This window comes from Thunnus albacares, chromosome 17 (genome assembly GCF_914725855.1).
Source record: "Thunnus albacares chromosome 17, fThuAlb1.1, whole genome shotgun sequence".
Classification (NCBI taxonomy): Eukaryota; Metazoa; Chordata; class Actinopteri; order Scombriformes; family Scombridae; genus Thunnus; species Thunnus albacares.
In genome coordinates, this window is record NC_058122.1 from 2,713,485 (window position 1) to 2,857,663 (window position 144,179).

The window sequence follows — 144,179 nt, forward strand, 5'->3', positions numbered from 1 at the left end:
CACTTAGGATTGTAACACTGTGCTACAGACCATTTCAAGTGACTCTGGCACCAGGCTGGTTGTGGACTGACGCAAGGTCCAGTCACTCTTCTATCAGGTATGCAACAAAAGTCTACAGGTACAGACAGCATCTCTGCTTTTCTGCTGAGAACTTTTGCAGAGGAGCTGATTCCAGCACGGTACCCTATTTTCCAACAGTCACTGTACTAACACACTGTCATTACACCAGTTCCTAAAAAACCCTGTGCAATTAACAATGATTATAGGCCGATAGTTTTAACTTCAGATATGATGAAATGCTTGGAAAAATACGGTTTCCTAATTCAAAGCAGATATAAATCCATTGTTAGATCATTTCCAATATGCTTAGAGACAAAGGAGGAGTGCTGATGATGCTGTTAACAGCATCACCCATCTGATTCTTAAGCATATGGAAGACAACAAAGCTTACACACACCTGCTTTTTGTTGATTTTAGCTCAGCTTTTAACACACTTTTAACATTCAGCCATATCTCATGATTCAGAAAATTAAACAGATGAGTGTCAACCCTTTTATTATTAAATGGTGCTTCTCTTTTCTGACAGATCGTATCCAGCATGTAAAGGTCAACAACATCCTCTGACACCAAATCAATCAGTACAGGTACCCCCTGGGGGTTGTGTGAGCTCTCCAGTTCTTTTCACATTGCACACAAATGAGTGAGTGAGCAAACTACGTAGATAACTACATACTTAAATTCTCTGATGAAACTATCCTTAGACTATTGTAGAGAGACAATGACACATCATCCTGCTACTCTGAGATAGAGAATTTTGTACTTTGGTGTTATGATGACCACCTCATTTTAAATGTGAAGAAAACTGAGGAGAAGGTGTTTGACCCCAGGGTGACCGCATCCCAGTGATTATTCATAATACTCCCATTAATCAGGTATGCTCGTATACAGTAAGTATCTTGGTGTCCAGATTGATAACATGTTTACCTGGCAAGCCCATGTTGACAGCCTATATGCTCCAGGCTACAGCAGAGGTTGTACTTTTTGAGAAGGCTCAAAATGTACGGGGTTGATCAGAAACTGATGTATCTGGTCTACCAGGCAGTCTTGGAGAGCCTAATCAGGTATGGGATACAGGCATGGTATGTATAACCTCTCAGTACAGTTAAAATCTAGACTTGTCCATCTTGTCCAGACCTCCATGAAGGTCATAGGGAAGAAAGAACACCAGTTCCTTCAATCTATATACAAGCAGTCGGTGCTCAGAGGAGCACACAGAGAATACTGGCTGATTATCCCATGTCCTCCACTCTGTACAAGCTTTTAACCTCTGGCAGACGATATAGAGTACTCAAGTGGTGACTCAGTTGTTTTAAAAACTCATTTGTGCTTTCCTCTATTAATATCTTAACAGTAAGGACATAGTATGAGCCATAGAGGCCATAGTCCCCAAAGGGACTTTGTTAGGATGGATATGCAATATGTTGTTTTAAAGTTTTTACTAACAGCACTTGAATGTACAGTATGTACATACGAATACTAGTATGTGGTTGACTGTGTCACATGTCTACATACTCTGTGTGTAAAATGTAGAATGACATTTGCTAAATGCAGCAACACTGAGCCCAAGAAAAATTTCCCTAAGGGGACAGTAAAGTATATTGTATCGTATCATATTTAAGTTAAGACCTGTCTGTATTTTCTTCTTATTATTCCTATTTTAGTTTTCCTTATAAGTTAACTATTTTCAAGTAAACAGGTAGTCTTTTTAAATTCCTTCAGTTAATTTGACCCATTAAATTAAAAAAAATATATATACAATTCAATATCACACAATATCACAATATGTATACAAAGTATATATTAACAATTTAAGGCTAACACCACAACAATATTGCAGTCCAATGGATATCTGTTGTTTCCAGTTCAGTGTCTCAGTTCATTCAAAGATGAAAAGAAAAAAAACAATCTATAGTTCAAGCACAACAGCAGTGTAACAGTCCTTCAAAGTGTCAAACCATGCAGCGGGTCCAGATGCTGGAATGTCTTTTGATGGTTAGGGAGTTCTGTGGGTATGACACGCCATCTGGTGTCCTGCATGTGTTTGCTCCCATCTCCAACGCCCACACACAATGACAAAGATACAATTTCTGTCCAATCTTCAGGGAAACTCTAGTTCACTTAAAACTTATCAAATCATACAACTTATCATATCAACAGTTTATGATTTCAACATAATGTATTTCAAGACAGATTTTTCATTGTCATTGATTATTTATTTTCATGTATCTATCCATCATTTTTATCTGTTCCTATTTATTGCTGTATTTGTAACCTGGGTCACACACAATACTATAAAATAAGTAAAATACATTACAATGCAACACAACAGTAAAGTCATAATTAAGTTACCAGCTGATAGTAGGCCTTTAGGTCCTTTTTCAGCACCCTGTGAGTGTAGAGCATTTCTTTCCTGATCAGGAAGTCTGCTTTTCACGTTTGTCTTATCGTCACTATCAGTCTCACAGGAGGACGTCATTTAATTTCTATCTCTACACAAGTACTGACAGAAATATGTCCAATAAGAGGGCAGTATTGAGATTCATGCACGAGACAATTATTGTAAATAAACATGGTCTTGAGAATGTGTTTTTTTCTGTAATTGAAAAAATACCACTCACCTATGGCTTTGAACCTGCCTGTCCTATGCCTTGCATACAGTAAAGGCATTGTGTGAGTTTTGAATGCTAATACACATCAAATTTTCTCAGATTTTGCTCTGCTGACTAATAGCAAACTGCCTGACAAATGAGTTGTGACATTTCATCTCAACACATGAAGGACAACTGGCAAACACCTGTACAATATATTTTCCATGAATCAAACATGTCAGTCTGCCAAAAAGAACAACACTATGGTAGACAGCAATGCACAGAACTATCTCACCCACGAGATGATTGACTTGATGAACAGACACAATCTCAGCTATTACTTATTATAACCCACAGAAATGATGGCCAGAGCAACAAAAATAAAGTTTTGATAAACCCTAGTATACTGTAACTACTACAACAGAAGAGGGAGACTGGCAGCAACCTGTATGGCTTTTTTTCTTATAAAAGTTCAGAAAGTTCAGAAACAAATTCTGGAAAACTAGATACCTATTGTAATGTCATAAGACATGTCTGATTGCTTCCTATGTAAAATCACATCATGTTTAATTTAATCAACTAATTAATTTAACTATGACACTATTCCACATAAAACATTCAGACAAATATATATTGTCTGATGAGATTCTGTATGTCACAATGGTGAAAGCATTTTTTTTTCATTTTTTTGAAAGCATTTAGGCACTAGAGAAAAGGTAAAGTGCACTTTACCTTTCGTCCACTAATCGGAAGATCGACGGTTCGATTCCCGGCTCCTCCGGTCCACATGCCGATGTGTCCTTGGGCAAGATACTTAACCCCAAATTGCCCCTGATGGCTGTGCCATCAGTGTATGAATGTGTGTGAATGGTTAGCTTCCTCTGATGGGCAGGTTGGGACCTTGCATGGTAGCCCCTGTACCCATTCAGCGTATGAATGGCACTATACAAGTACAGTCCATTTACCATTTAATAATAATACATTTAATTTGTACCACACTTTTCATTCATAGTGAAACTCAAAGTGCTATGATATGTAAATGTTCAAATGGCACAGAGTTGTAGTGTTGAGCACTTAAATAAAAATATTAATAATAAAAAAGAAAAAACAAGATGATGCCTGATGACTTTTAAAGGCAAAATGTGCAAAAGTCAACACAAAAAAGGCAAAGTGTTTGGTATTAAATGCTGTGCAAGTTCAAACAACAACATACACAAGCATAAGAAAATCTACACGTGTCTAGATCTGCTTCTAAGCAGGAAAAATAGGAAAATTACCCAAAAACTTAACTATACTTTTAATGTGAAAATATTGATGAAATCTGCTGTGAGAGGTTACTGCAGTCAAGATGGATGGTTTGCAACATAGATTGCCAAAATGGAATGCAGTTTCACCACTTGGCTGCATCTGATCTGTTGCTCCTTATCAGTTATCGTCTTTATCTGATATTTGTAGTATGCTGTCTGTGTAAGTTTACTGTCTGTGCACGTAGTGTGTGTGTCTGTTGTATACATCTTTTGTACATGATGATTTATGCAATTCCAATTTTCATTTGGCAGATATAGTAACAGTCACATCTAGCATGATCTGCTCAGTTTATCTGAGCTCTGTAGTGTCCTCTCCTGTAGTTAAACAGAGGCACCGCTCCGTCCACCCAGGTATGTCCTCATGGCTGGAACAGACTACACAATGTTTTAGCTTTTTAAGATGGTCACTGTATCAGATTAGATGATCATAGAGTTGTACATTCTTGCGGTGACTTGGCTGAAAGACATGTTGGACCAATCATCACTCTGGATCCCTCATGACTTGTGTGACATACAGAGGTGGTGAGTAAGCACGTGCCAGGGACCTGACAGCCCAATAACAAATGTTTACATATGTAATCAAGGTTCTATGAATGAAAATGAACCTGGAACCATGATTACTGGGTGGTAAGGGTGGTCTTTTGGATGAGGGGATGCACTTGATATAATGTTTCTGACTGAGGGCAATACTCAAAGGGTTACAGTTTTAATCCTCTTTCACTTTGCCATGTTTACAGTTATGCATGGAAGAGTGCTTTGTGCTCAAATGGGTCAACGTCACAGAACAGGTTGTAGAAGTTGTCAAACAAAGCAAAACAAAATCTGACATGCTAATTTTTTTGTTTGTCTGTTAGTGATCTTCATGACACACTACATGGAATGAAACATGTTTATTTTCATTTCTACCATCACATCTGTCTGGTTGGGCCATTATCAGGCTGATGTTATGTAACTTCATTACAAATTACCCCCAGTTTCATTACTGACTGTGCAGGCAGCAGGAGTCACCAGCACTGCAATAAGGACCAGGGGCCAGATGCATAACAACAAAATCAAATGTTGACTCCTGTGTAAATTAAAAGAATGATAAAATGAATCACACAAAATGCGCCTTTGACTGGCATTTTACAGATGGCTGTGGAGATGCATAAAAATCACACAATCAGTGCTGGCTGTCAACCTAAACAATGTTTTACCAAACAATTCTCACCTTATATTTCATCCCCACCTCATCTCATCATATCACCCTCAGATAGCATATAAAAACATGTATGCCTATTCTGTATACACATTGTTCATGCATCTGGCCCCAGAACTGTTGACTTCCAGCATGTGGATGACAGAAAGTCTGTTATAAGGACATCAAGTTTCAGGGACTAGCATTGCATTAGCTTTGATGACATGATTGTAAAACCCTTTCCAATAAATGAGCTAGGTACAAGTTTTGGTCATTGTTAGTTTGATTGTGTCCTCTGAGGGGGCGTTGCTACAAGCTGTCTGGTCCTTGCATTACCGCAGGACAAGATAGCGTGCTATGTATTCTTGGTGAGAAATCAAGTACATTTTCAGGTTTGGTCATCTCAGCTGACAGTGCTCTCTACCGGCTGAAGAAATTTTGATGCAAGCAAAGGAGGAAATCTGTATGACAAAGTTGATATTGGGTGGGAGGATGGATGGGTCAACAAAACATCTGACCTTAACGTAGAGATCACTGTACATTTCCGGTTTTCAGTTGTGACTCAGCACTGGTGTTTTTTAAAAACCATGACCACGACTGTCCCCTAACTTTAACCGTGCAGTTATTATTGTAACCATGACGACGAAGGTCAAAGTACTTCATTCTAACCCAAAACAGGATATTTCCCAAGTTGTTTTTGTGCTTAAACATAACCAGCCCCTATCCATCACAAAACAGATTTATTTTTCACAAACATGAAAGTCTGTTAAAAAGTACATGGGATATAAAACAAAATTTCACAAAGGAATAACAATTTACTCTCTGGAGGCAAACCCCTGGTGCAAGAAATGTGGGCTAGAAAAAAGGTATTCTGGTTTTAGGTGACCTTAATGGAGAGGATTCATTGCTCTCCTTTGCAGAATGTGTTTCAAAATACAGTACTGATAGTTGATCCATATTCCTATATATTAAACTTAGATCTGCATTAAAAGCTGTTAAGGTCAAATGGGGCCATGATTTCATGAACAACCAATTAGTTTCTTGGTCTCTGTCAGTACCTAAGAGTATGTCTTTTATGTACAGCAAATGTATATCATACTCTAAGGTTTCAATTTCAAGTATGAAAGACTGGGAGAAAGCTGTCTCATATTAATGGAAAGATCAACTGGGACACAGTTTAGGCCAAGGATCAAGGATCAAGGATAAGGTATCCTTGATTTAATTTATTTTTATATTATCCCCGAGGGGCAATTTGTTGTATAACCAGCAGTAACCACATCAGACAAACAATAATAATAGATAATAAATACAATATAAAAATCACATTGAGTTATTTAAAAGGCCAATGGCAGCAGGGACAATTGAAGCTTTTAAGTGAAGTTTCAGGAGCAGGACCACACCTCAACTACGCTACTTCTGGCAATCCTATAAATACCACCTAACCCTCTCCTCTTCTTCCGCTCTCGTATTCTGTGCCCCTCCCCTCTCACCCTATTTCTCTCTTCCTGCTTCTTCCTGCTTCTTCCTCTCCTTCGTAGGGCCCTGAGGGGGTCCACTGTTGCCTGGGTGCTGCGGCAGATTCCACATAAGCTTCCCCACAACACAGCCAGCAACCAGAAAAACTATGCACATCAATTGTTTTCCTTAATAAATCATCCACACGCATTTTGTTGATGGTTTGGTCCTTGCTAGTGAAATGAGTTCTTAAGTCTATTGGTCTTGCATTTTGGCAGATTGTATCTGTGGCCAGACGGAAGCAATTTGAACTCCTTGAAGAGGGGGTGGCTAGGATCAGCTAGGATTAACTGGGTCTTCTTCAAAGTCCTAACCTTGTACAAATGAGGAAGGTCATTCAAGGTCATGCCTGCGATTTTGCTGCACACTTTGACAATACCCTCAAGTCTGTTGAGAGTAAGTGACCCATACCAGCTGACAAAGGAGAATGTGAGGACTGATTCAATAAAACAGGAATAAAACATTTTCGTGAAGGTATTGTCAACATTAACTTTAACGCTTATGATAAAAGTACATGTGTTGATGGACATTTCTACACACAGCATCCACATGAAGCTCAAAGCTCAGCTTGTCATCAATTACAGTGCCAAGATATTTGGTATGGGATTGCCCAAAGGTACATGTCTTCTGGCAGCAAACTGTACAGACCATCTCTACCTTGATAAACAGAAATATCTTGATGGATATTCAGCTCCTTAATGGCTCCTCAGAAGCAGAGCTTATCAAGGAATCCTGACTGAAACTTAGATTGAGGATATCCACCTGCGTCAACAGAGAACAAAGGAAGTCAAAGGCATGATGGGTATGTGTATGGCACAGGCATGGCATCCTTGTTGTGAGGTCTGCTTCAGGTCTATCTGTATATCTCTAAATCACATTCACTTATTCTCAAAGGCCTCCACAGTAAGTCAACAAACAATAAGTAAAGAAATCAATAGATCCTGGAACGCCTTGCTATGTGCATTTTGACTTTCTTTCACCGCAACCTCATATTTAGCTGACCACAGGAGCTTTAGCTGTCTTTGCACTGACATATAGAACAGCTGCAGCTCGTTGTGTTAAGACAGAAGGTACCTAGAAACCTAAATGAACTGATAAACATCAGTTAAACTGGTTTGACAGCTCACAGTGTTAGTGTTAAGGATTGATTAGGTGCTGCCCTGCAACTTTTCTGTATATTACTCCTTGTCATTTCCTTATAATCTGATGGGGAAATGTCCTGCCCACCTGTTGCTGTAGTTCTGCAGCACTGCCGCATATAAGCTGTGGACTTTCTGCCTCGAAACACCGGAAAGCTACCACCTCCATCCAACATGCAGCTGCTGCTTTCTCTCTGTCTGACCTGGGCTCTGCTCCCTACAGGTAACCCAATGCTTCTGGGCATCAAATTTGTCTGATACTTACACACACTCTTTTCCATCAGACAGAAACATACTACAGCATGTTTTTTTCCCCCTTTTTATTCAATATATTGAAGGTTTTTGAAATATCAGATTTCTATTATAAAGCGGGAGACTTGCAGAGTTTTTTCTATCCTTCAGCTTATTTATCTGCATCCTGTATTGGCAAGTGAAGTTCACTGTTCTCTACATTTGAAATGTATACTAACCACAAAAGTTGTGTTAAACTCAGTAGAAAGTAATGTTTCTAAATGTGCGGAGTGATCAAGTCCCCACAGGGCTAAAACAATGAATTGATTAATTGACTGAAAATGGTTCAAGGATTTTGATTATTAATTAATTGTAAATTGACAAACAAGCAAACAGAAGCTGTTACCAACATGAGGTGGGCATTCACAGTTTTTAAAATGTTAATCACTAGCAGCCCTACTGATTATTTGATCACATAAATGTAAGAGATCTGAAGAATTATAAATAAATTATAAATTACAGATGGAAAATTGATGATTTTGCTGGTATTTTACACATGTGGGCCGCTGCGGGCATGCTACCGAGCAGGTGAAAATAGCATGGTATTGCAACAGGAGGGGCAATTAAAGTCCCTAGGGTTATGTAGATACTATAAATTCAATAGTATAATGATATATTACATAGAGTAGATGTTATGGTGCAACAAAACAGTAAAGCAGTCTGCAGTGGACAATGTACAGTAGATACAGACAGTAGGGAAGAAAGACAACACAGTCTATATATGTACATGTTATATACATACTACCTTGGTGAAAACCTAAACAAATTTAAATAGTGCATACTGTGTATAAATATGTATTTGATGAGAGTGACTTAACATAGTCACTCTTTGTGACAAAGAGAAAAAGAATAAGGTTTTGTAAATCTGGTCTAACAAACAAACTTGTTGAAGAAAATTGTTCCAAATGTCATCTTGCTGCTCTAACCTCTGACCTCCCTATTGTGCACTGTGTTTTCTAGCTTTGCCATCCCTGATTCTGTCTGTATAGATAGATTGATAGATAGATATTACTTTATTGATCCCCGAGCGGAAATTCAAATATAAGATATATGAGAAATAATATAATATAAGATATAAGAGAATAACATAAATAAAAGTAATGAACTGGATGCCATAAAATTAATTTGTTCACTTTTCAGCTGAGCTGCTGCGCTGTCATGAGTGTGCCAATGAAGGATGTGCCAACATAACCTCAACTGAGTGTCCTGCCACGAGTCCAATCTGCAGAACTATCACTTCATGTTGGTGCCAGCTATTCATAGCAGTTCTAATGTTTTTACATCATACTGTTGTATTCAGTCACATTGTCTGTAATTGTGAAATATTACATCAATTAAATTATGGATCTTCTTTCCTGCCAGTGACAACCAGTGGTTCAAACCTCGTACTGACAGTGAATAAAAACTGTTCAACACTGCTGAACTGCATCACTCCTCTCACCATTGAGACCGAATGGTCTGTGAACCGAGGTTTCTCACGGAGCTCTCACACTCAGATCTGCTGTGCTACTGACAACTGCAACTTACAGACACTGGCTGGTAAGTACTGCTGCTTTGATCAAGGGGCACTTGCATCTCCCAGCCCAGAGCTACTGTAGCTACAGTGTGTCTCATATTAACCCAGGACTTGGGTTACCACGAAGCGAGATTAGCGGGTTAGCCAGCTATCTTTGAGCTTAACTCAAGTTTTCTGGTATCACAAAGGTGACTCACTTTTAACCCGGGTCAATCACAATGCACAGCATCATAGGTTACCTGCTCTGGAGCAGGTAAACTTCAGAGGATCAGATCAAAACCAGTAGTAAAAGAAGTAAAAAAGTAAAAAAGAAGAATATACATTACATTACAGAATCATTTTATTATTCCAGGCTTCCATTTCCACTCTGGTTTTAAAACAGAGCTTCTAATAAACAGAGGGATAGTTTATGACACTAAATACAAAATGATGATTTTAAGCTGCTGCTGATATTTAGTTCTGCAAAGTTTCTTTCATTCCCAGAGTGATTGCTGTCAGTGTAGAAAAACTGGAAATAAAAACTAAACCCTCTGCTGTCTTTTATTGGAAAATTAATCCACACACTCTTAATTAGCTCCCATGATTATAAATGCAACATTTCAGTTGGATAAACCTCAGCGGGCATGAAATACTTTTCTCCTGTCTTCTTTGGCAGCCAAAACAGTCTACATTACTTTTTATATGAATCACATATTCAGAATTTGTTCAGCATCCAAAAAAACAAAAACAAAACAACTCATTTTATACTTCAGACAAAGTAATTCACACGCTCAGGCTATTTTAAGCCTAAAAGCTAAGTTTCAATGCTAAAGTGACAATAAGTACAGTAGATAATAGTCAGTTAAACCTGAAGATTGGTGTGAAAGATTCATTTGTGCATGTACTCAACACCCCTTGTTCATGCAAGCCTGTCTCCATCTCCATTTTCTTTTCTTACATGTGCCCAGTTCCCAATATTTTGACCAATGGGAAGGTGTGTCCTTCCTGTGCAAGCTCAGCAGACAGCATGGCAGGAACCTGCAACAGCACTCTGTCCTGTATGGGAGCTGAGGACAGCTGCTTCAACGGCACCAGTGAGTCCCTGCAGTGACAGTGATGTGAATGGTCTGGAAGCAGAGAGGTTATAGATGTTCATGTTAGCAGAGCGATGCTTGTTGATAAATTACATTTCATATACAGTAAAAGCAAATTAGTCTGCTTCGCACTTGAGCTGAGTGTGCATCATTTATGATCACTGCACTGACAGAATGAATGAATCTTTACAACTCTGTTATTGTTTTACACAGTGGTTATCAACCATACAAAGTCTAAATGAATTTTAAAAATGTTACCAATTCACTTCTTTCATGAAAGTCACAATGACATGACAAGTAAAACTGATGAACTGAAAACATCAAGCTCATCAGATACACGCTATCAGTAGTTCTTAAACTTTTTTCTGTCATGGCCCCCTTGAACCCAAAACAAATCTCACTCCCTGACATGTAACTTGATTACATTTTTATCAACTGGTAACAATACTGGGGAGGGTAGTAATAAAGGAATCAAGTTCAGAATGGTAATGAAATATTATTCAATATTTGACTGCATGTTTCTTCTTGTGTTTTTCATTAATTTCTGTGAAAATGAAGTGCAAGTTAAACCGCACTCTTGTTTCTTTATTGTACCCAAATGAATCAGATCAGGATTTTTTCACAGCCCAGATTTTGACTTGACATGGCAGGGAAAGGACAAGTGGAACAAACAACATGAGTGATTGCTTTTTTCACCAAAAGCCTACTCACACCAGCATTAAAACAGTGCCAGAGACTCCAAACTGGAGGAAGCTATCATAGCTTATCAGCTGTGTGTCAGCAGGCACTTTTATTTAACCACTTCTGTCTGGAGTATAAACTGCTCCACAAAGAAGGAATGGTTTACAGACATTTACGGTATGAGACAGGAGTTGAGACAGGTACAGATTCGTCTTTTGAACAGTGAACTTAGATAAGATAATGAGCTAACTAATTCTGAGAACTTTTTTCTTTATTGAATGAAATGATGTACAATCCTGAGAACCAAATGACTATTATATAGTTTATAATATTTTATGACTGATTAGTGCTAGCATGTAACTGGCAGGCTAGCAGTTACCTTGCCAGATACAGTAGTATCTGTAGTCACCAAGCTATCAGAAACAAATAATTTGCAAAGGTGTGCTAATTAATTCCTCTGCACCACTTTCTGGTGTACCTCAATGCAATGTTGTTAGTTACACCTGTTTTTGACAGGTCAAAACATCTGCTGTGATAAAGCTCTATTCAACTTTGGTTGTACTTCACATTCTCTCAATGGTCATGTGCACCATTTCTGCAATGAAAATATAATGCAATATAGTATCTGCAGTTTTTTGTAATCTGATGAGCATTCAAACTCAGGGATCTATTACTCGAACTTCTCTCCTCAACGGTATTTGTAGAAGCTTGCCTATACCGACATAGCCCCCCACAAACTGAGTATATCCATGCACCATCATGATGCATGGATATACTCAGGTTGACTAACTGTACTTGTTTGCTGAAATCATTCTGTTTCTTATATGTTATATATGAGTTTTATTCCTTCCTTCCTTTCTTGTGTCCTTCCTCTGCAGGTACATCAAACTCCAGCCAGGTGATAGAGCGCGGCTGTCTAAGCAGAAATCTCTGCACCAACGTGCTCATACGACAGGCTCTGTTTGGTGCGAACTCTCAGGTTGTCTGTCGAGCACCGTGGAGCGTCAGGCTCAGCGCCGTGTTGCTGACCTTTGCGCTCACAGCATGTAAAGTTCTTGTTTAGATAAGACACTAGATGAACACGAAGTGTTTGTGTGAGACTGATAAATTTCATAGCAGTGTAACAATTATTTGTGAAATGGTGACAGGGATCATTGAAAGTACCACCCACATACACAGAGATAAAATCCTGCACATGTACAGCAGCCACACCCAGAACCACAGACAGATGTAATCGTACAGAGATAAAGTCACAGGTATGCAGGCACACAGTAATGCTTACAGAATGGAACAGTGATAACACGTGTTGTAGGCAACAAACACACACACAATGATATGAGTACTCACACTGACAGGAACATTTGTACAACACAACGCCTCTGCTGTCAGTCAAATCAACATGACATTAAAACACACACACACAGAGTTCATTTTCAATGTGCAGCTGAGCAGGGTAGTTTTTATTGTTTTAGACAATAGTTGTGTGACAACTGATGTGTAAATGACCCTAGAGAGCACTAATATGACCACTTCAATACCCATACTCAATACACGGTGTATTATTGTTTTAATAAAATTAGACTGTCACCCGTTTTGTTTCCAAAGTTTTTCTTCTTGTTAGCCAATTAGAGAAGACTGATATGACTGTACTGGTAACACACTACATTTGCCCAGTAATTTATCCAATACTTACATGGCCAGAAACTGAAAAAAACATATGTGGCATAAATTAGGAGTAGGATTGACTGACCCCATGATGACAGATTGAAAGCGGTCTGTCAGATAGGATGTAAACCACATCAGTGCAGCTCCTGGTATGCTCAGACATTTTTCCATGCAGTTGAGTAGGATGGAATGACTGACAGTGTCGAAGGCTGCACTTAGGTCACTCAACAACAGAGACTGTGTGGTTGAGTCTCACAGCTCTCATTAACTTCCCATACAAAACTATAGACAGCCAGCAAACAATCTCACACCAAGCTACTTTACAGCAGTAGAGGGAAGAAAGGTAAACTCACTGTATCTCACACAACTATAATATATACCGGACCAGTTCTAGGTTCGAAGGAGCAGTTGGGATTAATAAAATTACTAAAAAATATTAAACACATATACATAACACAACTCATACAATTATTTGCAGTAAATTATGATAAGTTTCGCTTAACCCCTTTTGTTCCTTACCTTGTTTAGAATGAGTTAAAATATCTGTTTCAATGTTGTCAAATTAGTTTTGTCAACTGTATTTTCATTTAAGTTAAGACCAGTCTGTATTTTCTTTGTTTAACAACATTCATTTATTAGGTTTAAGCCTATGTATTTAAGCTGTTTTCTTTCAAGTTAGCTCGTTCTGAGCTTCATGTGAACAGGTAAGTCCTTGTGTCATGTAATATATCCCATTAAATTTGCCCTTTTTCAGGAAAAAAATGAACATAAGACACACTTTTCAAATTAAAACACTATTCAATTTAAAATACATAAAAAGTAGAACATTGACAATTTAACACCATTGGGTTACAATGTTGCAGTTTCCAGTTCAGTTCAGTTCAGTAAGCCTATCTCAGTTTGATCGAAGATGAGGGAAAAATCTGGTCCTACCTTAATTGCAGCAAAGCAGTTTTTCAGAAAGTCAAACCGTGGCAGCAGGTCCGGACACTAGGATGTCTTTTAATACTTTGGAATTTCAGTGGTTACGGCTCACTATCTGGTGTCCTGTGTGTGCTCCTGTCTCAAACAGCCAAAGAAATGACACTACCACCATGATAAAGATCTAACTTATGTCCAATCTTCAGAGAAACTCTCCTGGGGGGAAAAAGGGTCAAGTTCAAAAGAAAAGGTGATTTTTCCATGAATGATTTATTTACATATATCTATATATTGTTGTTTTTTTTTTGTTTTTTTTTTTATATTTATGCATATTACTGTTGGTAGCCTGGCTTACACCGCTAATGGTCAAAAATCACTTCACAGATTCTTTTAAAAATCAAACCCTGTTTTTGATACTATTTATGGTCGACATCTTTTCTCTAAAAAGTAGTTGACATTGTTAGTGGCAGACTCTGCCATTCCCATATGACATTCAAATAGCCTACCTGCGCTTAGGAGGTTAACAGGAAACACTGGAACATGTAATTCAGAATTATTGTTCTCAATTTGATCTCACTGATGCCAACCTCTGTTTGCTGTTCACTTTATAGTGCTGTGATGAGTTAGTGCTAATGCAAACCCATCATATCCTACTGCTGCTACTTCATATTAAAAGCGTTCCACTGGTGAAACATGGGGTGGCTTTTATCATGAAGAAGTCACAAAGGGCTGACCACAATTGATGATGCATTAGTTTTTGGGGGAGCCAAACGTTGTTTTAGTCTGGATGGAGGGCCAAAACAGAGAAAAAGATGCATTTACAAAATTAGCTCACTGAGTGTGGACTTGGTCTCAGTGTCCCAACACTTTCTTACCAAATAAATAGATTTAGCATTAACAAAGAACCTGTCAACAGTTAACTCCCACACAACTACATAGGATACATAGTGTGTACTTACAATAGTAGTGTGTACATTTTATTTGCATATAGTATGGCATATGAGCACAATTTAAAACCTATTGTGGATCTGAAAATAATAGAGCTATACATGTTCAAGAATACAGAATTACTGTCACTCTGCACTGCCATCACCAGCCACCATGATCATCCCCCCTCTCTGTTTCTGTGTGGTGGATTCAGTCTATTTCGGTTAGAAGTGCTGTTCAGGATCAGAGCTAAATGTAGGCCAGTGGAACCAATGTGACTAATGTTTGAGAAGATGACACAGTTAGCTTCAAAAAGCTGACAAGCAGACAGACATTCAGCTCCCTCATCCAAAACCACAGTGACAGCAGGCCAAAGGGACTGTGGTTAGAGTCACTGTTGGTTCACTGCCATCCAGCTGAGATTCACCTTTAAGACCAATACAAGGTAAATGGCATTCCTCCAAGTTAAACCAATGAATTACAGTGGGATAAAAGACTATATTTAACAGTCACCACACTTATGCTTTTAAATTACCAATTTTATAGCTCATTTATGTTTTTTCCTTTTCATCTTTTAATCAAATGACTCCAAGTAATGAATAAGGGTTGCTAGTACTGCTGATTGCACTGAGACACAAATCTGCAGCTTTCAGCTCTTTGTTTTAGTTCACCAGTCCATACCATAATAATCCCAACAGCTATCACCAACTAAGAGATATTAAACCATGACAGCCTCCTCTAGCTCACAATATATATTTATATGCTACCTGTCCACTGTGAAATGGTAAAAAGGTGAAGAAAATAATAGTGGCCAGTGAAGAAAGAAATATTTAGAAAGCCAAAGAAAGCCACCTAAAATCTGACTGTGACTCCCAGATAAATAAAACTCCCTTTTGATTTTCATTTAGTGAACAAGTTCAGGTGCAGAAGTCTTGCAAGTAAGTGAGACTCAACGTTATTTGATGCTGCCGGTTGTGGTGTCTTATAGGTTCAATGTGTATTGGCCACCTGATCCAAACAAATAGGGGGCAGCATATCAGCATGTCAAATCTGTTATTTCTTCACATTCTGTTGATAATTTTAGTTAATTTTGGAACATTTCAAACTAAAATTCTGGCCAATTCGTACACATTAAACCTTTAACAGCTAACTGAAATAAAACTATGTTTTTGTTTTCCTGCTACATTATACACTGTAAATCACCTTTCTTGTGAAAAATCAGCAACCAAAGGTAAGTCATTTATATTTATGTTTTTTGGTTTTGTGATGACACCCGCCACGGAATCCTTGTTTCCATACAGTCGATCAAATCTTTGCATAAAGCTTTAACATGGCATTCTATAGGCAGAGCAGATGGTCACACTGAGCCTCATAGCGTCCTGCTACACAACACAAGAGCCACAGACTCTGAACAACCCACATCAGCTTTTCTGCTAGTCTCCTTCTTATCTAACTTAAAAAGATGAGCACATCTTGTCCTGCACCTTAGCTTGTTGAATGAGCCACCAAACAAACAAAAAGTGCACCGCTAACACTAATATCTCAACAACTATTATTAGATTGCCATAAAATGTGGTATAAATATCCATGGTGCCCATTAAATGAGTCCTAATTCTGACTTTATTTTTTTTATCTAGCATCATCACTGAGGGGAATATTTCTCTAACAATCATTCACCTTTAAAGAGACACATCTGCATTAATGGAAACACTACAGACTGCATCTCTGCTTTAGTGTATGTGTGTTGAGCTCCATTTCCAAGTCAAATGCCTTTCCACATTCATTATTATCTATTTATAACGTTGATGTCATGACGTATCAGCGTGTTTGAGTGTGTGTACGTGCATGTGTGTGTGTGTGTGTCTGCTTATACAGGAGGCAGTGATGAGGCAGATGTGACATACTGTTTATATGTCGACACAAATACAACTCAGCATATTATCTATAAAAGACTGGACAGCGTTAGCTTACTCAGCAAATTTCTTTTTTTTTATTCAACTAAAGCAACAATTGTTATGCAGAGGATAGAGGAACTGAATGAAAAGCTTTAGCTACAATTTAAAAATTTTACAATAAAATTTTTACAAAAAATGAAAGTCAGGCATCAACGAATTCATCCTGTGGGATGATAATGATACACAAATAAGCAGGAAGGGCTGAGTGACTTAATAGTGATAATTGGAGGAAATCTAGGTGTTAAGATGTTACAGTGCTGTTACAGTGTAACCCACTTCCCTGTGTGAATCTGAAAATACATATTTGCTTTGCGATATATGTATATTCTGAGGAAAAAATACATGTACCAATACAATACAATGCAGTATTTATTTTGACACATATCTGAGTGTATGAGAATATACAATATGTGCTCCTCATTAAAACAAAGGTTTTATAAAATAGAAAATAAAACTAATGTGAGCTGCTTTTCCTCCATCTACTCTGTCACCCTCCCCTTCTCGTTATATGGTAAAAAGGGGGAGGGGGGAGGTACACACACACATACACACACACACACACACACACACACACACACACACACGGCAGCATCCTCTGCTGATGTCAGACTCCAGTCATGTCGACCCTCCTCAGCAACATTAACACCATCATCTTCATGGCTTTTCTACAGACACGTAAGTAAACAGACTCGACCGTCGTATGTGTCATTTCTCCAACTTCTCATATCATATCTGCCGCTGAAATCTGTCTGCATCTATCGTGATCTCTGCTGAAAGCCTCGTTTACCGGTGAAAATAACATTTCAGTGTTTCTTAACGGGTCAGGCTGGGATGTTTTGGTTGCGCAGCGGTGGATGCTGTCGGGGGAAGAAAGCCCAGCAGTGACGCTGACATATAAATGAGAACAATGCGAGACAAACATCACCTACAGGAGCATTTAAGTGAGAATGTGAAATAGGAAAAATGTCACCAAGCTCCGCAAAGGTTGATAGAAACTCTCTTCAGTCCCACAGATGCGCTATGCGGCGCTACATGCATATTAAAGGTGCAATTTGTACCTTTGCTTTCAGTGTCATTCTGATTATCTGCGGTCTGTACTATAACAGCCTACAGACGGGAACATCTTCATTGAGAGGCGAGGTTTTAATGAAGCTGATACAGAGCATGGATGCACGTGCTGCATTCAGGTGTTGTCAGTTTTCTGGAACACATCTAGGCAATGTGGAGATGGTGGGATTTTTGCAAGCGATCATCTGCCTGAAGTTTACCGTTATGCTACGAGATGAGAGGAACCTTCATTTGACGCACATGCCTTCTGTTAGAGGAAGCATGCGTTTCAGTAATTAGGCTACTGATGTATATAGGCTGTCCCCAATTTGTGCCTCTCATATATCATCATTACATCTGAGTCACAGAGCGAAGCATCTAAAAAATAAATACATTTAAATAAATATGTTTTAAAAGACCCAGAAGGTGTTTAACAAAATTTACCGCTGTTCTGAATGTTTATTCAGAATCTTCACCACCTGGATGAAAAAAAATATTTAGTTTGCTGCATGATATAAAAAGATAGTTAGCCTGTTTCCCAAGTTGCGCCTCTTTTCCCTGATGCGAACAAAGGATATGTATTCTTGCTCAATTTATGCATAACATGAACCAAGATCAAAAACTGTATGATCAATTAAATTGTTATACACTAACATTTTCATACAAAATGCATTTTCATATTTTTCTTTAATATGAATACTCTGTGTTTTACCAAAGGAGACATAATTTCAAACAAAGAAACATAGTCACAACTTGAGAAACAGGTTAAAAATCTTAATTATTGGTGCAACATCCTGACTCATCCTGATGGTTAGAAGAGTGAGGATTCTGGAAATACCCTCTGAACAGCAGTAAGGGTTGTTAAATGCTCTTCTGGGTTTTTACTTATTTCTTGGAACATCAGATGTTTGTAACTCTGCTCTGTGTGTTATAATGATTTATAATGTAAATTATACAGAAAAAGGGGATAAATAAAGCAGAAAAATATTAAAAGTACAATTCTTTTTGAAGAGTAGTCTGTCTTTGACTATTTATCGATGGCTAGAGGACATCTTTCTTGCTCTTTCTTTGTATCATTACAGTACTATCATATAATGCTCTGTGTGGTGTATAATATCATTTACTGCTTTACTATTTTCTTAAATAGAATTGATTTTTGTTCATATTGGTAGTTGTTTACCTTATATTGGTTGCTAGCAATCAAAGTTTACCACTTTTTTATTTACCATCACATCACTGCCTGTCACCCAAGGCTGGATTATTAATCAGGCAAAGAGGACAACAGCCTTAAAGCTCCAGCTCAATGTGTGTCAGTAGACATGGCAGTTTGTGGCCTTCTGACTGTGTGTGAATCTGTTTGGGAATATGCTCCTCTAAATCAGAATATCAACTTAAATGAAAAAAATGGTGATTATTATCTTACCTTGTGAAGCTCCATGTCAAAATATTGTTGTAAGAGGTTAAAACTTGTAGTATGAAGAACAACTTTATTTTGAGACCAGCACATTTTAGCTTGTGGCCTTCATCATGGTCATCCAGGCCACAAGCCAAAGATTCAGTCATTTAAACATGTTAATGCCAAAAGCAGCATGGAAACACCTCTAAAACTGGATTTAATATTAAACTCTATAGTTAATGACATAGACAAGCAGTGGAGTACTCATAAAATAAATATGTTTTAAAAAAGTATTGCCAGCCTGAATCACATACGATTTTAATTAAAAAGTGCATTAGCCTGTACACATGGACCCTAAATATGCTTTCTTCATCCCCATCTGCTTTGTGCCTCCTGTCTCTCCAGCAGTGACCTGGTCTGCCTCCTCTCGGCCCACATCAGTGTTTAGTGTGATTAGTTGGGAGTCAGATGAATGACTTTGTGCAGTGACCTACTAGCCATGCTGCTCATGCATTTGTGAACAGGACGCATTAGCACACACACAACCCATATGCACACAAACACACACAGGTCGATTAATGGGCTGTCTGTTAGTCATTGGCATTTCAGACTGTCTCTCATCGCTGGGAAACAAACGATCAATTCAGCTGACCAAGCCAGTTCTAAAAGTGTGTGTGTGTGTGTGTGTACACTGTGTGTTGGATGAGGTCAAACTTTTATTTAAAACCATTCTTAAATGATCCACAATTGAGCTGGTGTAAACTCACCGTTGTCCCAAATTTCTAGCTGTGCTGGAGGTCTATATCTGAGTGAGCAGCTATTTAGTTTCTGTTGTTTGGCAATGCTGAACATAGGGGCAATATACTGAGCATTTCATCCCTGATCCATGTGACTGATTCACTTTGTGCTGAGATCAGCATTGGGCAAGTTACTTGAAAAATGTAATCATGTACACATTGCATATTATGCTTTTAAAAAGTAATTGCATTACTTTACTAATTACTCAACAGAAAAAATATTAATTACATGGCTCGTTATTTTATTTTTGTTACGTCAAAGGTGCCCTTTAAACGACCGTCTCCATGCCCACATTACATCTTATAATAATAATAATAAAAATAATAATAATAATAATAATAATTAGGCTATACATTTTATTTATAGAGCGCTTTTCAATATACTCAAAGACATGTAACACATCTTCTGTGTTAAACAAGTCTACCATCTGGAGCTATACTGACCATCAACAACTAGCTTAGCATTAGCCCCAGTGACATGAAGTTCTGTTCTGTCAGTGAAGCAGCATTGTTCTCACAGTCTCCAACTCTGAACTAAACCAGCTGAGCCCTTAATGTAGCCTTACCAGCGGCTAATGCTAGCAAGCCAGCTAAGAAGACACAACATGCAAGTAAGACAACTTTGGTAGCGGCTAACTACGTCCCCACACTTCCAGCCCTTGCATCAAGCTAGCACATACTGGACTGTTCTGTCCAACCAAAGCACATCATTGTACAGCTTCAATATATAGGCTTAAACACTTCTAAAACCACAGCATCCCATTTTTATATTTAAATTTGTGTAAATAAACAGTAAATTCAACATCTTTGGAGTTGTTGGAATGGATAGTTGTGTTACTTTTCACTTTTTTTGCTTCCATTCTGTGTGCTAAGCTAGGCTAAACACACTCTAGAAATATGTCAGAGGTGAGAGGTGAAATTTATATAAATTCTTTCATCGCACTGGATAAGATAAACAAATGATTTATAGTGTAAAAGCACAGAGGCCCATGCCTTGTTTTTTAGTGGTGTATGTTTGTAAAATACACTGTCCTACCAATTGAAAATCCTGTCATCATATCAGTAAACTAGGCTATTGTTGTTCTCTTAACTAATGCAAAATGGAGAAAATTAGTGAGTCGTGAAATCAAATGGAAGCATTTTGGATTTGATACCATAGAAATGAAAAATTGTGGATAACAGTAAGGCTCTTTGCTGACATAAAATGCAGCCTTACAGTTACATTAGCCTGTCACTTAGCAACACAGCAGAGGCACCACAAAGTCACAAAACAATGTCAATCTACAATGTAGTTTAGGATATGGCTACATGGATGGCATTCAAATGAATTCAAACAAATTTCATCTGAGTTCAAACTTAATTTCTTGAAAAAGTGACAACTCTAGTGTCAGAATATCAGATTCAGCCTATTCTGTTGCATGAAACATCAAGCAAAGATTGGGTTCAGGTTTGGCAATGAGAAATTTTGCTCTTTCCTTTCGCTGACTATGTCAATTGTCAATTTGGTTGAAATAAAGCAAAACATATTAAGTAGCTTTGAATTTTGGTTTGGACTAGGTTTCTCAAATTCAGCATTACCAGTCAGGTCAAGACAGGTCTTAAAGACGAGCATTCGAGTCTTAGTTTGAGGCCCTTGAAATCAGAATTAAATGTCTCAGCTCTCAGCTTTACTGTTCAATTCTCTGTCAGATGACTATAAGAATCATAATAGATGTCTAAAAGAACTGAACATCTTTTGGCTTTCTCTTTTCCCTCAAAATCAGTCTCCATTACTCATGGTTTTATAGAGGCTGACTGAAACTCATTTGGCCTCACCTGTTATTTCTCCTCGCTACACTTTCCTCTCCATCAGAAAAACTAAAACTAGCTGAAGGTGGGTGGTCTGCTCAGTCATTCCCTGGTACAGCAGCTGGATAAAGTCCAATAAGGCCAAGAGTTGCAGGGAGCTTTGCTTTACATGTGCTTGGCTGTAACAGCAGTGCTGTTTGTTTCAGATGGTAGAAGAGGATAAAGGGGTTTGAGAGTATGTTTTAAGTTGGTATTTGTGTGTATGCGTGTGGGAGGAAAGGGCAGAAGATGACCCACAACACTACAAAGTGTGTACCCAAGACCTGACTACAAAGGCGTAAAGTGAATAAGGAAAAATCTGTCCTATTTGGCAAAAATTCTTAGAGTGATGTAGTTTTGGTCCCTCTAGGAAGAGCAGTGAAAGCATTCTGTTAGATACCTGTATCTTAACATATAGAAACTTAGACAGCCCAACCTACTGTATACTGGATTTATTTTTGGGACTGTTTTTACATAAATAACGGTCCCTTAATTTAAAAAAAAAGATATGTATTGAGCAGGATAAGGTTGTCAGTGCTCTCTGGTGGACAAACGTCATTTAATGGTGACACAAACTGTTTCTAAATTGCCCTCAACATATCTTTGGGATTTCAGTACTGCATTTTTTATTACTATAATAAGCTTACATTGGCCAGTAATATCATCCATGCAAATGTATTGCAAGTGGTGAGGACTACATGAATACATGAAAACTTCATAACTTTTGATGTTGTGGACAAATGCCTTGCTCTACACGTGACTCATGAAAATAAAAATGGACCAAAACTTTCATTTGAAAACAATAACAGTTTGTTTAGAAGTTATATTTTATTTAAGGGGTTTGTTAGTATTTTTCATATTCACATTCCCTGTCACAGTGACAGTGACCTATTTTATTGCACTTTTTTGATGTGTGCATAAAACAAATGTTGAGTGGGAAAAAAGAAAAAAAAAGCTGCCACATGATACTCTTCTGATCAGAAGAGACACATTCATTAGTTAAACGAAGACTATGCAACTTTTTCTTGAACAGTTCCACTGTGGCCACAAGTGACAATTTCATGATGATGCCAAATGCTAAGTTGTAGTTTAACACTAGCACAAGCAGAAAAGAATCCTAACATCAGAGAATGTCTCAGAAATGTCAGTTACACAACAATATCTATTTAAAGTTTGCTAACATTAACTTAGTTTTTCCTTGTTTCAAAGGTCACACGCTTACAAATGCAACAAGTCCTCCAAACGAGCAAATAAATTGTTTTACCATTTGACTCCAGAACAATACATAATTGCATTTTCTAATCTGGCACTTCTGTTGGCAGTAATCAGCAGGACAATATCATTTGTCTGTGCTTTCCACATCACTGTTAAAAAATAAGGATGTTTCATTACATGGCAATGCTGTGGTTAAGGTCTGGTTAGGTTTAGGCACAAAAACCACTCGGTTAGGTTCAGGGAAAGATCATGGTCTGGGTTAAAATGATCACTTAGTTGATTAAAGTTAATACTTTCTTAAAGTTAGGAAACAAATATCCTGTGGCCAAGTTCTCTGTTGGTTAATGCCTCTACCACCCCTCCTCCTCTGAATGAGGTATATTGTCAACTTTTATATACATCATCTGAACTGCACCACTGCTCCAGGTCATAATTACTACGGCCGCTGCATGGCATCTGTCACTCAGACGTAACTATACATTGTTTTTGGCAACTGACATTATAAGCTATTGTTCTTTTTCTTGGGCGGACAGTTTCTACAAAAGCCACCTTAGGTGGGAAGCAGTAAAGAAATAATGTCCCAGACTTTCCAATCTAGTCTTATGATTCTAAAACTGACTTACTGACTGTTAACTCACCAGGACAATGCAACACATTAACTACACTCTACACTTCACTAGAGTTGGACCCAATCCTGAAGCTTTCGCAGTGGCACCAACCCACCCTGAAACCTGATAGTTTGTTGGGATCCATCTGGTGTTGTAGAACTCACCTAAAATGTACACAACATTTGGATGGAAAATTACCATTTTAGACACTTCTTGGTCATTCAGGCATTTGCAATGCTTGAATCAGATAGTTCAGATACACTTCAAATGTTTCTAAAGGATTTGTAGGGAAATGAATACAGTCAGTGTCCTCACAATAAAAACGTGTGTGTGTTATATGTAGAGAAGGTCACATGACTCTAGTTACAAAACGGAACATTATCTTCATTTTTATTACTTCTCTCACCCATTCTCTCTTTCTCTCTTCCTCACTCTTTCTCTCTCCATGTCATATTCTGTCAGCCTCAGTTGTTCTGATTTCCTCTCTCATCCATCCGTGTCTCTGTCACCCTCATTTTAAGCCTCCGTCTCCCTCTGTCTCTCTCTGCTCTGTAGCTGACTGCTCATTGTGTGTGTGTGTGTGTGTGTGTGTGTGTGTGTGTGTGTGTGTGTGTGTGTGTGTGAGTGAGTGTGTGCATACACCCCCACCCCTACACACACACACACACACACACACACTGAAGTAGCCTTCAGCTGTGCTCACAGATATGGTGCCATGTCCTCAAGGACTCTTTCTCTCTCCTGCTCTCTCCTTTTTTCATCCTTGCTTTGCTTTTATCATGATTGAGCAGCTTTCTTTCTTTCTTTGTTTCTTTGTTTCTTTTTTTCTTTCTTTCTTTCTTCCATCATCTGTTTAATTCAATTAATTTAAGCGTGCCTTCTGTCGTCTGAAATAAAGCCCTTGATGCTGAGAAATATGTTTCTTTTTCCCATGAAGGTCAAAACCTTGTCTTCTTTACTATTACTGGTTTGTAGTGGTGTTGGATTAGAAGATTAAATGCTGTGTCAATGGTCAGTTGAAGCTTGTAGTCTTAATGGCAAAGAGGTCAAAGACCACTTCACATAACAAATGCTATATATTTAATGGATATGGCTGCAACCTACTAACAAAATAGATCACAAGATGAAATGTGCTAGTGCCTGGTGGCATACCATGAGAATAACTGGTGCACACAAATAAGCAATTTGTGCTCTTAAATTAATTTCCTGACTTAGTGTGGACTTGGTATGTGGTCTCAAATAACTTAACTTGTGCACACAAACAAGTAATTTTATACATTATATTTGATATCCCTCAACAATAACATTATGTTCTGTTAATTTTTCCATACAAACTATTAATTCAGGAGAATAAATTTAAAAGAGCACAAATTCATTTGTTTACCCATGACACCATATAGGTTTGGCTTTCACTGAAAGACTTGTCTTTAAATGTACAATATGTAATTTCTGCTGCTTGGGGTCTCAATCAAAACAATAACAAAAGACAGAAAGTAGCATGGGATCATGGGAGTTGTTGTCTTTATTGTTAAACAACCAGCTTCTCTGGGATAGGATTACTTCAGTGTTCATCGTTCAGGATGTTTTTACCGGGAGCTGCATTATCTGAGGTCTCCTCCTCCCCAGAACAAAGAGACCACCGATTAAAACAGGTAAAAACACTTAATAAAGCAGTTTCACATAAAAAATCAGTGTTTCTCCAACGCTGTTCGGTGAGCACAGGATGTCCAGTAGAGGCTGCTAGCAGAGCTGCTGATAACGTTTGCTCAGCTTGTTTCTCTGATAACTTAAGATCCAGGCATTCAGCAGGTTTTTACTGGGAGCTGAATTATCTATAGAGGTCTCCTCCTCTCCAAAACAAACGTGGCTACATGGGATTTAAAACCGGTAAACTGTGGTCATTTGGTATTTGACTCTTAAAATACAGCAGTGTTTGGCTCCTCTTCATGTTTTATAATATGTTTCCTTTAATGACGTATTTTCTATGTTGAATTTCTTAATATTGAAATGAAAATCTAATGACATAAAACCCTGGTGGTTGACTATGACTATGATGACTATGACTATGTGGTCAGCATGGATCCTGCACACTCTATGATGAGAGCCCGTCCCACTGAGTTTTGTGTTTGACCGCAGGGGGTTGTGGGTAACGCAGACCGTTAGTCCATTAATAAATGAAACAACCATGTGATGAAGACATATGGCCATGCTCTGATCTGCCCTTGGCTGGCACTGTGTGTGTGCTCTTGCAAAAAAAAAAAAAAAAAAAAGTCAATAAAGCTGAGTGAATTGAGTTGGAAATTGAGAGGGAGATATGGAGGAAGAGTCGGATAGATAGACGATAGACACACGCAGTGTGTGGGTTGAATGTGTGTGTGTGAGAGACAGAGTCTGTGGGCTGTGTGAGTGGGAGTTATCTGCAGAGAATGCTTTGACCTCTCTCCCTCTCTGCTACTGCAGCTGTTTTCATGCTCTGCATTCACACTCACACACACACGCACACACACATATACACACACACACACACACACACACACACACACACAAACTGAACAAAGGAATACTAGCATATTGGTGAAGGAGAGAGAGGGAACTGTTTCACTTCAAATGATCAAAATTGTATCAATTTTATGATTCTATTCTACAATACTGTGCTCTTCTGTTTAAACAACTCACTGGCCTCAGAACTGAAACTGGCCTTCGGGTGCAGCACTGTGGCAGCCTGCTGCTCCTTAACAGTCAGGATGTGTCAAATGTACAGAGCAGCCACTAAGACTAATGTATTATAACTTCACCATGTCCTCCAACCTAAATGACAAAACACGTTGTGTCATAACAATCCTATTTTCAGGGCTTTGTTGGGGGGGGATGCATGTTTTCATTTATTTGCATCAAGTCCTCCTAATTAAATAACAGTTGTTTGTCTGTGCATTCCAGAGTGACACATAGAAGCATTTTTACAGTATCAGCAGGGTGACATCATTTTTCTGTGCCTTCCACAATTGTTACAACACAGTGTTGAAAAATAAATATGTTGTATGATTTGACAACAAAGTGGTTAAAGGTTTGGTTAGGCACAAAGAACAACTGACTAGGTTAGGATAGAGAAAGACCATTGTGTTACGATAAGATTGTAGCGTCATTGTCAACCCAAGAGGAACTTCGTTGTAATGGGTTAGGTGATGATTGTGGTCATGGTTTTAAAAAAAAACAATGTTGACTCATGGTTTGAAGCAGGATCCACCCTGATCTCCCCCCTGTGTGGACTTTGTTGCTCATCAATAATGTCCTGATTTCCTCTTTTGCTCCTGTCATAATTACTGTGGCCTCTAGAGAGTGCTGACACTTCACTTCTTCTGTTTAAATGTGACATGAGATCAATACTGCCTGCCATATGTTAAATTGCATACTGTAGTATGGGGATTTCTGCATGACTATCTGCTGTTGTAAATGAATAGAGGCATGGCTGTAGTGAATTTTGTGTAAGATGTTCATGTATGAAATGTTAATGTGCCGCAGAGCTGCACGCTCCATCCTGCTCTCCCAACACTGCTGCTCAGATCTCCTCCGGCTCAGGATCTGAAGGCTGGTTTTTTTTCTGCAGATAAATGCAGCTTTAATCTTACATAGTCAGACCTTTGTCCCATTAACATAGACCTAGACTTTTGTTTCCTGCTTGCTGCCATCTTGTCACTTGTTTAGAGCTAGAAAATCGGAATTTGGGCAAAGGAGTAGAGTTCAGGCTGCACCAATAGCAGATCCACAGTTGAGAGCTGTCAATCATGCCACAACAGTAACTTTCAAAGTTGTTACCCAAAAGTGAAATGTTAAGGCCCTACTGCTTGTGGAAACAAATCTATTATTGTTGCAATTTTACAGAAAAGTTATAAATTATACTGCATTTCATGAAACATCTCTACCGCCATTATCCTCTGTCACGGTACTTGCACTCACTGCCAAACAGCATCTCTCTCATCTCTTTGATTTGTATTATTTTGCTGCGCAGATATGAAACAAGAATATAAACAATATTTACTGAATGAGGGGTCTTGCTCTCTCAAACCAGCTGGACACAGGATATCCCTGCGATTTTGTGTGTCAAAGTTCAATCAGATTGAATTCTGCATCAAGTGAAAGAAGTGGATCAATTTGCAACTGGAAGCGAATGTGTCTCATCCTGTTCCACATAGACTTGAATGAGAAGCCAAAACCAATCTGACTGCTCCATAAGGCCAGTTTCTGCAGGCTCTCCTCTCTCCACTTCCAACCAGCCAGCATGATGTGGTCTGCACTTTTGTAATATATTGTAAATAACATCATGCAAGTACCGATATAATACCAATGCACCCGTACTGCTGTGTTATAGTGATTGTGGCAGCCACATTTGTGTTCAGGCATTAAAATGCATTGAGATGAATATTTCACATTTGTTAATTTCTTGGATTTCCTAAAGATAAGGCTGTTGTTATATTTTTCTTGTTAACAAATCCAACCTGTCATGAGCCCCATGTCATCAAACCTGCTGACCATACTGGAAGTCTGGAGCTCTTGGAAAAGCTCATTCATTTCTGGACACACATTGACTGGTCATTTAAGGAGACTTATGAATATGAATATGATACAGTGATGCCTCGCTAACATAGAAGCATTAGTCCAAGCTTACTGATCCTGTCTACTGCAGGTTTAGTTTTAGAAATTAGATGCCGATGTTTACCGCATAACCATGGCAACCGCCAGTGAGAGGCAGGGGGCAGGAGAGAGGAAGTAGTTTGTGACAGCAGATGGGAAACCAAACCTTTGGCTGGCGGGCTCAGTGGGCTCCTGGCTGCAGTTTGAAAACACGCACACACACACACACACACACACACACACACACACACACACACACACACACACACACACACACACACACATGCACTCTCTGGCTGTCACCTCTGCCAGAACATGGAGCTTGGCAGATTTATTGTCATTATTGCCCCTGCTGTGTGAGGTGGAGAGTGCAAAGTGACACGCTGAGCTGACACGGCTCATCTTTCTGTCTTTCTTTCTGTCTGTCTGCCATAAGTCCATTCTGTGTTTTCTTCACTACATTTCCCAGAGATCAACTTCAACTCTTTTCGTATTCCTTCCCCTCTCCTACAGGTAACTGATGATGGATCTGTTTGGCAGAGGAGAGCTTGGGCTGCTGGGAGGTGGAGAGGGGCTGAGAGATGATGTGGGCGTATCTGGGATCAGCTGGTCGGCCAATCGGCTGCCAGATGACATGTACCCAGCGTCAGGATTGGCCCTGGCTGCCGCCTATCATGACATCAAGACCCGGCTGGCCAGTCTGGAGAGGGAGAACAGCAGCATCAAAAGGAAACTCAAACACTATGAGTTTAAGGTGGAGAGCAGCACAGCACACACACACACACACACACACACACACACACACACACACACACACACACACACACACACACAGAAGGCTTGAATGCATTATTTCCTAGAAAGTTAATCTCTCCTCTCCTCTCCTCTCCTCTCCTCTCCTCCAGTTTCCTATGATCAGTAAATTTGGAGAGGAGAGGACACTGTGTTGTTCCTGTGAGCCCATCATCAAGGATACCAGTGTTATCCAATCAGAGACCACCAACCTACAACAAAGGATCAACTCTCTCACTCAGGAGGTACCAGTAGTAGTAGTAGGAGTTGTGCAATTTATATTAATACTATAAGTTTAGTGAGAGAATCTCAACAGAGATAAAATAGAATCTGCAAGTTCTGTTCACTCCATTCCTTCCTCCCTATAGACAATAAGTATGTTTCCATCGATCAGTTTTATTTTTTGCACATTTTCAATTTACGCATAAAAAAAACTTTGGCTAAAGTGGAAAAGTTGGTGCATTGATAAATGCGAAATGTGATACAGCGCAGTGGAAACAGACTTAGTGAATAAATGATGACATACATGAAGCATTGAAGCTTGAGTGACTTAAATGCTACTTCACTTCAAGTACATCATCATTTATCATCATCATCAGACATCATCATCTGATGTTTTTGTTTCCTCCGTGACTTAAATGTCACTCAAGCTTCCATCTGTTTGGGGCAATGAGGAGGCTGTAATGTTCCTCAAATTCATACATGAAACAAACAGAAATGTCGTATTTCCATCATGTTTTCCACATGGTTTTTCTCTGTTTGAGCTTTGACTGCTAGTCTTTTAATGATATCATCTTGTTGTGTCCTCTTCTGCAATGGTTGACTGGCACCGACCGGAGAATAAACGCCACCAACTGTTTATCTGGTGCACCAACTCCTAATATTCACATAACAGTTATGGATATTGTGGAAATAAGTTTAAAATTTGCTCTAAATTTGGATGGAAACTTGATTAATGACTTTTATGTGTACTTGTATGTAATACAGTTTAGTACTTAATCTGTACACCACCTAAGTGCTGTTGAGAATTTTATCGGCTACTATTTTTGATTTAATAAGTAACCACAATAAAATAAGGGGTAAACAAAGTTTTATTTCCTAATCATTTTTAGTTTAATACTCGTCTACTCTCTTTCCTGTGCACTCTCTGTAGCTCTCTCTTTCTCTCACTCATTTTTTAGACATTCCTGTCTGTGGCAGGATGGAAAAATAAGCACCTGAAGCACCTTTAGTGTACAGCTTTCTTCTAGTCATTCTTTTGTCTACATCAGCTGGTCAACAACCACCAAACAAACTGATGAATGACAGCGTGCAAAAGAAATCAACAACAATGAACGTTGCACTACCTACCTATCATGCCTAATCTACCACACTGAAATCTGTTGGACCTCATTTAGCCTAGGTTAGCCTACATAGCCAACCTGTTAGCAAGCTTTAGCCCTTGTTTCAGTCAAGCACAAATGTGCAGGTAATTATGATTAGCAGATCATTAAGAATCATTTCACACATATTGGGTCATATTTTTGTAGTTTTGTTCATCATTTCTACTGGTTATCACCAGTCACTTCTGACATCTGGAAACATGGCTACAACAAAGTCTGAATGGGCAAGAAAGCAGTCGTAAACAAAACAAGTTTGCCTAAGGTCAAAGTTGAAACAGGAAGTTAGTTTGTAATCTGTGATGGATGTTTAGTTTCAGTTAACGGACAGTTTAGGGAATAATTTTACAATTCGCCTTTGATTTGGCTAACTTGGGGGTTTGTTCCCAACATGTCTGATTTTTGGTGATTCTTGACCTGTCTGACTTCTTTTTAGGAATGTTGGTGCATTCCCAGTTTAATTATCTTAAGTACAATGTTATCATTACTGACAGAAATGATGGCCAAAACCACAGCTATAAACCCCAAGTTGGATTAATCAGAATTATCCTTCAAAGGCAAGTCTAAGATTACTCCTGTCTCTCTGTCTCAGCTCCAGAAGAGTAAGGAGAGAGAGGAGAGGTTGGAGGAAGTCATCCAGGCCTATGAGAAGATTCACTTGGAGAAAAGCAATGTCCAGAGAGATCTAGACAAGATGGTAAACATGTTCACACACACACACACACACACACACACACACACACACACACACACACACATACACACACACACACACACACACACACACACACACACACACACACACACACACACACATAAATATTTCCTTATAATAAAATATTATGTCAATAATATTTTGTGTGTTTTTGTGTGTGTGTGTGTGTGTGTGTGTCAGACCACTCTAGCGGAGCAGCATGTGGAGCAGATTTGCAGTCTGGAGACTGCTCTCAGACACAGAGAAACTTCCCTTCAGAAACTCAGCGCTCAACTCCGCAGCAAAGACACACATCAGCCTCAACTCCACACTAGCCTGGATGTACCCAGAGGTGAGTTCTGTTTGATCAGTGGGGGACACAGTCAGATCATGGTAGTATTAGCAAGAGCAGCTTGCCTGGATCTCTGGAGTCTCTGGAGTTTCTGGTTGTCCAGAAACTGATCATGTCCAAGAATCACCATAAAACGGTGATATGACATTTTTGCACTTTGAGTTTTTGTACAGATTTAACAAACAAAATACATTGTATTAGTGAGCTTTAGAGGTGCTGGTGGATAGATTTTCTCACCTTTGGACAGAGCCAGGTTAACTTTTCCAGCTTGTTTCCAGTCTTTGTCTAAGCTAAGTTAGCCAGCTGCTGGCATTAGCTTTATATTTAGCATACAGACATAAGAGTGTATCAATCTTCTCCTCTAACTTTCAGCAAGAAAGCAAATAAGTGTATTATATTTCATTACAGTTTTGGACTGATATACCAAAACAAAAAAATGCCAAATACCAAATAAACACCCAAACCCAACATGACTGAAAACCACAACATCTAAAAAAGACAGTGCTGATGATTTAGGAATTGAAGTTTTAGATCATTGTGGAGCAGTGCTGTGTAATTCAGACTGAAGCTGTTGTCTGTGTGGTGTTGTCAGAGGGGCGCGGGCCGACCTTGCAGAGCTCCCGCAGTCTAGACGCCCTGTCAGATCTGAAGCTGCAGCGACTGGAGGCCGAGCTGGAGGGGGCGCGACACCAGGCCGAGGGAGCATGTCAGAGAGAGAAGGAGCTGAGAGCCGAGCTTCAGAGGCTGCAGCAGGAAGTAGCCCAGCTACAAGAAGCACAGAGACAGGTAGGCTGGATGATTGCGTGTGGTAGGCCTCCAGACTCTGGCCATTTTGGCACATTTGACAGACATTCACACATTCAGTGTGACTAGAATTATAAGTAGCCACATCAGTGGTCCTTGTAAATGCAGTTTTTTACTGGTAATGGGAACAATGGAATGGGGCATAAGATGATACCAGGAATTAGTCATGATGGGAATGCAGTGAATTAAATAAACAAACACAATGAAATTGACTGGAATTTAGGAATTAACTACACATTTAGGTGACAGCAATAGCATATATTTCAAATTTAGGCCAATGAATAAATTGAAAAATGAATAGAGGAAAATAACTTCACCAACCTATTCATTAACACATAATGTCTCTCTCAGGTTTTTGCAAATGTGTTTGTGACAGTTGCCATTGTTGTTTGTCACAGTTAGGGTTCCATCATTATAATGCAGTTGTGATCATGGACTGACAACTGTTGAAGGTGATGTAGTTAAAAGGATACATGTGGTGAAATTTTATATTTTTCTAATTTTCAAAAAAAAAAAAAAAAAAAAAAAAAGGGAAATGACCAAAACTGACAATACTCACTAGAACACCAAATGTGTATTAATCAGCTTTTGAAAATAGTCCCCAACAAATGCACTATTTCCTCCTGTTTGAGTAATATTTGCTAAAAACTACAGTGACCAGCTGTTTTGGGAAATTTTAGGAAATTGAGATTATGTATTGTATTTGTGACCCATTTTTAAAGATTTACACCTTCAAAAACCAAGGGGTGCCACAGACATCATGTTTCTTCAATTGTTTAGTCTTTGTATGATGAACGATCAGTAACTCTGAAAATCCCAAAATGTATGATGATTTTGACTTGTAGTAGTTTCACCTTTTTTCATATTAGTGAATCACATGACTCCTGAGATCTGCCACCACTCCCGTATTATTAACTTTTTGTGACTGTGTGCTACGTCTTTCATTTGGTTTAACTATCAAACCCTTTCATTTGATATGGTTATTGTCAAGTTATGTCAATAATCTGTAAGCTCTCTGTTTACACGTTACTATGGATGCTATGTCCTGTAGCCTCTTCACTATGTTTTCCTCTTAAAAAAAAAAAGACAGGTGGTTAGAGACCATCACAATCAACTGGGTGAATTTTCCTTAGACACAGATTCATATAAATTGGATTAAATTTAATGTTCACTGTGGTAATCTACAAAAGTTTCACCACTCTGCAAACTGAGAATTCTGAAATTAATGGATATCAATGTCTAACAATCTGAAAATATTTGTTGAGCATAAAATTTCATTATTGAACTTGGTAGTAGTACTTTGACTTATTAATTTGAATGTTTCAGCTCCTGTTTATAGACAAATCTACAACCTGCTGATACTGAGGAAAGTCTGTTAGGGCCCAGACTATAAATTTAATGTGTTTCCCATTGACCAACAATCATACATATCTTAGAAAATTTTCCAAACCATGTTTTTAGCTTAACAGAAAATAAACTTCACCAAAGATTCACTTACTAGCTTTTGCCAGAGCTTTCAATCACATCTCATGGTCTCCACCAGTGAATGGTTGCTCAGTTGTCATGGAGATGGATCATCAGTTGATTAATGGTCAATGGACTAAAACATGTAGAGGTTTTATAACTGTTCTGTGTTATGCATGCATAAAATCCCTTCAAATACAGTAGTTTCTGTACCAGAAAGATAATCTAAGCTTGACCATATGAAGAAATGCAAATCAATAAAAATGTCTGTGATAAGTAACCACAGCTCTCTGTCAGTCACAGGAGTTGGCCCCACACTGTGAGCACTGTGATGTAGAATGGATAAAGAAAGCCGGGGACGAACAGTAAGTCTTATTCCAAAGAGGAGAACATTTGGATACCAGTCTATTGTTTGTCAGCTTGTCATTTATGTATATATATCTATTTATTCAGTCACTCTCTCTGTGTGTTGCAGGGTGAACCTAGCATTAGCCTACACTGAACTAACTGAGGAGTTGGGTCGTGTTCGCAGCCTGGCTGTGAAGCAGGTTGACCTTCTGCGGCATGTCTCACAGGAGCCAGGTAGGTCACTTGACTGGGACGTTAGAGAGACTTTCCTTCAAACATGGTGAAAATCTAGCAGTTCAAAAATCCAGAAAAATGGCCTGGGCTTCACTAACAAAGTGTTTGTGTCTATTATTACATACATCCATTTATTATACTTACAGTTTTACCATAGAATTCCAAGGTGTAGCTTATTAACTTACAGAGAGAACACAACAAAACTGTCTTCCATCAGCCTGTTACAATTATTTGAAGGTGCTGCAAGCAGTAATAATCAGTAATGTTTACCAGGAACAAAGACAGTGAGATGTGGGCTGAGCCCTAGATTTTTGCTAGCTTTTGAAACTCCTTTTGGGACTTTAGAGGAAGTAGAAAAGAATGCCAGTGAAAAGTGATGTTAAGAGCTACTTTCCCTTGAAAGCAGTCCCCAATCATTGGTCAATTGGAAAGACACAGACAGACTGAAACATGACTGAGCAGTGCATTCAAGTGGCCAGTGTTCCCAAGTAATAAGTAATTGATATGTTTTGCTGAGGAATGTCTTAATTCCCAATTGATGATGTTTACACGTTACAAGAGGTGTCCCATATCCCATAAGATATGTATGATTGTATTGGGACAACTCTTTTCCAGTCCATGAATTGCTGATTCTTCTTTTTCTGCCCTCTCCAGTCTCTCGTCCTCCCCTGGCTCCTCAGCGTCTCTCCCCCACCTCCCCCCAGCGCCCTTCCCTCTCCCCCGACAGGCTCCTCCCCACCCCCTCTCCTCCACTGTCCCCAAGCGATGGCCCCGCCTCTTACTCCCATCAGCTAACCAGCAGCCGCCTACGAGCAAAGTTCCAAGGTCGCCGTAGTTACTCAGAGGTGAGATCATTTTTTTTGGGTCATTTTGCAGTGAAACTTTGGGATTACTACATAGAGAAGTTTGGAGATACAGTCCTTGAAGTATTTTGACCTCCTCCTCCTTTCCTCAGGTGTCTGACCCGTCAGCCATCCACAGGCCCCCGGTTCGCCTGATGAGGGACCCAGTATCCACCCTCCCCAAGCCCAGGCCCCTCCTGGGGGAGACGCAGGGTTATGGCCAAACCAAATCCCAGCTCCGTACCTCCTTGGTGGGCCTGGTCAGACCAGCGTCAGCTCACGGAGCTGGAGGAGAGAGAGGAGGAAATGGAGGAGAGCGAGGAGGAGGCAGCAGTCTGAGCAGCAGTCCTCATCATTGTGCTCTGGACCTGGGCTTCCCCCTGGCTGCTGAGGTGCTGAGAGCTTTCACTTGCTTTTATTAAGTTAGCAACATTCCCTTTATTAACAAGCTTATACACCCACATAGTTACTTGCTGCTTCTATTGTAGGTAACCATAGAAAATGATTTGAAATATGTTCTCATAGTCAATTAGATGATACATACCGACGGGTGACAAATTAAAGGAAAAACCAACATAGAATGTCTTAGTAAGGTGTTGGGCCACCATATGCCACCACAACAGCTTCAGTGTGCCTTGGTATTGATTCTACAAGTCTCTGAATTCCACTGGAGGGATGAACACCATTCTTCAAAAAGATATTCCCTCTCCCTGGTAGTAGAGAGCGATGTCTAATGTGTCAGTCCAAAATCTCCTGTAGGTGTTTAGTTGGGTTAAGATCTGGTAACTGTGAAGGCCATAGCATATGATTCACATCATTTTCATACTCATCAAATCATTCAGTGACCCTTTGTGCCCTGTGAATTGGGGCATTGTCATCCTGGAAGGGACCACTCCCATCAGGATAGAAATGATTCATCATAGGATAAAGGTGATGACTCAGAACAACTTTGCATTGATTTGCAGTGACCCTTCTCTTTAAGGGGACAAGTGGACCCAAACCATGCCAGCAAAATGCCCCCCACAGCATAACAGAGCCACCAGATCCCCTCACTGTAGGGGTCAAGCATTCTGATTTTAATACTTTCTCACAGGCAGGACAATATCATGGACAAAAATAATGAAATAACAAAGCCAAATCATAGGAAAACTTATGTCACTAGTAAGTGGAGCTCCACTGCTAAAAGCTACTGATTCAGTTAGTGACAATGGTTATTCAGTTCAGTCCATTCAGTTGAAGATTCAGTGTTAATTATTGGTTTGTACATGTAAGATAATGTGGGTCAGACTGTCAAGCGACCACTTGCTGAAGTATTTCACGGTGAAATATTTCAACATCTACTGGATGAATTGGCCTACAATTTTGTGCATGGTCCCCAGTGGATGTATCATAATGACTTAGATTATCCCCTAACTTATACTCAAGCACCACTAGTTGACATTTTGGTCTAGAGTAAAACGTCTGTACTGAAATGAAATTCAGTAAAGACGTTGATGTTCCCTAAGAGTTGAGTTGTAAAAACGCTTATGATCCTTCAACTTTTTTTGCATTTTTCTTTCATTTCATAGACAGTAGAGTACAGACAGGAAATGCGGGACAGACACGCAACAAAATCCCCCAACTCACTTGTCCAAAACTTTGATGTATGACCAAACGTTACCTGCTGAACAGCAGCATGTTAGCATTGTCATTGTGAGCATGCTATGCTGTTAGCATTTAGCTTAGCTGTGCCTAAGTTTGTTAGCGTGGTTGTAGACTCTAATCTCCTATACTTTCAACAAATGAAATGTTTGGTTGGCATTTAAAACAGGATAGACATTTCTAGTTTTGGCATAAATTAGCACGTAGTTCAACCATAAATTTCTCTAAGTAGGGTAAAAATAGTGAGGGAGCTATACTGAAGTTTGAATGACACCAAAGTTCACTTTCAGCAGCTGTCCTATAATTACCTAATAAGTTTTAAAATTGCTATACTTTCTCATAATTAAATACTCCACTATCACTTCTGCTAACTGCTAAGTCATGTTATATTTCCTGAAAGATAGAGATATACATTTTGGAGGGGATTAGACAATCAAAGACTATTCTTTCATCACATAAACATCAATTATTTTCGGAGTAATCATCATGTCCCTCCTCTTATCCAGGTGCATCACTTCTGTCGCCTTGATGACCCCCCTGAGCCTACCCCACTAGTGACCCCGCCACAGTCCTCTGATGATGAAGAGGTGATGACAATGAAAGTGATGTGTGTGACTCTTGTTGTGTCTTTAAAGCAGTGTTATTCACTTTGAAGATGTCTTTTACAGGATGTATGTACATATCTATCACCGGCTGCCAGCCCACCTCAGACACTTGGTGCAACTGGGATTGGCTCATCGTCGCCTAGGGAACAGCCCCTCCACCCCTCTTTCCCATCTCCGAGGAAACAGCCCCACCATCCCTCTTTCTCGGCCCCAGAGGGCCCTGCCACCCTCTCCTGCCATCTGCCTCCCTACATGAACACTGAGCACGCTCAGTCATGGCCCTCCATTAATGTGAGTAGTTAAAAGTGTTGAGGATTACATAAAGTGGTTAATAGATTCCTTGCATTCCCTGTGGGGAAACTAGGTCATTGCAGCAGCAAAAAGAGGATTCATAAAAAAAGGGAAGGGAGATGAAATACAAAACATTGTTTTATATAATACAGGACCAAAAAGGTACTCATTTCAGGATAAGGAGGGTGTACAGCATACTAGCATTAGAACTTAATGAGGCAGAGAAAAACAAATCATTTGTAAATAAAAATAGGAATATAAAAATGTAAAATATGAAATTACATACTTTATGAAGAACGACATTTGGGGAGTTTGAAGGTAATTAGTTTGATTTAGCAAGTTACTTGCTAAATCAAGTTGCATTAATACATTTTTTGGTCACCTGGGGGCAGCAGGACAAGCTATAGACACAACACTGACATATCATGTTATCAAGTTGTTATGCACAACATGTTAGCAAACAATTGCCCAGGTTAAGGCAGACACAGAGAAACATTAGCATTTATTTGGAGATGTGTTTCTGGTGACTCACTAATGAATATAAAGATGGATTTATATTTGACGCTACAGATTACAGCAGTAACAGCAGTTACAGCAGTCCCAGTATAGCATCTACAGTGCCAAATTTCATTTGTTGGTAGCAACGCTGCAACACTAGATGGATGTATCATACATAATCATGTTGTATCATGCTTTAAAGTAAATTTTTGAGCATTGGTTCCATAGCCATGCTGTAACCCTTTACAACCCTATAAATCCAGCTGAAGTCCAATATTAACTCTCCTTTTAGCTCTGGTTTGGTCTCCACCAGCTGATGAGGGCAATATCTTTATCTTTAGCTATTAAATGCTTCATTATGCTCACCAGCTAGATGCTTACTTTGTCAGCTGTTTGGTGCTGGGCATAGTGTACAGTGGGCTTTTTCACTGAAAAAACAGGTTTATAAGAGCAAAGTTTGCACTTTGTAAAATAAGAACAATGAGCTAAAAGAGGCTAAGAGGCTCCGTAGAGCTGATGAGAACTGCAGAGTTGGTGAATTCTCTGCAGATTTGTTACCGCAAGCGACACCTTTTATATTAGACAAAATCATATGCCATAAAAATCTTGATTAATACAGCTTTAAGAAAAAATCAGTGTTGTTATACTTTATATTTATCAGTTTTATTTGAACAGACAACCTCTGAGAGACACAAACACACCCACAGCCTCTGTGGTAGTCTGGGCACAAACTTAGTTTAGATTCTTGCTGTACTTTGGGGTTCAGTAGTTGAAAGCTGTCTTCATCTGTCTGTAGTTATGGATGGAGTCAGAAGAGAGTGCTGTTCGTAGCTGTCCTCTGTGTCAGCTGACCTTCCCAACCGGTTACCCTGACGACGCCCTCATCAAACACATTGACTCCCACTTGGAGAACAGCAAGATCTGACCTTTCTATCAAGCATTTTACACCCATTCCAACCAGAGGTGGGGATTCTACTCATCTTGATTGTTTTCTTGTTTTTTGTGGTTTGATGAGCCTGCATGCTCCTTTCAGTGCTGCCTATGGAACATGTCCAGTACAACCGCAGTCCTCTGGTACAGGGGTTACATGCCTTGGTCAAGAGGCACTTCCTTATGCCCTTCTATACAGACTGTGGAAACCAGCAACCTTCCAGTTACAGTACACCTCTGTTTTTCTACTCTTCAGGCTCAAGCGTTCATCATTTAATTTCTAGGTTGTAAATCTTTCCAAATCACTTTTGTTCATCAAGGACATGCATACATCGCATAATATCTCTCACAAAGCACCATATCAACAATTCAATAAGAGTGGCTTTTATCAAATGCTGTTTTTCTCTTTTCACGACCCAACTCGACTAACGACCATTTGTATATAGACCTGAGTGCTGCAGAACTAGCAGATGTAGAAAAGACAATAGCGCTGTATCACTCAGGTACACTGAAGCTCCACTGGTAACGTAATATACTGTATATACTGGTGTGAGACGAGCACTGGAGACAGAGGACGTACCGGAAACATCCGGCACATGCAGTGTCAGAGGCACCTGTTGTTTTCATGTCCCCTGTGTGCCTCAAACCACCTGGATGTCACTGCTATCATGTTTTTGTGGAGGATCAACATTTCTGAACCTGCAATGAATGCTGGTCAAATAATTTAGAGGTCAAAAATCGTCTGCACAAATAATTTTAGTGAATAAGTACAAAAAAAAATATGTAGTCTAGAAGTCTTTCCAAGAATGAGAGACAGGTGGAGGGAACAAACCATGGAATTGCTTTAAGGACACAGCAAACAAGTCAGGACATTGATGACAGTAAATGGGGCCAATCTACTGGCAACTGAAGTTCCAAAGCAAACTGTATGTAAACTCTGAAGTGTGAAATGCTCCAAAGGTACCAATGTGATTTAAAAAAGCACCTACTGCCATCTCCTGGTGTGGTAATGAAAGTGCCTTGGTTAAACCAAAACCTTTTACTCATCATCTCAGAATTAAGACTTAACATCTCATAATTATGGCAAAGTTCCTCAGAATTATGAGTGTCCCATCATTTTTGATTATTAGTCTGATTTTTTTCTTGTTTTTTCCTATTATTGTGTGATAGTATCTCTAATTGTGAGAAATGTTAAGACTGAAGATCTCATAGTTTATGATGTATCTCATAATTATGACTTAGTACCTCTAAATATATGATAATATCTCATAATTATGATATAGTATATTATAATAAACCAATATTATTAAACAATTTTTCCTAATTAATATTAGTCCAGATTGTTTTATTATTTGTTCCTTAATAATTATAACTTCCCTTTTATATAAATATATGTATATTACAACTACAGATTTTATCACATAATAATGAGAAACTTTATGCTTTTTTAATCTATGACATGCCATTTATGAAATATTATCTCATAAGTTATGAAAAACAATAATAGAATAATAATAAATAATTCTGGACAAACAATGAATAATCAATATGTAGTATCTCATAATAATAACTTAGACCTATAATTTATAATGTATCTCATAATAAGAATATTTCTCATAATTCTAACATACTCTATGACTATGATCATCTAACTTGTATGGATCCATATGAAATGTGTAATGAATGACACTATTAGGCATAAGCAAGACATGTTTTATTAACTTGTTTCACATTTCATTTTTACACTTGCAATAATCCACACTTATGGGTTTAAATACTTTGCTTTGGGTTAAACGCAGCTCCACAGAGTTCCCCATCGTACTGAAAAAACAATAAAAGGTGAAGATGAGCCACCTGCAGTGACGCCAGAGAAACCTGTCAACATGGCTTCACTTATCACTTCCATTGCATCTGGACTACTGCACTGAATAGACTCATCTACAGAAACTATGGACTGAAATTTAAAGAGACTGAAAATGATTTTCTGACTCATAGCTGTTTTAGTGTTTCAAGGATGAAAGCCAAACTAATGAAGCAAAAAATGAGAGAATCTGATGTTACAGAAACAAAAATCATCTGAATAAGAACTACACAGTGAGTCATTCCTGGGACAGCAGAGATCTTACACATTTGGCTGCAAGTCACTCATGTTCAGGTGGATTTACGGTGTGATGAGCAGCAGGTCGAGGGTTCACTGCCTTGCTCAGTGACATTTCACCAGAACACTCGGCTCTGGGTGGACACACACTGCCTGTTAAATTCTCACGGATTCACCGAGTTCTTCTTCTTGGGATCATAAAACCAACAGAAAGTCCAAATCAATCTAGCATTTTAAGATGTAAGATGTGTGTCCGTAATGTTGTGAGTGCACATACATATTAGTAATCTGTGCAGGTAAGGTACCAGTTAGCTTAGCATCAGCTATTTGGCACTATGACACACGCGGGTCAAACTAACAGCAAACTGCTATCCATACACAAAAAGTGAAATCATTTCACAGTCGGGATCTGAACCTGCAGGAAACCTTACAGGGGACTTAAAGGGTCAGTTCACCCAAATTATGTATAAACATATTCTGACACTAACCATGCAGATAATTTTGGTTTAGTTCCAGTTGTTAGCTCCAGGAAAAAGCTAGTAAGCGGATGTTCAGTTGGGATTGACAAACAACTATTTCTGAGGTCAAGAAGGAACTTTCATGTTCAATTTGCTTTAATTTGTTTTGAGTTCTGTCATATCCGAATTTTGCATCCTCTCCAATACAATTGAGATGAATGGAAATTAATTTCATCATAACACATTTTTTAAAAAAAAAAAATCAACATCTGCAATACGATACAACATCTGCACAGAAAAACACAGTTGGATGTGAAGCAGTTCTCATGGCCTGCATGAAAAGTGTGCCCAGCAAACACTGGATTTTCTCTAAGTGTGTTTAGCATAGATCAGCATATTCATGAGAACACATACAGGCATACTTTTCATTGAAAGTGTTCAGTAACACAGTTTGTGGGATCACACATGCATGTCCCAAACTGAAAATATGGACTTGACACATTGATTTAAGTGCAGATGCATTAGTGTACATAGTAACATGTATGTACACATTACTCTAACTAAACTGCTATATTGTACATACAGTACACATACTAGGTTAGGGCTATGAAATGAGAAATAATTTCAGGATACTTTTTACTTTTTGTTTAAATCTTTGTCACTTGAACCTCTCTGGAAAACCTCCTAGAAAATAAAATTTTCTGATAAACACAACCATTTATGTTTAAGAGTTGGCAGTTAGCTCTGTTGCTCTGGCTGCTTGAACTAAAGCTCCATTCACACTGTGGCTGACATAGATTCAGATTCAGTTGAAAAGGAAAGCTACAGTTTATCACAACTTGGCTTTTGTTTCAGTGGTCAGTTGTATTGATTATAATAACACCAACGTAATTGCTGAGATCTTAATGAGTTGCAAGAGTTGTTGACATGAAAACCTAAAGTGAGCACACCCATAATTTGCTCAATAATTCCTCATTGCACAGGAAAATAGCACACGGTAAGCACAGTTGGTCAAAGTTGAGGCGGAAAGTGGGTCTGTAAACTGTGACTGTTTGAGTAATCATTTTATTGTCGCTTTTAGCATTGTTGCCATGTTCATAGATCATGTATAGAGATTATGGGAAATGGTCTTTGTTTGGCTACTGAAGACATGAATATTAAATAAACAATATTAGATCATTTACTTAATCTACCATCCTTATCCAGACATATGGAGTGAACCACGTGACATAATGTTGAGTAAGACTATGTTCCAAGGCTGGATTTTAGTTATTTGTGTTATTATGAGTATCAATATGATTTTTAATTGGGATACATCTGGAACACTATTTAGAGACAGTCGAGAAAGTCTGCAGTGTGGATGGAGCCTAAAATCTGGAACATGCTTTTGCATCTGCAAGTCTGCTACATTACACACTTTGACCCAGGTAGATGCTTGCCAACCCAGTTACATGTGACATTCATGTATTGTGCTACCAGAGGCAAGTCTCACATTGACAAAATCAAAATGTGTGAGAAGTAAAGAAGCACATCAGGAACAGAAACCTGTAAAATCCAAGGAGGTTTACATTTTTGAAAATATTTTTTTACCTGTTCATACTGGTTTATAGATGCTACCTAGTGCACACATTACATGTGTCCAGACTTGTAGACTCAGAAGTATATCAGAGCAGGAGTACAAATCCAACATGGCTGCAGATGAGAGCCCTTGGGGTAGTTTTCAGGTGTTGGGAGGGGAAGCTGTTCTATGTCGGTGGTGCTGGTTGCACTCAAGGCTCCAGAAGAGATTTCAGTGAATTAAATACAACAGGAATTCCATCACTGTATCACAACTATTTTACTTTTTAAGTGTATTGTGAAACAAAAATTGAGTTTTTACAATATTTTTTGCAGTTAACTTTATTGTAGATTGTCGTTGTTTATAAGCTTCGATGAGAATTATTTACGCTGTCAAAATGATAATGCACTTGATTCTTTTAGCTTTGTTAAATGAGGATTTGAATGCAGCCAGCAGGGGGCGCTCTTTGTCCGTTCCCCTCACTGTTGTCATGAATACCTCACTGTTACTTCACTGTTTACAGCACCAACATCAGCAGGAGAGCAGAGTGAATGCTTTTCATATAATAAATGTTAGAGCTGTGGACGGGGTTTCTGCTTGTAAATGATCCAGAAAAAGAATGAATAAATAAAATAGTCATATAAAATCCAAACTAACTTGTGTTCCATGCTGAATGTCACAGACTGATGCGGCCTAACAGTGCAAGCAGTGTGTGAAACACCCCAAGAGATTCAGATTTTTTCTGGCTGCTCAGGTTAAAACTTCAGACAAAAGGCAGCCTTTATAAAGGGTTTATAAGCTGTAACTAATTATTTTATTAATAGTTAATCATTTATTAATGATGAAAACACCTTTTGGTTGCCACTTGAAAATTCACTTTGGCTGGTGTTTATCCTCCTCCAGCATGTCACTTGCTTTGTCTTTTCAGCTCTGTAGTTCATCAGAAAGACTTAACATTTACAAGTGTAAACATCATGGATCCCTTTATTAGTGACAGATATATCATTTCACTCCTATAACATTGTCAGACTCATGATGGACAGTTTAAAAAAAAAAAAAAAATCAATGCAACAGAACCAGAGAAATCATCTGTCAAAACCTGGCGCCTCCATTACCCACAATACAAAAGTTCGGTTGGAGATTGGGGTGTGGAGTGTGTAATGTCGCTGGAACTGCTAGTCTCCAGCAGAGATGACCAGCGGGCTACAGAGATCTGGCACTTCTTTCTAACTCCACACCATCAGATTTTTTTACTTTTCTAACTTGTAGTTTTCAGCCCCAACTGACACTGACTTAAGTGACACTTGAGGCAGTTTATCAGATTTTACACAGCTCTGGTCAAGACAAAACACTTTATACTACTTTTTTCACATATGTACTAGAACTCCCCCAAACCTCAAAACTCACTTTCATGAGGAAAATTGGTTTATAAAGAAAACTGCAGTCCCAGGCCAAAAACTGTGCTTTGTGCTATTTGCATTTATCTGTCTTTTTGGATTTTTGTTTGTATGGCACATTTCCTTTTTTGGGATAACCAGGGTTATTTTGAAATGAAGAAATATTTGCTGTAAACAATTCCATACAATATACAGAATATGATGATTAATATATACGCCCCCTCAGCAAGAACTTGGTGACAGTAGCAATGAAAAACTCCCCTTTAACAGGAAGAAACCTCAAGCAGAACTAGGCTCTAGGTGGGTGGCCATCATGTGAGACAAGAAAGCACAAAACTATGCGGAAGAAGCCAAGTTAGTAATATGCATTAATGGGACATGAATGTGCACAGATGGAGAGGAGGAGGAGGAGAGAGTTGCTCAGTGCATCATTCAAAGTCCCCCGGCAGTCTAGGCCTATAGCAGCATAACTAAGGGCTGGTCCAAGGCAAGCCTGGCCAGCCCTAACTATAAGCTTTATCAAAAAGCAAAGTTTTAAGCCTACTCTTAAATGTAGAGAGGGTGTCTGCCCCCCAGAAGATGGTTTTATAGGAGAGGAGCCTGATAGCTGAAGGCTCTGCCTCCCATTCTACTTTTGGAGACTCTAGGAACCACAAGTAAGCCTGCATTCTGGGAGCATAGTGTTCTAGTGGGGTAATAGGGTACTATGAGCTCTTTAAGATGTGATGTTGCCTGACCATTGCTGTTCTTTACAATAGTTTATAACTGATTTATAAAGCTTTAAGTTATAACTTATAAACACTTTATAGTGCCAATTAGAAAGTGGTACAGACAAATATATCATTACAAGGATTATTTTCTGAATTCCAACTCTAAACTGAATGAACAAATGTGAATGACAAACCAGTGAACCTCCTTCACTGATGAAGGCCTTGAGATACAGTAGAAAATTCCCAAAGAAGTTAGCAAGTGGAGCTTGAGATAAGATTACCAAATTGAGTGAACAAAAGTTTAAGATGCAAAACACAGAGTCGATTACTAAACCTTTTATTTGAAACAAAACCATTAAGAAAAAAACATGACAGGCTTTTAACAGTAGTCTCTTTTCCTTATTAAAATCTATTGTTGAAACATCAATAAAAAATACTTCATTGCATCAACTGAGAGCATAAAGATCCAAGAGACGCAATCCTCATCTTTCAACTCATTTTGGACATCAACAACTCATACAGGTGAGAGGAAGAAGGCTAGGCTAACAGGAGTAGTGCAAGATTCATCCAATGTGTCACCAATGTGCCACTATTAAACATCAGAAAATAAATTCGCACCAACTTTACAAATAAAGTTTATACAGTAGGACCCACTGAGAAAGAGAGCAGGACAGCACCAGTTCACCTGTAAAAACACCCCACAAGCCCCCAGCGCGCTTCAGAATTACTCCAAGTGTTCTGGATTTCTCTGCAGGAGGCATTTGACATTTAGTTATGAATTTATCACTGTCATAAAAATGAGATTGACTAAAAATATTTATAAAGACATCTTAAAAGTCACAAAAGTATAACATATAATCTGACATTCATCCCACAAATATGATATAAGACACTTTACATAGAGAGAGGCCTAAATCCTAACAAAAACCTGCTGATTTTCACTCACAATTTTCTAAGGGGCAGTGATAAAGGGTTAAAAAACTGAATTTTCAAGTTAAGATTCGTTTGAATCATGAATGGTTATATTTAAGTTTTATGGTAAGGGGTAGGCAAAAGGCTGGAAAGACATCCGGCTTTGTCTAAATCAGTCTTCATTGGTTCCATAGTGGCAATTCACCTCTACATGGTACAAAAATAACACAGTGAGAGGTTCATGTATGCTTTCAAATGCCTCTCTCCTCTACATCTGCAGTAATGGTAGCAGCAGACCTCTGGATCTTTGTTGATGAGTCACTTGAGTATATTCATGTGTGCTTTATTGCACTAACACGTGTTTGCAGCATTCATCAAGGGTACAATTAATGATCTTTACTAACAGAGGGCTGCATTGTTCCTCTCATCACCGTGTGTTTAACTCCTGTCTAGTTTCATTCAGGCACAGCATTAAGCTAGGTGCAGTGTTCTACCACAGGTCCAGGTTTTCAGTTTTGGCAAAGCCTGGTTCTTTGCGGAGCTGCCAGTAGGTTCCGTTGTACAGCCACACTTCTCGGCCGGCCTCATCCAGAGCTTTCCTGAGAACGAAAAAAAAACAAACAAAAAACTGTTGCTGTCTAGCAATCACCTTGGATTTTTTTTTCTTTTAACAACATTAAATATTTAAAGGAATAGTTCTACATTTTGGGAAATATGCTTTTTAGATTTCTTGCCGAGAGATATCGAGACCGATACCATTCATATCTATGCGGTGTCACTTGGTGAAAGTGGATTTTGTCACTTTTGGACAGAGCCTGGCTAGCGGTTTCCAATTGTTTCTGGTCTTTATGCTATGCTAAGCTAAGCCTACCAACTGCTGGCTCCAACTACAAACTTTGAATTATTTATTTTCTTTCCGAGAGTTAAATGAGAAGATTGATACCACTCCTGTCTGTATGGTATTTCCCAAAATGTTCAACTACTCTTAACATTTTAACAATTAAAAATTTGCTGACAATTTGTAATGTTAGGTTTTTAATTCAATTTAGGATTCATTATTTCAGTTAAGTTTATGTTTTCAAATTTGCCATAATCAGACTCACTGATTAATTTACAATGTTTGTTGACCTAAACTGCAAAATAAATAAATAAATAAAAATCCCCTCAAACACTTTAAGAATGGAGACTGAAAAAAGAAAAAGACATGTTTGGTCAACTTATCAGATAAAAGTTCAACTTTACCAGCAGTAAAGATCATAAATTACATTCAGTTTACTTGTCATAACTTAGTCAAGGCTGAAAAAAGATAACCATGATGATGTCATCAGTTTGGAGATTACAAATGTATGACAGAAAGCCTGTGTTACCCATGTCTGTCAAACTCCATGCCCCAGTTTGTATTTATCAGGCAGTGAGGGTCTTATGAAGAGATGCTTTTGGTTGCATGATGGGAGATGTAGGATCAGCCTTTTTGAACTTAAAATCATAAAAAATACTAAAAAGTTAGGATATATCTGCCTCTGCTGTACAGCATTTTGACCAATTTTAAAAACCTGTCCATTGTATGTCCATAAGGTTAGGAGACTCACAACACCTAAATTACTGGAGTACCCCTTTAAAATATTGTTGATAAAAAAGTGAGACAACGTTTTGTTTGTTTCTTATGTATAAATATAAATTATATAAATTATATATTATATTGCTTCCAAATGTTCAAAAGAAGAGCTCCTTACCTGAAGAACCTGGGGATGTGCTCCTCTTCTCTCTTGGCCATCTCCTTCCTCCTCTCCCTCTGCTTCTCCTCCACCTCTTCCTTCTTTTTCTCTGCCTCTGCTAACTTCCCCTCCTCTAGGAACCTAATGGAGAATGGAGTCACGGGAATTAAACAGCTGGTCATCATGGAAGATGGAAGGTACAATAACTGGGATAAAAAAAGAAAATTGAACAAATGTTTCAGTTGAAATAAATAGAAATCCTGTTTGTACCTCTGGTCTGGTCTGAAGCGCGTGTCTGTAGGCGGAAGGACGGCCTTCAGGTCATGCGTCAGTTCATTTAGTTCTCTGGCGTAACATGAAAAGCCATAGAACTGGTGGTAGTCATCAGGCTGCACGTCTAAAAAAAAAAAAAAAAGGAAATGACATCATACATGTGAAGGCTTGGAACAATGGACAATGTGAACTTGAAAAATCCTAAGTGAAGAACTGCAGTATTGCCATCCATTTGTTGTTTTTGTAACTGAACTATATTTGTCATCCCCTTCCATACCTATATCTTATAAGACTTTGATCAGCTCACCACCTGCTGCCTAATGAAGCTGACATGGGCTGGGTAATATAAACAAAACTCAGTTTGGCTTCAAGACATCTAAATCTTTATGTTTAGCAGACAGGCCTGTAGAACTTAAGTTTGACTAGGTTTGATGAAATCATGAATCCTTTTTCTGATTTGAGACTTACTAATAGGTGGAATTGTCAATATAGGAATGCCACAGTTTAAATATTTTGTTAAGATTTTCGACCAATGACCAAACTACAGTCAGTCAAGTCAGTGACTCAAGTTGAAAGGTTAATACTGAACTGCAATGAGACACTACAGATGAAGTCTGAATCTGAATTAGTCAGGGGTTTTAAGGACTTTTCCTGCATTCTGACTAGAATGGAAGTTACTTACTGGGCTTCCAGATACACTTTGGGGTAGACAGTGTGTCACAGAAGATGCCCTCATGCCAGAGCCCTCCAAAACGATGGACCACCTCTCCAGCCCGGTCCAGAACCACACCCTGGACCTCATTCTTACTGTTATCTGAGCTCCAATACCGAGACTGGAATATGAAGGAATCAGGGTGTTTAAACAGGAAGAGGACAAGAGAAGTCTATGTGTGTTATTTTAACTTCAAACTGAACTAGCAGTAACACATGCAAACATTAGAGGCGCTGTCTAAAACAGGACAACAGCAGTATGTGTGTGTGTGTGTGTGTGTGTGTGTGTGTGTGTGTGTGTGTGTGTGTGTGTGTGTGTGTGTGTGTGTGTGTGTCCTGACCTTGACGAAGGTGATCTTGCAGGTGCAGATGTCACTCTCTGTGTTTCTGATGACCACCTCACCATAGTGCTCCAACCAGCGCTGCTGACTCAGCACGTTATGGATACACGTCACTGCCTTGTTCCATTCATAGTGATCACCGTACCTAAACACACACAATGCAATTATATTCAACATTTGAGTGGAATACAGTCAACAATTGACGGTTCACCACTGCTATTGTTGCTACCTGTCAAGCTTTCCATTCTCATACCACACAAACACTGTTTACAATAATAACAGTGAAATTCTTTGTAATTTTTGAAGCAATGGGTTCTGGATTTCAGACAGAGGTTGACACAAGCAACTTCTCATTTCTTGCTTACAACGGCTGAATAACAACTGTCACTGGCAGATTATATCAGCTGCCAGGTAGCCATCTAAGCTAATGTTCTTTTTCCTGAGTTGAAAACTGTCTCTAGTTGACTTTTTTTATTGTTTTCTGCTGACTTGTTTTAAAATGAGGATCCAATAAAAGGGGTCTTAAATAAGCACATGATTACTACATACATGATATTGTGCTAAGTGCCAAGCTACAATTGCACAATTGCTGTAAAGAGGAGGGGTTTAGGGAATTTTCTTACATGATTTGTTGACTGTATCATATGCTTGCTAAAGTACACCGTTAACAGGTCATGGTATAATAGACTTGTTAACATTACTGCATGAGCAGATGCTATCAGCTGTACTACTTGAAACTAGAAATTATTAGTTTATGACTTTTGCATTTTAACTTAATCTGCTGTACTGTGTGACTGGTGTTGTTAAAGGAGGCAGTGACTCACTTGGGCAGGGTAACGTTGACCTGTCCGCTAGAGATGATCTCCACTGACTTCCCCCAAAACTTGTATTTCCATCTCTGATCTGAGAGCAGAAAGACAGAGAGAAACAAAGTGTTATATTTTATTCCACTCATAAAAGTGGATCCAGCACTGATCACTCACACACTGCTACTACCTTGCCAGAAAGTGAAGTTTTCTGACTCTGCGTGGCAGGCTGAGATGGGAGGGTGATGGCTGACCTGAAAACACAACATCAAACACAGCGTTACAGCGTGTACTAAAGCCAGGTTTAGTTAGTATGTCTGTTTCCTTCTCTTTCTTTCCCATTAAACTAAGCTGGTTACCTGCTCACTGACGTAGCGGAAGCCTCTGTCTTCTCTGTCACTCTCATATGTTTCTCCCAGAACAGGGTTGAAAGGTTTGTAGCGATACCTCCAGGATGCCCAGGCATATCCGGAGATGGAAAACACTGCCATATAAACCTGGGAACATACACATTTGTTTAAATTGCAAGTAGAGAAAACTCCCCCCTGACCTCATCAGTTGTTTAATTTCATAGACAATTTATGATGTTCAAAGCCAAACGCACCATTCTCTCATATGGATCGTCAATTTGGTTGGCTATGTCCAGCAGCTCGGAGTACTCCAGCTCTTCACTGACTCTCTGCAGCAAAGATAGTGGCTCATTGAGAACGATAGGCATGGAGACTCTGGACAGGTCCTTGCCTATGTTGTTATACAGGATGGTCATGATGCCAATGTGGCTGTTGTCTGCTCCGGTGGCAGGGAGGACGGTGCGACGACCTGGATCACAGCAACACAAATCAGTACAAAGTAAAGTACAAGTGCCAAATGTGTCATGAGAAGAAGAATAGCATGACATCAAATATAGAGGCACAACAGAAGCATGGAAAAATAAACAAAGGTAAGACTAAACAGGTCTCTTTCTTGAGCTGCTTTTTAAATAGGTGACCACATTATCCATAGAGTTTAGATCTACAAGGGACTTTGGCTCCCCGACTAATAAAACAGCACAAAGCCTGAGGAGAGGCGATGTTTGATGAACAAACTGAGGAACAAATGTCCCTTCTCTTGCTGTTCTTACATAACCTGCAAGCTTTGTCATCATTAAGGCATATTATTAAACTTCTATTATATTTTTATAATTATATAACTTATGACAGTCATGATTTAGAGGGAGAAGCATCTAAAAGGAGGAGATGATGAAACGGACATGTCATGCATCACATGAATCAAGACTAAAAGTCTACAAAGCTATAAATAAGGGAAAGTAGCAAGTATCAATTTAGTTTTGTAAAGTTTTGTGAATCCTGCTCTCCATCTAGTCAAATTATTACTGAAATGCTGAGACCAGTTACACAACACTCCACTCATTTACAATATAAATTAGACAACACTAGTGGTGGTGTTACCTGTATCAGTGGGCACTGGGCTGGGTTTGTCAGGAGCATTGTTCAGACTGGCTCGGTAGTTGAGGGTAGCAGTGGCTGAGGAGGAGAGAAGAGAAAGTCAGTCAATCACTCTCTCTCTTCAAAGGTTTATCTTCAGTTTTGTTGGTCAGAATATGTTGGACTGATCATTCACTGGTGAGAGGAAAGGTAGGTGGACACTTACCATGTCCCTCTTCAGGCTCTGAGGTGCTTGTGGTGGTGATGTCACTCAGCCCTGACTCATCCGACGCTTCGGCCTCAGATGAGCTGTCGCACACGATCACCTCATTTGCATCAAAATACTCTGCCATGGAATCGGCCACTGAAGGTGGACGGTGACTATGACTACGACGACTAGATGGTGTCCTCTGTGAGGGAGCGGAGAGGACAGGAGCAAAGAGGAGAAAAGGATTTGTGGTTCAAACGACGCAGTATTATCTTTCAAATGAAAAAAAAATAGTTAACAGGCACGTGGAGTAACAGGCAAACAAATGAGACACATGCAAGACAAACACACGCGCACACACAATCAGAGCTGGAGGTTCTGTCAGGCTCTTATGTGGAACTGTCCAAAACCCATTCAAGTAGCTAACCTCAACCACACCAACCAAATTACACTGTCATTCATTTGTTTTTGCTTGTAACAGATTCAGGGCAAAAAATAGCACCAGGCACCAGCCAAATGCTGGTAAAATATGCAAATAGCTGGTATATTTGCTTCACTCACCGGCCAAAAAAACAAAGGAAATCTACTGGCTTGTAAAACTTCAACATTCACTAGCCATTTGGCTGGTGGACAAAAGAGTTAATTTTGTACCCTGAACCGACTGCATCAGGAGGAAAGAATCACTCTGTCCAAGATGTGCTCTACTGTCATAGCTTCTGGGAGAATCATGATTTTCTGTGCGATTTTTAGACAAATGTCATATGCAAATTAAAATGAATGCAAATGGCTGACAGTGAGATAAATAAAAGATGTACAGTACCAGTCAGAAATTTGTACACACTTCCTCATTCAAGGGAATGGGAAGGTATGCCCAAACCTTTGACTGGTACTGTATGCAAAGAGAAACTGTCTTTCACACACAAACGCACAATGCAGAGTGAGTACACACCTGGTCCACACGGACAGTGCAGAATGATTCCTCAGTAGAGTCAGAGGACAGGGAAAGCGAGTGGACTTTGGTCAGATGAGACTGTATGTCAAGCTGAATGCACATATGCACAGATACACACACACACACACACACACACACACGCGCAGACCAGCCATGCAAGACATGAAGAAGAAACACAGAAGATCAAAAATAAATGATCAGAACCATCATGCAGACTCCAGAGCATTCTCACAGCCCTTCTCTCCTGTGAGCGGGGAGGACCAACCTTCATCTATATGGTGGTCTACAGTTTTGGTGTTTTTTTAATAGCTCAATCAGGTCTTTCTGCTGCACTAGTACTGCCTTTTAAAATATTTTAGTAGATTATTTAAGTTTTCCACCAAGTGTTTATTAGGTTTTTATGAGGAGTAATGGAGGAGCAGGGACCAATAAATCCTGAATTTTACTCCACTGTGTGAGTCAAGCTCCAAAAGAACTGGTTCCTACAATTCCCATAATTCAGCGCATTAGTGTCTTTCATTAAACCCTCCCAGCCTGATAAACACCTGTGTCTGTAGTGCAGGCTTTCTATTAATTTTTTGCTGAGAAAACTGTCAACTGTTTTCACAGGCTGAGTAGTACTCCCCGTGATGAGTGAACTGATCTTGATGTGTAAAAATCGGTGGAGTGCCCCTTTAAAATCAACAAAACAACACAGTAAGTGCAATAGTTATTTATTGCTGCTGGCCTCTCAATACAGAGACTAGAGGGGGAATGAACTGACTTGTTAACAGTTGAGTGTGTTGCTCACAGTGAGAATGCATGGTGATCACCAACAAAATAAACCCCGGAGTCACATCAACTGATGATGGTTAAAAGACAGCTTCATGCAGCATGGACAGAAAACAAGCAGGCAGCTCAGAAGAAACCTCACGCAACACCAAACAAGAAGGGTTACAGAAAGCCGTCAGTTTGACAGGAGGAATTAACAAATCCCTCGATTGGCATGACTGCTTAGTTTCAGTGTGTAACAACAATCATTGTATTTGTGTGGTGAGAAAGGGGGAGAGAAAGACTTGAGGTGTGTTTCGTCAGGCTGCTGCAGAAATGGGCTGCGCCTGTGATAACTTGTGCCTGTCTTGCCTAGAAACAGCCCAAACCTGCTCAACAGTTTCACACAGCACTTCAAAAGACAGCAAGGGCTTGGTCTCCATTGTTTTGCAGGTCTATACTAATATTTTGTGCCAATAATCAGTGTTTTAACTCTGGAACTCCGGGAGGAAAGTAAAGAGTGGAGAGGGGAAAAACAGACACTACAAAATCCATGTCAGTCTTTGTTATCGTCTGCAGCTTTTGTTTACAGCTGTTTACAGTTTCAAGAAGTTTGAGTTGTGCATGTGTGTGTGGATTAGGGTGTGTGAGGGCGTGTGTGTGTGTTACCTCAGACAGTGTGCTGCACAGTGTAGCGAGCTGATGTGAGGTGTTCTGCCTCAGGTCTGGGCCGGTCCAGGCCTGCCTAAGTCTCTCTCTCTCCAAGGTCAAAACCTCATGAATGGACTTGAGAGAAACATGAACTGCAACATAACATACAGAGGCTTTATGAATTACAAAGACAGATTTCACTTAATGCACATACAGTATGACGCCACTTGTAATAAAGATTAGGAGAACAAAAATGTTGCAGAGTAGTAGCTATTACGTTGTAAGTATTTTTTAACTATGATCAAAGTAATTTAATAATGGCTTTAAAAAATGTCCACAAAAGTGACATTGTGAAATTGCCAAACTAAACATATTTTTAGGGCTGCCCCCTAATAGTTGATTAGTCTATGAAAAGAGTTTTAGGGAAAAAAAACAACAACCCGAAACTCCATTCGGGAGCTGCACCTTGCCAAAATTATGTCAAAACCTAGTAAGGCTTGACCATGTATGAAACACTAGCAGGCATTTAATTTGAAAAGACGGATACAGGAAGTGGCGACACGTGGTGACACCAATGAAGTTACGCATTTGCTCGGCCACTTTAAGTGGACCAATGGCGTAACTTCACTCAGTCAGTGACCTGGTCTGCTGCTAATGACTATTAGGCAACTAGGATAATCTTTGGTCGGGGGCAGCCCTACATATTTTTGATCCACCGCAGCTTTATGTCACCAGTAGGTCTCTGAGTTCCTCTGATCAGGGTTTGTTGGTTGTTTCTCTCTTCGAACTCAAAACTAAAGACTGTGCTTTTGAAGTTGTGGCTTCAAACTTTGGAACTGTCTCCCATTGGATCTGTGGACTCAATTTCTTTCTCTACTTTAATTAAATAAAGATAAGTCTTTTCATATAGCATATTGCTTTGTCTTTCTTTTACCTTGTATTGTAAAGTGGTTTGTGACATGTGGTTTGGAATGGTGCTATATGAATAAACTTGACTTTACTATGTTTGACTATCAAAATTGTCACTGATTAAGTTTGCTGATTGATTAAATCAATTATTTAACAGAATTTTTTTGTCCTGTCTAAAATAGACATTTCTCATTAAAACCAAATTCCTATGTAAACCTATACAGAGAAATCAGTTTTTAGATGAGATGGCCGTACCCCTTTGGGAAACAGTGCAGATGTCCTGGTGGAGCTTCTTGGCCTCAGGTGAGGAGACCTGAGGGTTGGACAGCTGAGAGTAAACGTATTCCGGGATGGACTGAACAGAACCGCAGTTGGTACTCAGGTGGCTGGAAGTGAACTAGAGAGGACAAGAGAGAGAGGAGGAACTTTTTTCATTTACTTTCATCTTCTCCATAGGAATGAACTTCATGAATGGACTATTTTCAACCCTTCAGTTACATACTGACAGCAGACATTGTGTTACGAAATTCAAGGCCCATGTGATTAGAATTCACAGAACTAATTTACACAACAAAGTTAAGATGAAGAGGTTAAAACTACAATAAAGATTCTCTTTGGGTTGCAGAATGATGATCAAGTGTGAGAGTATTAAAGTCAGTCTTACTATTCCCCCCATGGCTTCAACACGGGACATGGTCCTGGAGTGACCAACTCCTTTCCCGGTCTTCCTCTTAGGTTTCTCCAGGGAGAGATTCTGAAACAGAAAACAAGGTTAAAGCTTCTTTCTTTCGTCAGTTGATTCATAAAAGCCTCAACATAAATCCTCACCCCACTGTTATTTTTCCAGTAAAATGCTATCTTGTGCAATGCAGCAATTACACTTTTAGATACAAAGTAAAGACTTTTTTAAAAAAAAATAAAAAACTGACCTGCATGCTGATTCGCATCTCTAGATCAGTGTTTGTGACTGGCAGGCCTCCCTCAAGCCAATGGAGTCGCTGGATGAGCTGGGCCAGTTCTGTCAGCTCTGCCTGACAGCGAGCCAGATCTGACAGACAAAAGAGTCACACACACAAAAAGTGTATTCAAATAAAGAGAGTCAAAGATCAAGTCATCCCATTTTTATTTCTCAATGTGTATGTATTATGAATATGATTAAATAAGATTGTACACCGTCTTTCACAGATTACAGGTGGTTCTTACCGTTGGAGGTTGCATCAATGTCATGGGTCTGCTGCAGCCAGGCTGATACCTTGCTGGTGACCCCTGGATGTGATGCGACGGCTGGAGCGGGGGTTCCCGCCTCTGCTTGATACAGTGATGCTGAGCTGGCATAGTGAGACGGCTGGACAATCAAAGCACATCAGTTAACGAAACAATAAAAAAAATACACACATTTTTATTTTCTTCAGTTTTCTTTTAAACAACTATCAGACAACTGTTATTGTGGGCCGTACTGTAAATAATGATGGAATGGTTTGTCAATTACACAGTCGATCAACAGAAAATAATCTATTATAATTTGAATAACTGATTAGATAGTTAAGTTATTCCGTAGGTAGAAACACAAAACATTTGCTGTTCACAGAAGTCAATTCGGATGTTTCTTAGGCAAGGCAACTGACTGATCTATGAAAAACACAATGGCTATTTAAAGCCCTGATATAACCTATTTTTGCTGATGCAGTTTGAGTTTCTGTCTCTGTTTCTTCAACCAATAAGGTGGATCTTCTGTTTATTCTAAATGCAACATGCATCACTTCCCGTACAGGAGGGAAGGACTACCAGGAACTGAAGCTATTTCCAAGTTATTCAAACTGCACACTAATTAGATGTTTGTATGTACAAGGTCATCAGTATGGAGCTGATGATCACTACAAAAATCACCCTCTTCCGATGTGTGTTTGTTGTTACCATAGATATTTTTCTTAAGAATGACACAATTCATGTTTTTTTGTTGGTTTTTTTTTGGTCAGCAAGAATCTTTACTGACCGTGGCTCTGTTTTTCTGAGCGAGAGTTGATATAGCTGGTAGGGTGGTCTGACCCAAGGAGAGAGCATGAAGGACGCCATGATGGACACTCATCGCCTCGTTTTTCCTAAATACACGATGAGCACACAGCTTGGTCAACCAGATATAGAAGAGATCATGGCTCTTTGCCTAAAGGAGAGAGAGAAAACAAGGATATAGGAAGAATAAGGACAAAGTGTTAACCTCACTGGAGGCTGAAGAATTACCAGATGTTTGCTTAATAACTTTATTTGGATCCTCTAAATTTTATAGGTAGTGAATTATGCATCTCAAGTCATTGTGTTCTTCATATTCAAAGCTGTGTAGGTTACCTTGAGGTGGTAGAGGTTGTCTCCAGCATCCAGGTCTATGCGTTTGGACTTCTTGTTGATGGACATGACAGCCAGGCTAACATCCAGAGAGCCATGCAGCTTTCCTTTCTGAATCTAAAACACAACGGCAGAGCGGATTTTCAGCAATTCTGTTATTACCTATTCAACAAACCGAGCTGTTAGACCACACTGGAATCAGCTGAGTTTATGGCTCTCACTATCCATGATGTGTGCAACAGTGTAGTGTTGGCACCTGCATTTTTGTCAATGACTTACATCTTGCTGCAACTTTGAATATTTCAGAATTCCCTTCTCCAGCAGGAAGTATCTCTGAAAAGGACCAATCACAGTGAAGAGTGAGAATGAAAACAAAGAATTCCCAGTGGACACTGGAGTTATATCATGCTGACTGGTTTGATGATAACACAGTGTCAGTCTATCATGCTAACCAGCAAATACTTATATGTTGAATAGACACGATTTACTGTAACAAAAATGTGTAAATACAGCAGAAAAGTTATATATTGTCCAATGTGCGCTGCACTCACTTTGTGCCAGCCTTTGAGTGGGTATTTCCTCCTTTTCATCAAGTAGCCCTCACAGATCCCAGGGATACTGAGGTCCAGAGAGGAGCCAGGACCTGCACACTGTTCCAGCTGCTGCAAGTCGTCCATCACCTCCCAGTGACGAGACTAACAGAGAAAACACATCAATTATGACAAAATACACCAAATTACTGAAAGACAGTCTCTACACCTTAAGATTGAATTTCCACAATATGACAATTTGGCAAGAAAAGAAAAAAGAAAAAAAATATATAAGTCAATATATCTGGTCCATAGACTAAATCCACCCATTACAAACAGCTGTTATAATGGTTTGAACATGTAAAGTTGAGGTGTTAAAGTCCAGGGTCCCAGCTTAAACCACTTAACCAAAAATTATCATAATAATCGTTTTTATTTATTGATTGGGACAGTGTGCAGTTTTAAACATTAAAAGATGCACCGCACCAGAGTTAGTTCAAAGCTAATTAGCATCCGCAGTCCCCCACAATCAAAACATACAACAAACAGTACAAAGCAAAACACACACAGAGCGCAGCATACAAAATACAAAGCTACACACACAAACACAACAGCACATCACATACACTCACAATGTCAATTAGAAATTTATAATGTAAACTTGTAAAATTAAAAGAAAGACTTCCTGTGCTAATAAGAAGACCATAGATAAAGTTTAGACTCAGTGGTCACACAGCTGATTGGTCTTTAGCAGATTTTTTAATTTGGCCATGAATGTATTGATTGAATAATAAATAAATAATTTCCATTGGGTTCTGCACCTCAGAGCGCCGGCACCATCCCGTCATGCAGCCCTTTACTCCTCTACCATGTGGGAGCGGTGCCTTTGCTATGGGCTGGCTCCACTCCCCCTGCCCCGACACACACATGTTACACACTCCACACACAGACACACATCCATCTACTCTACCCCCTTTCTTTTTGCTTTACTGTCTGTTATTTCACTTGGTTGTTTATGTGTCCACGTACTTACTCTAACCTCACCTGTTTTGTACCAACTGTTATTCACAATTAAAAAAAAAAAGTTATCTTTTAGTAGACGACTATTTGATGGACCCCATTTAACCTTTTAGATCTAGACTGAACGGAAACTTATGAGAGCCCATTTCTGCCAAGCATAGAAAAAACAATGATAAAAATGAATACTAAAATGGTAAAAATTGTCAAAATTTTGACTTACCTTATAATTTTGACTAAGTCATAATCTTGACTTATTTTGTAATTTTGACCATGAGTATTTTTATTTTTGTCATTCCTCATATTTCATCTATGTTTTTTCCTGGTGGAAATGGGTTTCCATAAACTTATTGTATAAAGATAATTGATATAGATGAGACTGACAAAAATAGATTGTTGACAATATTATTGTTTGTTTTTTTAAACATAGTTAAGGCTGCAGGATTTCAGCCAAGTGTGTTCATACAAATTGACGGCATCTTATGAACAGAATGTCACAGGTCAAAATATATTTCCTCCCTTTTGTGTTGGAAGAGATAAAACAGTGCATCTCTAAGTGGCTAAAATTGTGAAATACAATAAAATACAGTCCACAGAGATTGATACAATCACTATGGAGTCAGATTTTGTGTCTTGTTACCTGCTTTGAATGTTTGGAGGAGCCAGTGCTGTTGTTCCGCGAGTGGCTAGGTATGAATGCACTGGCCGGGGATTTGTCAAGGCCGCTCATCACTGATTGGCTGCTGCTAAGAGGGGGCGGACACACCTGAGGGTCCATTGGTGCAATGTGATGAGGAAAGCGTTGCATGGAGTGACAGGACCTTCAGGGCAGGATATGTCTCATTGCACAGTACACGGCACTGCAGAGGTCAATGAACAGTGTCACGACCAGCAACATGCAAAGTTGTATTGCAGTATGGTGATGAACAGATCATGAAGATGTAGGAAAAAATTAAAACATTGCACAGTGACAAACAACATCAACTTCTAACAAATTTAAGACCTTAAAACACACGTGAACAAAAAAGATAACTATTGTGACACCTTGCCTAGAGCATTATCTAGCTGGAATGTTAAAAATAATAATATAATAATAATAATAATAATAATAATAATAATAATAATAATAATAATCCCATCCTTAAAATGATGTTATCACAAGTTTACAAAAAACCACATGCGATGAAAATCAGTATCTTTACTGTTACAGAATAAATACCAATCCTCAGTGTCTCCAGATATCTCTCTGGTAAGGTCACTTTTTTGGAAACTTTGCATGAATAGCTATGTAATAGTGGCTAGATCTCACTATGTGAAGCATTTTCTCCATGTTGAATAAAATGTCGTAACTCCTGATTTAGAAAAGGTAAACATGTACATACAAAAAACTTCATCTCAAGCATTGATTTTAAAACCCACTGCAACCAGAAAATTCATGGCAACAACAAATATTTTACATTCTTCTCATCTCAAAACACCTTTTATACCCTGTCATATATCTGAAAACTTACATCCCTTATATTGCTATTTAACTCTTCATCAAACAAGGTCAGCAGCCGGGAGGGAAAGTACACTTGACAAATATATGTATACGTACTCAATAAGGACTTATATTTGCTCCTTATATTGACAGACCATTCCAGCTCTCAAGCTTGATCTTCTTGTATTGGCTAAACAGTTAAATATACAGTACACACACAAGGGCAGTAAAAACTACCTTCACCATCTATCAGTGGGGATGTGGGTCTAAAAGTCACTAGATCACTAGGACAAACAGGCAGACAAATAGATGCATAATTAGGATGAAACCACAGTCAGTGGATGACCCATTTGATGTTCAGTGGCTCTTCCTGCTCTCCCTCCTCCACAACTGCTGGTATTCCCTTTTCTTATTCAGCAGGTGAAAACAGCCGGTAAAAGGAAGTGTTCATTGTTGAAATTCCAGTCTAACGTTTCGAGAGGCCTGACCAGATTCTGGTGGCAGTATGTTGTCAGTGGCTGGCAGCCATTGTCACATGATGTATTCAGAGACAACTGGGCTGTTTGCCATTTTAGCTTGGGATTGATAGATAGACCTGCCTCACCAGCTGCTGTCCCGACCAGAACATCAACTGCATGCTTGTTTTTCCTTCTTGTTGATTATTAGATCAAGTAAAACTATATTATCATCTGTTTCTGGAAAAGCATGCTGAAATCAAAATTTCTTAAATGAAGGCTCCCCCCCCCCCCCAAAAAAAAAAACCAAAAACAGCTTTGTCTTCCAGTACCCAGAAATGAATTGACCTGTAGCCCTGAGTGACAACTGGACAATATGACAACATCTATGAATGCAATGATCCAAATTTATAAACCTACAGATATTTTCTCATACTGTTAATTCCATTCATATTGTCTTTACTGCAGTAGATTCCCTACTAATGCCACTGTAGCAAACGCAAGTACATAAAACCATATACTGAGGAAATGGAAAGCAATACTTGAAACCAGGAAAGCCTTGGTGACACAATGGCAAATAACAAAATGAAACACACCTGTGCTGCCTTGATGCTTGCTGGCTTCCTTTGCTGCAAAAAAGCTTAAGAATTCCCTTCAAAGTTCCCCTTCATGCCGCAAAAAGGGATTCTCCCATGAACTTTCCTTCAGTGTCAGTGTCCTCTGAAAACTGCCTTTAACTCTGTGTCACACTGAGAGCAATGCCACACCTGACTGATGATGTGCTTGTCAGACGAGTGCATATCAATGAGCAGCGGGTATCTGGGCGGGGCTGACAGTAGAGCAACACTCTTTACCTGACCAAACAGGCCTACCAGCTCTGTCATCACAAGGATGACAGAGATTTGCAACAGTTTGTTGTCAGCGGATGTACATTAGAAACATTAAGAGCCCTAAAATGTATTAAATAACAAATTCTGACAAACAAAGGCAAACAGTGGCAACTACTTTATGGGGGATTTAAAACAGTCAAATGTCAAAAAGGGGGTTACATTTCATAGAAGGATACATCACACTTTTAAATGCCACCAACAATTAACATTTTACTTTTGCAGCATAACTTCTTTCATGAGGAAAGTTTCTTTTTTTAAATAATGAGTGTCCAGAGAAATAATTAAAAGTTAAAAGAATTAAGTTTTAGGGATAAGGCTAGTGCTATTCTATATATTAATCCACACCGTTGCACTGGGTGAAATGTTCCTTCATTACCATGAATCAGAATCAGGTTTATTGCCAGTACCAGTCAAAAGTTTGGACACACCCTCCCATTCACTTGAATGACACTGTAGTTTATTTTGCTTCAATCCCACACACACACTGCACTACTGCAGAAGATACTCTCTAGAGCACCGCTGAAAATAGTCCTCAATAAACACACCAATTAAAAAAAAAAAAAAAAAAATTATTTAAAGATGTACATGTTCAATAGGAACCAATGGGCTTGGGGAAGGCTGGAAGGTGGAAGAGTAAGAGTGCTAAACAAACTGCTTGAAGCTGTTAACATACCATGCATTCATTACAGAAAAAAAATCTCCCACCATGTGTTATAATATCAGTGATAAAATAAGGGAAAAGGATTACCTACTGGTGCAGCAACAAAGTCTGTGTCTATCTTTTTTCCTTCCTGGCAACAACAGTACATACTGCAGTGCTGTTAGCAGCCAACTGTGTCATACAGCGTCACATTTCTGACTTTCACCATCAACACACAGACACATTACTACACCTGGATGAAATATTTGCTACTTATAATGCTGAAGATTCTGCTGTTGTGTTTACCTCTGTGTCTTTGGACAAGAAGATCAGGAGAAGAGACCAGACTTCCCCGTGGCCAAAAATTAAGTGAATCAGTTAGTTCTTGGAAAGAGTTTTCCAGTTTGTTGGAAGCAGAGACGAAGAAGAGTTGAGGCCAAAACATTCCCTACATGCTTTGCACTACACATCACTGATTACGCATCTTGGTAACAGAATCATTGTATAAAACATTCTTAGCACTAAGCGATAAGCGCTGTTGTATTGTTGACACCAAGCCTTTTAAGGCTGTGTAATGTACGCCCATATGAGGGACATATCTGAAGGGATCAACATCCCCATTTCTCTCTGTTCCTAGCACACACTGCACTTGTCTATTTTGTAAGGTTAATTGGCTCTATTTTATGGTACGAGTTCCTTTCAATAATTATGTGAAGCTAACATAATGAAATTGATGATCATAAAATATGTTAAGGTTTGGTTCATGAAATTTACAAAAACACTTTTTCTAATTTACCTCTAATAATAACAAGCCATGCAGATCGTTTTGGCCTTTAGATGTCTATCTGAGATTTCTGCTTCCATCACACTGCAGTGAAAGTGAATGAAATTTTGTTTATGGGACTCACAGCTTTAAACAACGACATTTAAAAAAAATCAACAGCAATGTGCCTCTCCCAAAACAATGTCCAGTTACTCTAAATACACAAACCTCACTGAATGTCACAACACCCGACTGTGACTCAAAAGTTTTCAGAAAACATCTGCATGACTCAAAACTACTAGAAGTGAGATTTTATTTTTGTAATTTGAGTAAATTGACCCTTTAACATAGCCAAGAAATTTAGATTTTATTGCCAAAGATAAAGACATACAGCACCAGTCAAACATTTGGACACACAATGTGAAGCTGTGTAGCAACTTTTTGAATGAAATCTGCAGTGCAACATATCAGAATTGTTGTAATGGGTGGTGCCACCACTGGTATATGGTTCACAAGTCTTCGCTGGTCTAAATTTCTCCATACATTCCCTATGAATATTCAACTAAAGACAGTGAGAAAAGATAATTAGTCATCTTCTGACTTTGGGTGGGGGGTCAACATCACAGACGACCATCCTTGGAACTTTCTCAACAGTGGGGAAGACACAGCAACATCTACATGAGTTCGGGGGGGTAAGGAGGGGTAACATGACTCAACAGCTACCATGCATAGTTGAAAGCATAAACATGATGCATCACAGTGTGGTATTCTAGCTGTAGGCCAAGGCTGCCAAGGACATTATCATGACACACCTATTGGACATTGAAGCAAGCTACAATCAGGAGCTCAGGAGGGCTATTATCATCATCATCATCATGTTCTTAACTCTCTCAGGTGATCATTTTTTTGATCTCCTATTTGGCAGAGGATTCAGAAACAATATTCCCTCTGGCTGTCACTCATAAACACCCAACTGCCTTTCTTTAGTGGACATCCAGGCACGTCGTCACAAAAATATGTAATCAAATCCCCATCTATCACAGCTAATGTCACAACACTAACTAGGACACAGGAAGAAGTTCAGAACAACCATGATAAGTATGCGGTCCGTCCAGTAAACCAGAGAGAGAGAGCAGGGACTGAGATACAGCCCTGAGGATATTATTTAACAAACACTTCTACAACTGTGACCTTGCTGGGAGAAGAAAACAAGGACATGTGTCACTTGTAGAATACCAACAACATATTTTCCTTAACTCACTGTGGGTTTCAAGTCCTCAGTTTCAAATCCATCAGCTTGAAACACTGGTGTACAATGACTACAATATCTAAATGTTGTGACTCTGAAACATTCCTCACTTAAGTCAAGCCTGTTTTGGCTAAGCAACAGCTACCAAAGTTGAACGCTAACAGAGGAGCCAGTTTGATTAAAAAAATCCAGGAGTTTGAATGTGCCAAAACACGGCACATCAGTTTATAATGAGACAGGACCTTAAGATTATTGTCACTATGATAGCCTTCGCTAGTCTTATCTGCTGTCTTGACAAATCTGATTAGCCTTCACAGTGCATTGACAGATCAAATTGTGTTGGGGAAAAAGTTGACCTTGGCTTTTTACCGGTGCCCTCTGTGTTGGCACAGCACTCTATGCTAACACACTGGTGTCATTGAAATGGCTGCGTTGCAGTGTTAGTGTCAGTCTGAACATGGTCTAAAGCTAACATGGAATGGCAATATGTAGTTCTAAAGCCCACTAGCTGCTACCTCAAAGAAAAAAGGGAATTAACTGAGGTCATTAAGAAATGCCCACTCCACCCTCTCATAATTGTCAGTTGTATTGAAGAGGGCAACATTAGTAATAATGTTGAGTATCTATAAGTATGCAAAATATATATAGATAAGAAGAATCATGAAACACAAGTCCATGAACATTTTTCTTACTGATAAAAAAATAGTAGTTTATGTCATGTGTTTTCATATGTATACTTCCAATATACAGTATCATTATCTTATATTTTAAACTCTCAAATGTCAATTTCACTATTGGCCTCAAAAATCCAGCAGTCAGACTATAATAAGTTAGTTCTCATGTTACTTGATTTTTTGAAACAGTGACTGCCATATGAGTGCATGTCCTGGAACTCAGCTGTCTGTCTAACAGTGGCTCTGGGTATGATTAGAGCTTCCAACAAAGCCTACATCCTGCCAAACTAAGCCTTGAGATTTTGACTGTAGTAGAAAACAAACTTTGTATTCAAGATCAAATGAAAGTACACCGCTACTTAAAAAGAAAACTCAAAAGTTGAAAGATGCTATGCTGCTGACCAACATTGAGGATAGTCATGGAGGACTGACCACAGTCAGCAGGACGGTGGCGGATGGAAATCAGATGTTGAATAACTCTGCCAACATAACCTCACTCCATATCCGCAGCTAGAACTTCTATGAAGTCATCAAACATGGTAGCTATGAGAACAATGGTACAACCTGACCAAACCAAAGAGTGATAACAGATTCATAAAACTGATGCAGATTGATTTAAGGGAAACATTTTACAGAACAATCTGTACAATCTCGTTCATGTCTATGTGATGTCACCTCAGACAAGGCTGAGACCTGAACAGACTGGTTCTCTCACTCTTCTATCCTCCATCTTTCACTCCCTCCCTCCCTCCAGGAATGTGCCAGAACAACATGCAGAGACTGTTTGGCCACATGTGGCTGGTGGGAAGTTTCTGTAGGTACACAGAGTTTACAAAACGGTGTTTACAACCCAATGCTACAGTTTTGGGTGAAGTTTTGCACTAATATGTAGGACAGAGGGGAAGTGAAGACTTGTCTGTTTTAACATGATTGTCGATATGAATTACCACAGGAGCTGAACATCAACATAAGCACATCAACACATGAGAGAACCAGGAGCACTCTTCAATTTAATTCACCTATTTCTGGATTTTTGTGATTTTCTAGTACCACCTGGAACATGGAAATCTTAGCAGTCTTTGGTAAAAGAGAGTGAAAAATGGTTTGATTCATAATTTTAGTTTACATCCTAAAAGAGGTTTGTAATGGCGGCCATTAGGGCTGGTAATCAAACCTAAATTCTTTTCTGGTAACGACTGATGTGTGTCCGTAGCCCCAAGTATTGAAAACTGCCGAGTACCTACAGCTGACATGGAATATCTGGTCAGATTCGTAGTCTTGTTTACTAATTCATGATTAGACTATGGTTGCAACTAATCATTATTTACATCATCAGTTAATCTGACAACTGTGAATCATTTAGTGTCTGAAATGTCATAAAAAAGTAAAAAATGCTCATGACAACTTCCAGGAGCTTTAGTCATGAGTTCAAATGTATTTTGTCTGAAACCCAGAGATATTCAGTTTACATATAATATAAAACAACATTTGAGAAGCTGGAACCACAGAATGTTTTTGTTCTGTTTCCTTTACAATTACCTCAAATTGCCATCAACTGATTACCAGAATTAGCGTTGACATATTTTCTGTGAATCACCAGATTGATTAATCGACTAATTGTTTCAGCACTACATCAGATAATCCTGATTTAAAGATCAAAATTTGGTCAATTCTAGACTATTTTATTTGGGCACTGTTCTTACAAAGCTGCTTGTGTTTAAACAACATTTAACATTTGAGAACTTTGCTTTTGTTAAATTAAAAAAAATATATCTTTAGATGAACATGTCTATCTTTCAGTGTAAGTATAGGTACCAAACCCAAGTATCGTATTTGCACTTGTATCAAAAAAATTTCAAACAACACTCAGCCCTTCTACACAGAGCATGAAGAACTGATTATTTTCATTATTGATTCAATCTGCCAAATAATTTTATCTGTGAATCGCTTTGTCTATGAAACATCAGAAAACTGAGAAACATGCACATTACCTAATTCCCTATACCCCAAGGAGATGTTATCAGAACTTTTCTTTTGCCAAACCAACATTCTACACCCCAAAAGATATTCAAGTTACTATGTTAAGACAAGCAAAAGCAGCAAATTCTCAAATTTCAGAAGGCTTAATCATCAAATGTTTGGCATTTTTGCTTGAAAACTAACTATCAAAATAGTTGCAAGCAGCAGAGTTGCTCCGCCAATAAGCTGGCCACGGCGGTAGTCATAGAGCCCGATCAACTGTGTGTAAAAGGGACAGCTGGCATGGCGGGACAGGGAGCTGACACTGTTGTGTTACAGGTCACACCTCTGAATCCAGAACGCTGGCATGTTATGTAAAAGCACACATGTGGGCAGCATTATGCCGGCTTTGTTTGGTTCAGTGTAAACAAGCAAAGGTGGATTAATGACGGATCTTCTTTACGGCTATAATGCGGGATCTCCGTATAAAAGAGCCTGGTGACTGTGTGGTGGGGATAATGTTACAGGACTAGTAAAAAAAGAAAAATGCCTCTGTGTCTGTTTGGGAGTATTTTGGGTTTAGTCCCTATTTCCATATATAACTTTATCTTGAGATGACTTCTTCCAAATACAAAAGCAGTTTATTAGCCACATAATTTTATTCAACTGTCAGTCTGCTACCACCACCCGCACACCATCTCTGTTCAGCCCACTGATGTTTCGGCATCCTCTGGCAAGAATCTATGAAAGAAGGGCACTTACTCCCCATCTATTCATTATTCTATGGGCCATAAGTATTTAAACCCAGCAAAACTTGTCCAAGCAGGCTAACTGCATACTAGACACATAGCACTGTTGGCTAGATAATGTCACACATGCTACAATGACTTCTATCACCAGCAGCTCAGCACTGTTTTTTTTTTTTGTTTGTTTTTTACACAAATACCGACATGTACTGTATACCATGGTGAAATGTCAGAAAGATATGAAGGCATGGAAAGTAGATACCACCCAAGCCTAACTTTTTCATCAAAACGGTACGAAGACTCCTCGAGGATTATGAAACAAATGTTGCTAAACGACCTTCTGGGTTTTTTCAAGAACACCAGGTATATATATATATATATATATATATATATATATATATATATGTAGTCAAATGTAACAGTAATAAATTACAGAGGCCAAAAACAGTACAAATGACACTGAGAAATAATAAAACTTCTCAAAGACAAAACAACACATTTGAATGTGAATTCAGCAGCAAACTGCAGTGCAGCAATCTACCAAACCAGACTACACACCCAACTGTCTTGTGGTGAAAAGAAGAGCATCCAGTCCCTGAGGACATGTAGGAGGCTTCATGAACAGGTTTGTTTTATAGGATAAGTGAACAACACCATAAACACCGCCATAGAAACAGAGTTAGAAACACCATATGATTTTATAAGTTATGCAAAGGAGTTTTTTTTTTTTTTTTTTTTTGGTCTGACGGCTTATTAAAAACATCATTCTGTATTAACGCTTGCTACTTTCATGCGAAAAAAAGGAAATGGCGCTAAGCGTCAGTTCTTTGACAAAAAGAAAAAAAAAACTGATGAAAACAGAGAAAAGTAATATATGTTGCCAACTTATTGCATCGTGCATATTTTGAAAATAAAAAGAGCCGATTAAAAACGCGTGAAGGCCCCTGACCAAACTACAACATGATTACTAAAACGTTTCTCTCCGTTTTATAATTGAAACAGTATCAAACGTTTAACTTGCCGTCAACTAAAACGATAAAATTATCCATTTCTCTGAAAACAACTCACCTGTAAATTCTTTCTTGTGAGGTTATCTTGTCCGACTGCAAGCCACCTGCTGCACTGATGAAATCTGTCTTCAAACCCGTGCGTCGCCTCGAACCTCCCCTGCTCAGGTGTCTCCGCGTGGCAGAGATTTTGGCGGAGAGTTTCGCAGGTGCACCTGCGGTACAGGTGCATCATGGGAACACCGTATTTCAACACATTCACAATTCAATCAGTGTTAATTTGGGAACTTGACTATTGTTTTAAGAAAGACTTGAAAAATTATGAACTCGTCCTTTAAATGAGAATACAATCAGACATAGACTAATAGCCAATTAAAAAAAACACATTTTTATTTCATCATTCTCCATGTTTCTCCATGCATACATGAACATGACATTTTTTCATGGGAATGATGATATTTAGGCCTAAAACTGATACTGATGAATGAACATATATCTGATGGATATGTGTCTATACTGAAAGAATGTTTTGTTTTCTGAGCGGGTGGCAGAGCTTTCCAAGAGTTTGAGAAAGTCATCGATCTTACCAATCTTTTTTTGCAGCACATGAAGCTTATGGAGATTAGAAGGGTATGTATTAGTCCAAACAATATTATCATAAAAATATTAGGGATAATAAAATAGGGATAAATCATGGAATAATATAGAGTTAAATAAACAAGACACATTTATAAAACTTTGTAGTTTGCTGATCATCCCCAGCGCATTCACAGTTATGTTACAAATAAATTCAATGTTTTTTTGCAGTAGAATTTCTCCTCAACCAAAATGACTCAGAAACAAGTGTAAGAAATTTCTCTTCTATCTATGACACCCCAGCATAATTCCCAACATACCTCCTGCCCCTTCCAGCAAATATTGAAACATCTTTTAAAATCCTTTATTGCTAAAAACATACAACTTATCAATCATTATATTTTAAGCAGTGATAACCTATTTCTCTGCCTCTCCTCCTGAAGCTGTCCATGGTTCTGGCATCTTTTATGACAGATGTCCTGTTCTGAACCAAGAATGGAAGAGAGGAGCACACTATGTATCAGCCATGTATTTACTATGAAAGTGTGTGAGGGATTTAGCTGAAGTTCTCCATCTAGTGGGAAAAAATAAAAACTACCTGATCTGTACACTTGTACACTCCTTCCCAGTAATGTACTGTTACCAGTAAGATTGACTAAAGACATACTAAGTATGTTTGGCAAGACTTGTTGACAGTATGTGAGGAAATCATGAGGGGCGGCTTACGCATGACACACTACCATTACAAGAGTGAAGTTTTGAGGATGTGACAGCAGCATCATACACACGACTGAGGGACAATCAGCAGCGTCTGTCAGTGCTTCCTGTATGGATGAAGAATGAAAATCTCTTCACTTGGATGTGAGTTCTCCATGTTTAATAAAGAAAATATTGCCTTGTATTCTATAGATATAAGTAAGAATGACTTAAAAGTGTAGTTCTATATCTGAATATTCATTGGAGTTGTCCTGTGATTTGTGACTGCAGGGACAAGTGAACCTTCTTTGAGAACATTTAGTTATTGTTAGTGTTGCCAGAAGGCAACACACAGGCTAGACATGTTACGAATGTCTTGTGATGTGAAAAAATCCCAGAACTAGTCTGCATGTTTATATAATTTTGACTGAAGGGTATGTATGCCATTGCTGATACTTCAAGAGCAGAATACTACTGTTTCACCAAACTGTGCAACATTCAAACTTGCAACAAAAAAATCTGTATCACCATGATCAGACAGTTAAGGAAAGAGCAAGTGGTCTTGCTATTTTTTTTGCACTCAATAGTAGACAGTCAGAAGTGAAAACTTTCCATAGTACATTTTGTAGGAAAAAACAATGGAAAAAAGACAAGACATTCTTTTATGTTGAAACTTGCTTAAAGATATGTGAATACGTATTACACATTGTGAAATCCATCTGTCTGACGGTTTAGTGGTGACTTAAGTTCCTGTTATTTTACTTCCCTATATTCAGCTTCAACTTAAATAAACCACACACCAAGTAATGACATTTTTAAGGAACATACCAAAATTTATTTAATGCTCACTTACTACAAATCAAATCTTCTTTAAATGACTGGAGATCATCGTTCAGGGCAGTAGAGTATTCTAGAAAAGCATGTCTACTCATATTGGCTTCCTACAATGATGATACCCATTGTGATGTCCCGATAGTATCTGAATATGTTGGACTTTTACCACTGCATACCAGATCCAGAAAAACAAGACTAGTGGTTCTGTTAATCTGTACTTAGACTCAGCAGTGCTTTGATCTGACCTCTGCACGTTTACACTTCATCTTGCTACATGAAGGGCAAAATACTAGCTACATTAGCACTAACTTTGGCACTGGATGAGGTGCAGAATCATCTAATATGGACATAATTCCTAGGGATAGCGGGCTCGTTATAACTTAGTATAATCAAGCTAGCAGCTTTGCAGATACATCCTTAAGACATAGTTAGTAATAAAAGTTAGTAATTCCATAAATATGTTAAAGTAATAAACATGATTCACATATTGAAAACACTGTTAGAACAACGTTGTGAGATGAGGTGAGATCAGATTCCCTTTTGATCATCTTGCTATTGGAGGTAAAAAAGATCCTCTGAAATTGCTAGGAACTAATAATGACGGCAGTTCCGGAGATACTCCTGGAAACACTGGATGATCTGGGAGATGAAGAGCTTAAGATCTTCAAGTGGTTCCTGCAGCAAGCTGAAATCCTAGAAGATTTCCCAGTCATCCGAAAGAGCTGTCTAGAGAAGGCTGACAGACTGGACACACTGGACCTGATAGTGCAGACCTACAGTGAACAGTCCGTGGAGGTGATCACAAAAGTGTTGAGGAAGATCAACAGGAATGATCTGGTACAGAGTTTGTCCAGCATCATCTCAGGGCCCAAATGTAAGTTATCAAATCTGAGACGAAGTCCTGGTTTGTATAAAAAGTAGGTTTTAGGATGTTGACTCTCTTTCTCTCTCAGTGAATGTCTGTGGTGTTGCAGAGACTTCAGAGGGCAGGGAAACATCTTCCATTCAACCACAGGCTGCTTCTTGTCTTCACCCTCTTGCCAGCAATCAGACTGAAGGTAAATCTCCTGTCCTCTTAATTATGTAAGGTAAGTGCTTATCTTGTCTTAAACATATCAAGGTTTAATTAAATAATTTGTCCTGGACACAGGTATTCATTTCTATATACCATGTGTGTCCAGTCCAGTAACATACATGAGGGGGGCAAAATATTAGGAACACTTTTCAATATAATGCACTCCAATACACCACCCACTACAACCTCAATAATAAACATAAAGTAGAATTATCACCTTTCTGATAATGTCAATAAAAACTGAAAATGTATAAGCTTCGTAAAAGTAGAATTTATGTCAGAGCTGTTGTTTTGGATTGCATTAGATTGCATAGGTGTTCCTAATAAAGTTGCTGGTGAGTATATATACACTTAGTGAACTTACACTCCCTACACAAACAGATATAAATTAATTACATTTAAAATTTGGCATTTACATTTTATTAGATGTGTGTGTGTTTTGTGCATAAATGTCTGGCTACAGTCTGAGACTAATATTTATTAGAACAAATATCAATGCCAATATTTACATCTAAGCAATACATCTTTCTACAGATATAGATATTCTAATAATACAATACCAGATAGATATTTTTAATGTAGATTTTTAATGTCTTTAATATGTATATAATGCAGACAGTGACCCATCTGTACACATTTTTTTTTTTTAATTCTTTATTTAATTCTGTGCTGGGCATAAATGTATTTCTGCAGTCTGGAACATGGGCTGCTCCATTATTTATTAGAAAAAGTACAACAAATTCCATGTACAACCCACAAGTGGAATTCAGTAAGGCAAAAATGCTGCAAAACTGTGACAAATCAGTCAATCCCTGTCTTGACAGAAGAAACGTCAGTTGTGTCTCCAGCATTCAAATCTCCTACCTACTGTCTCTTAATACAATATCCTTATTAATGTATTTGTCCCCAGTTGTCCATTCAGTGCATGCAGTTGTACACTCCATGACCCAAACAATTACTGTCAAAATAATTTAATAATCCACTTACTCCAACATGCAGAACAATAATTCTTCCACCCAGAACATTTTGGCAGCACACTACTTGTATACATCCATGCTACACCACAGCTGTAGCATGTAGCTAACATTAGCTAACAAACGAAGACCACATGGAAGTGCATCATCATTACTCTGCAGAACACACAGCTAGGACCCCGGGCCAATCTGGTGCATGGATGTATTATAAGAGCTGGATACCGGACCAAAAATGGCGCCCATTCAGTCAAATAAGAATTGCTTGGCTGGCGCATATGCCAGAAAAAGTTTCTAGCTTCTGGGTTTGCTTCTGTGTTGTCCACTGAATATGCTCAGTAATGTTTCCTCTGCTGGCCCCACCTGGGGGTTCAGGCTTAGCCCATAGACTTTACATTGTGATGACGTCACAGATTTTTAAAAAGCTTTTCTTGGCTTGAGTAAAGTTTAAGACATATAAAACCTCCATGGATCAAAAGTTCATAATAGAAAGAGTCATAATTGACCTTGTTTGCAGCTCGAGGTGTCCTGTCAACAGGGGGATTTTTGCTGCAATACCACAAGTGATCACTGGGAAAAATTGGCTGTAAGCCTGAGTGGTGGAGCCCTGTCTAGCTCTTATAATACATCCATGATCTGGTACCTACACCGACAGCAGTTGAAAACATGAATAGAATGAGTAGGTGTCCGCCTAAAAGCCAAATTCTCTAAAACTGAATGTTCAACACAGTATATATTCCTGTGTGTGGGGATTTTTTGGAACCAGCATCTAGTGACCGTCAATGGTATTGCACTTTAAGGTACTTCTGCGTTGGCTTCAATTTCAAGCCTTGGTTGTTGCTGCTTGATCTTGGTCTTGCGGCAAGCAGAAATAGACTGAAGTACAGCAGCCCTAGCCAATGCCTGCTTTAGCTCTTCCTTTACACCTTTCAGAGATCTGAAAACAGATAAATGAAAGTTACACTCTGCGGAATAGCTGCATCTGCTTTCCCTCCACATTATAGCCTGCAGCTGCATCCTGTAATGTTACCTCTACACCAATGGCTAAAATTGGAATTTAAACACTGAATAAGAGGGGGCTACTTACATATAATTCCAGGCAGACTCCATACACAACCGACCCAAACAAAGAATCAGCAATGCCAGCACAACAAGTTCAAACTGGTTCTGTTGGAGCAGGGTGGGTCATCAGGAACTTTGGATATAAGCGCAAGTTGAGTCTTTGGTTATTAGACCCCATCATGACATCATCATATATTAAAGGGGGTAGTGAAGCCGTAAGTAGAGTAGGATACCCCCAGTGGAGTCTAGATACTGGTGATGGATGGTGATGGATGAAGAGAACGCTGAGATCTTGATGGATGAGAAAATGAGCAGACTTCTGGTGATCTCAGACCCTGGTGCTGGAAGTGATGAAACTGGAGGTGAATGTGGAGGAGGAGGGTTGTGACAATTCACACTGAAATGACAGCTGGCAGCAACAGGCAGGAGAACAGATTTAAAGTCTAATAGCAAAGATATGATTGGCTGCTGAAGATCGTGGGAAAATCTGGTTGGTTTAACTAAAACCAGTCTAATAGCAAAGATATGATTGGCTGATAGAGATTGTGGGAAAATAGAGAGAGAGGAATGAGAATAAATAGTCCTCCTGATTGAACTTGTGCTAAGCTTCATTTGTAATATGTTAAAATAGATACACTAACAGATGTTCCAGCTCAAAAATCTTCTGGTTGAGGCAGACATGGCTATCACAGCCAGATGGGGAGGTAAGTGGAGTCATATTCATCCAGGTTGAAGCAGTAGCTGGGGAGACAGGAAAACAGCAATCACTAGTACAGGGGTCCTATGTCGGTATATTGCAGCCAGTGCCAGTGTCGGCATTGTAGACAGTAGACAGAATCCAGCACTTAGACGCAGGGGCTCTGACCCAGAGTCCACAGTGTTGATATGGTTTCAGCAGAGGTGACCCACAAAAAGGGAGATTAACAAAACAAAACAAATATGTTCTCAGTCTTGCTTGATAGTTTTTAATGTGATGACTCAGAACTAAGAAAAATCACATATCTGTGAGTATATCAGGGTGATCAAATGTTGAGAAATTTTGTTGAAACTGAATAATCCACTGATTTTTCCTGAGAGTGAGCATACAAGCAACCTGCCAGCTGTCAACCGGAACCAGAAAGGAGAATTATTATGTTTCTTGGTGAACAACAGCCAAGTGCAGTGATTCCCTGAACTCTTTTTGACACAATGAGGTTTTGAGGTTTGGTACCATCATGCCTGTACTATACCTAAACCTAGACCTATACTATATACTTAAAGCTGTGAGCTCATTGATTGTATCTAGCAACCCACATTTCAGCTGTAGATACTGCATGGAATTACTGGGTGGAAGGATAAACTATTGTTCATTGGTACCAGCCCCTCTAAAGTAAGTGTAGCTGTTGGTAGGTATGGTAGCTGTATTTTTCAACTTTGGAGAGAGGCTAGCACTTTCCCTCTGCTTATAGTCTTTGTGTTTAGCTTGACTAATCACCTCCGTACTTAACTGACAGATATGAGAGTGGTATCAATCTAATCATCTGACTCTTGTAAAGAAATAAAAAAAAATGATTTTCCCAAAATGTTAAACTATTCCTTTAGGTAAGAGTGGTACTTCATAAGAAAATAGCAAAAACTGTTTAAAAATGGGTTGCAAAGCTGCACCTGGCTCTGGATCTGCACCAAAAGCTTTTCAATGACTCCTTAGCCTATGGCCTAACTTTTCATCAGAGTTTTAGAGCTAACTGCAAACAGCACCAAATATACGACCTACATGGGGGAGGTAACGCTGTCACATATGAAATGAAAGATATGAATCTGTTTGTGGATATACAGCTTTGATACGTTGTTTTCTTCCACATTCATTTGTCCTACATAGATTTGCTGGAGCTAGAACCTGACCCTCCAGAACCCATTGGATCATACCAGCGTACACTCCAATCACACCTCCAGAACAGGTTTATGTGTGCACAAGAAGGGTGGACAGAAAGGGTGGATAAAAAACACCTAGATGACATCTATATAGTGCTCTACATCACATATGGGAGCTTTGTGAACATCACCAGGCAGCATGAGGTCAGGCACATTGAGATGGCATCAAAAGAACCAGGGGTAACAGAGAAAGTAGTCCAACCCAATGATATCTTGAAACATCCTTCTGGAAAAAACACACCGGTACGAACAGTCCTGACCAGTGGGATTGCTGGAATTGGCAAAACATTCCTTGTACACAAGTTCATCCTGGACTGGGCTGAAGGAAGAGCCAATCAAGATGTGCATCTCACATTCCCCTTCACCTTCCGCCAGCTGAATTTACTGAAGGGGAGAAGGTTTCGTTTTGCAGAGCTCATTCACAAATGTATCAGGGAAACTAGAGATATCAAGGAGGAGGATCTTAATGACATTTTCACAAAATTACAGGCTTCAGGAAACACCAACTATGACAAAAGTAAATTCAAACTTCTGTTTGTGTTTGATGGGCTGGATGAAAATCGCCTTCACCTCAACTTCACTAGTGACCACACTCCAATTATTGATGTGACACAGTCAATTGGAGTAGAAGTCCTGTTGACGAGCCTTATCAAGGGGGATCTGCTTCCTTCTGCTCACCTCTGGATAACCACTCGACCGGCGGCGGCCAATCAGATCCCTCTTGACTTTGTGGACGTCATGACAGAGGTCAGAGGGTTCACTGACCTACAGAAGGAGGAGTACTTCAGGAAGAGATTCAGAGATGAGCAGATGGTCAACAGAATCATTTCCCACATTAAGACATCACGAAGCCTCCACATCATGTGCCACATCCCGGTCTTCTGCTGGATCACTGCTACAGTTCTGGAGGACATTTTGAAAACCAGTGAGGGAGGAGAACTGCCCAAGACTCTGACTGAGTTGTACACAGAGTTCTTGATGTTTCAGATCAGACAGACAAAAGAGAAGTATGGCACAGAGAAGAGCATTCAGTACATTCAATCACTTGCAAAACTGGCTTTTTACCAACTGGAAAAGGGGAACTTGATTTTCTATGAAAAAGATCTCAAAGAGAGTGGTATTGATTTAAATGAAGCCTCAGTGTACTCAGGAGTGTTCACACAGATCTTTAAAAAGGAGCGCAGGTGGAAGAAGGACAAGGACGAGGATAGGATGTTCAGTTTTGTCCATCTGAGCATTCAGGAGTTTTTGGCTGCTGTTTATGTGGTGCAGTCACTCATTAACAGAAACAAAAATGTGATGGCGCTACAACAACTCAAGTTCCAAAGTGTGCAGATGCTTTTCAGCAAACCATCTGTAGCAGAGGTCCAAAGAATGGCTATTGACAGGGCCCTACAGAGTCTGGATGGACACCTGGACTTGTTCCTCCGCTTCCTTCTGGGTCTCTCCCTGGAGACTAATCAGAAAAGCCTACAGGGCCTGCTGAAACATACAATAAGTACTACAGAGGCCAATCAGGAAACAGTGCAGTACATCAAGGAAAAGATCCGAAAGAATCTGTCTCCAGAAAGATGCATCAACCTGTTCCACTGTCTGAATGAGCTAAATGATCATTCTCTAGTGGAGGAGATCCAACAGTACCTGAATTCAGGAAGTCTCTATGCAGACAAACTCTCTCCTGCTCAGTGGTCAGCTCTAGCTTTCATCCTACTGTCATCAGAAAAAGACCTAGGTGTGTTTGACCTTAGGAAGGACTCTGTTTCAGAGGAAGGTCTCCTGAGGCTGCTGCCAGTGGTCAAGGCCTCTACTGTATTCTTGTAGGTCTATAGATAATATTATATATATTATATATGTTATATGACTGTATGTAAAGAATTTCTAACAGAAGAGATTGATCTTCCAAATTTATTTGATCACTTTTTTAGCTTATAAAGTCTAAACGCAAAAATAGCACTGCACACAATACTGCTTGAGTCACAGTTACAGTTGGCCTTGGCCAGTTAATTGTAGTTTGTGGCTAATGTTATATTTGTTACAAACTCCTCTTCAGCTTGAGTGGCTGTAACCTGTCAGAGAGAGGCTGTGAAGCTTTGGCCTCAGTTCTCAGCTTGCAGTCCTCCAGTCTGAGAGAGCTGGATCTCAGTAACAACACCCTACAGGATTCAGGAGTGAAGCAGCTCTGTGCTGGATTGGAGAGTCCACACTGTAGACTGGAAACTGTCAGGTCAGTTCACTTTAATTTTACAACAATTTGAAATTTGTAATTCACCATAACATATTTTATGTTTGTGCCCTGCATTAATCTATTTTGTTGTAATATAGCAAAGAATACTGTATGTAATTAGATGTATATATTTGTGTGTCTGCCCATATAAATGAAGGGATTTGATATTAAGTTTATTGTGAGCAAATTTAATTTCTGGTCCCTATTCAGATTGAGTGGCTGTAAACTGTCCTGGAGAAGCTGTGGAGCTCTGGCCTCAGTTCTCAGCTCACAGTCCTCCAGTATGAGAGAGCTGGATCTTAGTAACAATGACCTGCAGGATGCAGGAGTTAAGCTGTTATGTGCTGGACTGGAGAGTCCACACTCTACACTGGAAACTCTCAGGTCAACATCAATGAAATTTCAGTTTAGCTCTCTTTTAAATCATTTTGGGATTCTTAAAATATGTTATAAAGTGTGATGGTCAAGGAGGGATGTGAGAGAACTAAATGCCCATGTCTTTAAAATTCCATTCCCCAGTTTGTAGCAGAGGCTTTCATATGAGTATGAGGCACAAGAGATTATTGAAGAGTTAATGTATATTAATGTGAACTGATAAATATGCTCTTAGATTTACACTTGTTTGATAATGACATGTAACCCTGCAGGTATATAATACAATTTCACTAAAAACATGTATTGTAAGAGACATTTTTTCTCCAGTTTGCAGACATGCACTGATAAACATATAATAAAACAGGAGAAAATACATAACTCTTCTGCCAGTTGAAAAAAGGTCTTTTTTGGCCATGGCAGCAGTTACAGTATGAGTGAAACAAAATTTTATATGTGCATATCACTCTTCTCAAATTCTGTATTTAGTCTAACTTATTGTCAAATTTGCTTTTTCATTCAAATTCTTCAGGTTGAATATGTGTAACCTGTCAGAGAGAAGCTGTGAAGCTCTGACCTCAGTTCTCAGCTTGCAGTCCTCCCGTCTGAGAGAGCTGGATCTCAGTAACAATGACCTGCAGCATTCAGGAGTGAAACTGCTCTCCTCTGGACTGGCGTGTCCACACTTTAGACTGAGAATTCTCAGGTCAGGAATAATTGTTTTGATTAACAGGTAACCATTTAAATCGTCCTTGCTGTCTCCAGTGTTGAGACCTAAATTACCAAAAGACAGTTTTGAAGATTTTGACGCAAGCTTATTCAAAAACTGTCAATCTGACCACATAACAGCAGAGAGACGATTATGGGTACAACAGCTGCAATTGGTTTTTCTAAAACATCCCCAGCTTTTTTGTGTGTGTCTCTCTCTCTCGTGTGTGCGTGTAGGTTATCAGGCTGTCTGGTCACTGAGGAAAGCTGTGCTTCTCTGGCCTCAGCTCTGAGCTCCAACCCCTCCCATCTGAGAGAGCTGGATCTGAGCTATAATCATCTAGGAGAGTCTGGGGTGACACTGCTCTCTGCTGGTCTGGATGATCCACAGTGGACACTGGACACTCTCTGGTATGTAGACAGGGGTGGAGCTAGATTCTCAGTACAGCAGGGGGCAGAACATTCTCAAGGGGCCCTTCTGATAAAGTCATCTTAAAATTCACAACTGTAAAATAGCTGATATACCCTCTCCTATCCTATCCATAATCACATATTGTCAGTTATTGAGCCAAGCAAGCCTATGGTATGTTTAAGAAAACATACAGTGAGGCCACGTTATCAGACAAGCTTGTTCTAAAGAATAAAAAAGGAAAGAGGTTGCCAGCCATGTTCAAATGTTTCAGCACAGAGAACAGCACACAGTGCTCTATGTGCATCAAGTAAGGAACGGTTCAGCACCACCGCCGATAGACAGTGACAGGCCAGGTGCACTGTCTCAGTATCATGTCCTTCTTACATGGGAATAACATAAACATAAAATAGACACAGCAGTCTACAACACTACAAGGCCTATTCAAATACAAAGTAGATAGTCAACAACACCACAGGCAGTGACACAGACAGGTGCTGAGATGCGGTAAGTATGGAGATAAACAACAGATTAATCTAACATTCTGACTGATTTCTTCATAACCAAAACTTAACTTAATAAAGACTAATTATGGATGTTTCACCAACCAATTGCTGTCTCTGCTCAGTCTATAATTTGGTGTAGTCCATTTGTGTATTCCACCATCCTCCATAGAACAATATAATCCACAAAGGTTAACAAACTTTGTGCATATCACAGACCCTTTATAAAACTTCACCTTCCTCTTTTATATGTCAAACCTGCCAACCACTTTGTCATATTTATGTCCCGTTTAACACACAGAAAAGTGAGGTTGATAGTTTGGCCTCATCCATGCACAAATGCAAATGGCTCTTACTGAACTTCAGACGGCTGAAACTTTGTCTTGCGAGTTTCATTTTGGCTAATGTTTTCAGCAAAGTTAATCATAAACTTTGAATCACTGATTTTGCAGTCTTCACTCTCTGTGGAGTCAACAAGCAGAAATACGGACAGCACCACTCTGCCATTGAAACCCACATTGTGGTCAGAGGGGGGATTACATTCGTAGTAATAAGAACTATCATAGAGAATGAATAGAAAAAGTTAAGAGAGTTAGTTACTATTTCTGCTGTACCTGTGCTTTGTCCCCAGTGGGGCCCCTACTGAGCGTTGACCGTGAGGTGGCTGCCTCCTCTGCCCCTGCGGTTGCTCCACTTATGTATGTAGAGCATAATGGCTGGTAGAAGGCTAGAATCTCAGACTGTTTCATATTTCAGGATTATGAGTGATATTGCTTGTAAAAAGAAAATATAATAGTCTGATTTTGTGTATTCCTCTAGTGTCGACCATGCTGGAATGCGCTGGTTGAAATCTGGACTGAGGAAGTGTAAGTGTGTATTCACTTTGATTCATGAATGTAGAAAAAACAATCATAACGTAACATAAAGTTTTGCATGACTTTGTATCTATTTGGCCCTTGTACGATACCTTTGGGAAGCAGGACTGTCTGTTAGGGCCGTCACTTTTTATTTGAAATACGAATGTGGGAAGAAATAAAATATTCAATCTGTAATGATTGGTTCGAATTCAAAGTTTACAGTGTATAAGTACAACAGGCTCTGTCTTCTACTTAAGTTCTAAAAATGCACTGTCTGTCTGGGTATTTTTACATTCCTTTTAATTCCATTTCTGAAATAGCTTTTTAGTATTTTTTATAATATGAAAATAGCCAGGTAATTTTCCTGAAATAAAAGTCACTTTTTTAAAATTTATTTTTGTATTTGTTTGGTTCATTTAGGATTTGTATTTATCTTGCATATATATGTATGTGAACGCAAGTATAGGTATTTTTATTTTTATTATTTTACATTCATTGTCTTATTGCTTGTAATATAATTAATATTGCCATTAGCTGTATTGTTCTTTGAAGACTTTCAGATGAGGGAGAGGACGGTAAGGAGAGAGATAAGATGAACATGGGAGGGCTCTCAGAGGAAAACATTCTTACTGTGCTATGATACTGTTAAGTATTCATGTCATACTTTCAATCAAGATATTGTAAAAAAAGCCACTATTTTTGACAAACTGGAATAAATTGTTTAACAGCATAGGCCTACCTGGCCTGATATCTGCAGTCAGACCTTCTCTGGTGCTGACAGGTGTCTGTCAGTCACACTTTGTCTCCTTAACTTCTGTATCCACGGTACACATCCAGCTCAGGTTTTTGGGAACTATGTCCCAATGTTGTCCTGTTACCTTTATACAATATCTGATAGCTGACATATGTTCTTTGGTTACTAGTTTCAAATTACAGTCCCTACCAAACGTGACGTGAGCAGCAAATATGACTTTTGTTACCCCATCAACCTTCTCCAGCTTTCCCGGGGGGAACTTTTTGCTCCCAGGCCAGCAGGATTACGTAATTCCTGAAGCAAATATTATTGTATGAGTCTGTTTTGCCAGTATTTTTATATGAAAACAATCAAAATTCACAATTGTAAAAACAAATTAGAAGTCTGCACACATCTCATAAATGAGACATGTAGCTTACTCATTCAGTTTTTCAAACTAATTTTTAAAAAATCTGGAACATTTGTGAGGCCTGAGCATTGAATTAAGATAAATACAGATAAAAATGAAATTAATTTGAATTAATTATGTATTTGTTCTCATTTGTTAGATTTTTTGGAAAAGTGACAAAAACAAAAATGCTGTTAGATCAGTACCTGCATCTGAATAATTTCTTGTTCTCCCCATCAGATGCTTGTGAACTCACCCTGGACCCAAACACAGCGCACAGATACCTCTCTCTGTCTGAGGACAAGACAACAGTGACTCTGGTGAGAGAGGAGCAGTCTTACCCTCATCACCCAGAGAGATTCCTCCACTGGAAGCAGCTGCTGTGCACAAATGGTCTGACTGGCCGCTGCTACTGGGAGGTGGAGAGGAAAGGGTGGGTGTCTGTGGGAGTGACTTACAGGGGAATCAGAAGGAGAGGAGAAGCTACAGACTGCTGCCTCGGGCTCAGTGACAGGTCTTGGAGTTTGTGCTGCTCTCGTGACCGTTACTCTGCCTTTAACAATAACAGAATGACAGCCATAAATACTCCCACCTCTGATCCTGACAGAGTGGCAGTGTATCTGGACTGGCCTGCTGGCATTGTGTCCTTCTACAGAGTCTCCTCTGACACACTGAACCACCTACACACCTTTCAATCCACATTCACTGAACCCCTCTACCCTGCATTTGGGTTTGAGTATCTGATTAGGTTTAACTCCTCTGTGTCTCTGTGTCAGATGGAAGAGGAAGAATCGCGTCCGTAGACTCACACTTCTGCTGCAACAAGACAGTACAAGATCACACATTTAACAAATATGCATTTTGAGTTTTGGATATAAGTCTTTGGATTATCATGTAATTGTTTAGTCAGTGTGAATTGTGCCTTATGCAAGAACATTTTCGTCTTCTTCTCTGACTTAATTCTGTGAGGATTGTTCATACAAGTATTCCACATTGGATTCAACAAATTCTTTTAACTGCACAAACTTGTCATAAATCTCTCGTTTCAGCCTGATGAATGTCACCTGTTCACGAGGAGGTGCAAGTTCATGAGATTTCATCTGTAGGATAATTGATGCAGATGACTAGTCCAGCTCTGTTTGTGGGTTTTCTTCACAAAAATGGTCAAATAAGTGTTTTTGCCCTGTATACATAGACAGTCTCTGCATAACTCGTACGATAGTTCTGGATCACCTGTAAATTTTGTTGGTACCTAAAAGAAAATTCTAAGTACACCACAAGATGCCACTGGTTCTCTTAAATCATTTTTACATGCCACAAAAAATAATTTCATTTGAGTGCTTCTAGCATGAGGCCTAACGTCTACATGTACTCAGGGTGAGGGTTGTAACATACTGTAACTTGTAACATAACTTGTACAAGAATATGGACAATTTGAAAATAAAATGACTCAAGTTGTTGTGTTTGTATACAACTGATAGATTAAAATATCTTTCTTATGAACCATGGTATTTGGCGTTTTTTATAAATGTCAAAACAAAAAAAATTGACACCTGCACACTGCCAGAACCTATAATGAATTTATTATATAGCTACATTTTGGTCAAGCAATTGCCTTGACCGAAACATTGCTGTAGTGTGTGTGTGAAAAAACTAGTAAACCATAACAATGTACCTAACATAGTTGACGGTCAAATATGCCTGATTATAGATAAAATATTGAAAAAAAATGAGAGAACACTCACTACAATGTGTTCAAAATGTCTGCCACTGAGGAAAATGATGCTGGTTACATGGTTTTGGGACAAGTAAAATTTTTTAAATTGCAGGGGCGTGTTCTGTTAGTAACATAGTTGACAGAACTTTTGCAGACATCAATCAACTAAACCATTTACTTCATTTAAATGTGAAACTCAATTTAGAAAGTACTATTTTTCTTTAGTATTTAGAATTTTGAAATAAATAAAAATTAGATAATGTTGACTTTAATGGTATTTATTCATTATTTTGAAACCAAGAGCCACTCAACTGAAATTTCAAGCTAAATGAAACATAGTGTACACAGAATGTTTGTGTAATATTATAATATGCTTTCCCTTATAGATAAAATATATGTTTGAAGAAAATAGTAAAATTATAATTATCATCAATGGACATTAAATGTACCCATAGTTGTAGAATGATTCAGCTATTTAATAAATTCACCACAAGTGCTGACAGTGCACAGGTTTTGATTTTTTGTTTTGTGCTGGTGCTTTGTCTCCTATGCTCCTGTCTATTTGTATGTGTGCACACTGTTTTTTTAAAACTCAACCTAAGCTATTTCAGTTTTAAAATTTTGTTACACATAATTATAAGAAAAAAAAGACAGCTGGCTATTCTGTGTTTTTCTTATTTTCAGAGAGATGAGAACTCCAGCAACACTTGTAGTATGAAGAACAACTTTATTAGTTTATCAGTCACCTAATAAAGTTGTTCTTCATACAAGTGTTGCTGGAGTTCCCATCTCTCTAGACTTCTTTCCCTTCTCCGTGCACCTTGGAAGTAGGTGAAGTTGTGCCAGAGACCCTTATTCTAAAAAGATAAAAAAAAAATGCTCACAAATATGTTTCTAAAAAAAATAAAATAAGGCTCATTAATTTCCTTAAACAGCGACTCTCTAGTTTTTACCAAACATACTCAAACAGGAGAAAATAGAGCATTTGTTGGGGACTATTTTCAGCAGTAGATTAATACACATTTGGTGAACTAGTATTTCAGCCTAACAGCATACGTGACATTGACTCCAGATAAACTACAGTGTGTGTTTTCATGGTAATGAAGGAACATGTCACTTGTCAATTTATACACACATTTTGGTCCGTATTATAAAAAGAAATTGATATTCAATACCCAGGCCTTCATTATAGACACTTCCCACACCCTTTTGATATTAGCCTCTCTTACCCTTGCCTTGGCCTCACAACGAATTTTCACAGGTTTATCTGTTTTCCTTAAAAAAGCTTTTTAAATGTTTAATTTAATTTATTTAATTTTATTGACTGACAAACACTACAAACAGAAAAACAAAAAATACAGATTCTGACAATTAATCAACAAACAAGTGAGTCCTACCATTTCTAACCCTCCCAAACCAATTTACAAATCTGAACCAACCCTTTAAGCACCCTTCAAACAACATCAATCATAAAAGTTATTACTATCCTTCAATTCTCAGTGTAGTTTTCTAGAAAGCTGAAATATGACACTGGGTATTTGTCCATATTCTAAAGGCATCAGTATGCTTCAAATGAGCATCTGAAACCCCCTGCCCCACAACTTCCTTGATTTTTCATGTGTAAAAACCAAGTGCAATGACATAAATGCCTTTGAGGCAGACAAGTAGAAGCACTTGACTTCAAATTTATTTGAATGACACTTAGCTTAAACTAGTTTTTGTTAAGCATACTGAGACCTTGGGGGGGGGGGGGGGGGGGGGGGGGGGGGACTCCATTCATTTTACACATCAGCGTGTGTTTCCAGGTGTTAGGGAGTGCTACTGCACATGTAAAAAAAGCTGTATAAAGTCTTTTATGTTGTCAGAGGCAGCTGTGTGAATCCTCATAAACTGCCTCATCTGATGTCACTGAACTGTTGGTGGTCAGGTTGTGGCAACAGAGAATAAAAAAAGTTGATATGTCTGGTTCTGTTTCATTGATTTTGAGCCTTTTTTTAAAAAACTGTCCATCATGAGTCTGACAATGGTATAGGAGTGTAATACTAAATCAGTGGTGTACTCTTTAGAAAAGGTTATCTACCACTGACACATGAAACAAACATCTAAACCATTACAATAACAAACCAAATATTTTCTAAGCATTTTTTTCTTATCTCCTTTGCATTGACAGTAAAGGTCTTCACAGGTCCACTCAGTTCTGGGGAACCATGATTCAAAAGGATCCAAGTTTACTCAGTGTCAGTTCAGATCCCATGGTACCCTCATAAATCATCACAGGAGAAAATATTGTAGGGAATCAATAGCGTGTGTGAAAAATTAATGCTATTAAATTCCTCATTTTTGGGAATTTGATTTATAGTATTAAATTGGTTAGGGAATTGTTATATTCTGTTTCTATTACACAGTTGGCTACAGAATATTTTATTGTTGGTTTAGGAGGTTAAAACGGGTCTCAATTATTTCTATGAGTTAGCCTTTGAAGCATATAAATCAATGACTTTTTGAGTTAGTTTAAAAGGATTTTACATTTATTTTTAGAACATTTTTATTATATTGCAGTCCTTTTCCTTGCACAGCTGCTAGTTCATTGACAGATCATCATGCTGCTACTGGTACTCTTTATTACGGTCTGTTAGGGTCAACCACATTTTGGATTGGAATTAATTATAATTGGATCTATTTGTATAAGATTTGACTGTCCTTGGGTGACCTTTGGATCATATTTTTCTGTTTTGAAAATTAATAAATGCACATTGGGTTCAGGTAGGCTTACCAAAGGTCTGCTTTTAATCAGGTCTGACATTTTGGACCTATGAAGAACTCTAATTAACAACAACAAAAAAAGTCTCGTCACATGTATCAGGACTGAACAACATTTTATTCTGTACTTTTCCAGAACTTCTGTACAATACCAACATTTTCAAGACCTGGAAACGATCACTTTTGTCAGTAATCCAGGCGTTATAGAGCCACAGAAGAATCCTGCTTTAAGCACAACACAACACAACCAAACAGGGATATGATCTCTTTGCTTCCACTTCAGGAAGCATGTTGCAATCAACATTTTGGCAATCACATATATTCTGCTAGGAGCTGCTTTTCATAACCATTCTATAACATAATAAAACAAATAAAAAGGAATGCCCTATATTAGTAATCCCATTTTAACCATCAGCAGAGTGAGTCTAACCTGACCAGAGGTCAGAGGCAAACTGCTCTTCTTAACATCAACATGGCTGTAGAGAGCTAAAGGCAGACACTGGAGGACAATGGGAGGCAGATGGGACATAAAATAAACACAAACAACCAACAGCCATTTCTTTGTTGGACCTCTTCTTGCTATGTTGAAAAGCTTTGGGAAAAAGGTCTATATTTGAATTTATAGATGGATTCTGCTTTTCGCAAGTCCATCTCAATACAATACTCACGTTTTAAACTTTAAGAGTTACTAGACACTGTAATCATTCCTATTCTCCCTACTGGCCATGCAGTGATACCTTCCTAACATGACTACACAGTAAGACATAAGATAAAATCTACAGTCCTCATTCCACTGTTCAGCTGAACAGCAGTCTGAATCAGCCAAAGCAACCTTTAGTCTTTATGTTTACTTGCTGAGCTGTGGTGAAAGGATGCATCCTAGTATTCTCATTGGTTGGTTGCTGGGACAAAATACAGGTAATAAACCTACACAAGATACCACACTGAAGAAACCTGCTCAATTCAGCCAACTCATATTAGCTTCAGCTGAACTCTAGAATGGATTTTGACACAAAGTATCACTTCACAGCCAGTATAGACGAGAGAAATGATTACAGCAACCAACAACTCTTTCCATGTAAGTATTGTGTTAAGATGGACTTAAAAAAATCTGAATTTATCCAATGCAAACTCTGCTTCCTTGTCTTCTTTTCATGCAAGTCCCTTGGTAAGTCTAGAGAACACCCCTGACTGTGTTCAGACTGCAAGCAACTCTGTAAACAGGTTTGGCGTTCATTTCCTATGCCGTGTTGGGAAACTTGGCCACACATGCATGGACAAAAATAAAGTGTCAGCTGAGAAAGGTTGGCTATTAAGTGCCTGATTCCCACTTAATCCAAATCTGTGTTAAGCCTGACACAGTGGTGAAAAGCATGCATTTGAAATGACTGCTATCAGTTGGGGTTTATGTTTATTTTCAAAAAAGTGTTAAATTATGTATAAACTACAACCAAGGCAGCTAAAAGGCTTGATTTGCCTTCAGTGTACTTATGTATTGATGTAATCAAAGCCTTTGGTTTTTCCCTCCTTCAGCAGTATAGAGTGACAGAGTTAACGTACCTGCAGTGTGAACACATGGACAGTTACGTAGAAATTTCCTCTTGTCTTGCCTCCATTAGTCCAGGTGGATCTAACTAGAGCACAGGATGGTTTGATTTGTGTCTTGATTGGTTAATCACATGAGCCAACAACCTAAAGAACAAGTGAAATAAACAAAGCACCCTACACACTGAGAATTAGCATTCCTTTCAGCAAAACAAAGAGAAAACAGCAGAACAAAAAGAGTATAAAGGTTGGATGTCAATGAAACTGACATTTTCCTAACGGCTTCTTATCTGGTAAACAGATTTACTGTGAATTTAACAGCACTATTGGAACTGAAAGCTAAGCAGAACTTTTTTATAATACACATGAATCATTGTATTTAGAGCTGCTGATGTTTTATGCGGCCCGGGTGTGGAGGCAGCTGAGATCCAGTCTGAAAGAGCCGTGGCGTGGCTTTACCTCTGCCAGAGGAGACAAGGCACATGACTTGCAAAGCCTCTGATAATTATCACTTTCTCTAACCACCTTCTGCTGTAAAAGGTCCATTACAAAAGTGCTTGTCTTTTGTTACTTCCCCTCCTCAACTCAATGAAGACCAGGCTACTTTGAAGGAGAGCCTGCAGAGTGCTGCTTTGATGAACACCATCATCTTCCACTGGTTCAGCCAACTCAGCCCTGACTCTCCCTGCAAAAGGTCCATTCATCCGGTCCAAGCCTGCCTTGACTTAAGAGCCAAAGTCAGCAGATCTCCACCAGATAGTCTTTCCATGAGGAAAGGGTATAAAAAATGTTTTATAGAGCTGTAAAGACTAGATTTCTGTTTGGGTTTGTGGGTCAAAGTGGAATGACTGCCTTAGAATTTTGCCTCATGTGCTTGTGTCCATTCCTACAGTGCATTTGAGGGTTCAAGCTATGAAACTAACCTTTTAGATCCTCAAGCAAAAATGGCTGGTTGATGTCAAAATCTATCAGGCATCTGGACAGCCACCTCCAGTTTTAGAATCACAGAGGACATCAAAATGATAGCTGGTTAGCTACAAAAGTAGCACAAATAAACCGCTACAGGCCAAATTTGCCAGCATTTGACTAGCGGATGGTGTTCATTTTCAATGCAGTATGGTCATTGTCAAGAGAGCACTACCATCTTTTCAATCTCTCTCTGCAACATCCATACAACAGAAGCTAGTATCCAATCTTTAACCCTGAAACATAGGCATCACATTCTCTTCTGTGATTTTGTTCCTCCACTGCAAACAAAACAAAAAAGGTCCCTTTGTCTTTAGTTCTTGGCCTGGGTTTGAGTCCAGCACCGTGCAGGGAGTCAGGGCTGGGAGCTGCCCTGGCTGTCAGGGTCCGTCCCCGAGGAGCTGGTGTCTGAGTCTGAATCATCATCGTTGTGGTTGTCCTCCGCCAGGCTTTTCTCACGTATTCGCCTGTGAGTAGCGCTGAGGCGAGCCAGCAGGCCCTGGTAGTCGAAACGACCACGCTTTTCGCCAAATGGGTCCTGGGTAGAGGGAGTTGGAGGGGACATAGAAATAGAGAGGTGAGCTGTATGCAAAATTCCTCAGTTTGGTGCATCCTGATTATAATATTTACAGTCAAATTAACCCAATACAGACTACTGATTCTGTGCATAACAGATAATGAAATATCAATGCACTGCCCTATCCCTTAACAGGTCCACGCTACTCTTAGAACATCTTACAAGTAGATGTCCTTTGAAGAATGAGGAGAGGGAGGATGACTCAAAACAATTCCATGGTAATGCAGGGTATTAACATGCTTACACAGTGTGCGAGTCAAGATCGTTAGTAGCCCCCTGACATTGTGTGCAATTTTGAAAATGGATATAGGGGAAACACTGATCTTAAAACTGGCAACTTCCCATTCCCTGGAATGAGAGTGTGTCCAAACTTTTGAATGCAATTTACAATTTCATTTAGCAAATGCTTTTATCCAAAGCGATGTACATCTGAGAGTCGATACAACAAAAGCAAGGATCTAGTCAGGAGAGAACAATGCAAGTAAGTGCCATTAGGCTAACACAGGACGTAGGTGCCAACAGGCAGTATAGAGGCAATGCATAGAAGCAGATTTTCTTTTTTTTTTTCCTCCAGTCCATCAAGTGCAGAGGTGTTCGTGAAAGAGCTGGGTCTTTAGTCTTTTCTTAAAGATCAAGAGGGAGTCTGTGGATCAAACAGAGTTAAGTAACTCGTTCTACCACTGAAGAGAAGAGTCTAGCTAGTGACTAAGAGCCCTGTTGTGGTGGTAGTACCAGGCGCCTTTCATCGGCAGAGCCTAGTGAGCAGGAGGAAGTGTAGACCTGGATGAGGGAGTCCAGGTAGGCGGGAGCTATTGTAATTGCTGTTTTGTAAGCGAGTGTCAGGGTTTTGAATTTGATGCGGGCAGCAACTGTATAGCAATTGTATGAGAAACCATGGGAGCGGATTATTGTAACAAGTGAGGTGGTGTATATTGAGAAGAGAAGGGGACTGAGCACTGACCCTTGAGGAACCCCTGTGGATAAGCCGTGGGGTTTGGACACTTCTCCCCCCAAAAGATACTGTTATGACCCTTGGTCATTTTTTTGTTTCTGCTCCTATATTAACTACTCTCTCTCTCCTCCTCTCTTTATGTGTGCATCCAGTGTGTGTGTGAGATGAGATGCAGGTGGTGCTCCCTGATTGGCTCAAGTGATGGGATAGCTGTTGGCTGATTGGTAAATGCAGATGGTCCTCTCTCTCTCCCATTCCCAACAACGGAGGCCCTCCTGCTGAACCCTAGAGTTGTGTGTTAGTTGAGTGTATCTGAGTGATTTCAGTGGGTTTTGGACTTAAAGATGTCAGCCAAGTGTGTTAGGCAACTTTCCTACCATCAGATGTGCAGATCATTGTACGCTGTAAATATTTAGAACCAAGGTACCAGTCACAGTCAGTAGGAGTGAGAAACCCCTTTCTTTTTGTAAACCATTTTTCTCTTGTTTTCAATAAGGAATTAGGTAAGAGCTTTGTTTTTTGGTTTCAACTATTTTTTTCAGGGAAATATAGGGTTGGGATTAGTGGATTTTTGTTTGTTGTTTTGGCCATTGCTCAACTCCGAAGCTTTTGAAAGTAAACTGCTACATTGTGAACTTTGATTATTGTTGGGCTGACCAATTCTTGGGATTGGGCAGAGCGGGGGCTCAAAGCATGTTGTGTCCAGGTTTCCCCTAGACTAGAGACATAACAGTACTTTAAGAGATCTCCCTCTGATGTAGGACATGAACCAGCGGAGGGTCCGTCCTGAGATACCAAGCTCAGTGAATATGGTGAGGAGGATTTGGTGGTTAACTGTGTCAAAGGCAGCTGACAGATCTAGCAGCAATAGAGCTAAGGGCTGACCAGCAGCTCTAGCTAAGCCAGTGATTCCATTACTGACAGGAGTGCAGTCTCGGTAGAGTGCCCCCGCATAAAGCCAGACTGATTTGGATCGTACAGGTTGTTCTCAGAAAGGAATTCAGAGATTTGGTTAAAGACTGTGCGCTCAAGTATTTTTGATAGGAAGGGCTGAGTGTGAAGAGAGTGAAACCGGTTTGTAGTTTCTAACCTGGGATGGGTTGAATGTACGTTTTTTGAGCAGCGGGGTGCCCCGAGCTGTAAATAAATGAAAATCCTGCTCTGAATTTTGTCCTTTTTTGCAAAGCTACAATTTTTTTTTTTTGCAAAGTTACAAAAAAAAAAATCACTGAGAGTATTGATTGAGTACTGGACTGATAAGAATCGATAAGAGTACTAGTATCAATAAAATTATAAACTATCCTCACTAACAAGTCACCACTCAATGTTTACATTTTTCAAAATAAATGAGAAACTTTGTGTTTTTTCTGCATTTTCCCCACAGAAAACGTAACAAACTGTGTGCACGAAACCGAGATAAGTACATTCTGCTCCCATGTCAGTGACTCCCAGTGATAGTATCAAAACAGACAGTGTATAGTACATATATTGGCAAATCTTTGCATCATTACTATTTATCTCACAGACTTTCCTTACATTCTCACTGAACATATACAAAGATTAATTGACAAAGGAAGTAAAGTAAAACATAGACAATAGAAAAATTATTAAAATAAGTAAAAATAAATATTGTCACCTGCATGTTCTGTCCCTGCAGATGCAGTCTCTCTTTGCAGACCCCCTCGTAGAAATCATAATATTCGAGAAAGGACTTTTCCATCACACTCCTAAAAACACACATATGCACACATCCATCAGTTGATAAGCAGGATGAAGAGGGGTGAGGAAATGAAGGAGACAAGTGATGAGGTGAGAAGGACAAGAAAGAAGCACAGACAGAAAAAGATGTTGGAGACAGATGGAGAAGGAGGAGGTTAGTCTTACCACAAAGCTTCAGGACAAGGAACTTTGCCCTCCAGCATGTCACACACAGCCACCCTCATGGTTTCGTGGCGGATACACTCATTGTAGTTCTTACTGTCCCCTGGGTGGCGCTCCTGAGACACACACACAGACCACAACCTTATCTAGTAACTTTAATGAAAGTGCATTAAATTTGCAATACTGCAATTTATAGTGACAGTGAAAGTGAATGGTCAGCTCATACATACATTAGTCCTGAAACTTCACAGCTGATTATAGTCAAGGGGAATCCACTAAACAAAACTTAATTTCCCATATTAGTACAAATGATATATGACCAAACTCAAGACATTTCTCTTTTTGTCCAAGCGTTCTTCAGTTCTGCTGGCAGTTGAGTACCTCTCTACATAGTATCACTTTAAAATCCTACAATGTGTCGCTCAGGGCCAAGCCTCCCATCAACAATTGCAAATAAGGATTTGCCCACCAAAAAAGAGCTGTACCTGCTCAAAGCCAGGTTCATTGTGATAGGGGTTCTCTGTCATCAGAGACTGGATGGAGATGAGGACAGATGAGATACTCTGGGCTGGACTCCATGCTGGGCCTGTCCATGTCCTACACACACACACACACACACACACACACACACATATTATAGCATCACGTACTCTGGTACAGCCAGAGTTTGTTTGTCGCTTCCACAATTAAGTATGATACAAATACAAAACCTGGAATTAACCAGCACTCACCCAAGGATGCTAAGGCAGACCTTGCCGTTGCGGTAAAAGTTGGGGTTGAAGCGGACAGTGTTGTGTCCAGTGGTGATGAGCTTGACCCGTGGTGGATGGATGGGGTAGTCGGGGGGGCAGCGGAACAGGAAGAGGAAGAATCCACCCTCATACGGTGTATCAAACGGCCCTGTGATCAGAGCATGGATCTGCAGGGAAATAAAGGAATAAAAGTATGTCAAGCACGGTAGAGACACTGAAAGGGTGTGTGGGGGGAAAAACAAGGGAGAGATGAAAGAAGGGTGAAACAAATGGATGGATAAGAGAGATCATAAGAAAACATGCCATGGTGCAGAAAATCTGACCTAGAAAACACTGGGCAACATCCACATTAGAACCCACTGTGAGGGAGAAAATGTACAAATGAGAAGGATGTCAAGTTTCAGTCATCCCATGACCTAAAAACTTCACTCCTTCCCTGTTTGTTAATGGTAGTTTCCAGTCTGGTTTTAACTCTAGTTAAACTGGAAACCCCCATTGACGCAATCGGTGTGACACATGGTGGTAAAAATCTTGATACTGCCCAAGCATGCCCAGAATATCTGTCAGATCCCTGATTCTCCAAAAAGTCCATGACAAATTTAATTTATCTTTTCAGCATCAATGTTCTTGACCTCGGAAAACTTGACAAAATAATCTCAACTCAAGGTCCGCTTACTAGCTTTTTCCAGTGCTTTCATCTACAGCTCACAGTCTTCGTCAGCAGATGGAGATCTTCCAGTTGCTACAGCTCAGTTACATGACCTAACTGTGAGCAAAACTCCATCCACCAACAAAGACATAAAGATGCGGACCAGAGCAATGGAAAAAGCTAGTAAGTGTGCCTTGAGTTAAGGTCATTTTGCCAAATTCATCTTCGGTTTGTATTTTCAGTTCATCTTCTCTTTTATAAAAAGAGAAAATAATTGTTATTGCTGCTATTTAGTTGTCAGTTTAGTCAAAGTTGAAGCCAGAAGTGTGCTTGTAAACTGAGATGAATGTTAACAACAAACAGATTGACCAATAGTTTTACCGTTTGCCTTCATTTTCTCTTCCAAATAAGTTTGACTAGCCTGGAAGATTGTTCCCAACCTGTCAGATCGTCTGAATGCTTGTGTTGTGATGACCTGACCTGTGTTCCGACCTGGTCTGATCTATTTATAATGATGGAGCTGTGTTCACAGATCTCAGCATTTAGTGTAACTTGGTGAGTACAATGTTATAAAAATAAGACCCAAATTGTAGTTAACTAGAATGATCTTTTAATTGACAGTTTACTAAAACCCCAGAACAGTGATTATCCAATGATAGCTTAGCAACAGTAACTAGGCACTGCAGGTGTGGATTTGGATTTCCCCATATGATGAGGCAGTGTGCAGACTACTATTACAGGTCTTATTGCAACTCTGTAAAAAGTTTGTAGGTGTGAGGCTTTTCTTTCTTTCCAAAACCAAATACACAAGTGTGTTCATCTGCTCTAATGTAAGCTGCAATTGCTAGCATGTCCGGTTAACTAGCTTATTACCCACAGTAGTAGCACAGTGTTACAAAGGGCACATCATAAACTACATTACTTTATGGGCTTACAGGTTACATTAGAAAAGCCACAATGATGACTGGCACATCCAGTGAATAGTGTTTCCCCACTGGTGTGAAAGATGGAGTTTAGGCTAATGTTAGCAGCTTTGTCCTTCTCTTCACTGGAAACCCAGCTAACGTTACCCAAGATAGTGTCATGTTTGCCAAACACATCTGTTAGTACTCATCCTAAGAGCCTTTTTATAAATACTGTATGAAAATATAAACAAGTACATAAGAGCAGCCAAACATTCCTATGTTAGCACAAAATAACAGTCTGATTGTACATGTTTTTTTGCATCAGAAACCAGAGATAACTAGCTGTAAAATGTAATATGAGAACAATGCTGTTCCTGTATTTCCAAGTCTTCTGCATGAATGAATCATCAGTTGGTGAGTATGCTGACTTTCTGGCTGGGACGTGTACTGTAGCTTAAGCCTCAGTCTTTTAGCACAATATCTTGTATGTTGAAAAAATAAACACTGTATTTAAGTCCAAAATGCAGCATACAGTACATGTCAGTCGATATATGCGTACAGGTGTTGATGATATGATGTGTGAGGCAGAGTGTGTGTGGCAGTCACCGCCACTTCTCCAGCACATTGCAGCATGTTTTCACTGAAGCCATTTTGCACAAAAAACAAAAACAAAAACAAAAGACAAACAAACAAAAATGAACTAAAAACGACTTTAAAATCAGTCTAGGTGAAATATGCACAGTATTACAAAATTTTCTTTATATGTGCCACTGCGCTTTTCTCCAGTTTTATAAAGTGATTGTGTTAAAAAGCTGCCTACTCTCACACACTTGTGTTTGCTTTTTTCTGTTGGTCAGACACTGACCCTCATCAAGACCAGTTAGCTTAACTGTCAGTTATGTTTCATATTGCAGTTCAGTGGACAAAGGACACCAGTCAATGGTATGGCACACAGTGCACTGGAGAAAGAGCCCAAATATACTGCCCCTTTCTATTTATTGAATCAAGAATTGGTTTGAAACAAAAATCAATTCTGAATTAAATAGAAGACATCAAGAATGGGAACTGTATCAAATCGTGAGATGGTCTGAATGTTTATGGCAGTGATGGCAGTAGATACATAATAATCTTTTGTTATCCGTTTGTATGAAGTGCATGTGCTCACGCAACAGTTATAAATGAAGCCCCCCTGGCATTTCACCTTGGTCATGTCTTGAGGATCAGGGACGACAAACATGCCTGGTGGAGGCTCTTTGTAGATGGACATGATATCCCTGCAGAGACAGACAAAGAAACGGAGGGAGACAGATGAGGTTCCTGAAAGGATAAAGTGATCATAGAGATGGAGAGAATCTTACAATCAACAGCAACTGACTTTTTGGATTTTTCAGTTAAAGAAGGGAAACATTTAAAAATGATATCTTAAGCTAATGATATCAAAATAAAGATTAATGATTTAAAAGGGTCAGTTCACACAAATCACAAAAACATATTATTTCACCTTCCTCTTGTGGTGTCTCGCCATACCAATAGTTTTGGACTTATGTCCAGATCTCCTAAGATATCTGTTCCTGAAACGGCCACTACATTTGAAAAACTCAATGTACTTTTCCACAAACAATCCTGCTGTCAATAATTTTCATAGGAACTATTGGTAAAGAGTAATTCCCATGAGAACTGTCCCACAGTGAAATCTGAGGATTATCTTAAGTAACTGTGCAACCATTTCTGGAAACACAAGAAACGTTTTCATATGTCATTTGAAATTATGTTACACTGTGGAAAAGATAATAATCAGCCTGATCATCTGAATAATGGGTAACGTTGTGAAGCAGTATGGAATAATATTTCTGTCATGGCACAGTGGTGGAAGAAGTACTCATATCCTTTACTTAAGTAAAAGTATCAATACAGCAATGTAAAAATACTGCATGAAAAATCCTACTTAAGTAAAAGTATGTAAGTATTATGAGCTTGATGTAGTTAAAGTATTGCAGTAAAAGTAGTGGTTTGGTCCCTCTGACTGATATATTATTATATATGACATCATTAGATTATTAATACTGAAGCATCAGTGTTAGAGCAGCATGTTACTGTTGTAGCTGCTGGAGGTGGAGCTACTTTCAACTACTTTATATACAGTTAGCTAGTTTAGTCCAGTGGTTCCCAATCTAGGGGTCGGGCCCCTCCAAAGGGTCACCAGATAAATCTGAGAGGTCATGAGATGATTAATGGGAGAGGAAAGAAGAAAAAACAAAGTTCTGATACACAAACAGTTTTTGGACTTTTTCTCTAATCTTTGATTTTTGCTGAAATATTGGATGATTTTAACATTTATTGAAATGAAACCATGTAAGAAGTTTAGAGGGAAAAATCACTATTTGGTGGACGCTGCTTTTTGTAAGACGTCAAAAGCCAAAAAAGGATGGATATTGTCCATTGTGTCAAATCTTCATCTGAAAAGTAACTAAAACTGTCAAATAAATGTAGTGGAGTAGAAAGTACAATATTTCCCTCTGAAATGTAGCGTAGGAAGTATAAAAGTAAAAATAAAGTAGCATCAAATGGAAATACTCAAGTAAAGTACAAGTACCTCAAAATTATACTTGATAATAAGTACTTACTTTCCACCACTGACATGGCAACAATTAGGCTAAATGACAATAATGGAAATGTGCTTTGTCAGCGTAGTCTAAATGAATTACAGAGGTACTCCTAACAACAACAATAACATGTGGTCTGAATTTATTTGTCTAAATTACAGTAAATTCTGAAGTTTCCTGGAATTTTCCGTCCTTTGTAGAGTCTCTGAGGGATGCCAGTAATAGCAGGAACTTCATGGTAAGCTTTTACTTTCGATTTTTACTCACCCCATTTAATTTTAGGCCTCAGCTTTCCTGGATACACACAACTGAGACAACACAGACACATTTTTTGTTACTGTTAAGGTAATATTTGTATTACCTCTTTATCCTCAGGATGCACTGCTGGGAAGCCTTCTCGTTGTCCCAGTCCGTACTGAGGGTTGGGTCCCAGGAAGTGGCGTGGATTTGGGACAGGAGGCCTGCTCCTGCCACCCCGCCGACCCCTAACCCAACACCGGGGAGAGGCGAGGAGGCGTGTACGGTCGGAGATACGGCCACGACAGGTGGCGAGGAGCCGGGGGTGAATGTGTTCCCAAACCCGGCTGGGGTAGCAGTGACAGCGGATATAGGGGCCACCACAGCGGTTAGGCCACTATGCGCAGCCGCAGCGGGAGGAGGGGAGGCCGGATTTGAGCTGGAGTGAGCACCGCTGGCTACCGAGTGTCCACCCGGCAGAGAGTTGGCCAAAGTAGGCAGCAGCGGAGCTCCGCCGCCCTGTCCGGTAACGCCTGAGCCAAGGGCACCGCCGCTGGACTCCTCTCCAAAGCTGTCCGCCATGGCTCGGCTAACAAGCCTGAGTTAAACCACTGGTGTTGACTAATTTATAATGCTAACTCTAAGCTGCATTGACAGCGGAGTGCGAAGTTACCTCGACCTGTTTTGTTGTCCACTGGGATCAGAGAGCAGGCGAGAGGCGCAGAGGCGAGGCCAGAAAACAAGGCATTTCTTCCCACGACATGGTGGCTATTTATCGTTAGCTTAACTGGGTCTTTCCCCAGGCCTCCAAAAAGTATGAAGTCGTCAGCAAAATGAGCCCGTCCACCCTGCTACGGCTTACGAAGCGACACACCGTCCGGTTGTTATCAGTTAGAAGGAATATGGTGAGAGAATATTTGATTTTTTACCGAGCACATCCCTGTCAGTCCGCTCGTATAACGCAACTTCAGGGTCTGTTTTCTCACCAGTGAAACTACGCTGAAATATATAACACGGCATATCCGGTGAGAAACTTCAAAATAAACGTTGCAAGTACCGCTGCAAAAGAGGGCGACATTCAATTAAATACTGTATTTACGTATTAAACCAACGAGTTTATGGAAAGATAATTGATGAATGTTAATCAATTTAAATCCTTTTCATATCATAAAGTTCTAGCCACACAGAGTATTGTGACGTTAACAGTCTACAGGGTTTACAAAGCATTAGAAAACATGACTGGCTCTTATGAACAAGGCGACTATGTGGTAAATTTATGAACAGCAGGTATTCTAAGAGCCTGTTTTGTATCAGTACCTCAGACACTCCTATTTATGGAGGCATTTTGGGGTCCAAACTTGACTCTTGATTTCCAGTCATGTTACACCCAGACCCAGTCAATGACTACATCACAAGGTCTGTAAAGACCTGCATGATATTTAGTCCTAACCTGTGATTACTACAGTAAATATGGCAGGGACATAATATGGTATAATAATACTGTAATTTGATTAACTCTTTAGTTTACTTACATATACCACTATAATACCACACTTGTTTTTGCATGTTTCTGTGGGTTTGTACAAAATGACACACTTTACATTGGTAAGAGTACTATACAAAGCCTCCTGTCGCATTTTTGAATGGTTGGATGTGCTCTAACTCTCAAGCAGCCATTTGTTTCCATTCATTTCCTCACAGTATGAATGTCTAAATTATTGCAGACAAGATGTTCATCGTTCTGTGATAAATTCTGAGGTGAATCGATTAGATTAGCCACTCGAAAATTAATCGGTTAACAGAACACATTTGAGAAATCTACTAAATTATTTTTCGGGCAAAAATACCTTTTATTCAAGTTTCCAACATATACGTGAGAATTTGCAGCTTGTCTGTTTTATCATTGTAAAAATTAATATTTGTAGGTTTTGGAATATGGGTCAGAAAAACAAGTAACTTAAAGACATCACCTGTGGCTCTTGAGAAATTGTGATGCACTTCCTGACATTTCACATACAAAACTGTAAACCAAGAAAATCAAGGGATTAATAAAATCAAGATTTAATAACAAAAATAGTTGTAGCCCTAATGAAATGCCAATCAAGTTTCAAGACAATACAAGTTGTTTTTTCACTGCATACTGAAAGAAATGGAAGACAACTGCTCCATGTGGAAGGAAGGAAAAGCTTGACTCAATGGTCATCTGTAGTAAACAGACTCAAAGATTGAAAACAAGTGTGGTAGTTTCAACTCATTTAAGACATCTGAATTTAGATACCGTTGCTTTTAATTTCAAGTGCTCACATGGAAATCTCAACTATATCATGTGTACAGTTTACAGTATTTAAGCAGGACATTTGGTGATCCACACCACTGCTGGTGAACTCATTCTGAGAGCTGCTACATCGCCATGTCCTGTCGTCTTGATCATCAACACTGCAAAAATTTTAACAGTATGTCCAAGTGGGGAACCTTGATTTCTGCAAGAAGACATTACGAGTTATTCCTGGCTTCTAACTTTACTTTCAAACAGTGACATGACATGGGTGGACTAAATTCTGTAGTGATTAATTGCCAGTTTGTCCATTTCCTGATGTTCATATTGGGTTGAGATCATTTCAAGAACGGCAAAAAACCTAAGTGATGTTTGAAACTACCACTGGTTGCATTTTTACAGTACTGACAACGTTGCAGTCCATTTTTCAGCAATAATAAAGATGAACACACTACAGACTTTTAGTTATCCCAACCATTTATTTTGGACAGATTATTTCAACCGAAGTGAGGTTTTACATAAAACTTCAGAAAAACAAAAATAAGTGTAGGAACATAAAAATGTAGGATTGGAGGTTTGCTAACCTCAGATGTAAATATTTTTCCTTTAATATTTCTTCCGTTGATTGGAATGGCCTAACAGCTCGTTCAGAGTTCCCGTTCTGGAAACCCCCCTCCGGATGGAAGGAAGGGAGGGAGGGAGAAGGGAGAAAAGGGAGAAGACAGGGAGAAGGAGGTAGAGGGGGGTAAGTGAAGGGGAAGGAGGTGTGGATGTGTTGCCAGGTTTACATGGCAAACAGGATGAGGAACGCCACCATCAGACAGAAGAGACCCATAGCCTCAGACAGGGCAAAGCCCAGGATGGCGTAGGAGAAGAGCTGCTGCTTCAGGGAGGGGTTCCTGTGGAGGAGAGCAGACAGGTGCACAAAGTGAAATTTAATGACAGTTTCACCACAATGTAACGACTGCAAAAACAAGTCTTCACAGAGTGGACACAGTGAGCAGTCTGTGTGGGAAGTCACTATGCATTTAAAAGACCAAAAAAAATGAGCAAAAACACTGAACAATATAGGTGTGATTGATGCCTTATGCTTCACCAATAATGATATTAATGTGATTAATACAGGCATTTACACATCAAATATAATTTGATAGGTTTTTCTGGGTCCACTCTGAGACCTGAACTGAGACCCACGTAGGGCTGGGTCCAAATCACAGCGTCTATCAGGACTGTTAGCATCAGGTCTGGTCTCATGTCTGTACACCAATATACCCCATAAATCCATGTGGACTATCAGCTCATATGGTGCATCATTATCACAGGAGAGAAATGCGTTTATGGTGAAAGAGTGTCAAATTTGATTGCTACGGTTTTTAAATGTGGCTGCATCAATGTTTGCGATTTCCATTAGGTTCTGTTCAGGTCTACTGCATTTTATATTAGTTCTCATGATTTTCTGGTCTATTCAGATCTGTTCGACTGTCCTTTGGTCCCTGTCGGTCAGGATCTTTTTGATAATTTGTACACTGGTTTTCCACGTCTGTTCTCCACTGGTTTGTTTTGGATTAGATCCAAAAGACATTTATTGATTAAGAATTTTTTTATGTTTGCTTTTGAACAAAGCCATCTGAAACACTCTAAAAATGTCAATTTGAACAAAGTAGGGCTGCATCTAACAATTATTTCATTATTGATTAATCTGCAGATTATTTTCTCAAGTAGTTTAGTCTATAAAAAAAGTAATTGACAATTGATTTCAGAAAGCATGGAATATTTGGTCTTTTTGCTTGAAAAAGACTGAAATAATTAGTTGATTATCAAAATAGTAGCCCATTAATTTTCTGTCAATTGTCATTTCAGCTCTATAACAAAAGGTTTTACAGGTTACACACTGTAGATGCACATTTAAACTTACTAACTTAAATCCACGAGTCAAGTCATCAACTATTCAGACTACACTAGCTGGATAGCTTTAATCATTTACCTGCTAGTACTCTTCACATGGAATGGTCAATATGACAGAAACTTTTATCTGAGCACACAAATTAGTCATTTGTGCCCTTGAAGGTTACGTCACTGTGTTTAGCAAGACAAGTCCCCCCTTCTGAGAATATTTGCATATTCATAGATCCTTGATTTTTCATTGAGGAAGAGAATGAGGTGACTGAACTTGTTTTATGAAAAAATTATATCAGACATTCAAGATTTCTTTGATGTCTTAAAACATGTGAGAATGAGAGAATCAGTTAAGACCACTGCACAAACTCCCGTTCATGAAGACTGAGATGTGGGTGTAAGTGGAGCTTTGGTAGTTATAATTGTTTCTTCAAACTATTGTTCCCAAGACAGACAGTTTAGGCAGCCGGCATGTTCAGGTATGTTAAAAACCTATTTCCCACGTGAATGGCTTGAAGTGAGCATGCAGAACGTTCTGCTGATTTTATTATGCTTTCAGGCAACATCCATGCTGAGGTCTTTGGTTTGTATGTCTCAGATTAGTTAAGACAGTTTAAAACACAAATGATAGGGACATCAGGAGTCAGACTGAATGACAAATCTCAAACGCTTTAAGGGGTTGTGGATTAAAGCATCCAAAAAACTGCTGCGTAAAAGCCGTTACCTGGCATAGCCAATGATGAGGCTGCCGAACACTGTTCCGATTCCAGCTCCTGAGCCGGCCACACCCACTGTGGCAGCACCAGCACCAATGAACTTGGCGGCAGTGTCGATGTCCCGGGAGACAGCGCTGGTCTGGAAGGAGCGTGTCAGGATTGCAGACTGGCTGACTGGCAACAGGGCCTGGGGAGGGGAGGGAGAGGATTGACATCTACACTACTGCATCGGCCAACAGCTGACTTTAATGCTGTTAGTGCATTTGATTCATTTAAATTTATTCAGGGTGAGTCAGCTCTATAGTAGGTATCCCTTTAAGGCCAATTTGTAGAAAATGTAATATCTTCACGTATATCAGTATTGTGATATAAAGTTGAATGCAGATTTTAACATGTCCAATCCCTACACACATCCCAGTGTTTGTCAGGTATATTGGTCAGAAGCCAAAAGCAATTTATAAAGAATTGGATGCAAGACGATTGAGGTCAAACACTCACCTGCTGCTCCACTGTGGCTTCAGGTCTGTTGAAGAGGGAGACTGAGACTGGCCGGGCGAGGACTCTGGACCCCCCACGCAGCTACAGACAAAAGCAGACTCATTACAACCTGTATTAAAAATTACATTACAAAACTGTATATCACCTGCACTTCCACAATGTCATGTAATTTTCACAAATAATGGGATAATTTACACAATCTCTTTTTGGTTTGTGATCCCTCTCCACACGTTATGGAGTCGTGATTTGTAATTAGTTTAAACAAGATCGCCTCTTTGATCATTCCATTTGCCAATGTTTCAGACGCTGAAAAACTGCTTTAAGTAACTAAATTATGATATAATGACCAAAAGCTGAAAGAAACTGCTGCATCCACAGATGCTAATTTGACCGACTGTTTTAGAAACAGGTAGAGTAGGGCAATGACTACATGTACACTAGAGCTGCAACCATTAGCTGATGACATAAAATTAATAGGCGACTATTGCAATAATCGATTAAAGGGGACCTATTGTGCTTGTTGGACAGTCATATTAAACGTGTCAAATAATGAGGTAAACGTACGTAGGAGTATTCCCTGTGAGCTAAAATCACCACCTTCACTATGCTTTGAACACTCGGTTTCCAACATTTTTTTCTACTTTCAGCCTGAGCCGACCTCGGCTTGTGACGGATTTCTTTATATGGTTATCTGCTCCACACACAGTGCGCATGTTCACTGCTCCGCTGTGCTAACATTATGGTATTGTTCCATTGTTTTGGGGGTAGTCACTCTGAGCCATCCACAGCAAAGTAAAATGAGTAGCTGTTGGAGGTGTGCTGGTCGCCTGCAGCTCTTCATCAAACATCATCATCACTGTGGCTGTTTCTACTAGTACTAGTCCTCCCTGCATTATTTCTAACTGATCCGTTCACTAACGAAGCTATGCTAATTCTCTGAGGACCATGTTTAATTTCCTGTAAATTCTTCACAATAAAACTGTCATTATTATTATCATTATTACAGTCAGTTATTATTTAGTCATTTAAAAGTTTTTAATATGGAGCAGTGAAGCAGGAAATGTTGGATTTGCATCTGCAGTAACTTAACATGACTGATGGCCAATCAGAGGAGAGTGAGCTCATCGGGAGAGGGCCTTAAAGAGACAGGAGCTAAGATCACCTGTAAAGAGACAGAGGCTGAGGGGCTGTATAAAAGACCAGTATAAGATAAATGAGGAGTTTTTTGAATTGTGAATCATGCAAAGCTACTCTAGTGGAGTCCCAGAATAAAAATATAGAGCTGCAAATGAGTATAATATCCCCTTTAACAGTTTGAGTCATTTTTCAACCAAATGTGAGAATTTGAGGCTTTTCCTTGTCTTACATTGTAGTTAACTGATTATCTTTGATGTTGGACTTTTTGGTCAGACACGAAATTTGACATCACTGTAGAGAAAACTGTGATGCACATTTTCACAGTTTTATATGTCAAACAATCTATATAATTATCAGATTAAGCAAAAATTAAAATGGTTGTGACCATGCCCCTCACACACACACACACACACACACACACACACACACACACACACACACACACACACTGATCTATTTGTTAACCTGTAGAAATTTTGCTACAGTTTCTCTCATGGTAGCACTCCCTTTAAAAAAAAAAGATATTTATTAGACAATTGCATGCAATGTTGCAAATGAGCCAGCTTCATGGCTAAATTTGATTTCCATTATTTCTGCTTCAACATTGTACCCATATTGCCTGTCTCTAAAACTACATGACTTTCAAACCAGCTTTTATGTTGGGTTTGTGATGTTCTGCCTGTCCAGCTGAACAAAGTGTCCAATGTAAATATGGAACCTTGTCCTCCACAACACCTCCATGACTGAAATGCCCAACATGCTGCAGGGTCAGCTGACATTGAAATGCCACTAGCTGTGCAACTGTCATGAAGAGCATGGACCAAACATGGCTGCCATCCACTGACTACTGCAACATTTAGAACTACTGTGTCCTTGAAGACAAATAAGGATGCTAAGAAGCTTGTTGGTTTGTACATTTCTTCTTTAAAGTACATTCACAAGATGACAGTTGCATTACAGTTAAAAGCTTCATAATTAACTTCTGATCGTCATAATATCAGTAAATCAACCACTTATCAAAAGGAGAAACCTCAACCACCCCAAATAATCAGTTGTCTCAAGACTGTTACTCCCAAGAAGTAGTAGTTGACGTACCACAGCAGGAGAAGTGACAAACTTGGCGCAGGCATACATGGTTGGAACCTGGAAGAGAGGGAAAGAGAGAGAAACAAACAGAACTTATTATGGGACAGTGCACCTTCTACGCCACTTACACCTGGCAGACTGGTGATTATGAACACCAATGAAAGATGGACATATAGTGATAATGCTGAAGTTGAACCTGAGACTTTGAGAGAAGATGCTACAGATTATATACATTTTATGTGCTGAAATTGATAGTCTACTTCTTTGTGAGCTTCATCTTAACGTCAGGATGTGAGCAACATATGTATCTGCTTCATAAGGATGCAGGAACTGCTGGTTTATGATTTTTCAGGGAATTTAAAACATTGTGCAGCCTTGCTGAGTCTCAGCGAACAGAGAATCAAGGTGGAGGCTGCAGTTCTGTGCCATAGTTTGTTCTTTCTGGCCTGCAGCCTTGACAGCTTTACTGTAGATAGAAGTTAACTCAGGTTCAGCTGAGGGTCAAAGTACACACACGCTCAAGTAAGTAAGTTTCCAGTGTATTAATGCTATCGAGTCGGAACAAATCAGTTTGAGGTTAAATGTCACTGCAACAGAAAGGAGCACCTGGAGTACACAAAGGACAAGTCTAGCAACAGGTTGATCATGGAGTGCAACTCTGGCATGTTGCTCCTAGCTGGTTCAGCCAAGAAGCTAATCCAATTGCATTGACTACTGCAAGGATCAACTCGAGATAAACCGCTAAATGTCTACACATGCTGCAGAATGAATGGTTTTAACGCTCCCACTTACAGACGCCATTAGCTGAAAGCTGGAGGACATTTCTGCTGGGAAGTGTCATCTGGTGCTAGTACAAGATTCGGAATGTCAGTCATAAATGATCACAGTATTTTATAAAAAAAATCCCCAAAAAACCCAAGCCGATGTCAATAGTGGCAAGGCCAGAGACAAGGTTACACAGCATGATAGTGCCACCTGGTCAGACCTGGGCTTGCTTGGTTGTCCTGGTACAAGGGGGAGCTACGCTAACGTTAAGTTGCTAAGCTAACCAGCCTGCAGACTTGAAGGTCAAAAATGAACCATAGACGGTCACATGGGGCCTGGAAAACCGGTACCGTGCAGTCCCTGCTAAAATAAACCTTAATCTAACCATGTAATGCAATGACAAGGGGCGAGATGGCTCCGCGGGTCTCCCGATAGGAGTGTCCTTGCAGCGGCGGACTGACTCAGAGCCCGGCAGGCCCACAGCGTCAGACATTTTACATCCAGTAGTCTGTTAGCGCTGCTTGGCCGCGCCGTGCCCGTTGTGAGAACCGCTGCTACCCCGGCGGCACGACAACCAAAGGCCGAACTGCACTCTTAACGTCCCTATTGCTCTATCATCCGACACACAAACACACCAGGAACACACAGACTAATGAAGTAATTCCTACGAACCAAGTCATTGAATGGCCGACCTAGCTTGCTAGCTATAATGTTAGCAATGACAGCTAGCTTTACAAGCGTATCCTGACAGTTCGTACGGAGAAGTTAAAATATCACATACACATGCATTTAAAATACGGACTAAAGTGAGTAAAAATGACGTGTTGGAGCAATGAAACGCAAGTATTACCGGTTTGTTACAGCTTTCGGAGGGTCCGGGATTAGCTGCTCTCACACACAGCGGCAGTCAATGAATGTAGGAGGGGGCAAACTGTCACCTTGTCATTTATAAGCGCAGTGTCTACGTCCTAAACGCCCATTGGTCAGAGAAAACTCCCCTGCATTCATAATTGGCGAATGATCATATTACGTCCGTCACTTTAGCCTATCGAATACAGCTTTGTTGAACTAAAAGATTTTGACTGGCCAGGAGGTATTTGAAGGCGGGACCGAAGGGACTTTCATTAATTTTATTGGACAGTATTGCCGGGAATGACGAGTTTACGAGGAGTGACCTTTCAAAGCACATCCAGTGTCCTATGTACTAATTGGTTAGTCTATAGGAAATCCCGCCTACAGGAAAATTGTCTTTAAAAAAAAAAAAAAAAAGAAAGAAAAAGAAAAAAGAAGAAATCAATGCTAGAATTCCATGAACAAATTAGGTTATACTGGAAGATGTTACACACAATCTCTCATCCCATAAAGTCACAATGTAACTGGGTGACAGAGAAACATTTTTGCATTTCCCACAAGTTACACAACCTACAAAATCATGTAGGCTAATGCATTAACAAAATATCTAAATATAATGTATTACCAACCCATACATCTGCAATAAGCCTCACTTTCAATTCAAGGGATTTTGCTTATTGACAAAAATGTAATAACTGTTTTTGAAAACATGCCTTTAAGGAAGCTCCATGTAGACAAACAATGACCATCTCTCCTAGTTTTATAAGGACTGCATTACTAGAGTAAGAACAATATCTCTCCCTGTATTGCCCAAGAACATTTTAAGACTAGAAAAAGGCTACATTTCTGAAGAAAATTCACCTGTGCTAGCTGTTGAAATTTTGTAGTTGAGGCTTTTGAAATATAGATGAAACACTGAAACAGTAGAATTTGTAGTTGCATTCAAAATAGTGTTATCAAAGAAAAAGTCACTTTCTAGGCACTTCTGTTTTACTTCATGCACCTGCAAGCCTTGTGGCCCTTTTGTCTGGTAGAATGTGGAACTCAGTGTTGAGGCATTTATTCTCAGAGGCTTCTCCTTGATCTACTGTAGCTTGAAATGTACTTCATTTGAGTGTCGATTTGGCCAAAAGCATCTGCCAAATGAATGAATGTAATATGTAAGTTGAAGTGTCAGTTTTATGTGTAAATGCTGGGTGAATTTGAAGTATCAGTTGAAAAGAAAGTGTTGAAAAGGAGATGAAGATCCAGTTAAAGAAGAGGTTCACAAAAACAGTCAGGTGTTCATATGAACAGTGACTACATACTGGATATTAAAAGATCACCTTCAAATGTGCTTTCAATGTAAGTGATGGGGCCCAAAATCCACAGTGTGTCCACACAATCATTTTGTGAAAAATGCATTTAAAAGTTGATGTGAAGCTTATATGAGGCCTTTGCAGTCTGAGTTAGTCATATCAAGTGGATATCTGCCACATCTATGTCTTTTTAGCATCAAATTCCCTCTTTGTGTTTCCCCAGACAGTGTTTCCCTGTTAAGCTGCGGACTTTGACACTGAAAAGACTGTAATGTTGAAAGATATCTACTTGATTTGACTAAAAAAGACAAAAGAGACATATCAAGATTATGAATGGTAGGCTTTATATCCCTCTAAAAATTTTATGTAGTGTTTCAACATATAATAATGCTTGGGGGCTACATTCTTGAGAAATTATATTGAAATAACAGACCCTACCCTATCTATAGCTCCTCTTTTCATGCAACAAGACACAGCTCTTGCATCGAGTTTATAACTGTCTGACAGCAACAGTTCCATCCTTTACACCTACTGTTTAAAGAAATCATATCACATTTGTTGTTTTTCTTCCAAATAAAAAGGGGATCTCTGCTGCAACACAGATTAGCAGAAAGCCAGTCTTCAGTTTCCACTAGTTTCCTGACATGTCTAAATGACTTTAAATTATATATGAAATCCTTTAAAATAATGAAAAGCAAGAATGCACAAAATTTTATGTTATTTGCAATTTATTATTGTAATAATATATTAACAGAACCCCTTTTTGTTTTATATTTTATTATGTTTAGATAAACTAATAGATAATAATAACAACAGATATAGCTGAAAAAGAAGCAGCTACATGAATATATGAATGTGCCCAACTCTCAAATACACAGTGTGAGAACTAACAGAAATCTCATTCCTCTCTTCATTTTCATTAAAATACTTTCCCCAGCTACAGTTTCATTACCTCAGTTAGTTAGTTTAAAGTTGACATGACTGATTGGAGGAGGTAATCAAAATGTTGCTTCCTTCCTTCCTTCCTTCCTTCCGTCCTTCCGTCCTTCTTTTATTCATTAGCAAGACTAAGAGTCAGCAGCACTGGATTTATAGTTGTGCTATGGCTGTGAGCTGAATGCGAACACACGTGCATGCTGTCATGCTCACAATAACAATGCTAATTGAGATAATGAACATGTTGAACATGCAGGTGTTACAATTGGTAATGTGCTAACACCTGCATGTTCATTATCTTAATTAGTTAATTAACATTTGCTAATGAGCACTAAACACAAAACTGATGGGAATGTTATTACTTTTACAGGTATTTGACCATAAACCCAAGTATTGGACAAACTTTGACCTGATGATGGCGCTACATGAAAAGTCAAGGGATCAGCGAAATTATTACAATTCATTAGGGGAACAGTAGTTGTTGAGGCATTTCACTCTGAACCTAAAATGTCAATCTGCTGGTGGTGCAGCAGGTCAGTCAGGAGATCACCAAATTTATTGGGAAACATTGGGCATCATGGATATCTGTGCCAACTTTTTTTTTTTTTTTTTCTAAAAAAAACACCTAATAGTTGTTGAGATATTTCACTAAAAAACTAAAAATGTTAACCTCATGGTGGTGCTAGAGGAAAAGTCAGGGAATCACCAAAGTCAGAAGGAATCATCTGGTAACCTAGTCTTGTCTGCACAAATATGTATGAAATGTATGTATGTATTTCATTGCTGTCACTAGAGCCACACATGCATGGTTAAAACCAGGGAGTGAATGCAACAAAGGCATTATGAATGGAAAAAACAGAAAAGAAGGAATGAATAAATGAAAATAGGAATAAAAAGGTATAGAACAAAGATTAAGGGAGAAAGGATAAAAGTGCAGAATAAAGATGGATGCAATGTGTTGTGATTACAGTGAGGGGGGCGCAAATTAAACACAATGACAGACAGAGACATGGAGAGATAGACAGAGACAGAGAGCCAGATGCAGACCAGCAGGAAGTAGATGTGGTTTGTTTTACAGGCGACAGCTGTATTAAATTATCACATTTTTTACAAGCTCTAAATCCATATACACCACTGCAATGTGTGTCTGTGTATGTGTGTGTGCAGTATGTGGATAGTGGCTGTGTGTGATATATGCATATTTGCATGTGTGTGGGGACATGTAAGTGCATGTGTATAAAGTGTGAGTGCGTGCTGGGCAGAGCATGCGTGACTGTATTATGCTCATTTCCATAATAGAGATGTGATGCTGAACTCTGCAAATATTCGGCTCATTTTTGCCTCACTATGTTAGCACATTTTACCTTCTTATTTTACTGCATATTGTGTGTGTGTGATTCTGTGTGTGTGCATGTGTGTGTGTTATGATACTAACCTACAAAGGGCACTCTGTCATCAGAAAGTCACCCAGCATGCTCCTGACTACTTCTGAACACAAACAAGGCTTCAGTATAAACAAAGGAATTTCCTGTACATAAATGAGTGAATTTTTATATTAATAAATCTATTTGCTTGCTATTGCTTGCTATATTGTATATGATATTTGAATGCAACAAAACTGTAATCGTGGATGGGACTTTTAAAGCAGTGTAAAGGCCTCAGTATGCCTAAAAATCACATGCTTACAGGGTTGTCTAACAGCGTCTGTAAACTCATTTCCAGCATTGGAACTAAGGGGGCTGTGGAAGGCTTTTCACCCCATATTTGAGTGTGGCCTTTCAGAATTGATAGAAACACTTATGTTTTTAGATGTGGACAGAGGACACGTTGAACACGTACAAACTTTCTTTGTTTGAAGCATACTGAGGCCTTAAAGTTCATAAAAGGAAAAACACTACAGCGGCATATGGTAGACATCAAAACACCCATGCTTATTTTTTTCTGTGTAAGCCTTACAAGTGTATGTGTGGGAATTTATCAAGATAAGCCTCTGTTCTATTTCCCAGCACTGACGCGTGAACTCCGCAGAAAAGTATTGAATTTATCACATTCAATCCCTGGATCTGTAAATCTCAGCTACTGTACTCTGACTACTTCTCCTTTCTGTATGGCACATCTGGTGTGTGCGACACACATGGATGTGCTTCAAAATGTTTTTCTCTCCCTGGTCTAAGGAAGTCTGCAGCTGCCAATATTAAAATGAAATCATTTGGTAAGATTGAAATTTTATTTTCCATTTGTGTGCACATGATGTATGAATAAGTTAAAACTGACCTTTCAAAAACATATTTTCAAAATGAAAATGAAAATTTTCATATTGGCATGATAATCCAAGTGCTTTTTTTGTGAAATATGCTGGTCAATCATTATGAAACTGATAATTAAATCACCATTTCAAATGCGTTTTCAATTTCATTTTCATTAGAAATTTCACTAACAAAGACCATGCCATTTGAACTGTATAAAAAGTAGATTTATTTGGATTGTCGAGAGGGTTCAGGATTGGATGAGGATAGTGTATGGTGGGCTGGATGGGGGTTGAGGAGAGGGATGAAGGGGGTTGATTGCCGGGGGATGAGGAAAGGATGCCGGGATGAGGGGATGTATGTGCAGGGGTTGATTGTGCAGCCTGCGGACTCAGGGATGAGATGAAAACGAAAACAGTACAAAACAGAGGGGGTTAGAAAGGAGGGAGCTCTGTAGCCTCCTTACGAGGGATGAAGAGATGAGGGTCGAGGGATGAGGGATGAAGGGATGAGGGATAAGGGTCGAGGGATGAAGGGATGAAGGGATGCGTGTGAAGTGGTAAGATGTGCGGCTCATAGACACAGGGATGAAACAAAAACACGAAGCAATTAAGATGTAGGGAGCAGGCACGTGGGGAAATACAACCTGGCCCTAGCTAGGGCTGAAGCAGTCTGTTGCCGCATCGTAGTGGCGGCAGGATGGAATCATCGGTGTGCCAGTGCGGGGGGCGCTGAGTAGGGAACCTGCAAGCGAGTGGTCAGCTGGAGCGGTGGTGTAACTGGAGGCTGTGCAGAACTGGAAAGCCTGGCTTTGTAGGCCGTGGAGGGGCTGAATGGCCAATGGCTGGAACGAGGGGATCGGCGACGGGGGGTGCTGAAGACACAGAAAAAAACATTTGGGTGTTGGGTAAGGGAGGGGGAAGGGAGGGGAACAGGGATAGAACAGTAGGAAATTGAATGGATCCATCAGAGGGAGCACCGTGGCTCGATGTGACTATTGCTGTGGTAATGGCAGGACTGGAGGTGGCTGAGGGAAGAAACAAAAGAAGGAACTGAAAGGGTAGAAGTAGCTGCAGCTGAAGGAAGGGAAAAGGAAAGGATGATGGGACGTATAAGAGGGGGTTGATTGTGCAGCCTGCGGACACAGGGATGAGAGAAAAGACGAAAAACACGAGACAGATCAGACGGGGAGGGAGCGGGCACAGGGGAAGATACGACCTGGCCCTGCGAGAGGGCTGAAGCAGTTGGCTGTGTCATGACGTCATCGACGTGTGGCGTACAGGTGGTGCTGGGTGGGGAACCCAGAAGTGAGCGGCCGTCCGGAGCGGTGGTGGAGGTGGAGGCAGAGAGGAGCAGGAAGAACCTGGCTTTGTTGTCAGTTCGGCGGAACGGGATTTGTATCCGGAGTTGAGCCTGGCCTTCAGCCGGGGCTGAAGAAGTCTGGGCTCTGTTGTAGTAGGCAGGGTTATAACGTCATCGCTGTGCGTCGGCCCGGTGGCGGACAATGAACCCGGAAGAGCTGGAGGATTTGAGCTGCCGGCGAGAGGGTTGATGGAAGTAGAGTCTGCATAGAGTTGGAAAGTTTGTCTTTATCATCGTTTCGCAGAAGTGGGACGACCGTCTCCTTGAGAGCTCGCCAGAGGTGAGCAAACATCCGGTTGAAGATGTTAATCGCTTGGAAAAGAACCGTGTGCGAGTGGGCCATTGCGTGGATACGTGTGGAGCGTCTGGATCCCAGCTGATCAGAAGTGCGGTGTCTGGAGGAGAAGGGTTCCATGTGGATGTGGTGGTGATGGAGATATCTCGTTGGTACTGCTCGATCTAGTCGTGGGTGGTATGTTGCCAAGGAACGTGGATCACGGGCAGGAGGTAAACGTTTGCGATGCAAGCGTGTTGTAGGTCGCGTGAGAACTGAGACGAAAGGGGTTAGACATGCTTATATAGGTATGCACGGATGATTGAATTAGTGAGGCACAGGTTATTGAATTTAGTGTGAGAGAGGGCCGTGGTCTTGTTCCTGAACCTTTTTGAGAAGTCCATTTCATATAAAATTGTAATATTGCAGTGTATTCTTAGGAGCAGCCTACACAGAAAATTATTTGTCAGTAGAGTTTCCATTTGATTCTTATTTTGGCAGTAATTACGCATTTTCAAATCTGAAAATTAAAAATATATATTTTCTTGTCATACATCATGAACACACAAACAAATTGAGATTTTAGTTTGATGAAATTATCATATGTAAATAGTGGCAGTTATAGACTTCCATACTCTTTAGTCCTTCTTTCTTCATAAAGGCCAACCCATCACCAGGCACTGTGACCTCTGACCCCTGCATCCCACAATGCACTCTAATGTTGTCCAACTAACTGCAGCCAACTCCACCAATGCACTCATTGCAGCTTCCCCCAGATGAAAACGTCAGCTAAACGTTAAAAATGTAAATGAAAATAATTCAGAGGCATTTACTGCCAACACTGAACAGTCGAGGCAAGCTGTCAGTTGATTTATGCTTACCATGCTGTCAGCTGATTGGCTGATCTCAGATGAGGGCCCTGCTCATAAATATTCATTATATCCTGTAAAAGAATTATAGATTCCTCTATGAAGACTCAGAGAGACAGAGAGAGAGAGAGAGAGATGCAGAGAGAGCTCATTTATTTACACTCCCTCGCAGCAGAGGGCGCCAGAACATAAGCTGTATCAAAGTTGACTTTTGTTTTGGGGACTGGATGTTTATATACTTTAAGATATTGTTTTAGTTTCACTTTAGTTTTGGTTTTCAGGGTTGATATTTTGTGTATATTATTTTTTTATACAGCTTATAATTTTGTTTCATGCTAAACATAACCTAAAGCAGCCAGCCAGCACCAGGACAAGGTTGTTGTATCTGCAACCTCACAAGTGTATAGGCCTAAGTTGTGTAACTACTAATGTACAAGTAGTAGTAGTTGACCTTTTTTAAAAACCAAAACTACTACTAGTAGTAGTAGTTAACCCTAACCCATGAGCAATGTATGCTCATGGGTTTCTCTCTCATACTTATTTCACTGATCTGTCCTAGCTATAGAGTGCAGTGTCCTGGTCTATGCTGTGGTGTGCTAGGGCCTGACAGGATGAGCAGTGCTGTAATGTGTGGAACTTGATTCTGTAGTGATGTGTCAGTAAGCAGGATGCTGCTCAGGCTACAGAAAATTATGAAAATCTGTCTCATGCCTATCTGGATAGGAACATGTTCAGTAGCAGACGGGAAACGCCATGGTGCAGCACAGAACTCGTTTCTACCTTGCTGTGACAACTCCAGTTTTGTTTTTTTAATCACATCTCCTTCTTGCAGTGTGATCCACCTGTTTATACAACTTCATACTATTTTTTCCATACATCAATCCATACATTTCTATGTTTGTAACAATGATGCACCTTTCTGTGCATTTTTTGAAAATAGCTTGTAACAGATAAGAAAGTGACAGAACCCTGAACTTTTATTTATGCATTACACCGTCATTTGTACGTTGCACTGCGGATGTTGCTGAAACGATTGGTTGATTAATGAATTAGTCAATCAACAATAATCAGCAGCAATTTTGATAATCAATCATTCATTGGTGTCCTTTTTTAAAAACCAAAAATACCAAATATTTTCTGGTTCCATCCTCTCAAATGTGAAGATTTTCTTTTCTTTGCTTTCAGTGAGAGTAAACTGTGTGGCTTTTGAATTGTTGGTCAGACAAAACAAGCCATGTAAAGTTATCTGCTTGCTTTTTGGGAAAAATGTAATTGTAAAATTCTTTCTCATATTTTATGGACCAGCTAAGAAATTAATTGATAATAAAAATAACTGTAGTCCTAGTGTGGAGGTGAAATGTTCAACCAAAGTGTAATTTTTGCCTCTGAATTTTTATTTTTATTTAAAGATGTTTTACAAGCCTAAAGAGGTGAAAGTATACAGCATCTCAAGAAAAAAAACAAAAAAAGCATGACATTGAATTTTTATATTTCTATTTTTTCAACTTTCTTATTGCTGTAATAATCAATGTATTCTGGACCCTTTGGGGGGGTCCCGACCTCCAGGTTGGGAACCGTTGATGTGGTGATCCAGTAAACACAGAAAGCACATGTGAGAACATCACCCCCCAAAAATGAAGTCTTTAAACGTCTTTAAACCAGATTTTGACTCAGGGCCCCTCTACATGACAAAGCCTAAAGATGAGGTAACATGCAGGACTCATCATAAGGTCTGAAGCATTTCAGGTGATTTTTGTGCTGTATGGTGCATATTCCTGAATTTTGAGACCACATTTGCAAATGATTGAATCATTAAACCTAAAGCGAGGGCGAGTTGCCTGGATTGGAATGGAATTTACTGCATTTATATAGTGCCTTTCCAGTCTTCCGACCACTCAAAGCGCTTTACAATATATGTCAGAATTCACCCATTCACACACGCATTCGTACACTGATGGCAGAGGCTGCCTTGCAAGGTGCCAACCTGCTCATCAGGATCTAATCTAATGAACATTCACACACTCATACACCACTGGCACAGCCACTGGGAGCAGTTTGGGGTTCAGTGTCTTGCTGAAGGACACTTCAACATGCTGACTGGAGGAGCCGGGGATCAAACTGCTGATCTTCCAGCTAGTGGACGACCCTCTCTACCTCCTGAGCCACAGCTCAAAACATACCTGGTTTGTCTGGTTGGTAATAAAGCCCTGCCTCATGGGCTGGAAAACACCAAAGCTTCACGCTAGGACTAGATCATGTGAATGCACCATAAAAACAGCAGAAACCAGCAGCCAAACATTGCTGTGTGTTATCCCACCATTCAAATAAAGCTTATCCAGCACTTTTTTTGTGACTGATGACTTTTGATACTATGAGATTTCTACATTTTTTGGACTTTAGTCATTTCTGCCTTGGGGAAATTTGGTACAGCAGCCTCAGGTGAGTTTATTTTGACGCAGGGGAAAGGTGCATTTCAGAGTTATATGGGAATATGAATCAGCTTTGCAGTGCATAAGATTATAGTCACATGTAGCATCAAGTAGCCTGGTAGCCACCGGTATGAAGAACACCTTCTTCAATTGCTTCTGTGGATAGAATGAGCAGGTGAATGCAGGACAATGTTTGTCCGTGATGGAGCTGACTCCTCCACATTTCTCTCCGCAGTTACCTTCAAATGCTCCTCCAGCTGTTCCCCTAATTATTCCCATCAGTATGTTGGCCCCCAGCTGTTTAACTGTCTGTCTGTGGCTGTTGGCATTTAAAGATCCCCTCCAGACATGTTTTTAAGAAATATAAAAAATATTCTGCTTAGAATAATAATTTGTCTCTGGTATGATTTTTCAACAATGACATCTCTTTATCCCTCATTAAAAATCCAAAATCTATGAACATGCAAATATTATTCATTTCAAAAGTTGAACTGCAGGACGCAAGATGTTGTCTACTTCACTGAAAAATCTATTCTCAGAGTATGTGCACTGGAGGCTTCACGTTTCCACATCAACTTGTGTAAGTTGAGTACAGGATTAGCTTCTAAACTAGTTGTGATGTCACAAATCCTGCTCGTACACATCAGATTTGCAGTGAGCATGGAGAAACTTTCCACTCACAGGAGATGAATGTGAAAACAGCCTTCAAACTGTCAAACTCTGCACATCATTCTGCACAGTGAAGCTCAAACATCCAAGTGAAGGAACAAGATGAAAAACATATTTTTGAGTGGAGGGGGGCATTAAGTAATATTATGAATCATGTTAAGTGGCCACCTACACAGAATCAAATCACAATATAGACATTGTTAGGCGGAGCCATTCGCGCCACCTATCTATCTCTTCTTCTTTTTGTTAATGCCAATTTTAATCAAATCAGTACACATTTTAAACCAAACTAGTAAATATATATACACTGAAAGAAACAACTAATTTTAATTTCAGTTTGACTTCAAAAGAAGAAGAGTGAGCAGACCACAGGCCTCAATAAAGCAAAAGGATGTTTGTTTGTCAGCAAACAGGAAAATTCATGTTTTTTCCACTGAGACAGACAGAACAAACTCTGCCTCTCTTTACCATCCAGACACACCTACACACACACACACACACACACACACACACACACACACACACACACACACACACACACACACACACACCAAGCGAGACTGCCATCTTCATTAGTGCTGAGTGCCAATGTGGCCTCTGGATTTATTGGCAGGCAGAGGGGAAGCCGACATGTACACACAAACACATACACACACACACACCTCTTCAGCATTCCACTCCACAGTAGCCTAGTAATAATGACCAACCTCAGTGGGATCAATAGACTGGAGACAGATGAGCCTGGTTAACACACACACACACACACACACACACACACACACACACACACACACACACACACACATCTTTGCTATGCTGCTCTGGTCTAAGCTTAGGGAAGATGGATAGCTGCATTCACACTGCAATTAATAATGTTTTTACAAGACTGATGGCAGAGAGAGAGAGAGAGAGAGAGAGAGAGAGAGAGAGAGAGAGAGAGAGAGAGAGAGAGAGAGAGAGAGAGAGAGAGAGAGATCTATAGCTTGATATTCCTCCCTCCGTCAGTTTCATCCATAGAAATGGGAGGTTGGAGGTTTGTAATTTTAGAAAAACAAAAATCCCAGCAGATAGCCTTTTCACTTCAGTGACACACACAGATTGATTATGGTCGTTGTGAGATATTAGACACGAAAAAGGAATTTCTGTACCTTTAAAGTATGCAATATGCAAGACAATACTGAGGAGCACATAATATATTGAAAACACATTCGAAATATTTAAATAACTTTAAATATCATCTGTTGGCATCTCAGTGTCAGAGAATTGCATTTACTTGCATTTAGGTATTACAGAGAGTATCAACAATAGAGAAATTGCAGGAAGGGAGACCAGGTGTCTTGAATATGTTTAATTTTGTCTTTTAGATTGATTTAGATAGTTGTGCATTTTTCTAAATTGTTAGATTGTTTTATTTAACTATAAGCACTAGCTTTTATTAACAACAACCAAGTGCCGAGTTGAATCACGCTTTAGTTGCTATGAGTGGATATTGTATTGCAAGAGAGGTTATTGTAGGAAAACAAATGAAATACTGTAAATCCGGAGGACATTATGTTTCTAACAAAACGTATTTGCTGTCGCAAATGAATAGAATATGAAGAATTTCTAAAGGACAGGGTCAGTCTAACCTGCATACTGCTGTGTTCAGAGCATTTACATACACTAAGTAACCTGATTATCCTTGTCTTTATTTCCTGGAAGTAATCTTATTTCTGAGATGTAAACAAAAAGTCTGCTTTTCTTTATGAGGTTAACTCATTTCTATCATCTGGTAACTGGTGGCAGTAGAATCAATAAAAACTGAATATTACAGTTAAAATATTTTTATGACATCAAACTCCACTTTTGATATTATTTATGTTTTGCATTTTTGTGCAATAGCCATACAATGTATTTACATTATCTTTCTATATAGTAGTTTTTGTTGGAAGTGGCAGGGTCTTCTATTCCCACACTGGATTCAGTTTACCTGCACATGAGGAATTCTCAGAAAAGTATGAAAGACAGACATTGCAAAAATGTGTCTACAAGGGCATTTTTTGGTCAGCAGATACTTTTTGCAAGAGAGTAAAGGAACAAGAAAAATGAAAGCTTCACTGAGCTTTTTCTGTATATATGTTTGTCCTCCCTCTATGCTGTTTGTGGGTGTGTGGGTGTGTGGGTGTGTGTGTAGGGTACAGTGGGATGTGATCTTATAAACTGTTTGCTGGGTAGCCGCCTGACTGATGTCACCGGAGGCTTTGACACAGAATATCACAGACTAATAAACTGTGCTAATAGAATACACCCTAATAGTCAAATTATTTGGTTAGAAACTCTGACTCAACATGTTCTACTTACAGTACATGGACTGCAATGTTACAATTAATCTGATAAATTGAATTAATTAATTTATATATTTATTATATTCACAATACTGGCGTCAACATTACACCATTTCTACAGTATTCATACTAATGCTATATTTTTTATTGATACCTGACTCTGAGGAACATAAATACTTAATTTCATTTAACATAACAAGCTAATGTTATCCAGCTGAACTTTGCCTACAACAGTCATCAAATTGTGTAAAAGAGAAAGTAACCAAGACTATGAATCTGACCAGCAGTGTTGGGTAGTAACGAATTACTTTACCCATTACATTACATATGTGTTACATTACATTATGATTACTTTCCTCAGTACTGTGGTGTATAAGTGAATTTGACAATCAATCAATCAAGGTACTTGAAGCTGTCCACCCTCTCCACTGAGGACCTGTTGATATTAAGAGGGGTGTAATCCTTCCCAGCTTCTTCCCAAAGTCCACTATCAGCTTCTCAGTCTTGCCGACATTCAGGAGTAGGTTGTTGTCCTGACACCAGTAGGTCAGGTCGTCTACTTCCTTTAGGTAGGCCTTTTCATTGTTATCTGTGATCAGACCCACCACAGCTGTGTCGTCAGCAAACTTGATGATGGTGTTGGAGTTGAAAGTGGCTACACAGTTGTGTGTGTACAGGGAGTATAGGAGGGGGCTCAAATTGCAGCCCTGGGGTGCTCCAGTGTTAGGGATGTGGGCAGAACAAGTGTTTCCACCTACCCTCACCACCTGGGGTCTGCCTCTTAGCAAGTCAAGGAGCCACATGCACAGTGAGGTGTTTAATCCCAGGTCCTTTAGCTTTGTGACCTGGGGGGAACTATGGTATTAAACACTCAATTGCAGTCAATGAACGGTAATCTCACATAGCTCCCTTTCTTGTGCAGGTGAGATAGGGTGGTGTAGAGGATGTGTGCAATGGCGTCTTCTGTTGATTGGTTGGGATAGTAGGCAAACTGTAGTGGATTTAGTGTACTAGGTAGTGAGGAGCAGATGTAATCCTTGATCAGCCGTTCAAAGCACCATCCCCTGGGTGGTAGTCATTCATGCAGGCTGGTCTTGTTTCCTTGCGCACAGGAATGACGGTAGACTTCTTGAAGCACATGGGCATGACAGACTGAGCCAGGGGCAGGTTGAATATCATTGTGAAAACCAATGTTAGTTGGTTAGCACATAGTTTGAGGACCCACCCACTGATACCATCTGGTTCTGTTGCTTTTTTGGTGCTCACACACTTGAAAGTCCTCCTGACATCATGCTCAGAAAGGGTGATAGGTGTGAAGGTACACCTACCCAACCATTAAGCTCTTCTTCATCTGTAACTGCTTGCTAGCTGCCGATGGCCTCAAAGCGAGCATAAAAATTGTTAAGCTCACTTGCTAGAGATGCATCAGCACTTGACAAGGAGGGTGGAATGGGCTTGTAATTTGTCATAGTTCTTAGACCTTGAGACATGCTTCTGGGATTGCCCTCCTGGAATAGTAATTCCACTTTCTTCATGTAGTCCCCTTTTGCCTCCTTTACTGCTCTTTTTACATTGTAGGCTGCTGCTTTGTAATTGTCCATGTTTCCAGACTGAAGCCCTAAGTTGTAGGCTGCAGTGCGTGTGTTTATGGCATCCCAGATGGTTCTTGTAATTCATGGTTTCTGGTTGTGTAGTGATTTAACAATAGATTTGGTTACAATTGCTTCTGTTGTTTCACAAATTAAATCCACCACAGACTCACTGAATCCACTGACGTCATCTGTGACACTGACGGTAGTGTCCGGAAACGTGTTCCAGACTGTGTCATGTAGTGCAGACTGTAGGGCAGCCTCTGGATGGCCTGACCATTTCCTGACCTTTCACATCACTGGGGGCTTGCATCATAGTTTGTTTACATACTTTGACCTCAGCAAGATGGCCACATTGTCGCTCTTCCCGAACGCGGGTAGTGATTCTGCTCTGTAGCTGTTTTTGAATGATATGTAGCAGTCATCCAGGGTGTAATTCCCCTTGTGGCACAGTCAATATGTCACTCAACATATAACCTTCTTAAGGTTAGCCTGATTGAAGTCTCGAGCAAAAATGAGCGCAGCATCAGGATTACTGGTCTGTGAGCACTTCAAGTCTTTGCAAAGGTCCGACAGGGTAGTTTCTATACTCGCCTGTGGTGGGATGTAGACCGCTGTGATAATGGTCGCTGTAAATTCCATTCAGTAATTACAGTTACTTATCTCGGTAATGCTCTGCTACTTAAACAGTTTGGCGGTGGGCTTGTTTGCTGTGTTACCAGTAGTTTGATGGGGATTGATATCAGTTTGGTCTCTGTGTGTTCAGCAGACAGTTAAGCTATCTGTAAATGATCAGTAAATACCTCCAAACTGTAGGCTGGCTGCTTGTTAAACCACAGCGTCTCCTTTTTTTTGTATATGTATTTAACAAAGAAAATTTAACATGTAGCTGTGAAGGCTTTGAAGCTGTTTAAAGACTTTGATGCGGCTGACGGCTGAGTAATGAAAGTAACATAACAAGCAATGTAACTAATTTTGCTGTCGAATGATTAGTAAAGTAATGTGATTAATGAGTAAAACATAGTGTGTAACTACATACATTTTTCAAGTAAATTGCCTATAACTGCTGACCAGACATTTGATGCAGCCTTCAGTGCTCAGCACTGGCTCCTGTCGTATACTGTAGATAGGCAAATGCTCGGGCACCAAGGTACTGTAGGGGGTGCGTAACAGCTAGGGTAAGGAAGCAAGAAAAGAATGCAGTGCTACATGGAGATCACAGAGGCAGAATTGCACTCAGTGATATCCTTGGATTCTACTTGTGACTTGAAGCATGAGACAGGACACTCTTTATTAGCATTTTAACCAAAACTACTATCTTTGCTTTTGTTGCCTAAACCGAACAACACTCAGAGCTCAGGATGTGAACTCCGGTCCTACGCTTTGTATGCCTATCGTTTTAGGTGCTGCATAATAATTTTAGAATGCCCTAAGCTTTATAAATATTTGGGGTACAGTATATGAATTGGTGTTATGTGGTGTTAGTGCTGTATATTTTAACCTTTGGTAGAACAGTTTTCTCCAACATGCCCAACTCTGCTGCTTTTAAAGGGGACATATTTATGTACATTTCCAAATCAATATTTTTAATCTGGAACTCTACTGGAATATATTTCATTCTTTATATTTCAAAAAACTCTATTTATTTTATACTGACCCTTTATACAGCCTCTCAATTCAGCCCCTGTCGGAAACCAGCTGTTTTAGCTCCTGTCTCTAAAAAGCCTCCTTCCCCTGTTTTCATTGGCCAACTTCTAGAAGCTGCCCTGTGGCAGACTTCCACTGGTTCTGGAGGCTACATAAACAAACAGTAGTAGTATGATTTCACTTCTTTTTCTCATTCTTTATTCAAAGTGGAAACTTCTCAAATTCATCTGTAAATGTTTGAGCCTGAATCAGATCCGAAATGTGCAAGTGGACGATGTGAACAACCCATGGAACAACCTTAGCAACAGCCTTAGCAACAAAGGCTACAGAACAGATGGCTGTTTGTAGGTATGCGCAAACAATAATGATGTCATCACAAGAAGGAAGTAGAGGAAATTTTGCGAACGAAGAGTTCAGAGCAGGCTGAAGCCCTGACTTTTGACTTTCAGGGAGCATTTTAACATACGTTCACCTCAAGTTTTGGAACTCTGACGATTTTTTTGACGATGTTTAACTTTGACATCCGACATATAACAATATAAAAAAACAGAAAATCACAAAAAGCATAATGTGTCCCCTTTGTGACAGGAGCTGATGTGATTTATTGAAGCTCATCTCAGCTCCACCTGCTGTCTGGTTGAATATTTTTAGAAATTTTAAATTTGTGATTAAATTTTAAATGTAATATAAATCATACAATTTGTATTCATTCAGTTGTTACCAAAAAATCCCTTCCTCCTCCTTCCTGCAGTCTGATTATGTCTGCTTATCTCCACTACTGTCTCAAAATGTTCCTAAAATTAATTTTCTCTATCAATGTATTAACATTGCCAAGTCCTGTCTCTGTTTGTGTCTGTGTGTGTATGTGTGTGTGTGTGTGTACATGAATGTGTGTGTTCAATGTGGTGCTTATTACACTGCCTCTGTATGTGTATGGGGTGGCTGTGAGCGAGTTTTACAAGCAATCTCTTTACTGCTTTGTGTGGTGCACACCTACTTTTACTACCCTACCACAGTGAAGAAAGAGCAGAATACACGCACAAATGCATGCACACACACAGCCACACACACACACACGCACATACAGGCAGTTCCAATAAGCGCCATGTGAATGATATGGGCCGGTTGGTTTGGTATTGAGTTCTCTCCAGCTCAGTTTATGAGGAAGCTGCATTGCGAGGAGGGGGGCAAAGAGGGGAGACGGAGACATTAGTTTAATTGTAGTCAGGGTCTGTGACTTAAGTGAGATCCCAGTCTCTGACAGCATTCACGTACAGTGCAGAGTCTCTAATGCACATATAGTGAGTAAAAAAAAACTGACTTTCTTATGTCACCACCATTAGAGGAAACTAGTGTTAAAAAGCCAGCAGTATAAGAGTTGATCAAACATGTTTAATTAAGATCATAATACAGCTGGTGCACTCTCACATTTTCTCACTTATTTTCTGTGGTGTCTGGCAGATATTTTGGGTTTTATTTGTCCAGGTTTTGAAATATCTGTCTCTGCCTCCTCAACAGAGGTGAACATTGGAGAATGTAATTTTAAAAATCCCAACAACAAAAACATTCCCCTCCAGAAACACAGTCCCTGACTACACAGCTGAAATAATAAGTAGATCAATCAATTAGTCAACTGACAAAAGAATTTATCAGCACTTTTGCTGCTTTTCTTCCGTTTTATGTAATTGCAATTTGGGTTTCTGACAGTTGGTCAGACAACCCTTCACTACATTTATGGAAGATGTTTCCATGGGCTCTAAGAATGTGATAGGCATGTTTTTTTCCCCCTGATGTTCTATAGACAAAAAATAAGTTGTTGTAGAAGTTGTAAAAGTTGCAAATTCTTTTTGAAGCCCGTGTCAGGACCTCACACTTAACAATTACTTTGTACTAAAGTATCAGCCCCTGTGAAACTGTGTGTAGATTATCCAGATCCACACTCTGGATTGGGTTCCTTACAAAATAATCATTGCAACCTGTTCAATCAGGATCAAATCCTTACATTTGTTTAGTTAAACTAATTCTATTCTACTATTTAACAATGTTATAGTGATCTGCAAATCATCATCAATATTATTGGTATCATGAGCCAGACCTGAGAACTCAACCAAGAAAGTTGAATATGAGTAACTTTTCAAAGAGATAGTAGATAAGTAAAACTGACAACATGAACAGCACAACTTCTGATATGATCAGGTGTCTCTAAGGTATACTTCCTCCAAATAACTCCTAATGAGGGAGCATCCATTTTGTAATAAATGAATTTGTTTAATAGGTAGGTGTGCACGTTATATTGCCTGTATTGAGGTAGATTAGTGCTGCAGACTTGAACAAAGAGACACAAGTGAAACAGGTCATAACAACATATAAAAGACATACATTACTACAAAACAAAAGAAGATGACATATTCCCAGAATGACATAACTGTAGCTCAGGAGCCTGCTTAGCCACTTAAGCAAAACAATATACTATAGGTTTATTCCTATAAATCAGTCATAAGTGACTGTAAAAGTGACCAATAACATAGGTGGTAAATATGAAACAAAGCCTGAATAATTATATCAAAAAAATACACACAATATTACAGAAAACAGAGGAATTCCACTTGTTATTTACGGTATAAATTTCAAAAATAGATTTTTACATGCTCTGTGGACCATCTGGGCATCCATAACCACTTTCTCAACACACTTCTTAATTGTCTAAAAACACCTTGTCTCCCACAAAACTGGGAGTCAAACCAATTACAGTACCAGTTAGTATCATTACCCCAACATACAATGGCATAAGACAAAGCACTGTTCACAAGAATCTGAAAATAAACATTTAAGCTTCCTGTTGACCTCCTGCAGAAAAATAACCAGAGTTGTGCCTTTTCAAACACAGCACGGACATGAACAGGCAGATGTTTGTGCACTTTGACTGTAAATATCATTGGAGCAATGCCTGCAGAATACAGAATCAATATTACTACTACTAATTATAGTATATTTTTATGTGCAATTAATATATACAGTACTGAGCAATAAAGAGGAAACACAAACAAATGAATAAATCTAAATAAATAAATTACATAAGAAACTATATAAGCCACAATATGAAGGATTTTATTGTCCTAAGTGCAAGATGTAAAATTGTCTGAGGTGGAAGTGGTTCAAAATGAATGATAAACATAGTTCTGCTGTTATATCTGGTTTCCATCCTAGATTCTGTTTCACATCATAAAACTAGCTTTAGTTGTATTCAAATCAGCATATTTACAATATTTTATGATGCCTGTAATAAAAAATGCTGCAATCTTAATTTAGGACTTAAAATCTCACATCACATTTAGAATGAATACATCTGTATCAAATGAGGTAATGCATCATGCATTATCAGACAATCACAAAACTATATGTGCTCATCATTGATCATTGCTACAGTTAAAAAAAAAATAAAAAAATTAAATAACTCTCATAAAAATGGCCATTTATCCAAAGTATATGACATGATAAAGGGTGAGAATTCCTTTTGAAATCATATTTTTTTAATTGAATGAACTGTACTGCTGTAAATGTCCAAGAGTCTGACTTTACTACAATAAATCCAACATTCATACAAGGCAAAATGATGATTGTGACTGTAGTTCTTTGAGTCAGTTTACTTTTTCTGTTCAAGACGTGAAAAAGATATTGCAATTACTGGTAATGTTCCATAAACATAGAAAACACAGTAAGGTACAGTAATGTTGTAATAAAGGAAATAATAGTAAATCACTATTACAGTGACTAAATACATTACTACATTTTGGCAGGAAAATAAAGAAATGTATTGCAGTGGTGGTGAAGTGACGTTATGATGCATGCTGACTGTATCCTGAGGACTGAACATATGATTTACTGTTTGCATATAAGTAGCATTTTGTGTTTAAAGGAGGTCAGTTTGGCTCACTGCATTAAGAGTTTTCCACATTGACACTGTAGTACAGAAACTGGTCAGTGGTCAGTTTCAAGGTTGATTCACCCAAATCATAAAAAAAATGCTGTTTTTTCTTTTATTTTATTTATCCAAACAGATAGTTTTGGTTTTATGATTATTTAGATACTGAAATATGCATCTATGCAATTTATGCCTCAGCCCAAATACATTGGAGGTGTACTGTACTATCCTGTAAATGGACTGCATTTATATAGCAGTTTTCTAGTCTACCAACCACTCAACACATGCCAACATTCACCCATTCATACACACATTCATACACTGATGGCAGAGACCATGGAAGGTGCCAAACTGCTCGCCAGCAGCGCTTTACAATGTTTCCAATGCTCACTCACCCATTCACAGCCACACTCACATAGCGAGGGCGCAGCCACTGGGAACAATTTGGGAATCAGTATCTTGTCCAAGGACACTTCAAGAGGAGCTGGGGATCGGACTACCGACCTTCTGATTAGTGGACGACCTGCTCTACCTCCCGAGCCATGGCCCCACAGCCATTGTACTGTATATTATGTTGGATTTCAATTAGCACAAGTCCTCTTGGTTATTACTGCTTCTAATCTTTTCATTAAGCAGTTGACTCATTCATTGGTTCAACTTTATAAGTTAAAATAAATGTGATATGTGTTGGTTGTGGTTGTGTGTGAAGTTTATATGAGATAGTGTGTGTGTGTGTTTACAGGTCCTGCATGTGGCTTCGTGGTTTGCAGCCTTCTCCATCATGAGCTACTGTTCTAGCAATAAAAACTCAGTTTCTTGCTTCATTTGACCTTTGTTACCACAGTAATTAGCACCAAAACACTGGGTACTGCATTTCTGTTGATTTGAAATAAAGCTCTAATGCCACATGGTGACTACAGTATGTGAGAAAGTACTACAGTGTGCTGAAGGGCATTCATACAGGATACATTGACAGTCGCAGCAATCAAACCTGTGACCTTTTATACTGCAGCTAGTTCATAGTTTGACTGTGCAATGTGCAATAAGTTTCCCTCTCTCTCCAGTCTGGACAACTGGAATATGATTTTCACATTCTCCTGTACAGAATAATAAAGTGACTGTTGATTTTCTTAGTCTTTACCTGAAAATCAAATTTTATGGATGTAAAAATCTTGTTCTCAGATTTGCAACCACACATATAAGATTTGATAGAGTGGGACCGACTATGGGAAAGGTTATTGATTAAGCATAGATAGCATGATGATATAAATGTTGCATGATGGTGTTAGAGAAACATTCCTACTACAAGTTTGAGCACCACAATAACAACACAAAGAGCTGCTGAGCCTTTGAATTTGTGCAAGACTCTCTACTAAAATTTATTCCCAACACAAAGAAAGAATAATAAAACAAGCAGTATTAGAATGCATTAAAAGAATGCAGAATTTAAACAAAAACAGAGCAATGCCTATTTTAAATATATTAGAAAATATTTCGATAGGGAAAGAATGAAGAATTGATTCATTTTATATGTTTGAGCATATAAACTGTAGTTGTGTTCAACTAGGCTGTATGATTTAGAACATTATCCATATCTGTTTCAGCGATTCAAGCACACCTACTCATAGTGGTAGAGTAGAGGTGTAGTGGGTACAGTACAGCCTAACAAACAACAGGTGGCAGTACAGATATGTCAGAACCCACAAAGTGTGAGGGATGTTTGTGAGAGGATGGGTTTATTGCCAGGGGAGGAAGGGACTTGCTCTGCTGTGGGTTTCCTCATTGGTTAAAAGAGGAACATCCCTCACACAATGCCATGGTCATGCTCCAAGAGAGAAAGACACATTACCTGTCTGTCTGCCCATCTCGACCCATCAGCAGTTTCACTGTCTGCATATTATGTGCAAATAGTAGTACAGTACACTCCAATTTATTATGTGGAGTGGGTAGTAGGGAGAACACACTGGAAACAGCACTGTAGGACATATAGCTTTTCTCTAGTACCATATGGATTGTTGTCATTGTTTTACTTTGTACTGTATTTTCTGTACTTTAACCTTTATGTACTGTTTTCACCCCTGCATGCATCTCTGACCAAAGTATTGCCCTCTTTTGGATAACAAAAGCTAATTTGATTGATGATATGTTTCATCTTGACTAAAGGCTAAAATACAGCACCTACATATATTGTTTAGTACTTCTTTTGCTGTATGTGTGAAAAGTTTCCATATAATATCATTATTTTCTCTGAGACACTGAAGATGCAGAGAAGCAGTTGGTCCTGTGGATAGGGTTGACTAAATCCATTAAATATATAAATGCAGTATACTATACATTATACAAGACACAGACAACATCATTTGGTGAGAATTTCTGTCACAGGGCCACCCTTGGTGCTTTGTCACTTTTTAAGGATAAAAGGATAAAAAACATCGTTTTCCTTTACCTACCTTAGTGAGGTGGGCAAAGTTTCCCTTGAGTTCTCCGACTATCTCCTTCATGCTGTGTCAACTGGTATCGAGAATTCCACAAAGTGGTCCTCCCTTTCACCCTGAACTCCGGTCCAGGTCAGCAATTTTCCTTCCCCTGCCTTCCTGGATCATTGGACAATTTTCCAAGATCTCTTTGAGGCCAACTGAAAGTCCTTCTTATGGGACTCACTCTGGTTTTGAAGCCAAAGAAACTGCTGTCCTTCTGGTCTGCTGATACTGGTCTGCTAATTCAAGAGAATAAGACAACCTTCTGGCTACAACTCCCGGCAGCCACTTTGGTAATGGTGGTTTGAACATGGCCTATTTGGATATTGTGTCCCAAACTTTCACTTGGATGAAGGAAACAGTCACAGCCAAGTGGCTTTATTTTGGGTTTACCAGGTCTGTCATCTGATAAAACTACCAGGTGATGATCAGCTGACAATTCTGTAAGACATACAGCCATGGATTTGATGGTACTGTGCGACTATCAAGTAATTCACAGATGTTTGGCTTCAGGAGTTCTGCTACTTCAACAAACATGCTCATGAATACTTACAAACTACCTTATGCTAAACACGGTGCTTGTTTCGGACAGTCCATTACTAGCACAAAGGATCAATAACAAAACACCACTTGGCTCAGATAAGCAGTTCTTTGCAATCAACCTCTTCCCAGTTTCACCTGCATGATTGTTCATGTCCCCCAGCAGGACAATGTCCAGAGCCAGTGCCCTGTCCAGAATTCTGTCCAGAGACTCCAAGAAGGCTGGATACTTTGTACTAATATTTGCCACACAGGCACAGCCAACAGTCAGAGCCTTCTTCCCAATGATATGCAATCAGACAAAAACATTCAATAACCACCTGCCACCTGTCACCCTGGGCCACCCTGGAAAAGTATAGATCCCAACCCCCATCCAAAATATTGATTCCAGAGACGGTCCTATACCAAACTATGTAAAGCCCAACAATTGCTCAACTATTTTTTGTCCTACCTAGAATGAATGGCTGGCATAAAATTTTTTGTTGAGTTGGGTTGGTTGCATGCTTGATGACAACATTGGCGTGTAAGACCATTTTGGATTGCCTTGTTGTCTCCCAGAACCAAAATGGTTTAGGACACCAAAATGCAACAGATCCAACATTTCTCACACAGCAGGTTACTTTCTCATACATCTGCCAACTTTTTCTTCCTAGACTTGTCACATTTTGTGCTAGGTATTTATCAAAACTGGATTGTCTATGAGTTAATGGTATGCTCAGGCTACACCCTGTATGGCCTCAGCTTTACCATTCAGTTTCTTCTTGGTAGGACAGTGGAGTTAGTGAAAAATTGATAGAGGAGAGGGGAGAAGGCTCTGGAAGCACCCTAAAAGTGTATGCCTTATTGTAGTGTAGGCACATTGGATAAAAACATGCCCTTCCCCAATTTCCAGATGTTACTAATTTCTTGCGGGACTTCACTGGCTTTTCTGTGCTCATGATCAGGGGTTTGAGAGGCTCACAAGCATACACACTCTCACTCTCCCTCATGAACTCAACCACACATTTCCCTTCTTCCCTGCCAGCGATAGTTAAACTGTAACATCTTGTGTGTAATTGAGTGTTGACCACACATCATTGGCTCCATAAAGCATGCTAAATACCAGTTGGAAATCCTGTCTAAATGCTAAATATATTTCTGTATTTTTTGTTGTTGTTGTTGTTGTTTTGTTTAACCATTGCTTGTTTTTGTCACTCAAGAGGAAGATCTTTCTCCGAACTCCAACATAACAAAGACAAAAAAGCATGCGTAGACTTAACTTTGTTTGTCTGCTGTTTGGTCCTGAGCAGTGTACAGTGGAATTATCAGAGCTTTTTTTTCTTTTGCTGAAACAGATGCCTGCCATCGCCGAAAACAACACTATGATGGTAGTGAGACTAGACCAAAATGGTAAAGTTGCAGAAACCAAAATCATGAGACTGAAAAAGCATATAAATCTCTGTGGAGCTGAGGGGAGCTGCAGAGTCTGCGATAATTCTCTGTGCTTTCAACACTATGAGTGCCCCCTTTCACAATATATCATTTGATCTATTGTTTGCTAGAAGAGCATGATTATAGCTGCTTTAATTTAAAAAAATAAACTAATTGGTGATGTATAGTTAACTCTGCCTGAAAACCTGTGCCAACAAAGACGGGAAATAACCCAGACTTTGTTTATCACCTGAAGCATCACCACCCAATAAAGTACATGGAGTGCAAGCACTTCAGTCTCAAACACCAGCAATTAGACCAATCCTCCGGAACAAGTGGTGAGACAACATCCCTGCAACAAACTGTAACATTACTGTCTGCTTTATCCAGCGAAAATGGACACATATGGTTACTTAAAAAAAAATTTAAAAAAATTTAATAGATTCATACAGTTCTCGGCCATTTACAGGTTCTGCATCTACTTATAGGGAATTTTAAGTTTAAGGGAATCTTCAAACTCAATAGAAATACTGACTACATCTATATTGGGATATACATCAATCGTGACAAAAATGAACAAAAAATATGGCAGTGATTTTTTTTTTACCCAGCCTTACCCTTTCAATAAGGATCTACCTCTTTTCAAAAAGAACAAGTGCAATTACAAAGTTAGACAAAATTTGCCCATGAGAATTTGACCCCTCATAGCTTTGTCATTGCTAATCCAAGAAGACTACCAACCTCAAATGAATCCTGGTTGTAAACCAGCTTCAGATTGACTCCTGACATATGCAGCAGTCTGGACTTTCATGTATCTATAATGTGTTGCTTGACCTGTGGCCTTCCTGTTGTTGACAGCTCAACTCAACTCAACTCAACTCAACTCAATTCAACTCAACTCAACTCAACTCAACTCAACTCAACTCAACTCAACTCAACTTTATTTATATAGCACTTTACACACAACACAGTTGATCCAAAGTGCTTTACAGCACACACAGTGGAAAACAAAAAACAAAAGAAGGAAACAAACACAATAGAAAAGAAGAAAAAGAAAAACTTAGAGTGATGATGAATAAAAATGACAATAATAATAGTAAAGGCACATGGTCACACAGAGCCCACAGTTGCAACACAGACCTACAGAGACTTCAGGAGAAATACCTGTGTTGGTTAAGTTAGGAACAGTTAAATGCTAATGAGTAGAGGTGTCTTTTAAGATGACTCTTGCAGATTCCACTAGTGGGGGAGAATTGGATGGTAGGAGGAGGAGAATGCCATAATTTTGGGGCAGTGTTAGAGAAGACCCTGTCCACATAACAGTCCTGGATATCAGGACAGACAGAAGTCTTTGGTCAGACAATCTCAGTTCTCTGACAGCATGATATGGGGACAGGAGTTCTGTGTGAAAGGGGATGAAACCATGTGGCTGGACCACTGCATGTTTGAAAGATTAGAGAACATGGCTGGTTTCCAGGGAGCTATTGATAATTGAAAGAATGCTGGGCCAATGATGCCAACAACTTCTTTGAAGAATTTAGTTGGAATAATGTCAACAGAACAGGCGGAGGTCTTCATAGAAGAGATAATATGATGAGGTTCTGGTAAAGTTATGGAGTTAAGGGAATTTAGAACTACAGTGTTCTCAGAGGAAATGGATAGGCTATTTATAGGTGGACTAATACTAGCTCTGATGTCAAGTACTTTGTCTCTAAAGAAGTTTAGGAAATTTCAAATTTAGAGACTTGCCTCTAAGCAGGGGGTGGGAGTGGAGGAGGTGACAGAGTTTAGTATACTTAAAAGTGCCCTGGGATTATGACAGTTTTTGTCATTAAGATTGGAAAAGTATTGAATCCTGGCATTTTTCACAGCCAGCTGATATTTATCCAAGAGATTTTTCAGAATTTGAAATGAGATCTGCAATTTATCCTGCTTCAACCTCCGCTCTACCCTTCTGCATGCTCTCTTTATTTCTCTGATATTACTGTTATTAAACCATATGATTTTTATTTTTGACCGGTGCAACAGAGTCAAGAATGGCTGAAACAATATTGTTGAAAAGTGAGACAAGATCGAGAATCGAGATCAAAAATGATTGCCCTGTGATCAGATGGGTGAAAATCTTCTATTACGGGGCTGGAGAGAGACCTGAGGAGAGAATTAAATCTAGGCCCTAGATTTAATTCTTTCCTCCTAGATTCTAGGGTATGGCCTTATACATGGGTTGGGCCATTCACAGATTGTTGGAGACCAAAGGATTCAAGTAAATTTATAAAATCACAGGTCATGGCTTCAGAGAGAGAGCAAATGTGAATGTTGAAATCTCCGAGTATAAGAATATTGTATTTCGGAGCAATGTGGGAGAGGAGATCAGAGACTTCACTGATAAAATCAATATTGGGCTTAGGGTGTCTGTATAATAGTAGACAGAAGACCGACAGCGTGCCATCTATCACAAAGGCCAGAAATTCAAAAGAATTGAAAAGGGGATTTTGATTGTATGTGTGAATTACCTCATGGTGGCATGGTCTGTCTCCAACAGTCTGAGAGGCATTTTCAGGTTATTCAGGTTAGTCAATGCATAGTCAGTGTTTGCAGCATTGCCCCATGCAGGTTTGGATGAAGTCCACTGATAAAGTCAATTGGCTGCAGTTCCAGGACAGGTTGAAATTGTCAATTAAGTCCTGGTTCTTTCATGCTGCACTGGATTCACCTGTCAGCCAGATGTGCAGTGACAGTAAATGTGAAAAACGGTCACAGCCTCGCCCTAAGGACATACTGGACCAGATATAAGGTTGAGTTTCCCAGTGTCCTGTCAGAAATGAAACAGCATTAGCTGATGTACTAAACATGTGTTAAAGAAAAAGCTCTACATTTTCACTCACTTACTAGTTAGCTTAGCTTAGCATAAAGACTGGGAGCATTTAGTTTTCCTAATCTCAACTGGTAACCTGGCAACTGCGCGTGGCCAAGAGTAGTTTGGCACATAAAATGCCAATTTGTCGTTTTGACACTTTGGTATTTGTACGGATTAAACAAGCAAGATACAATGTGTTTATTTGTGAATTTTAGAGGTGCTTGTAGGTGAATTTTGTTACCTTTGGACAGAGCCAGGCTAGCTGTCTCCCCCTGTTCACAGTCTTTGTGCCAAGCTAAGATAACTGGCTGCTACCTCCAGCTATATATCTACTGTACAGACATGAGAGTGTCATTCTAACTCTCATCAAGAAAGCCAATAAATGCATTTCCCAAAATGTTGAACTATTGAAACTGACTGATACTGCTGAAATGATCAGTTTCCAGTCAAAAACGCAGAACTGTCTGTCGAGTCGGACACAAACATAACCAGCTGTTCAAAGCGCTGAGGACCTCCAATATGGCCACCAGACAGTAAATTATGTCACATGAAAGCCCTTTATTCATTACTTACCTCGGTGTATCCCACCTGGGCCAGTTGAGGCAGGCTGGTCTGTCTTCCCCCTCTACTTATGGTCTTACATGATTATACCACATTATTATCCTAGCAGTACCCTCCGTGTGTCCCGCCGTGCTAAACTCTGTTCAGACAGGTGAGCAGGCTTCCTCACCTGTAATTAACCCTTCTGTTTATTGTTCTACATTATTACACACAGTCTGTGTAGAGTTGTTCCTGGTTTTGGCCTGCACAAATATGGCTGTCTGTGAACACCTGTCCAGGTGAGTTGGAAATCAGTGCAGGGTGTCTGATGTTTAAAGGCACACCTGCTGGCCAGGAGTCAAGCAGAGAGGACAGGACTGTGCTGTCTGTTGTTGCAGCTCTCATACACCCTGGGAGTCTTGTGATCACACTCTCTGAACTGTGTTCTCAACAATATAACAGCATTACAACTACCAACTGGATCTGGAATTCATTCTACAAAAGGAAATGAATTACCTCACAAACTCTTAAAGGAGATCATATGCTACAGTTACAGCTTTGTTTTGATTCTGTAAACGTCATATTGATTTTTCAATGAAGCATAATTGACGCATTGTAAAAGCCCTGACAATAAAGACACAGTTTTATAATTCATATTCTTATTTGTCTATACTCCAACTTTTATTACCATAAAACTTTAAGGTCCATCTTCGGAATGTGCATCAGTGTTCTTATGCAGTTTTTGTGGTGTGAGTTGTTAGAGCTATAAAATAAGGTATAGGCCTGACATATCCAAGTCCACTGCTGCTGATGAGCACAGTAAAGCATTTGATTTGTTATAAGACTGTGCTATTTGGTTTGGGAAATATCTCACAAGTCAGGGTAGAAACAGTGGATAAGAGCACCATTCTTAATAAAGCCAAAGTATTTAGCCATCATTTAATCTGTAGCTGTGTGAGAAAAAAATGTTGCCATGCACCACATTCACATTAGATCCTATGCTGAAACAGAACATAAACATAAAAATAATCTACAGCTGATTTCTTACAACTTTGGCAAGAGAATGCAAAAAAAGGTCTTTTCTCCCTCCCACCTATGATTTTTCCTCCATGTCCCTTCCATAGACCTGTCCCCTATCACCTCATTATATGCCTGGTAAACAGTACATTGTTTAGAAATCCAACCGAAATAAAAAATAATTATGTCAAAATGATTTTGAAAATGTATTTTATATATTTTCAGCCATGCTAGCAACATATCTCTAGGGATGTAAATGTCAGTCCGTTGGTCTGTTGCTCCACTACATTGGTCCAGACTGAAATATCTCAACAATTATTGGATGGATTGCTATTAAATTTGGTACAGACATTCATAGTCTCCAGAGGATGAATCCTACTGACTTTGGCTATCCTTTACCTTTTCCTCTACTGTCACTGGCAGGTCAGAGTTTTCACTTAGTAAGTGAAATATCTTGACATTTATTGGATGGATTGGCACACAGTTTGTTAAAGACATTTACAGTTCTTATAAGATGAATCCAAATGACTTTGACTTATACAGTGTGAGCCTGTACTTAGGCACAGTGGTGCTTTGAGCTAAATGCTAACGTCAGCTTTCTCACATGCTCACAGTGATAATGCTGATGTTTAGTAGGTATAATGTTTACCATAGTTTGGCATGTTAGCATGCAAACATTAGCACTAAACATAAAGTAACTACAACTGAGGCTGATGGGAATGTCATTAGCTCTGGTATTTTCACATTAACCAAAGTATTGGACGAATCGAAATTTTTACCTGCTGTTGGCACTAGATGATAAGTCAGAGGATCACCAAAGTCAGTATTATTCAAATTTTGGGGACCATGAAATCTGGACAAAATTTAATGTAAATCTAATAGTTGTTTAGATATTTCAGTCTGGGACAAAGTGGTGGACCAATGGACAGACCAGCATTACTATCCATGAAATCATATTGCTAGCATGGCCAAAAACATATAATTAAATTTCCGTTTCAAGGCTGTCTTTTCACTGCAACCCTCTGTGTTCGATCCCAGTTGTTTTATTTTATTGAAGACTGTTAAAGATCATCACATAAAGGATGTCTAATGTGGCCATTTGTTGATTGGAATCTTTCACCTCATTGAACCTGGTTTTGAATCTGTTGATTTTTTAGTGATGCTACAACTGGACTCACTAGCTGCTGGAGTTAAGCATGTATTTTTCTGCTCAGATGGATGTAAAATCATGACAGCAGTCTTTTGCTCAGTGGAGAGAGAGATGGATTTAGGGCATCTGACCTGGTTCAAAACAGAAGCACAAACTCTGAGTTGGTACAGTTTAAGCAGCGGAGTGCACACAGCTCACATTTCCGTGTTTTATAGGAATCACCAGCCAACAGACTGATTGACTTTTCTGTCCAAAACCTTTTACAGCCTTTGCACCATTTACAAGACGAGGCCTACTACACTCTGCGACGACTGTTGCACCAAATAACAAGTACAAGGCACGAAGAAGCAGGAGGGCACATGCATTTAAACACCAATTCATGCATACATGTGCACAATTTAACACACTGAATTGTACACTGAACACACACTGTTTGTACTGCACACACTCACACTCATCCCTTCATTCTCTCCTTCTCTCCCTCCCTTTATCTTCTTCTTTTTCTCCTATAAAACATGGCAATTTCAATCTTTTAATCTATTTATTGCTTCAGTGGAGGGTTTGTTTTGTGATGGTAAAACTCCATCAGAACACAGAAAGCTACAACAACTAATCAGTGTTATCAAGGCTAATATCAATCAGCAATCAGGTCAGTGAGAATTTTTTATTCTACTATGTAAACATGGTAGATTTATCATAAAAGTGACATTTAAGGTATGTTTATTTCTTTATTTGTAAAATGTATACCTATAATTTGCTGTATATTACAGTATGTTGCCATACATTTAAGTGAATTGAAACAGAAAATAAATAATCCTAACCCATTAGAGCAGCAATGCATTCTTTTCTTTAGAAGCCACCACTGAGTTAGAACTTACGAATACCAATTTGAGGAAAAATAGTATTTAAAGCATTGTATTTTGTTTACTATTTTATTATATAGAAAAGAAACATCTGAACAGTGTACAGAGAACCTGTTGGGGCTGTTGCTGTGTCATTTAACATCTGACAGCTTAGCTGTGGTTAAGAACAGGTTCGGCTAAACTGGAACTATACTCCATTACAGTTAAATCTCCTACAATCAAAATCCTACTTAAGCAAACGACCAGAAGTATTATGAGCTGAATGTACTTTTAAGTATGAAGAGTAAACGTACTGGTTCTGCAGAAATACGGCCCTTGATGGACATGTTATTATATATTACTTTATTAGATTGTTGATTCTGAAGCATCCGTGTGTATTGTGATCAGCGCTTTACTGTTGTAACTGGTCAAGGTGGAGTTAGAACGTATACAGCACTGTGCACAGGTTTTAAGCACTTTAGATGTTTCTTATCCATGATGCAATTCCATCAGGCAGGCGTCTGATCGGTCCTAAATTAATTATGCAGCATGACAATGACCCCAATCATACAGCCAGAGTCATAAAGAACTATCTTCAGTGACACAAGGAGCACAAGGAGTCCTGCAACAGCTGGTTTGACCCCCACAGAGCCCTGATCTCAACATTATGGACTCAGTCTGGGATTACATGAAGAGACAGAAGCACCTGAGATGCCTAAATCCACAGAACAACTATGGCAAATTCTCCAAGATGCAGGAACAACCTACTTGCCAAGTACCGTGAAAAACTGTGTGCAGGTGTACTGAGGAGAACAGCTGCTGCTTTAGAGGCAAAGCTGCTCACACCAAATATTAATTTCATTTAGGTTTCTTCTGTTTACTCAACTGTATATGAAGTTAATTCATAAATAAAAATTATTCAAGGCATTATTTTTGAAAGAACTAAATGCTAACTTGCAAAAAACTTTTTTATGGGTCCCCTCCAAAAGTTAAACACAAAAATGAATCCTCCTTACAGAGGTCTAAAATATGATGGATCCTTTTTAACAGATCTCCAGTAAATTTGACCAATTTGTCAATTAGGAAATCTAATTTATAATTCTACTGAATTTTGGAATATCAAGCATGTCTACAGAGTACCAGATCTCACTTAGAAAGCACTTTACATCATCTATTAATTCATTAGTTTTGATATTTATTATTATTATTATTATTATTATATTTATTAGACAATGTAGACAGGCGTGAACTGTGTTAGATCTTTATTAATTAGTTTAATCTCTTATCAAAAAGTAAAGTACAATTCATTCCTTCACATGTCCCGACACAGTAAAACATCATCTTCCATCTTCTGGTAGTGAGTGCAAACAGTCATCCACAGTGTCTATTCAATGACAGTAGAAAAACTGAACAATTATTTTTCCATAATTCTTTTTCAAGCAAGTGATTAACCCCTTAAACCATCAAACACTGTCTTACATATGACCAACTTCCTAAAAAGGGTCCTTTAACAAAACGTTACCTTTTTTAGCAACATGGTCTCCATTGTGCAACCTGACCGAACATAAAGATTGTATGTTTGCACCTGTGGCTCTGGGTGTGGTGTTAGCAAGCAAGACAAAGCCTGCCTCTGTTCTGTAGATTTTATGGCTGTGAGGGGTCACTTAACAACTGGTTTGATGTCAGCAGATTGAAATTATCACATATCAGGATTTTTTTATAGCAACTGATGACACAGATACAAGTTTAAAGGGACATAAGGAACTTTGCCATAAGGAACATCTTGAATTTCACCATCCATAAATAAAAACAATTGCATAGGAAGATGATAAGCTTAGTTTAGCATATAGGCTGGAAAAAGGGGGGAAAAACTAGCCAGGCTCTGTCCAAAGTTCAAGTTGCACCTTGTTTGTTTAATCTGTACGTGAACAGAAATTTTACAGCGACAATTAGTGGTTTTAGTTGGAGATGCATGCTGGAACTATTTCTTGGTGAGCAACAGTCGGCAATGACTGTATGCAGCTTACTTAATTACTTTTTACTTTCCTGTTGTGTATGGGACTAAACAAATCCATACACAACAGAGCTTCGAGCTTTAGAAGTGTTGGTAGATGTATCATTGAACTTTGGACAGTCAGGCAAACTGTTTCCCCTTGCTTCCAGTCTTTTATATATAATATTGAACCATTCCTAAATAGTAAGAGAGACTAGGAGTCTAGTTTCCTACACTACCAAGGAATTCAATTTGTTCTTGGATCAAATGTAAACTGCTACAAACACTACTCTTCTTACCCTGAAATAGCCAAATCTGTCAGTGAATGCTACTTAAAACTTTACAGTTGTACAAATAAATAAAAGCAGTAGTCATTAGAGTTACAGTAGAGAAAATAAAACCAACTCTAACTTTATGTACATTAAAGTCTTCACTTGATGTGACTGTGCTTTTGCAACCACTGAGTTCAAAATTGTGTGATTTTGGTTGATTCCATTATTGTATCTGAATCATGTCAGCATGCTGCCACAAATATGCGCATACTTTCATTGCACTGGCTGTATCTTTCCACTCCAGGCCAACAAGGATTTTAAAAACATCACTGCCCATACTGTAGTGAAAAGTAACTAAGGTGACTTAGGAAATCTGAGGATTTAAAAGGTGTTAACATTAAAGTGCAGAAATGCTCTGACAGCCAATCATTCTGAAGAGCTGACCAGCAGTATGTACCATTAGTATGGAAATGGAATCAAAGGTGATGAATCAGAAAAGAAGACTTTTCCTTCAAGGCAAAATGACCACATTGTATCAATTTTGCAGATGGATGAAAATCAACGCAGATATATGGTATTCACTAGGATTTCTCACAAACATCTATTGTTTTGCCATAATCTTGACCTCTCATTATAAACTTCAGATCAGCACCAAACAAAAGTTTAAGAAAACTGGTGAGAGGATGCGTGAAAAAGTAGATCAAACTATTCTATATGGTAACAATGAATATACACTATTTTCTGAATAATTTACCATAGTCTGTGTTTTAAAATTAGCTTTGATGACACTTCCTGAGAAAAGTGATATATTCCCAAAAGGTATTCATTTTAAAATCATGGAAACCTTTAACCCTAGTTTACACTGAAAAATGTAATGTCAGTCAGGATCTTTTTGTACAACCCTGATGATATTGATTTGTGCAATAAGTATTCTGTGGCTTTAAGGATTCTTAAGATGTTTTCAGACTGAATGCAACACATTTTAGAGCCTTGACAAACAAAGTCAATGGAAAAAAGCAAGTGGACATGAACAGACACAAATTTGCCCCAGGTGGCACAAATTGAGGCAATGTTGCATTCATACTTGTTGAAAACAAAAAGGAAAAAATAGAGACACTGGAGGAAAATCATAGAGAACTCAATTTTCCAATAAACCGTTTAAACCGTCACACACAGGCTGAGATTTGGACTGCTGGTATATTAGCTGTTTGTGTTGAGTAAACTCATACTGTACAAACAGTGTAGAGGTCAAAGCCATGAGAATAAAACAGGACAAACGTTTGCTTGGTGCTCAATCTGAACACATCTTTGGGCTGCCAGTGTACTCCAAATGAAACTGAATTTGGCATGTTTGTACAGAAATGGAAGAATGGTGGGCTTGCTCCTGGAAATGAGGAGACGGTTTGTGCAGCCTTCCCATACAATGCAAAATTTTGTCACATAATAAACATTTGCCTCCAGTTCATCAGCAGTATCATGCGATTTGGCATTGCTGTTTTTTTAGATAAGACATTTGAATTAATTAAGCTTCCAGTTCATGTTTTGAGGTGCTTGTGCGGTCGCGTCTGTTATTCAGAGTTACACACAAGCTAGTGTGACTTGGCAAACTCCTCTGTGTAGATGGCATTTTTGAGGAGACATCCAGTCACAGTGAGCATACTGCAGCAGCTTATTTGCCATGGAGAATGTGACAAAATTCAATTTCCGTCTGCTTTTACACCACCTCCTCCCTCCGGTCAAGAGCAGCAGGCTGGATGTTGGCTTTGGGACTACGGGGCTGGCTCAGTCCCAGGGCCTCCTCTCTGGCTTTAAGCAGTTGTTCTGGTCCCCAGTGCAGGCAGAGGGGGCAAGGGCATGAGGCCGGATGGTGCATGATGCTGGTGGAGGGGTAGAGAGCCCCTGTCGTTGGAGGCAGCCCCCCCGGCCTGTTGTGGTATTGCGAGAGGCGGAGTGCATCTAGGGGTCTCAGGGGTGCACTGTATGGGCTGTGAGCTGAGGATGCTGGCGACGAGAGAGCCAGGGGAGAGTAGTGGTGGAGGGGGAGGTGGGGGAGATGCGGTGGGATGAAGGGATACGGGAAAGTCGAGGAAGGAGAGGCCCGGCCCATCAGGATTGCCCCCAGGGGGTCGACAAGAGGGTGAGGCCAAGGCAAGGAGTGTCTCTGCCGTTTGTCCTTCATCCTCCTGTTCTGGAACCACACCTGGAGAGAGGGAAGGAAAGATTGTACAGCATTATACTGAGAGGTGTTTTCAATATTTAGTCCAATCCTATTGATATAAATTTGTTTCATTTCATCATCTGAAGTTAATTCCTGCTTTTCTCCGTTGTAACACTGACATCTCTGCCTTCCTAAAACTCTAAAGCTGAGACTGACATGTTGTCTGCGTGTCTGACTGTCTGGTCTTCAACTATTTTACCAGCTCATAGAATCTCCCGGAAGGCTGTGCTTCTAAAACGTCAGGTGGCAGCGTTTACAAGGCCTCGCCTCGCATTCCTGCTCTTTCATAAAAGACCCTCCAGTAGTTGACAGAAAGGTGGGCGCATTTACTGTGCATTAAAGCTGCTGCATTGGGCTAGTGGGCCTCTGCGTCAAATGTTAGACACTGCTAAACCTGTCACTACTCAATCTAGCATGCTGATTGAAATGGCAAGTAAGGTGAGGAGATGAAAAGCTCACATTCATGGAAAATGTCAAGGGGATGTTGTCATTTAGGTGAGTGGCTGCCTTAGATTTGCATTTTCACCTGCTTAGTTTTATTTTTTGAGCCTGTGAACAAATGAGAATTTCTTAAAGCCTGAAAATCAGTGGAGGAGGAATATTGTTGAGCAGAGGCACTGTTGTTGTTCTGAGAGTTAGATGATAAGATCAAAACCACTTTCATGTCTGTGCAGTAAGTATGGAGCTGGAGCAAAAAGGTGATTAGCTTAGCACAGCATAAAGCCTGGAAGTAGGGGGAAACAGCTATCCTGGCTCTGTCCAAAGTTTAAAAAAGGCTATGTAAAACCAGCACCTCGAAACTCACTAATTAACACACAGTTTTTTAAAATTTGTATACAAACAAAAAGGGGGAGTCACAAACCAGAACTACAGTATTTCTTGGTGTTCAAGAGCTGGATGATTAAGACTGTGTGTTACAGTCGAAAGTGCCAGAACAAGCGAGTAAGTGGACCTTGAGTGAACATTGTTTTGATGGCTGCTGTTTCCAAAGTCAAAGATGAACTGTCAAGCTAAACTTGTCAGCCAGCATGGTCAAACTAATGACAGTTTCAACATCTACAGTATTGTGACACTTATTGCTTTGTCAAAAGAAAATTACAGTTACAAATGACAAACCAATTACCACGAACTAAACTGTGGGTAATGCTGCTTGCCTGCTTGGTAATCCTCAGTGAGCTGGCAAACCAACTGGAACCCACTCCTCTGGAGGTCCCCAGACCCAACACCAGTATAAATGGCACGTGAAAGTAACATACAGACAGGATATGCTCTCGCTCTACAGTATATACAGTGTGAAATACACACACCTTCTCTTGAATTAATTCTGAAATATATTGAGCTTTAAATTTATTTCCTTTACACGGACCCCTTGCAGACTTGATTTTAGCTCTGTCGGTCTTGGCCAAGCCAAGCTGCTCATTTTTGCATGTTGCAGCCCATTTATTGTAAATGCTTCATAGGCTATTTACATTTTTGTTGATCATTTTCGTTTCTTTCCAAGTTAAGTGGAGATGATCCCATATTGTTATTATTCCATGTAGCCATTGTTTTTATACATATCTGTACCTTATGAAAATGGGCAAGGAGAGACTTAAAGTCCAGGAAAATAAATATATTTGCTTGATTTTTTGTTTGTAGCCTAAATTGTATTAATGCAATGCATATTTTTCAAATCACCTTTTGCTATTTATATAATGCATTACCATGGAACCATTACACAACTTTAACAGAAACACATACAGTAGACTAAATAAAACATAATAAAGAGAATACATGATGTTCAGTGTTACCAATCGCAGTCAGATTTTTATCAACTCGAACTCGATTTTCAGAGTGTAGTCACTGTAATGAGTGAATGCTCTAGACAATGGTCATAAAGTAGTCTATTGGTAGTATTGTAGTAGTTAATATAGGCTAACATGGAAAAACTCTGGCATGGCCCTTTAATCACACTGCATGGTATACCTTTATCGTTGTCTCCGGTAAGTTGAGCGCGGTGGCCAGCTCGCACCGCCGGGGTCTGGAGACGTAGCTCTCCTTCCCATACTCCTGCTCCAGCCGGGACAGCTGTTCACGTGTGAACGCCGTCCGGTGCCGCCGGCTCTGGTCGAGCAGAGCGCTGCGCGGGCACGGCTCCTGCCGCTCCTCTCCGCCGGCAGCCGCCACCGGCGTCTGTCTGCCCTCCGCCACTGAAATGACGCATACAGAAGAACGAGCTCACAGTGCAGTCTGCACGTGGGACACTTTACAACAAGGCCTAATAATACCTTATACCTGTTAAGCTGCCCAAATGTGTCCAAGTGGAACAACATACTACACATTTTGGCTATTTAAGAAGAAGCTTCAGTGATAAAGTTC

General features: G+C 39.4%; 7 protein-coding genes across 8 annotated transcripts in view; 3 read left to right on the forward strand and 4 right to left on the reverse strand.

Annotated features, from left to right (window-relative positions):
- Window positions 1-7,775: 7,775 nt before the first annotated feature.
- On the forward strand, window positions 7,776-12,419 carry LOC122966865 (ly6/PLAUR domain-containing protein 8-like). The gene is made up of 5 exons (XM_044331235.1): window positions 7,776-8,009; window positions 9,218-9,319; window positions 9,440-9,616; window positions 10,541-10,666; window positions 12,226-12,419. Exons 1-5 carry the CDS (start codon window positions 7,961-7,963, stop codon window positions 12,408-12,410), a joined length of 639 nt encoding a protein of 212 aa, XP_044187170.1. The 5' UTR covers window positions 7,776-7,960; the 3' UTR covers window positions 12,411-12,419.
- Window positions 12,420-16,885: 4,466 nt separating this feature from the next.
- LOC122966846 (TANK-binding kinase 1-binding protein 1-like) lies at window positions 16,886-40,445 on the forward strand. Its single transcript, XM_044331196.1, has 13 exons — window positions 16,886-17,490; window positions 28,848-29,088; window positions 29,240-29,371; window positions 31,098-31,202; window positions 31,401-31,551; window positions 32,144-32,337; window positions 34,123-34,184; window positions 34,295-34,401; window positions 35,056-35,246; window positions 35,357-35,635; window positions 37,391-37,471; window positions 37,553-37,780; window positions 39,075-40,445. The coding sequence occupies exons 2-13, from the start codon at window positions 28,855-28,857 to the stop codon at window positions 39,201-39,203; spliced, it is 1,893 nt and encodes a 630-aa protein (XP_044187131.1). The 5' UTR covers window positions 16,886-17,490; window positions 28,848-28,854; the 3' UTR covers window positions 39,204-40,445.
- A 5,305-nt stretch (window positions 40,446-45,750) lies between these two features.
- On the reverse strand, window positions 45,751-69,048 carry LOC122966842 (oxysterol-binding protein-related protein 7-like). Of its 2 annotated transcripts, XM_044331186.1 has the most exons (23): window positions 68,893-69,048; window positions 59,609-59,828; window positions 57,973-58,116; window positions 57,701-57,754; window positions 57,425-57,538; window positions 57,075-57,242; window positions 56,285-56,426; window positions 56,011-56,129; window positions 55,746-55,835; window positions 55,337-55,478; window positions 54,191-54,324; window positions 52,769-52,861; window positions 51,838-52,021; window positions 51,636-51,710; window positions 50,792-51,006; window positions 50,547-50,684; window positions 50,378-50,441; window positions 50,206-50,284; window positions 49,382-49,526; window positions 49,012-49,162; window positions 48,327-48,453; window positions 48,075-48,197; window positions 45,751-46,940 (listed from the first exon to the last, which is right to left on the reverse strand). In XM_044331186.1, exons 2-23 carry the CDS (start codon window positions 59,774-59,776, stop codon window positions 46,832-46,834), a joined length of 2,778 nt encoding a protein of 925 aa, XP_044187121.1. In that variant the 5' UTR covers window positions 59,777-59,828; window positions 68,893-69,048; the 3' UTR covers window positions 45,751-46,831. The 2 variants fall into 2 exon arrangements, with proteins under 2 accessions (XP_044187121.1, XP_044187122.1); XM_044331187.1 differs by lacking the exon at window positions 52,769-52,861.
- A 660-nt stretch (window positions 69,049-69,708) lies between these two features.
- On the forward strand, window positions 69,709-83,620 carry LOC122966838 (NACHT, LRR and PYD domains-containing protein 12-like). The gene is made up of 10 exons (XM_044331176.1): window positions 69,709-70,268; window positions 71,526-71,811; window positions 71,891-71,995; window positions 75,904-77,773; window positions 78,007-78,180; window positions 78,391-78,564; window positions 79,085-79,258; window positions 79,498-79,671; window positions 80,992-81,038; window positions 82,412-83,620. Exons 2-10 carry the CDS (start codon window positions 71,535-71,537, stop codon window positions 82,972-82,974), a joined length of 3,558 nt encoding a protein of 1,185 aa, XP_044187111.1. The 5' UTR covers window positions 69,709-70,268; window positions 71,526-71,534; the 3' UTR covers window positions 82,975-83,620.
- A 3,127-nt stretch (window positions 83,621-86,747) lies between these two features.
- Window positions 86,748-98,724, reverse strand: ube2z (ubiquitin-conjugating enzyme E2Z). Its single transcript, XM_044331223.1, has 7 exons — window positions 97,840-98,724; window positions 96,077-96,149; window positions 93,301-93,488; window positions 93,055-93,166; window positions 92,573-92,685; window positions 92,325-92,415; window positions 86,748-89,697 (listed from the first exon to the last, which is right to left on the reverse strand). Exons 1-7 carry the CDS (start codon window positions 98,295-98,297, stop codon window positions 89,515-89,517), a joined length of 1,218 nt encoding a protein of 405 aa, XP_044187158.1. The 5' UTR covers window positions 98,298-98,724; the 3' UTR covers window positions 86,748-89,514.
- A 1,725-nt stretch (window positions 98,725-100,449) lies between these two features.
- Window positions 100,450-107,040, reverse strand: atp5mc1 (ATP synthase membrane subunit c locus 1). The gene is made up of 5 exons (XM_044331240.1): window positions 106,939-107,040; window positions 105,333-105,380; window positions 103,101-103,181; window positions 102,611-102,789; window positions 100,450-100,889 (listed from the first exon to the last, which is right to left on the reverse strand). The coding sequence occupies exons 2-5, from the start codon at window positions 105,369-105,371 to the stop codon at window positions 100,775-100,777; spliced, it is 414 nt and encodes a 137-aa protein (XP_044187175.1). The 5' UTR covers window positions 105,372-105,380; window positions 106,939-107,040; the 3' UTR covers window positions 100,450-100,774.
- A 34,162-nt stretch (window positions 107,041-141,202) lies between these two features.
- Window positions 141,203-144,179, reverse strand: part of eve1 (even-skipped-like1) — a 13,026-nt gene continuing 10,049 nt past the window's right edge. Inside the window, exons 2-3 of the mRNA XM_044331136.1 lie at window positions 143,787-144,037; window positions 141,203-141,803 (exon numbers count right to left, since the gene is read on the reverse strand). Of these exons, the coding sequence (XP_044187071.1) occupies window positions 141,318-141,803; window positions 143,787-144,037 (737 nt within the window). The 3' untranslated portion in view covers window positions 141,203-141,317. The remainder of the gene's footprint in view (window positions 141,804-143,786; window positions 144,038-144,179) is intronic.

Excerpts from the sequence above, each read along its gene's own strand:
- atp5mc1 (XM_044331240.1), bottom strand. The coding sequence starts at position 105,371 with ATGTATGCCTGCGCCAAGTTTGTCACTTCTCCTGCTGTG. Across the intron at positions 102,790-103,100 it reads AAGCCACAGTGGAGCAGCAG|GCCCTGTTGCCAGTCAGCCA; the intron begins GTGAGTGTTTGA and ends TCCCCTCCCCAG. Across the intron at positions 100,890-102,610 it reads CTCATCATTGGCTATGCCAG|GAACCCCTCCCTGAAGCAGC; the intron begins GTAACGGCTTTT and ends TCTCCTCCACAG.
- LOC122966846 (XM_044331196.1), top strand. The coding sequence starts at position 28,855 with ATGATGGATCTGTTTGGCAGAGGAGAGCTTGGGCTGCTGGGAGGTGGA. Across the intron at positions 31,203-31,400 it reads AGAGAGATCTAGACAAGATG|ACCACTCTAGCGGAGCAGCA; the intron begins GTAAACATGTTC and ends TGTGTGTGTCAG. Across the intron at positions 37,781-39,074 it reads AGTCATGGCCCTCCATTAAT|TTATGGATGGAGTCAGAAGA; the intron begins GTGAGTAGTTAA and ends ATCTGTCTGTAG.
- LOC122966865 (XM_044331235.1), top strand. The coding sequence starts at position 7,961 with ATGCAGCTGCTGCTTTCTCTCTGTCTGACCTGGGCTCTGCTCCCTACA. Across the intron at positions 8,010-9,217 it reads CTGGGCTCTGCTCCCTACAG|CTGAGCTGCTGCGCTGTCAT; the intron begins GTAACCCAATGC and ends TTCACTTTTCAG. Across the intron at positions 10,667-12,225 it reads CAGCTGCTTCAACGGCACCA|GTACATCAAACTCCAGCCAG; the intron begins GTGAGTCCCTGC and ends CTTCCTCTGCAG.
- LOC122966842 (XM_044331186.1), bottom strand. The coding sequence starts at position 59,776 with ATGCAACGCTTTCCTCATCACATTGCACCAATGGACCCTCAGGTGTGT. Across the intron at positions 58,117-59,608 it reads CCTCCAAACATTCAAAGCAG|TCTCGTCACTGGGAGGTGAT; the intron begins GTAACAAGACAC and ends TTTCTCTGTTAG. Across the intron at positions 49,527-50,205 it reads GTCAACGTTACCCTGCCCAA|GTACGGTGATCACTATGAAT; the intron begins GTGAGTCACTGC and ends GTGTGTGTTTAG.
- ube2z (XM_044331223.1), bottom strand. The coding sequence starts at position 98,297 with ATGGCGGACAGCTTTGGAGAGGAGTCCAGCGGCGGTGCCCTTGGCTCA. Across the intron at positions 96,150-97,839 it reads TGCATCCTGAGGATAAAGAG|GGATATCATGTCCATCTACA; the intron begins GTAATACAAATA and ends CTGTCTCTGCAG. Across the intron at positions 89,698-92,324 it reads TGCAGGGACAGAACATGCAG|GACCCATTTGGCGAAAAGCG; the intron begins GTGACAATATTT and ends CCCTCTACCCAG.
- LOC122966838 (XM_044331176.1), top strand. The coding sequence starts at position 71,535 with ATGACGGCAGTTCCGGAGATACTCCTGGAAACACTGGATGATCTGGGA. Across the intron at positions 77,774-78,006 it reads AAGGCCTCTACTGTATTCTT|CTTGAGTGGCTGTAACCTGT; the intron begins GTAGGTCTATAG and ends ACTCCTCTTCAG. Across the intron at positions 78,181-78,390 it reads TGTAGACTGGAAACTGTCAG|ATTGAGTGGCTGTAAACTGT; the intron begins GTCAGTTCACTT and ends GTCCCTATTCAG.